Source organism: Narcine bancroftii, chromosome 2 (assembly GCF_036971445.1).
Source record: "Narcine bancroftii isolate sNarBan1 chromosome 2, sNarBan1.hap1, whole genome shotgun sequence".
In the NCBI taxonomy this organism is placed as follows: Eukaryota; Metazoa; Chordata; class Chondrichthyes; order Torpediniformes; family Narcinidae; genus Narcine; species Narcine bancroftii.
The window spans coordinates 170,499,813-170,633,041 of NC_091470.1; the positions used below are offsets into that span (position 1 = coordinate 170,499,813).

Genomic DNA, 133,229 nt, shown 5'->3' on the forward strand with positions numbered 1-133,229 from the left:
CACCAGCTCCTGGGCCACGCATTCATCCTCCACAACTTCCTATTTCTACCCTCACTAGAGTGTGGCACAGGCATCAATCCTGAGATTGCCACCCTTGGGTCCTGCTTTTCAACTTCTTTTCAACTCTATGTAATCCTTTTTCAGGACCTCATTCCCACTTTTAACTATGTCATTCATCCCTATGTGGACCATGACTTGGCTGCTCGCCCTCCCACTCTAGAATGCTGTGGACTCCATCAGAGACATCCCTGATCCTGGCACCTGGAAGGCAACATATCAACCAGGAGCCCTGATCTATCCAGCAAATCTCCTATCTGCTCCCCTAACCAGCAAGTCCCTAACTACAAGAGCCCTTCCCTTCTGACCCCCTGTGCCAGAGACCAGACCTCCATGATGTCCCCTGTACATCATTCCCCCCCCCCCCCCCCACAAAAGCAGTATACTTGTTGTTGAGGGGAACAGCCATAGTGGTACTCTGTCTCCCTGCTTTCCCTTTCCTCGCATACACTAATTGTTAGGGGTGACTGTCTCCCTATAACTCTTATCTATCTCTGCCTCCCTTATGATCTGCAGTTCATCCAGCTGCAACTGCAGTTCCCTAACCCAGTTCTTCAGAGTTCCTACCAATGCCACACGCAGGTGAGTTTAGGAATAGTAAGATTATAAGGATCAACATTTGGCTTCAGGAGTGAGGGTTTCAGATTTATTGACCATTGGGCAGTTTTCCAGGGAAGGTGGGACCTGTATTGACAGAATGGTTTGCATCTGAACTAGAGGGGATGCAAATATTCTTGCAGGTAGGTTTTGCTGAAGAGGCACAGGTGCATTTAAAGTAGATCAGAAGGGGGAGGGGAACCAGAGGGTGGGGGAGGAGAACAAGTGGGTAGGGGAGAAGAAAGAAAATAGTAAGGTTGTTGACACTGTTTGTGATCAGTAGAAAGTTAGAGGTGGAGAAGATCTTAAATGTCTATTTTAATGCTAGGAGCATTGTAAGAAAGGTAGATGCACTTAAAACATGGATTGATTCTTGGACATACGATGTTGTAGCTATTAGTGAGATATGGTTGCAGGAGGGGTGCGATTGGCAATAAAATATTCCTGCTTCAGGTGTGATAGAATAGGAAGAAGGTGTTACATTGCTTGCCAGAGAAAATATTATTGCGGTGCTTTGGCAGGAGGCTCACCTAGGGAGGCTATCTGGCTGTAAATGAGGTGTGGAAAAGGCAAAGTATTATAGACCACCTAATGGGGAGCGAGAACTGGAGGAGCAAATTTATAAGGAGATTGCAGATCTGTGCAGAAAACACAGGGTGGTGATTGAGGGAGATTTTAAATTTTCAAACATAGACTGGGAGACCCATACGGTAATGGGGCTGGGTGGTTTGAAGTTTATAAAATGTGTGTAAGAGATGGTTTTGTTTTGTTTTTTTTTTGCAGCAATACATAGAGGTACCAAGTCTCCTGTTAGCGAATGAGATATGTCTAGTGACAGGTGTGTTTTCAGGAGATTTTCGGGAGGAGCGATCATAATGCCATAAGTTTCAAAATAGTTATGGAGAAGGATAGGTCTGGACCCAGGGTTGAGACTTTTTTGATTGGAGAAAGGCTAACTTTGAGGCAGGATTCAAATGGAGTGGATTGGGGTGATTTGTTTTCTGGGAAGGATGTCAAGGAGAAATGGTGGTCATTTAAATGTGAAATTTTGAGGGTAAAACGTTCCTGTTAGATTGAAAGGAAAGGTTAAAGGATTGAGGGAGCCATGGTTTTTAAGGGAAATTGGAAACGTCTTCAAGAAAAGAGAGATGCAGCATGGAGAAAGAGGTGCTTGAGGAATGTAAAAAGGATCTGAAGAAAGAAGTTATGAAAGCAACAAAAAAAATACAAGGTTGCTTTGGCAACTAAGGTGAAAGTAAATTCAGTTCTTTTAACAGCAAGAGGATAGTGAGGGATCAAATTAGTCTCTTAGAGAATCAGTGGTCAGCTGTGTGTGGAAGCAAAAGACATTGGGGAGATTTTGAACAATTTCTTTTCTTCAATATTTACTAAGGAGAAAGATATTGAAATGTGTACGGTAAGGGGAAACAAGTAGGGAAGTTATGGAAACTGATGATAGAAGAGGAGGAAGTTCTAGAGCTTTTGAGAAATATAAAGATGTATAAGTCTCTGGGTCCTAACAGGATATTTCCCTAGGACTTTGAGGGAAGTCAGTGTAGAAATATCAGGGGCACTGTCAGAAATATTTAAAATGTCATTAGTGACGGGGAGGGTGTTGGAGGATTGGCGGATTGCACACATTTTTCCATTGTATAAAATGGATTCAAGGAGTAAACCGAGCAACTACCGACCTGTAAGTTTGATGTCAGTGGTTGGGAAACTAATGGAAATTGTTCTTAGAGATGGTATTGTAGCTAGCTGCTACAAGATATAGATATAGTGCAGGAGAGGTTATAGCTGTATGCAGGTTAGTTCAGAAAGAATGACATGAACCCCAGTTGAGTGTAGTTAATACTGAGCTTTATCAGGCTCACAGCCATGCTTTTATTCTCAAGATGAGGGGTGTGGTCAAAGCCCCCTAGGCACTGATTGGTGCATTTGCGATCTGCTTTCCTTGTTAGGTTCCTTTAGTTGTGGCCAATTGGATGGCAGCGCTGAGGGCCTTGTGCAGCCTGCTGGATCATTGCGTTTGTCCTTCATTTTGTGAGGTGCCCCGAGGGGGCTGCGAGGGGCCGCCACAGTGTATATAATTATCTGGATAGACATGGTATGATTAGGAACAGTCAACATGGATTTGTGTGTGGAAGGTCATGTTTGACAAATCTGATTGAATTTTTTGAAGACGTTACCAGGAAAATTGACTGGGGTAAGGTGGTGGATGATGTCTATATGGACTTCAATAAGGCCTTTGACAAGGACCCACATGGAAGGTTAGTTAGGAAGGATCATTTGTTAGGTGTGAATATGGAAGTAGTAAAATGGATTCAACAGTGACTGGATGGAAGATGCCAGAGAGTGGTGGTGGATAACTGTTTGTCAGATTGGAGGCTGGTGGCTAGTGGTGTGCCTCAAGGATTTGTACTGGGCCCAATGTTGTTTGTGATATGCATTAATGATCTAGATGATGGAGTGGTAAATTGGATTAGTAAGTATGCAGATCATACAGGTGGCATTGTGGATAGTGAGGACAGTTTTCAAATCTTGCAGAGAGATTTAGGAAAATTAGAAGAGTTTAATGCTGACAAGTGTAAAGTGCTACATTTTGGTAGGACTAATTAAAATAGGACATGGTTGAATGGTAGGCATTAAAGAATGCAGTTGAACAGAGAGATCTAGGAATAATGGTACACAGTTCCCTAAAAGTGGAATCTCGGGTGGATAATAGTACAGTGAAGAAGGCCTTTGGAATGCTGGCCTTTATAAATCAGAGCAAAGAGTATATAAAGCTGGGAGGCAATGTTAAAATTGTACAAGGCATTGTTGAGGCCAAATTTGAAATATTGTGTTCAGTTCTGGTCACCAAATTACAGGAAGAATGTGAACAAAATATAGTACAGAGAAGATTCACCAGGTTTCAGCACCTAAATTGTAGAGAAACAAGTTAGGTCTTTATTCCTTGGAGCATAGAAGGCTGAAGGGGGAATTTGATAGAACATAGAAGGCTGAAGGGGGAATTTGACAGAACATAGAAGGCTGAAGGGGGAATTTGACAGAACATAGAATGCTGAAGGGGGAATTTGATAGAACATAGAAGGCTGAAGGGGGAATTTGATAGAACATAGAAGGCTGAAGGGGGAATTTTATAGTCTTTAAAATTTTGAGGGGGATAGATAGATGTGGATAGACTCTTTCCCTTGATAAGGGAGATTCAAACAAGAGGGCATGAGCTGAGAATTGGGAGGCAAAAGTTTAGGTGCAACACAAGGGGAAGGTTCTTTACTCATTTTCTGGGTGGAATGAGCTTCCAGTGGAGGCAGATATATTTTAAAGAAAAATCTGGATAGGTACATGGATGTAAAAGGTATGGCAGTTTATGGGCAGAATGCAGGTCAGTGGGACTAGGAGAGTAGAAGTGTTTCGGCACAGACAAGAAGGGCCATGATGGCCTGTTTCCATGCTGTAATTGTTATATGGTTACTGGAGACTGTCTCCTGGGAGCAAGGTATTGGAACTGAGATTCAGGAGGTGCGGAAGGCAAGAAAAGCTCACAAAGGTCCTTGGCCTTAGTGCTGAAGGCTTCCTGATCGTATCAGAGGCTTGGATCTGGAGTTCAGGTTCAGGAATCTATTGGGCTGAAGAAGCTGTGTGAGCGCTGGAGGCAAACTCACAGACTCTGAGGGGACTCTTGCTTAACTTCCTCTTATTGTTAAGGGCATTAGGCAGTATTAATGGCAATTCTTTATTTGCATGAAGCAAGTAAAATTTGAGGTATATTATGTACATTACATTTTTTTTGTATGTGACGAAAGTAATCTGGGAATCTTGATTTTGACTATTGTAACCACACCCGACACTGTTGTCTTGTGTTTGTTCACTCAGCATAAAACATTACAGCACAGTAAATATAGATATTTTAAGAATTTAGACATGCAGGTGATTTCAGCCCACGACCCCGTGCCGCCCAATTAAACTACAACCTCCGGTGCGTTTCGAATGGCAGGTGGAAACTGGGGAACCCACACCAACGCGAGGAGAACTACAAACTCCTTACAGACAGCACGGGAGGTACTGTAAAAGCATTGCATTAATGACTACATCATCCATGCCAATGTTGTTATTGCACTATGTGCATTATCACTTAGCTACCACACAAAATGAAGCTTTTTATTGTATCTTGTACATGACAATGAAACAATTCAATACACAATGCTCATTAATAAAAAATGAGTCATGGTATCGAGTGGAAACTGACTTGGAGTCGAGTTACATTGCGAGAATTTCCACTGTATAAATTGCAAGATCTTATCGAAAGATCATTACCAGAATTGTCATTTGAATTTGCACCACAGCCCTTTCTCTGGAAGAATGTAAATCAGACATGCCAAATAACATTTATGATTTGATTGTGGTTTCATTTATAAGAAGTTTAAAGGGGGTTCTTCTTGCTGAAGTACTTGGCCCTTAAAATATAAAAGCTTGATTCAATGGAGATCAGAATTGAATGTTGACATAAGAGATATACATTTATTTTGAATTGAAACATTTTTACATTTCTAACTGCCTTTAGAGATGATAATTTGAGGAAGTTACTAGGAAAGTTGATGAGGGTAAGGCAGTGGATGTTGTATTTAGAGAGTTTGATAAGGAGTCTTTGATAAGGTTCCTCAGGGAAGATTAGTTAGGAAGGTTCAATCATTAGGTATTAACAGTGAAGTAATAAAACAGTGGTTGAATGGGAGATGTCAGAGAGTAGTGGTAGATAACTAACTTGGAAGCTGGTAACTGTATGGCTCAGGGTTCAGTATTGGGTCTACTGTTTGTCATATATATTAATGATCTGGATGAGGAGGTAAATTGGATGATACAATGCAGATGATACTAAAGATAGGTGGAGCTGTGGATAGTGAAGGGTTTAAAAGCTTGCAGGGGATTTAGGTCAGAAGAGTGGGCTGAAAGATGGCAGATGGAGTTTAATGCAGATGAGTGTGAGATGTTACATTTTGGTAGGGCTAATTGAAATAGGACATACATGGTGAATGGTAAGAAATTGAAGGGTGCAGTAGAACAGTGGGATTTAGGAATAATGGTATATAGTTCCCTAAATGTGAAGTCACATGAAGAAAGCTTATGGTATGTTGGCCTTTGTAAATCAAAGCATTGAGTATAGGAGCTGGGATGTAACGTTAAAATTGTACAAGGCATTGGTGAGGCCAAACTTGGAGTATTGTGTACAGTTTTGGCAACCAAAGTATAGGAAAGATATCAACAAACTGGAGCGAGTGCAGAAAATATTTACTAAAATGTTGCTGGGGTTACAGGGTCTAAGTTGTAGGGAAAGATTAAATGTTAGGTCTCTATTCTTTGGTTGAGAGGGGATTTAATTGAGGTATTTAAGAGTTGACACGGAGAGACTTTTTCCTTTAAGAGAGGAGATACACACAGGGCATGAGTTGAGAGTTAGGGGTCAAAAGTTTAGAGGAAACATGAGGGCGGAAACTTGTTTACTGAGTGTGAAACTAGCATCCATTTGAAGTGGCGGAAACAGGTTTAATATTGGCATTTAAGGAAAAGTTGGATATATATATATGTATGGAAAAGGAATTGAGGGTTATGGGTTGAGTGTAGGTCAGTGGGGTTAGTTGGGAGAATGTTCGCCATGGACTAGAAAGGCCAAGTTGGCCTGTTTCTATATTGTAATTGTTATTTTATGAATAATTTGTGTGCAACTTTGCAAATGCACTTGTTACATTTTTGAGCCATTATTTTTAATAAAACATCTTTTCAGAATCAAGCACTGACCAACATTTATTGTGATTTACTGTAAGCTTTTAACAAGATTTAAAGAAAACAGAAAGGGTGACATGGTGTACTGGTTAGGGCCAGCGATCGGGATTGGGGTTCAAATCCCACACTGTCCGTAATGAGTTTGTACACACTCCCCGTATCTGCGTGGGTTTTTTCTCCAGTGATTTCTCACCATTTGAAACGTACCAGGAGTGTAGGTTAATGGGTGTAATTGGGCTGCACGGCCTCGTGGGCTGTTACCTTGCTGTATATCTAAGGTTTTAAAAATGTAAGTAATTTAAATGTTAATTTTATCCTTTGTTGGATCAGTACCGAATGTTTTTAAATACGAAGAAAGCATTAATGATGATTTCACCAGCCTCAAATGGGACCCGGCAAAGCCAAACCTTGCAGAAGTGGAGCCTGTGGATTTTTATTGGATTTGGGACCTAGAAGTCTGAGGCACAGGAGTGAATACATTTTTCTTTGCTTTTGAGCTAAGAAATCTTAGCACTGACAAAGTGTTTCACTGTGAGCATGACTCTTGGCTTTACTGCAGGGACAGATTATCGATTACGCATGAGAGGACACAATGAAACCTATTGTGCCTGTGGCTCCATGCCCACCTTTCTTCCATTTTATTAAAAGTGTCCATTTTAAAATACTAAATGTATTTAGTTTTAAAAATATATCAACTGCTCTGACCACAAGTTCTGAATATAACATCTGGATGCGGAAGGGATGTTTCCAATAGTGCGGAGTCCAGAACCCGGGGCCATGGTTCGAGGATAATAGGCAAACCATTTAGAACCGAGATGAGGAATTTCTTTACCCAGAGGGTGGTGAATCTGTGGAATTCATTGCCACAGAGAGCAGTAGAGGAAGGTTCATTGAATCTATTTAAGAGGGAATTAGATATATTTCTTCAGTATAAGGGAATTGGGGGTTATGGAGAGAAGGCGGGGACGGAGTACTGAACTTTAAGATCAGCCATGATCTCGTTGAATGGCGGAGCAGGCTCGAAGGGTCGAATGACCTACTCCTGCTCCTATCTTCTATGTTTCTATGATTTGTTGAAGGTCTTCACTAACACAAGAGAGCCCCCTATGGGTTCTTTGCTTCCAAACTTCTCAACTGTTAGCATGAACACTTTTCAACATTGAAGCATTATATATGTGCTATTTCACAACAGCATGTTTAAGAATAAATTCATTTGATCACAATTTCTTGCTTGTTTTTACACCACATTTTGCTCAGGGTAGAGTGGGGGAAGGGAGAAAACATTTGATCTAAATTTCAATGAAGTCTGTGATCAGAGTCTTTAGTGCAGAAATTCAGATGTCTGTTAGGCTGGAGGAGGTTTAGAGAGTGATGCTGCTGTCTTAACAGTTCCAGTGACCCAGGCATGTCTGCTCACACAGACTGTCTGTCTGTGTGGAGTTTCCCTGTGACCAAGAGGGTTTCCTCCAGGTGCTCCAGGATCCTCTCCCTCCCAAGATGTACCAGTTGTTGCATTAACTGGCTACCCCAGAGCATGAATGATAGGAAAATGAGCGAGGAATTAAAGAGCACGTGCGAGAGAATAACATAGAACATTACAGTACTGTACACGCCCTCTTACCCACAATATTGTGCTGACCTACATGAACCTACTCGAAAAATCTCCTTCCAACATCTCCCCTAAAATTTCTACCACTCAGGATGGGTTGTGGGGAAATTTGATTGATGTGAGAACAAAGACCCACTGTCCTACATTTTAAACAAGTATAAAATCCAAAATACAATTGCTTTTAATATGTACAGAAAATTAACAGTATACTAAATCAAAAGTAAGTGTTGTTTCCCTTGGACAAGCAAGTAGAATTGCACATTTAACTCCCTCAACTTGTTCCACTGTTCAATGACTAATGCGTGACATGACCTTGTAGGCCCATATTTGGCCATATGACTGTTAATTTGATGGGACAGTTTCAATCAGTCACACTGTCCAGAATAGATCCCAAGGATAATGTTTAACTTTTATTTCATTGGCTTCCATATGACGTAGATTCAGAATTGAGCCATTCAGCCCATCAAACCTGTCTTGCCATTCTGCTCACGGCTGATGTATTTTTGCTCTCAATCCCATTCTCCCCATAACCTTTGACACCCTTACTAATTGGGAACCTGTCAACCTCTGCTTTAAATATACCCAATAGCCGACCAGCCTCTGCAGATTGCATAAAAATAAAGTCATCAATGTACCTGGATTGCAATGGGATTTATTGCATGTACAAATCCAGGCATGATCTGTTTCAAATGGTACATAGCAGGTTTGCCAATGAATAAAGCTGTGGGTTTTGTGGAGGATGTGAACAAGTGCATTGGCAAGGATAGAGCTCAGGAAATATAATGTGGAAAAATCTGAAGTAGAAAAGTAGAGGGTTTTTTAAATAGTGAAAGATTGAGAAGTATCTGAGGACCAGGCTGCCCTTGTACACGAATGGCTGAAAATCGATCAGTATGTACAGTCCGTGACTGAAAAACAAAATGTATATTGTCTGTAACTGAGAGAATTTGAATACAAGATTAAAGACGTCCTGTGTTGACTATTTATTGCCTTGGTAAGCCGGTTTCTGGAATACTGTGTGTAAATCTAATCTTCCTACTCAAAATACAATATTCTTGCAGTAAAGGTTCACCAGCTGGATTTGTGGGATGGAGGACTTGCTTATGTTTGAGAAGATGTTAAACGGACTGGACTAATAACACTTGAATTTGGAAAATGAGACATGATCTCACTGAAAGGCACAAAATTCCTGCAGATTTGATAGGGTAGAAGTTATTTTGAGCTAATGTCTAGACAGCCAAGTTTGGGTTCCAGAATCAGTGGTCAGAGGATTTAAAATAAGGAGTTCGCCATTTGCACAACATAAGAAATTTCTTCCAGAGAGTATTGAATTTTTGGATCCCCTTCCCCAAGAGATTGTCAAGACGTCACTGAGAATGTCCTTTGGATATCCAGGGATATCGGAATTGCAGGAAGTGGTGCTGAAGTGAAAGATCGGCCATTATCTTATTGAAAGAGAAGGGCCGATGGGCTAAATGTTCTAATCCCGCTGGCATTTATTATGTCTTGATCATAAATTTGATTGTTTTCCTCTGTGGCTATCTTGGTTTTGATCGGATCTACCACAATGGAGATGATTGTAAGGGGAACAGAATCAGTTCCCCTTATAAACAGGTTTCTTGAAAGGTATGTGCGTGATGTAATGATGTCTTGAAGCAGCTGTATGACATTCCAGAAGAGAAGGATAAACAGATACAAGTTGTGGATGGTACTTGCAACATGGTTGCAAAGGGGTATGAGATCAGGTTGTGTGAATTTAAGGAGCCTTGTTGTCATAGATTAAAGAGCAGGGTCTTTAAGATTGGTCAGATGAATGGATGGCTAAAGGGATGGTGTAGGAGGGATGTCAAGAGGGAAAATAGACAAACTCTACCTCCCACTGCTTGAAACGAGTGAATTATGGAGTTTCAGGCTTTCACTTGTTCTGTGTAGCTCTATCTTGTACCACAAACTGCATCAGAAAATTTGTAAAGCCTATTGGATCCATTATGACCGTGTACTTTAAACCTTTCATAATCCTTTTACAAAGACAGTTTTCTATGAACTTTATTGTGAATATTTACAAAACAGCACAAACATTAAAAACAAAATAATTTACTTCAATTAACATGGTTAATACATAAATTTGTTCTCATACATTGTTTAAAGATTTTACAAATTTATTAGAGCAATTATGCCCTTTTCCTTCAAAATAACTGCATTAAATTTCTTTTCATTAAAACTTATTATTCATCCTTTGTCATTTAATAAAAACTCCAATTGTGAGTCAGTTAAAATACTAATATTATAAAATGAAGCCAACTTTGCTATGGTTTTCAAAGCAGACCATAAAAAAATGTGACTGCATATTCAACCTTCAGTGAAACTTATATCTTAAAAAAATGTTTGCTGCAATCTGAATGTACACATTCCAAGAACAAATAAAAATAAGTCAAGATTTCTCAGATACATAGTGGACGACGAAGGAAGAGCAGGAACGGTGAAAGCAGATTAAGTTAATAAACTGAAGTAATGATTTGATAAAATGTGACTGATGACTTGAGCCAAGTGGAAGATTTGTCATTATTTTAACTTTATATACATTTAAAATTTTTGCAAGAATAGCAGTTCATGGGCCATTGAAATGTTGGATACAGGTCTCAAAACAACAAACAACATCTCACTTACAGGCAAGTTTTTGTAGAATGACAAGAGGAGTTGAGACCCCATCCCCTCAAACTGCTGTGTAAAATGGGATTAATTTGCCCAGTTAGTGCCCCAGCTATGCAGCAGTTAGAAAAGGTCCAACCCAGTCAACCCCCTTAGAATCCAACTGGGTCCTTGACCTACCTGATAAGCCTTTAGGACAGTAGTTTCTGAGCAGTTGGGGCTGCAGCAACATTGGATGAGGCCTTTGACAGGCTCATCTCAAGTTGCTGTTTGGAGTAGTAAAGACACAAGGGAGAAAAACTATAACAAATACCTTAAAACCAATACTTTATTGTAACCGTTGTGCATCAGGCAATGTCCATGAAAGGATTGCTTTTGTTTTTCTTGCGCTTAGTTTTGGCAGAGGGAGCATGGAGTTCCAGTGATTCCAAACGGAAAGGCCTTGGTGCGGGCATATCATTTGGCAATGTTGGAGACACTGCATTCAGATTGGAGATAGCATGGGAAGATGATCCATTATTAGGAGGTATGTTGTGCACTGTTACAGGAAAGAATAGAACAATATGAAAAATCACAGTAGAATTCAATAGATTTGTAAACATACCAATTAATGTCACATTGTATATGAGGGGACTGTTTACATTGGAAGAGTTTGGCCAGATTCATTACAAATGCAGTATTCTGAGCCAAGTTCTGAATTATTTACTCATTCCATTGAAAATTGCTTAATTTCAATCTGATCTCATATTGAAAATTTTTGTTTTAATGTGATTATTTTGCTTTGTACAATTGTCATAGCATTGTTATAAAATAACTAAAGATATGGCTGGGACAGTTGGTGTAGCGGTTAATGCATTGACTTTACAGCACCGGTGATCGGGACAGGTTTGAATCCAAAGTTGTCCAAGGAGTTTGTACATTCTTTCCAAGTTTGCATGGGTTTCCCCAAGGGTTACGGTTTCCTCCCACTGTTTAAAATGTACCAGAGGTGTAGGTTAATTGAGCGGCAGGGGCTCATGGGCCGCAATGGCCTGTTATCATGCTGTATATCTAAATTTAGAAATATATTTATAATTTAAAGATCTAATCTCGTGGCCATGTTGCTCATTATTATATGTCAGCAGGCAATTCAAAATTGACAAACATCCAAACTTATAAATCAGAAGGAATGAAAAAAACAAAGACCAAGTCTTATACATGAAGCCGTCTCCCTAATGTTGCATCTAGAATTGATGATTTTATCATCTTACAACTGGAAGAATTTAGGTAATTGATATAATTCACGAATCATGAAGGTGGCTTGCAAGCAGCTATACTTTGTGAGGAGTTTGACGAGAGTTGGTATGTTACTCCTGCAAATTTCTCCAGGTGTACTGTGAAGAGCATTCTGACTGGTTGCATCTCTCTCTGGTGTGGAGGGGCCAATGCACAGGGCAGGTCAAGGACATAGAGGTATGAACTTGGCCAGCGCCATCATGGTCATTAGTCTTTACTCCATTAAGGACATCTACAAGAGGCAATGTCTCAAGAAAGCAGCCTCTGTCATCAAGGACCCTCACCACCCAGTCCAGGCCCTCTTCACACTGCTACCATCAGGAAGGAGGTACAGGAGCCTGAAGACAAATACCCAATGGTACAAAAACAGCTTCTTCCCCTCTGCCATCAGAGTTCTGAATGAACCACAGACACGGCCTCATCTTTTCTCTTCTCTTACAGTAATTTATTCTGATAATTCTGGGTCAATTCACTTCGGAGATAAAAGCAACTATAATTCAGGAATTATAGTGTGCTAATAATAAATACAAAGGAAAAGCAGTCTTCAAACTTGTTTCAATTATTAGCTGCAAGTTTTAATCAGTCTTGAAATGAGCACAAGCAGCACTGTGTGAAGACAGCAGCCTGCCGGCTCACAGCAAGAGGCTACTTAAGAGACATGATTTGGAAACTGACCTGGCCATGAATCATTCTTGTATGTATTGGCCAAACATCTAGACAATATAGCTATATTAATTCAGCTACCTCAAGACAGGATCTGACATTTTGCATCATTTATGACAGAGAATGGATAGGTTATTTTGGCACTTAAAACTTGGTCATGTGACAAGGTATAAAACGTGTACAGATGAGCACTTGAATGGACATTGGGAGAGGGAGTTGATGCGGAAGGATACCCCACTCGTCAGCGTGGATGGTGAATGGTCTGTTTCCATACTGTACTATTCGATGAGTGACCAGTTTCTCCCACCAGAAGTCTCCAACTGCCAGCCTGTGCTGAGTAAAGACTTGCTGCATCTACAGTTGCAGTCTCTGTGTGGCTCTTTCAACGTCACAAGAGAAATAACTAAGCAAACTAGCCTTTTTATGTGTGGTCAATCCTGTTATTACTGACTTTCACAGGAGGTAAAACTAGGTTTAATGTGAGGGTAATGACTTGAAAGAATTTTCAGAGGTAAGTTTTCCCACAGAGGGGGTGGGTTTGTGGAACAAACTGCCAGGGAAAGTGAAAGAGGCAGGTACAATTAGAGTATTTAAAAACATTTAGATATTGCTGCTTGGCTGGTACTTTTCTCATGGGGCATAATAGGAGTTTATTAAATCATGAGGGACATGTAAAAGGTAAATAGTCTTTTATCTGTGGTGGGGCAAACTAGGGCATAGATTTAGGGCAAGAGGGGAAGATTTAAAAGGGATCTGAGGGGTACCTTCTTTGCACAAGAAGGGAATGAGCTACCAGAGAAAGTGACAAAGTGGGAACAATTGTAATATGCAAAAGACATTTTGGCAGGTAAAGATTCCATTTTTTTGTCACATAATGTAACAAATGAAATTTTTTGACTACTGTAAGAAAGATGAAGAGTCACCACTTTGTCCAGCGACCCTCACAGGAGAGGCCGTAACAAAGAACTAACTCGTAACCCCTGGTTTACAAGACCAGTGCTCTAACCACTGAGCTATCGTACATGGATAGGAAAACTTCATAGGAATGTAGAGCAAATGCAAGTAAATGAGAATAACTTGGACAAGTTCGACCAAAGGGCCTGTTTACTGGAATAGATCTTGATAAATCTACAACTCTGTGTGGATGGGGATGGTTCAGAAGGATATGGGCCAAAGGCAGGCAAATAGCATTAGCTTAGATAGGCATCTTGGACACATGGACGAGTTGGGTCCAAGGGCTTGTTTCTGTGCTTTATAACTCTAACTTGTGTGCTAACATACAGAACTGCACTTCCTCTCAAGTAATAAAAGGAATTTAGCAGAGTGGCAACAGCAAAATAGATCAAAATCATTGCAAAATAATGTTAACACCAAAACACCCTGACTTACTAAATCCTTTTTAATTTAGCCTCCTTAATTTGTAGCAGTCGAGTGACAGGCATTATGTGAAAATGATACTTTAAGAGAATCAAAAATGAAGGAAGCTACTTAGCAAATTCAGTATCAGACTAAAAGACTGATTTTAAAAGGCATCCTCATCTCTTAATGAGATTTTTAAGATTGGTATAATGCAGTCATGGGGAATGTTGAAACATATTTTGTATTTCATATAATTGAACAAGAAAAAAAAACCTCTGATAAAACAGAAATCACCTTGTTTCCACGATTTTTCTGAGTCGTTCACAGCTAATCAGTATCTCTAAGGACATGGTCTTGGGGAAATTGAAGGGATTGAAGGCCGATAAATCCCAAGGGCCTGATAATCTACATCCTAGGGTACTTAAAGAAGTGGACATTCAGATAGCAGATGCTTTAAGAATTATTTTCCAGAACTCGATAGACTCAGGATCTGATAGAGATTGGAGGGTAGCTAATGTTACCCCACTATTTAAAAAGGGGGGGGGGGGTAGAGAAAAAGTGGGGAATTGTAGGCCGGTGAGCCTTAAATCAGTAGTGGGCAAAATGATGGAACCCATTATTAAGGATGCAATAGCGGAGCATATAACTAGCAGAGAAGGGATCGGACAGAGAGTCAACATGGATTTACAAAAGGTAAAATGTGCTTGACAAATCTATTGGAATTCTTTGAGGTGGTGACAGGTAAAATAGATGGGGGAGAGCCAGTGGATGTGGTGTACCTGGATTTCCAAACGCCTTCGATAAGGTCCCACATAAATGACTGGCATGCAAAATCAAGGCTCATGGGAATGGGGGCAAGGTATTGATGTGGATTGAGAACTGGCTGGCAGATAGAAGACAGAGAGTTGGGATAAATGGCTTGTTTTCTGAGTGGCAGGCGGTGACCAGTGGGGTGCCACAGGGATCTGTACTGGGACCCCAGCTGTTCACAATTTACATTAATGATCTAGATGAGGGGATTGGATGTAATAGCTCCAAATTTGCAGACAACACTAAGCTAGGAGGGGTTGTGTGCTCTGAAGAGGGGGTCAGGAAGCTCCAGTGGGATTTGGATAAATTGGGGGACTGGGCAGATACATGGCAAATGCACTACAATGTGGATAAATGTGAGGTTATCCACTTTGGTAATACAAACTGGAGGGCAGATTACTATTTGAATGGCAATAGATTGGGAGATGGGGAAGTGCAGAGAGACCTAGGGTTTCTTGTGCACCAGTCACTGAAGGTGAGCATGCAGGTACAGCAGGCGGTTAAAAAGGCAAATGGTATGTTGGCCTTCATATCAAGAGGGTTTGAGTATAGGAACAAGGATACCTTACTGCAGCTGTACAGGGCCTTGGTGAGACCACACCTGGAGTATTGTGTGCAGTTTTGGTCGCCTTATCTGAGGAAGGATGTTCTTGCAATGGAGGGAGTGCAAAGGCGATTCACCAGGCTGATACCTGGAATGGCAGGAATAACATGAGGAATGATTGCGCAATTTGGGATTGTACTCGCTGGAGTTTAGAAGATTGAGAGGGGATCTCATAGAGACCTATAAAATTCTGGCAGGACTGGACAGAATGGATGCAGAAGGGATGTTTCCAAAGGGAGAGTCCAGAACCCGGGGCCATGGTTCGAGGATAATAGGCAAACCATTTAGAACCGAGATGAGGAGGAATTTCTTTACCCAGAGGGTGGTGAATCTGTGAAATTCATTGCCACAGAGGGCAGTAGAGGCAGGTTCATTAAATATATTTAAGAGGGAATTAGATCTATTTCTTCAGTATAAGGGTATTAAAGGTTACGGAGAGAAGGCGGGGACGGGGTACTGAACTTTAAGATCAGCCATGATCTCATTGAATGGTGGAACAGGCTCGAAGGGCCAAATGACCTACTTCTATGCTTCTATGTTTAATTTCTGACTTGAACTTTGCCATTTCTGCTTCTATAGAATAATGTCCATACTCCGATGAGTGGTTTCTTAACTGTTTTAGTTAAATGAACTGTGATGATACTTACGGAGACTTCGTACAGAATCCGTTTTCAAGATCTGACTGGCGCGCTTTGACCTGAAGTAGTTGATGGCAATATTTTCACTGTCACTGCGGTTGAGCATTTGTTTGTAACGATCTTCTTCCTATAAATCAATCAAATATATTTTCATGCATTTGTTCCTTATCAAAACAGGAACAGTTGATTCACAGTGGAAATTGCTATTTAAACAAGAGATTGGGGGAGAAAATGATGATATTGTAGAGAAAAAGGTTGAAAAGGAGAAAGAGGAAAAATAACTGCAGAACACCCCAGCAAAGACTGTAAAAGTTTAACCAAGCAAGCAGTATCTGTGGAAAGAAGAAAGTCTCAGCAATAAATCTACCCTGAACCAAACCTAACTTTTGCAGATTCTCCCATAAATTTTGGTGTTAGCCTGTACTCCTCCCCTTGCCGTTTCTTCCCCCAACCCACCTTTTTATTCAGGTGCCTGTGTGCTTTTTGCTCGGACCCTTGAGTGTCCTGCTGAGTTTCTTTAGCACTGTAGTGCCAAACAGACACATTGTTTTTAAGAACACAGCTGCCAGTTCAGAGTTGGAGGACACAAAAAATTTGCTTTGGAAATTGACCAGGCAAATCTCTTTTGTTTAATTTATAAAAGGTTTAATTAAACTTTTAAGGCCGTGGAAGCCAGCTGTTGGACATGGGACATTATGATTCTGCACTATTGTAACTACACAGGTTAAGACAATAAATGTTTGTGTTAATCGATCCTCATTGACACTTTTAATTTAAGACTTGTGTAGAATTTGTTCAGGGACAATTCTCAAGAAATGAACTCTTGAGTAATCTGGGAGGACTGCTTTATACTTAATAAGCAATATCACTAATCCCATGTGTGGTGGCTCCTAAACTCAGGCCATCCTTTTGATGATTCACTTTATTGTCATTGTCTAGTAAAGCTAAATAAAACACTCAGTTTAGAGTTACAAAACCTAACAATACTACACGATTAGTTATTAGAGTTTAGACATAGTAACTCAGGTTGCAACAAGATATTAAAATGCTCGCCATTCAGATGGAGAAGAACACTTCCTCTAATCTCCGAGGCCACTGCAGATTACACGTGCTACCCCATACCAAGTTCGGTTCAACCGCTCCCCATGAGAGTCCACTGGCGTTAGGGAGAATCTACACTGCCCAGTCGCATTTCATGAAGCTTCCCGAACCCTGGTCGTGGCTGCCATGAGGCTCGGGGTAGAGCATCTCGGAGTCCTTCAATTCCAGCACAGATCTGCAGCTCCCGGTCGCACTCAGATGCTCTGCTGCTCCAACTTTGTTCTTCGTCCTTCGATGACAGGAACCCCAGCCATGACCCAAAGAAGTCTGAAAACTCTCAGACTGCCACAACAGTGGCTCGACCCCTCTGCTAGACCACATCCAGAGCTTTATATTCATGAGCGATCGAGTCCTTAGCACATCCATACGAATCGACTCCTGTTTGGCTCTCTCCCCTGCCATGCACAGCTCGCTGCAGTCCGATACCCAACCTCATCGAATTAAAAGGTGAGTACGGCTCCATCATCTGTGTTTCATTTGCAGCAACTGCGGCTGAGAAAAGTCGTAGCAGACCTGGCCCGTGCTACTATCTTGTGGACACCTGGGATCAAGATTTCCTGTTCAATGGGTTATGATAAAGCCAATGGGCACATTCTTGAATCTTTTTCTCTGCCCATTGGTATTCTCAGGCACAGATTGGATTAGTATATCTGTTTGAGGCATTGGGCATCTGAATAATATGGCCACTCAACGTTACAGGGGATACTGGCCAGTAAATTTGAAACTTTTCCATTGATGGTGTTTTTCAATTGCCTTTTGATACCAGATAGCAGTAATTCAAGTCTTAGAAGACAATGATCTTTGGTGCCTGGTACATCTTGAGATTTATGACTGGTCTTGATCTTCAAATAATATTTTCCTTAATCGACTAAAGGCTGTGCTGGTACATTAAGGGCATTGGTAAATTTTATCATTGATGTCTCAATTTACTGCGGCTTGGTTTCAGATTTATTGTCAGAGTACACACATGACATCATATACAACCCTGAGATTCCTTTTTCCCGCTGCGCGGCAGAATTACCCCTAAATGATAGTGCAAAAATAAACTGTACACAGCATGAACTTGTAAACAAATAAAAACCGTGAACAGATAACTAATGAAAACAAAATGATTACAATACAGAGAACAGAAAAAAATCAATCAAAATGCACAAGAGTCCTTAAACAAATCTCCAATTTTTCTTTGTCTTTGAGGAGACTGATCGTGGAGCAGCAGTTCCTGAACCTGGTGGTGCGAGTCCTGTGGCACCTGTACCTCTTTCCTGATGGCAGCAGTGAGAACAGAGCATGTGCTGGGTAGTATGGGTCTTTGATGGTTGCTGCTGCCCTCCAAAGGCAGTTTTACCAGCAAAATTCTGGGCTGTGTCCACTACCTTTTGGAGGGCTTTACACTCAGGGGTATTGGTGTTCCCATACAGTACCATGAACACAGCCGGTCAGCAGACTTTCCACCACATCTCTAGAAATTTACCTGGGTTTCTGATGTCATACCAAACCTCCACAAACTCCTCTGAGGAAGTAGAGGCACTGACATGCTTTCTTTATGATGCCATTGGTGTGTTTTGTCTAGGAAAATCCTTGGAGACAAGAACCTAAATTTGCTCACCCTCTTTACCTCTGATTTCCCCCAATGATCACTGGACTGTATTCCTCTGGCTTTCCAATCAGCTCCTTAGTTTTAGTGACGTTGATGAAGGTTGTTGTTGGTGGACCATTCAGCCAAGTTTCCAATCTCCATCCTGTGTGCTAACTCATCCCCTTCCTTTATACAACCACCACCGTGGAATCATTATCCCAGCCCATCCTCCATTCACAATATTTTTTAAATTGATTATATTTAAACATAGCTAGTGTTCCAGTACCAATCAACCGACCAGTGAAGATGTATTCTGACAGTGAATGGCTGTTAATTAATTGCACCCTGTTTTCATGGGCGACCTAATTTACCCATTATTTCTAAAGACTTGGGTTTATCAAATGTACATAACAGTCATTCTCCTACTGAGTTTTATTCCTATCAGCTGAGATACAAATTTAAGGCGCCATCTGTTCCTCCAGTTGGATATAGCTGGTACGATGACATTACTTCAAGGTAAATTGAGAGAGTTGAGCAATATTTGTTCTTCAATCTTTTGGTCTGGGTGCCTTAGTTCCTGGCTTTTCTCCCGTCACTATGGTGAACTTTTACCATGAACCTAAAGTTTGGAAGCACACATCAAATATTGAAATATCATGAACATCAGCAAAAGCCGTGAATATTTCCTAACTTTTATCATCTTTATTTATATAATTTACCCTTCAATATTGAAATAAGTTTGCTCTAGTAACTTTTTTTTCTGCAGTATATTAGTGACTGATGAGATCGATTTATGATGATAAGTAATTTGGAACAAACATCTTCAGATTTAACAAGAAACAAACTTCTGCAAGAACTCAGCAGGTAAACCAACAGTTTTACTGATTTAACAGGTGCCATTCTCATTCAATATCAGTAATGCAAGTCTCTGAGTGTGGTTCCTCTGCAATTTAAAACAAAAAAAAAATCACCTGTTATTCCCATTTCTGGACATTATGAGAATTTCTTTAAAATATTTCATAAGCTATCTATCTTTTTTCTTTTTTTTTTAATTTTTTATTTTTCACACCATAAATCACATTAGCCATGATATACACTATTTCTTTTTCACACATATACAGTGACTTTTTCTCCCCCCCCCCCCTTTCCTCCCAAACCACCCCCCCACCCCCCCCTCTCATCTATTTTAGGTATACAATCTAGGTTGCATTAAGCCAGTCAGACAATGTTGTCATTCAACAAAATTACACCAGAAATTCTACTGAGTCCATTCTTTTCTTTCCTTCTCCTTCCATCAACTTAGGTAATGTTTGTCCCCGGTAGGTTTTCGATGGGTACTATCTGGCTTAGTAGGCACTGCTGTGGCACAGAATCGGAGATCTTGGGTTTGATCCTGATCTTGGCTGCTGCCTGTGTGGAATTTGTGTGTTTTTGGCCCAAGTGTTCTGGTTTGTTTCCACATCCTAACATCTTATCGATTGATTGGCTATAGTAATTGACATGAATAATCAGTTCATTTCTTTCTAGTGATGCTATAAGCAAATTGTTAGCCAAACATCCAGAGATCAATCTTCTTCAATTAATGTACTGCTGGATTCACTTCAGCCAAAAGTACAGACACACAAGACTGTCACCTTAATATTCCAATCAAGTCTCACCACCTTTAATAGTTGCACCAAATTATCAATCTACAGTTTCTGTTCAAGTCATATTATGGACTGGAATCTACAACCTTCTGACATTGCAACCGAGTGCTGAGAATTTTATTTTACTGAAGGAAATTCAAGTACTCCTTATGACTGCCTATACTCATTTGTATTTTTAGTGATAATTCATTCACAGGCTGTGGAAATTTGTGATAAAGTCAGCATTTATTGACCAATTGTTCATGAGATGAGCCTTGCAGCCAAACCATAACAATTCACACTTGGAGCAATAAAAAACTACTGTAGCAACTCAGTGGGTCAGGCAACATCTGGAGGGAAATGGACAATAGACAATTTGGTTTCAGACCTTTCATTTGACCTGAAAGAGGTGAGGGGGAGGGGTGGGGCAATAACTGGTAAGCAATATAATCCAAGTAAAGAGGTCTTGATTAATATACATACCTGTCTATCCTTGTAGACGCCTCACTTATTTCAGATACATTAAGCAACTGGAAATACTAAAGGTACCATGTCCTCTTTTACAGGATTTGAGTCCAAGAAGATAAATGCCTAGCTCTATTTGTGATAGATGGAGTTTAGTGTAGGTTAACCAGATTGGTTACTGCGATGGTACTTTTATCATGTGTTCAGAAAGATGCAAGGTCATTTTATTGAAACAAACAAAATCTTAAGGGTTTGACAGGCATACTATTTCCCCTGCTGAAGTGTAAGGACAGTCTCAAGGCAGAGGTGAGAAATGTCTTCACCCACAGTAGTGAATCTTCAGAATTCTCTCACTAAGTTAACTATATTTGAAACAGAGTCGTGGGTTCTTTTTAGAGAATAAGGAATGTGGAGTTAGTGCAAGAATGTGGTATCAAGGTATCAGCTATGTTCTAATTTATAGAACAGCAGGCAAAAAGGGGGAATGGTTTATTTCTGCTCCAGGTCTTTGAGTTAATCTGTATAACAGAAAATATATATTCTGTGTGACCAAGGCAAAAGTTACCAGGTAGAAGAGGCCAGAGATATTACTGTATTCAAATGCTCAAGTACATCTTTCCTATGGAATAATGTTCAGACCTATTGGGTTGATTTAATTTTTAAGGCTATGGGTGGGATTCTGATTATGGCAGCTAGAGAAGTGTCAAGTATACCATCAGACTTTGGGAGGTGAGAGAGAGACAGACAAAAAAGTGAGAGATACCTTGATGAAGGGCTCAAGCCCAAAACGGTGGTTATGTTTCTTTTTCTTTGCTATATAAGGTGTACTGTTTGACATGCTAAGTTTCTTCAGCATTGCATTTTTACATCAATCACAGTGTCTGCAGAATTTTGTGTTTTACTTCAGAGAGGTGTTGGGAACCAAAAACTAAGCAGAGCAAAGGGAAGGATAATTATCATCACAGCTGGTCAGTATCAACATGAGAATGTAGCAGAAACAGTTTTACAACCCACTGTGAACAATCTGGAGAAAATGACAAACTAGTGGGGGTGACATTTTATGAAAGTGACAATCTGGAAAATTGTAAACCATGAACTGACAGTTTGATCATTGCAGGATCATATGGCTGAATTGGTTTTGGAATGGTATTAAAGCAAATATCTATGAGGTATACAACGAGATAGATCAAGTGCCTTCACAGCAGTGAATATGAAGACCAATCCCCAACAAGGAAGAAAGGGGACTCATTAAGATCAAACACTGGTCAGCTTCATCAACAGTTGGTAAGAACTGAATACAAGTACTGTAGTGGGTTTTGGAAATTCACAAACTAAAGTGTTAGGCAATTGTCTAAATAAGTGTTGAATCTTTGAGTTGTTTAATCTAATCCCAATTAATAAAAGTAGCATTATTATTGGAGAAAGTTATTGTCTGGGGTTTTATCGTGTGTTGCATTTAATTGGCCATATGATCAATAAGGTTATGTTGTGCTGTATCCTTTTGTGTTTCTCAAGTGTTATGGGGGCTGAATTTCCCCCAGGCAAGAAGAGGTTTTTCCACTACGCTTCTGGTTTGTAGATGGTAGAAAAAGCTTTGGAAATCGGGTGAATGCTTGCTTTTTGATACAAGTATGTCGTTGGCCTAATTAAACCTCAGATTAATAATTTGGATTGATGAAAGCTCATATTTCAGCTTTAAATATTCAAACAAAATGAATCTCAATTTGCAGAAGGTATACTCTGTAGACTCGACAGTGTAGAGCATGGGTAAATTAGAGTGAATGATGCTTACCATTGAGCAATCTCCAATCTCATTAGCAAAGACTTTCACCCCTTGCTTATTTGACACCACACAGGTACCAGCTAAAAAAAAAGTTTAAAGATATAAAATATCAATTTGAAAAGATTTAAACCCATTTCACTTCAACTTCTGATCCACAACCTTTTTTCAAACTTTTACCATTTTCAAGCTGTTGAGTCTCCAGTAAACATTCAATTTTTATGTGAGATGTGAAGTAAATACAACTAAACTTTATCTATTAACCAATGATTCAGAAAGTTTATTATTAGACTGTTTAACAGAAAAAAATGAGTCATTAATTATGTTGGCATATTAACAAAAACATTTTTTGTCCAGAAAATACACTAGCCTAGCACTAACAAAGTCCCAAGGGTGACATTGAACTAAGTGTTTCTGTATTTAGCTGAATGACTCCATCCATTTTAGTGACCTTGGCAATGTAGATTTTTTTCAACCTAAAGATGGAGATCACCTCACTGCTAGATTATTTCATTGAAGATAATCTAGTAGTTAATTCCTCTTTCAGAACGCAAAAGGAGCAAATAAAGTTAAGCATCAGAACTTTAATCTTTGACATGATATTTTAAATCATTTTTCAAACCATTAACAATGTCAATAGTTAGTGCAATTACAAACGTATAAAGTGGAGAAGAACATAATGAAAATAAAGCAAAAGTATTATGAGCTAGAAGAAAAAAAACACGCAAAATATTAGCCTAGCAACTTAAAACAGAAAAAGCTAAAAGAATTGTATTGGCATCAAGGAAAAAGGACAAACAAATTACATATAATCCAATGGAGATTAATGAACTTTAAGGAATTTTATGAACAATTATACCAAACTGAGAATGAGGGGAAAGATGATAAAATAGAAGAGTTTTTAGCTAAAATTGAACTGCCGAAATTGCAAGAGGAGCAAAACAAGCTGATAAAATCATTTGAAATAGAGTACAGGATATATTAAAAAAGCTGTCGAACAATAAAACGCCTGGAGAGGATGGATTCCCAATAGAATTCTATGAAACATTTAACGAGTTATTAATTCCTCCTCTCCTGGAAGTAATGAACCAGATAGAAGAAACACAAAACTTGCCAGATTCATATAAGACAGCAATTACAGTAATACCAAACATGGGGAAGGATCCACTAACACCAGCATCATATAGACCAATATCTCTACTTAATTCAGATTAGAAGATAATATCAAAATTATTAGCAAACAGATTGGCTGATTGTGTACCAAAAATAGTAAAACAAGATCAAACTGGATTTATTAGGAAAAGACGAACTGCGGATAATGTCTGTCAATTTATTAATTTAATTCATGCAGTTCAAGGAAATAAGATGCCAACAGTGGCTGTTGCTTTAGACGCAGAAAAAGCCTTTGACAGGGTAGAATGGAATTATTTATTCAAAGTATTACAGAGGTTCAATCTACCAGAAAAATATATTAATTGGATTAAAGCGTTATATAAGGGATCATTGGTGATGTATCAAACCAATTTAAATTAAGTAGGTCAACTAGGCAGGAATGTCCACTATATCCCTCACTGTTCGCTTTTGCAATAGAACCATTGGCAGAACTGATAAGAACAGAAAATAAAATAAAAGGGATAAAAATAAAGGAGAAGGGGTATAAAATCAGTTTATTTGCAGATGACATCATAGTATACTTAACAGAACCAGAAATATCAATAAAAGAAATACAAGAAATTGAAGGAATATGGAATAATATCGGGGTACAAGATCAACACAAATAAAAGTGAAGCGATGCCAATGAGTAATGCGGATTATACAGAATTTAAAAAAGAATCACCATTTAAATGGGAAACACAAGCAATCCGATACCTAGGTATTAATTAGATAATAATTTAAGACACCTGTACAAATTAAATTATCAGCCATTAATAAAGAAATTAGAGGAAGACTTAGAACATTGGAAAGAATTACTACTAATGTTGATAGGGAGGGTAAATTGCATTAAAATGAATGTCTTCCCAATGAAACAATACTTATTTCAATCATTACCAATTCCCTTAACAGAGAAATTCTTTAATGAACTAAAGAGAATAATAAGGATTTTTTTATGGAAAGGGGAGAAACCGAGGATAGTGTTAGATAAATTAACAGAGAGGTACAACCAAGGTGGTTTGCAGTTACCAAACTTTAAAAATTATTATAGAGCAGCTCAATTAAGATATTTATCGGATTTTTATCAGACAAGGGAAAAACTAGATTGGACTAAGATAAAATAGGGGAGAAGGTACTGGAACATATACTTTATAAGTGGGATGATAAGCTGTTGCGATATAAAAGCTCACCAGTACTGCATCATTTACTCAATATATGGAAGAAGATTCACTTAGAAAGGAAAAAAAACAAATTACCAACTACCAAAATTATTATTGGCGCAAACTCAGCTAATCCCTTTTACAATAGATAACCTTTCCTTTAGAGAATGGGAGAGAAAAGGAATTAAAAGAATAGAAAATTGTTTTTTGGGATATAATTTATTAACATTTGAACAAATGAAATACAAATATGGAATAACTCATGGTACAATGTTTGCATACCATTAACTGAAAGCCTACTTAAAGGATAAATTGGGAAACAGACTGAGATTACCAGAAGGAGGCAGCTGTGAATATGTGATTACAGAAACAATAATAATAAAAAGATTTATAATGAACATGTACATCGCTGCAAAAGAAGGAAAATGATGAAATAAGCTATAAACCCAAACAAAAGTGGGAAAAAGATTTAAACATAAAGATAAAAAATGAAACATGGGAAAAGTTATGCTCTGGAATGATGAAGAATATAATAAACACAAGGTTACGCATGATACAGTATTATTGGTTACACAGGTTATATATCACACCTCAAAAGTTAAATAAATGGGACCCAACATTATCAGATAGATGTTTTCGCTGTAAGAAGGAAATGGGAACAACAGTACATGCAATTTGGGCATGTGAGAAAGTGAAAAGTTTTGGGAAGATCTAAATCAGATATTAAATAAAATCACAAAAAGCAACATACCAAAAAATCCAGAGATCTTTCTTCTAAGTAATATAAGAAGTAAAGAATTAGGCCTCAAACTGGATGAAGCGCGAAAAAGATTTATTATGATAGCCTTAGCAGTAGCAAAAAAATGTATAATGTCAACTGGAAATCAGAAGAGAGCCTGAGAGTACAGCAATGGTACATGGAAATGAATAAATGTATTCCATTGGAAAAAATAACATATAATTTTAAAAATAAAGTCGCGTTATTTGAACAAATTTGGGGACCGTACATGGAACATCACAGAGCAGGCTTACCGCAGACCTCCACCCCTAAAATGATAAGAAGACAAAATGACTTGATCCAGTGTGTAAAAGTAGATGACACAATTTTCTTGTTTATTTTCATTGTGTGATGACATTGTTTAATGGTTTTATCGTATTGTATATGTTGAGCGTTTAATGGGTTTGGAGGGGGGTGGGAAGGGGGGAGGGAAGGTAGGGGGGAAAAAGGGGAGAAAAATTCCACTGTGTATATTTAAGAGGGAAATTTTTGTATTTATTTTAATTGATATGGTTCACAGTGTGAAAAATTTTTAAAAATTAAAAAAAGAAATTATTAAAATGTATTTAACTTGTGAACATGTGTTCTGGTTTCAGCTGAGATGCCAACGGCATCTAATTCAGTCATAGAACAAATCCAACTTATTTAAGATAACCTGCTGAGATTGTGGCTGTTTTAGCAACATACACAGATATGAAAAATATTGAAAAATGCTTTGTAGCTTTACCTCTGGATTGTTTCTGAGGTAACTTTATAAAGAAAAACAATATAACCAAAGACGTCCACGACCACTTACCAGAAGGAAGAGTGATTTTTTGAAGAACTGTTTCTGGTAATTTCCAGCAACCACTTTCTTCATCCCAAACACTTTCCCGCTTTATTTTGTCTATATTGCTGTAGTTACATTCACGCCGAATTAAAGGCTGGATTTTTTCTAGGATTTGTTGCAGTAGAATGTGTTCTCGCTCCTGCCTCCTTATGGTGGACAGATAGTCAATGCGCTCAAATTCAAACTCCGAATGAAGATCAGAAATTTCTATCTCAGCAACCTTTAGCTTAAATAAAATGAAAGGTAAACAAATTAATAAACAACCCCAAGGTTCTGCTTATCTTTCTCCTCAAGATTTTATATACCTCTAAAAGGTCACCCTCAGCCTCCTACACTTCAGGGAAAGGTCTATCCAGCCTCCCCTTTTAACTCAACCCTTTGAGACCTAGTAAAATCTGATGAATCTTTTCTGCACTGATTCCAGCTTAAGGATATCCTTCCGATAGTCCGACGACCAGAATGGCACACAATACTTGAAATGTGGTCTCACCAACATCTTGTACCATTTCAACTCCAGTACTCAATGCCCTTTCTGATGAAGGCAAACATGCCAAATGTCTTCTTCACCAATGAAAGGTTTAGAGAGCAAGGGAATGTTACAAAGAAAAGGCATTACCTTTTTCTGCAAGTTTTCTATGTTTTTGGTTTTTGCTCGAACTTCGTCTTGAATTGATTCATAGACATTGATCAAGATAGTAGGATCATCCTGGTCTGCGTGTTTTAGTGTCTCTGCAAGTTGATTCTTTCGCTCATCAGCATACTTCTTACGTCGTTTCTGTTTCTCCTTTAGCTCTTCATTTTTGGCCTGTTCTCCACCTACAATCTCATTCTCCAACATCTTAAGCCTACAGAAAACAATAGATAATTTTATTAACTCGTCTGACACAAAAGAGTTGATTTGACTTTTGGGGGGCTAACTAGTGGTGCACACTGGTTTGTTGCCTGCCCAGGAGGAAACAATGCCCATGAACAAGATCAATAATCAAGTTCAGCTTTATCATCTGAGTACATTTACAATCAGATGAAACAGTATTTTTTTCACTCTAATGGAAATATCACTGCCTATAATGGTGCCAATTGTTCAAATTTACATAATTTCACATTAATAGTCCATTAACATATTCTCTAATGCCTAATGATTAAGGAAAATAGATATTCCCTGTTTTAGTCAATTTACCAAGTATGTAATCGAGCAATTTATTACCAGAAATTGTACATTTTCTGTTGTATAAAGCAATGTAATATCTTATTGCTGAACATGATTGGGTCACTTTTTAAAACTATTATATATCCTTCAATGCAGAGGTTGCTTGTGGAATACCATACAAAGCAAGTTTTGAAATCTTCAAATTAGACCCAGAGGAGAGCAGTTGTTTCTGAGAAAATGTTTCTTAATTCATACTCGTAACTTTGGGGGTACAGTCATAGGTACTGTTTGCAGACTTATTAAGTAGACTGAAAGCAAATGGAACAATTGATACAAGACTGGAAATCCTGCACAGAAAGTGAAGCTGCAGGATTTTCCATATCCAGTGCAGACAGTGCCTTAAGAAAGCCTTTGACAGAGTAGAATGGAATTATTTATTCAAAGTACTACAAAAATTCAACCTACCAGAGAAATATATTAATTGGATTAAAGCATTATATAAGGGACCATTGGCGAAAGTGACAGTAAATGGATATATATCAAACCAATTTAAATTAAGCAGATCAACAAGGCAGGGATGTCCACTATCTCCATCACTGTTCGCGTTAGCTATAGAACCACTAGCAGAACTGATAAGAACAGAAAATAAAATATGAGGGATAAAAATAAAAGAGAAGGAATATAAAATCAGTCTATTTGCAGATGACATTATAATATACTTAACAGAACCAGAAATATCAATAAAAGAATTACATAAGGAATTGAAGGAATATGGAGAAGTATCCGGGTACAAGATCAACGCAAATAAAAGTGAAGCAATGCCAATGAATAATGCGGATTTCACAAAGTTTAAGGAAGAATCACCATTTAGATGGCAAACACAAGCAATTCGATACCTCGGTATCGAACTAAATACAACTAAATAATAATCTCGGGCATCTATATAAACTAAATTATCAGCCATTAATGAAAAAAATTACAAGACGACTTAGAGCACTGGAAAGACTTACCACTAACACTGATAGGAAGGATAAACTTATTAAAATGAACATCTTCCCAAGAATACAATACCTATTTCAATCATTACCAATTCACCTAACAGAGAAATTCTTCAAGGAGCTAAAGAAAATAATAAGGAAATTCTTATGGAAAGGGGGGAAACCGAGGATAACGCTAGATAAATTAACAGAATGGTACAAACAAGGAGGCTTACAACTACCAAACTTTAAGAATTATTACAGAGCATCACAATTAAGATACCTATCAGGTTTTTATCAAACAAGGGAAAAACCAGATTGGACCAGATTAGAGCTAGATAAAATAGGGGAGAAGATACCTGAGCATATACTCTATAAGTGGGATGAAAAATTGGTGCAACATAGGAATTCACCAGTATTGCACCATCTGCTCAACATTTGGAAGAAGATTCACGTAGAAAGAAATAAAATAAATTATCAACTATCAAAATGAATATTGACACAAAATCCCTTTCACAATAAATAACCTTTCTTTCAGAGAATGGGAGAGAAATGGGATCAAAAGAATAGAAAATTGTTTTTGGGAAATAAATTATTATCTTTTGAACAAATGAAGGACAAATATAATATAACTCACGATACAAGGTTTGCATACCACCAACTGAAAACCTACTTGAAGGACAAATTGGGAAACAGTGCGAGGTTACCAGAAGGAAGCAATTTTGAATATGTGATTACAGACACAATGATAATTTAAAAATTTATAACAAACATGTACATCAAACTGCAAGAAAAGAAGAACAAGGAAACAAACTGTAAACTTAAACAAAAATGGGAACAAGATCTAAACATAAAGATAAAGAATGAAACATGGGAAAAGCTATGCTCCGGAACTATGAGAAATACAACAAACACGAGGTTACGCATGATACAATATAATTGGTTACACAGGCTATACATCACACCCCAAAAGTTAAATGAATGGGACCCAACAGTATCAGACAGATGTTTTTGCTGTAAAAACGAAACGGGAACAACAATACATGCAATTTGGGCATGTGAGAAAGTGAAAAAATTTTGGGAAGATCTAAACCAGAGATTAAATAAAATCACAAAAAGCAATATACCAAAAAGCCCAGAGATCTTCCTTCTAAGTAATATAAGAAATAAAGAATTTGGACTCGATTTGGATGGAGCACAAAAAAGATTTATTATGATAGCCCTAGCTGTAGCAAAAAAATGTATTATGTCAACCTGGAAATTAGAAGACAACTTGAGAATACAACAATGGTACATAGAAATAAATAAATGTATTCCATTAGAAAAAAATAACAATTTAAGAAATAACATCACAATATTCGAACAAATATGGGAACCATACATGAAATACAATAGAGAAATCCTACCACGGACCTCCACCACCTAAAATGACAGAAGGAGAAGACAACGAAATGAACTGACTCAGTATATAAAAGTAAAAGATAAAAATTTCTTGTTTATTTTATTAAGTGACGACATTGTTTAACGGATTTAATGTATCTTATAGATTGAACTTTGAATAAATGGGAATGGGGGAGAGGGATGGAGGGAAGGGAGGGGGGAAAAAGGGGAGAAAATGACACTATATATGCAAGAGAAAAATGTCTGTATGTATTTTGGTCAGTATGGTTTATTGTGTGAAAAATAAAAAAATTTTAAAAGAAAGAAAGCAGCCTATATCCTCAAGGACCCTCTCCACTCAAGCCATGCCCTCTTCACACTGCTACCATCAGAAAGGAGATGGAGGAGCCTGAAGACAAACACCCAATGGTACAAAAGCAGCTTCTCCTTTGCCATTAGATTTGTGAATGGACAATAAACCACAAACATTATTTCTATTTTTTGCACTAATTTTAAAAAATTTGCAATAATATTTGCACCTGTAATGCTGCCGCAAAACAACAAATTTTGTGACGTGCATGACGATAAATTCTGATTTGGATATGATCTAGTTAATCACGGAACACTTGTAGAACTGACCTTGCAAGTACCTCTTGCTGATCCAAGGTGGCAGGTGATGAACCAGCTGGAGAGTATTCTGGTATAATCTCTACCTTTGATGGTTGTGGACCTAATAGAGGACGTTGCTCTTCATTACATGCCATATTTTTCAGGCTGCTGCTGTTTTGTTCAGTTATTTCTCGATTTGGTTCAACCAACTTGAAAAATGTGATAATAAAACCAAATTATTGAAGCAATATTTTATATTTGTCAAGAAACCTTGTCAGTCATACAAAACTGCACATTCTCCTATCATATTTGACATGTTGGTCATTGACAAATCATGTTTAAAGCAAAGAACTGCGAACTTTTCCTTGGTTTATTTTATTATTAATTCCGAAAACAACCTAACTTACGAGGTTCCTTTGTACACTATGCATACTTGAGACTCTATTTGTATCAGAAGCTCTTCTACAAACAACTGATAAGCCACATATTGTTTTAACACATGAAACAGTATTTTTGTTTCAAAAGATTAATAGTGCATGTTTCACTCTTCACAGTACCATTTGTAAGTGGCTGTATTTTTTGTCTACTCCTTATTCCATATTTTCTAAGCTATTTTTAATCATATAAAAGTTGCTGAACGCTTCAGAATACATGGATAGTGTTACAGAGTTCTGTGTTTATTGGCCTATGTGTTGTGTGGTTTTATGTTAAAAAGTGAGTTTGCCTTTAAGAGCCAAGGTGAAGGTGGATTGCTGAGAGAGTGGGAGACAAACTGAGCATGTGCAGAAAATGATCTAAAAATTTCTGGACTTGGATGATAAACCACCACTGGGTGGTGCTGTGGAGTGGAAGGAAGCCCAGAGCATGAGTCATGGTCTGGAGGACAGTTTAGAATGTTGGGATTTCAAAAAGGATGAACATTCCGAAGGCAGCCAGAAGGATCTGGACCAGGCCAATGGTTCCTCTCTCTGCAGCAACACAAGACCACTTCGAATTTTGTGCTCTCTCTCTCTCAAAGATCTTTTCGCTTCATTTTACCAAACAAACTGAATTTTGTTTATTATCTTTGCTTCGGTTGAGATCGAAGTTTTGTGAGTCTTGTGTGTTTTGTGTTTGTTTTGTGTCTAAGTTTTTCTGTGGGCTGGTTGGAAATATAACTTAGACTTAAATTACATATGTTATATTTAGGTTGGGGAATTTATTAGTTTTACACTGTTATAGAGATTTGCATAGTAACCAGTGGGCATTGTTATAAAAGGGGGGATTTTTGTTAATAAAATAATTGTTCATCTTTACTCCTGTGTGATATGCCTTCTTTGTGGTTGCTGGTTTGATCTTGTAACAATAGACTGAATAGGTAAGATGGTAGATGGAGTAGAATAGTTGAAGGTGTGAGGTTCCCCTTTTTAATAGTGAGTATTTGTATGCAGTGGGTCTTGTCTTGCTGATTCAGGGAATGCAAATTAATCTTTTTGGCCTTTACTGAAGGGACAGGAGTAGAAAATGAGGATGTATGCTGAGGAAGTAGAAGATTAATGATGGAATTGACCTCCATAATTTGTTTTGAGAAAAAAATTTTTTTTTCTTTATTTGCCTCCGTGCTATTAGTAGAAATACAAGTAATTTGTTTAAACTAAATTATTTTCCATTGTTTAAAAAAATTGGAAGAGGATTTGAAAAGATGGAAAAATTTACCAATAATGTTAATAGGACAAGTGAATTGTATTAAAATGAATATTTTTCAAGAATACAATATTTGTTTAAATCATTGCCTTTTCTTTTGACACTTAAATAAAATAACGTGAATTTCTTTGGAAAGGTCAGATGTCAAGAATTGGTTTAGAAAAAGTGATGTGGAAATTTGATCAGGGTGGACTGACTACCAAATTTTAAGAATTATTTTAAAGCAGCTCAATTGAGGTTTTTGTCCTCCTGTTTTCAATGGGATGAAAAACCAGCTTGGATTCAAATAGAAATGAATAAAATTGGTAAGACTATTCCAGAGTTAATTTTGTATAAATTTAATGGAACTAAAGATTTTTCCATATTGAAACATATTTTAAACATCTGGAATAGAATTCATATTGAGACACAAATTAAAAATGATCAATTACCAAAAATGTTGTTAAAACATTTTACTTTGAATAATTCTTTATTTGATCATTGGTATAGTAAAAGTATACAGAGAATAAAAGATTGTTTCTTAGGATTTTTTCTTAACTTTTGATCAATTAAAAGATAAATATAATTTTTGCATATTAACAATTAAAAATGTATTTGAAAAAGAGACTGGGAGCAGATTTAAAACTCCCTAAACAAAGTCAATTTGAAGATATAATAAGATACATTTGTTGTTAAGAAATTTATTACTAATACGTATATAAAATTACAAGAGACTGTAAAGAAAAAAGATTTGTATAAATCAAAAATCTGATGGGAGAAAGATTTAAATATACAAATTCAGGAGGAGATTTGTTCAAAATTATGTTATGAAAGTGTTACGAATATAGTAACTGTTTGATATCAAATAGTTCAAGATAATTTTCTTCATCAATTGTATTATACTCCACATCAGTTAAATGGACTTAATCCTAATTATTCAAGTAAGTGTTTTCGATGTGCGAAAGAAAGAGGGACTTTTATGCATTTTCAGTGTGGTCTTGTGAAAAAATGGAAAGGTTTTGGAATAAACTGAGTTTATTATTAGGCCAAATTATGAAGACAAAGATACCAAAGGATCCAAGAATATTTTTATTTGGAGATGTCTATGAAAAGGATATAAAATTGAAATTGGACAAATACCAAGAAAAATGTTATAAGTATTGCAATAGTAACTGCAAAAAAATGTATAGTGATATCATGGAAAGATGAGAGAGAAATGTTATGAAGTAGATGGTATAATGAGATGCAAAATTGTATTCCTTTGGAAAAAATAGCATAGTTTAAGGAATCAAGTTGAATTTTTTTATGGTATTTGGAAACCATATACGGATAATTTTCCATCCACCTCTTCTATCTTATCCACTACTCTTAATTAGTAATTTTTAGTAACAATTAATGAGTGTCGATGCTAATATTACTGTATATTAAATGGTAGGTGTTTCTTTTCTTACTTTTGGGTGGGGGGGGGGGAATGGGGAGAAAAATATACTTTTTTTGCATCATTGACTTTGGATATTTGATTAATGTTTTATTCATTTTTTTTCCTGTAATGATGCAAACAATTAAATAAAATTGAATAAAAAGTGATGGCAAGAGCAAAGTGTGAACGCATAAAGGAACTGCCCAAGATCTAAAACATATCACCTCATCTGTGAAAAATGGTGGTGGGGGTGTTATGGATTGGTATGTATGGCTACCACAAATACTGCTGCACTTATCTTCACTGATGATGTGACTGCAATAGCAAAATGAATTCTGAGTGTATGGAAACATCTGCTCAGGCTTGAACAAATGTCTCCAAACTCATTGGATGGCACTTTATCCGACAAGACAATAATCCCGAGCGTATTGCTAAAGCCACAAAGCAGTTTTTCAAAGGTAACACTAGAGAATTCTTGAATAGCCAATTCAGCCATCTGATCAAAATTCAATTGAGCATGCCTTCCAACATGCTGAAGAGAAAACGTAAGGGGACAAGACCCAGAAACAAGCAGGAGCTGAAGATGGCTACAGTAGAGGCTTGGCAGAGCATCACCAGAGAAGATACACAGCACCTGGTAATGTCTATGAATCACTGAATTTAGTCATTGCATACAAGGGATATGCAACATGACTAATATTCATACCATTACTATGTCCCAAATATTATGGTTCCCTGAAATGGTGGGGTGGGGGGGGGGGGGGGGGAAGTACTGTAATTTCTACATGATCAAACCAAAATGCATACAAATAAGCTTGAATAAAATCTGGAATGTGCACTTTAATCACATGAAATTTGTTTGATTACAGATTTAAGACAGGAGCACAGGAGAAAATAAAGGAAAAAAAAAATGTGAATTTGTCCCAAACATTATAGAGGGCACTGTGTATACCTTATCATGCTCTTTGGAGTTTAGACAAAAAGAGAAGTAATTTATTTGAGACAAAATTCAGAGGGAACACCCAAGTGAATGTTAAGAATCTAAATCAAGGGAGAAATGTCTCAAGACATGGAGTCAGCCAACTAGTTGGGACATGGGATGAAACTGGAGCACTCAGGATCAAATCCAGATCAGTACATGGTGCAGCAAAAGCGCTAATTACTGCATCACCGAATCCATATCGTCACAGTTCTCAAGCTGACTGCCTAGGGTATGAGAGAAAGTTGCACTGATGTTTCTGTCTCTCATAGTTTCTTTGTACATCTCTACTCAGCATTGCTGATTGAGGGATCACCATGTGGGGATTCCCTGACACCGTCTCTCTAAACTGGCGCACTGTTTGACCCTAAATTTGATCTCAACACCTTATACACCAAAAGGACTCAGAAATAAGGATGCACATTTAATGCCAGGTTAATAATAATACTTACTGTCGCAATATCCATCTTCTGTTCTATTTCACTCACGTGCGCTAATTCAGCACTTCGTGTCTGAGTTACCTCTGAGGCACGAGAACTAACTTCAAATGGAGACACATCTATAAAGACAGATACATTTTATCAGTTACGGATGCGGTTCCTCTGGTAGTTCAGAAATGTAATGTTCCCCATTTTTGTTTTTTATAGAATTGCAACTGAGTGTTTTATGTATAATACATTTTGTTTAGCTTGTCATTGATGCTTTGAGTCTAATGTCTAAATTGTGTTTAGTCTAAGGTGTCTTGTGTTTTACCCTAATAATGCACTAGTCTCCAAGAGTGTTATCTCTTTTTTTAACTGCTGCTCATTATAATAGCCATAGTTTTAAGAATGATGATGAGCTTTGAATTTGTATTGATTCCCTTGACCTCAGATAAAAGTTTTGGCTTCGCTTTTGTCATGGTTATCTAGGGAGCTGCATCGTCCACCCAGATAGTTTGGGTCTGTAGGGCACGAGGTTGAGTTGGCAGTGCCACTGTGTTCAGGCAGCCTGTCACCGTTTGTGTGTTTCTCCAACCCATCACTATTCTGCGAAATGACTCTCCTGTGCAGTGTCTAATCTTTTGTGTTTGTTGATTTTGTGCCTTCTGTATTTTTTGATTAATTGATGTAAGCCACTTTGGAGCAACATTCCATTGTGCTTAAAATGTGCTACATAAATAAAATATTCAATTCAATTCATTAGAAAATAGGTGCACCAGTTTCAGCCCAGAAACATTTTTGAATGCCCTAATGCCTTGACAACATGTCATCCCAATGTATGCACAGACATGATATCAACTTCAGTGCATCTGTGTATATTTCCGCCTCACAACAAAATCATCTACCCAGCCAAAGTTTTGTATCCTTTAGGTATCCTGGAGTTACTTAGCACCAACAAAATCAATTTCAATTGGAACATTTTATGGCACTATTATTAATATTTCTAACAATATTGCCCAATGCTTTCATCGTTTAAAATTATTTGCCTATTTAAATAAATAATAACATTTGCTGTTGGTGTTTCCAGCAGACCATGAAAAGCCATCCCCCACATGTGCCAGACTTGGCTGGAAAACACAAAACACTCCTCTTAAGAAAAAGAGAAATACTAGAAAAGCTAAACAGGCAGCATGTATGAAAAGAAAACAGTTTGAATGTTTCAGATTGTCAGAAGTGGGAAACATTTAAAGAGATAGTTTGTGAAGATGGTGGGAAGAATGGACAGGAGAAAGGGTTAGAGCAGGGTTGCTATGGGGATGAGTTGTTGGTGCCTCTGGTCTAATGGGCGAATTGATCCCCACCTCCAATATCACACAACTTGATTGGTAGCCCGACCTTCAGCACTTCCTCCTACCCAATCATAAATATGAATCTCCTACACTCTCCATTTGAAAGCTTGATCTTCACTCTTACCAACAGGTTATGAGCCACCACTGATAACAATCCAATGCTATGTGACACATGATCCTATTTAACTAAGGCCAAACTGGAACTCATTTCTTCTGTATGAATGCCCTATGATGTTTGCAGGCTTCAAACACACAAACATTTTGTTCGAGCGATGTCACCTTCTGCAGCGATAGGTCTATGGCGGATGACATCTGACTGGTTACACAAAACCCTGGAATACTTGGACAGCAAAGATGTACACATCAGGATACTCTTTATTGACTACAGTTCAGCATTTAACATTTGAGCAAACTCCAAGACGTGGTCATCAATACCCCACTGTGCAATTGAATTGTGGATTTCCTCACCTCCAGACCCCAGTTAGTGCAGATTGGCAAGAACATCTCTACAATCTCCATCAGAACCAGTGCACCAGAGTTGTGTATTTAGCCCCGTGTTCTATTATGACAGTGCGTCCAACAACAGCACCATCTACAAATTTGCTGATGTTATCATGGTAGTGGGCTGTATAACAAGGGACGGTGAGTCAGTACACAGGAGGGAGATTGAAAACTTGGTTGAATGATATACTAACAACAACCTCTCACTCAATGTCACCAATACCAAGGGCATGATTGTAGACTTTAGGAAAGGAAAACCAGAGGTGTATGATCCAGTGATCATTGAGGTAACCAAAGTGGAGAGCAAATTTAAATTCTAGGAATCACTCTCGGAGGACTTTCCTCAATCCATCATACCAATATCACTGTGAAGAAAGCACATCAACACTTCTAGTTCGCGGAGGTTCGATATGTCATCAAAAACCTTGGCAAACTTCTACAGATGTGTAGTGGAAAGCGTGCTGACCGGCTGTATCATGGGAGCACCAAGAGCTCTGAACAGATATCCCTGAAAAAAGGTAGAGAACACAGCCCAGTGCATCACAGGCAAAACTCTCTCCACCGCGGAGAACATCTACATGGAACGCTGCTGTTTTTGGAGCAGGAGCAATCATCAAGAATCCACACCACCTCGGGCATGCTTTGTTGTCGCAACTGCCATCAGGAAAGAGGTGGAGGTGCCACAGGACACATACCAGCAGGTTCAGGAACAGTTTCTACTCTGCACTCATCAGACTCCTAAATAACAGACTCAATTAGAAGAAAACATGAAAGTATGCAGACTCTATGATTTGAAATAAAAACTCAATGTCAGGTCAGACAGTGTACTTTATATAGCAAAGATAAAGATACATAACCAAGGCTTGAGCCCTTCATCAAGGTGTGAGCAAAATGTAGGCAGGTGCCCAAACAGGGGGATGATCACAGACCCACAGGCAGGAAGTAATAGGTGGATAAGGGAGGGAGGGCGTAACAGCAAATGGAGAGGGAGATGGCTATGTGAATGGAGAGGAAAGGGGATGGAGAGCTCAAGGAATGAAGGAAGAGGGATGGGGAAAAGAGGCAGAATGGGGGGTGGGTTATCAAAACCAGAGAAATCGATGTTAATGTCATCTGGTTGGAGAGTGCCCAGGTGGAATATTAGGTGTTGCTTCCCCAATTTACAGGTGGACTTGATTTGACAGTATATGAGGCCAAGTATAAGACATTGGTGAGGCCAAATCTGAAGAATTGTGTGCAGTTCTGGTCACCAAACTACAGTAAGATTGAAAGAGTGCAGAGATTTACTAGGTTGATACCAGGTCTTCAGGAGTCACAGGGAAAGATTAAATAGATTAGGACTTTATTCCTTTGAACGAGGAAGAATGAGGGGAGATTTGATAGAGGTTTACAAAATTATGAGGGCATAAACAGAGTAAATGCGAGTAGGCTCTTTCCACAGATGAGGAGAGATAAATACAAGAGTGGCTTTAGGGTGAAAGGGGAAAGGTTTAGGGGGAAGTTCTTCACTCAGAAAGTGGTACGAGTGTGGAACGAGCTGCCATATGACGTGGTAAATGCGGGTTCACTCAATACTATTTATTTATTGTTCTTTTAACAATTATTGGTTTTAATAAAAATTTAGACACCATTTCATCAGATGCAAGGATCGACAATGAGATAGACAACAGACTCGCCAAGGCAAATAGCGCCTTTGGAAGACTACACAAAAGAGTCTGGAAAAACAACCAACTGAAAAACCTCACAAAGATAAGCGTATACAGAGCCGTTGTCATACCCACACTCCTGTTCGGCTCTGAATCATGGGTCCTCTACTGGCACCACCTACGGCTCCTAGAACGCTTCCACCAGCGTTGTCTCCGCTCCATCCTCAACATCCATTGGAGCGCTTACACCCCTAACGTCGAAGTACTCGAGATGGCAGAGGTCGACAGCATCAAGTCCACGCTGCTGAAGATCCAGCTGCGCTGGATGGGTCACGTCTCCAGAATGGAGGACCATCGCCTTCCCAAGATCGTGTTATATGGCGAGCTCTCCACTGGCCACCGTGACAGAGGTGCACCAAAGAAAAGGTACAAGGACTGCCTAAAGAAATCTCTTGGTGCCTGCCACATTGACCACCGCCAGTGGGCTGATAACGCCTCAAACCGTGCATCTTGGCGCCTCACAGTTTGGCGGGCAGCAACCTCCTTTGAAGAAGACTGCAGAGCCCACCTCACTGACAAAAGGCAAAGGAGGAAAAACCCAACACCCAACCCCAACCAACCAATTTTCCCTTGCAACCGCTGCAATCATGTCTGCCTGTCCCGCATCGGACTTGTCAGCCACAAACAAGCCTGCAGCTGACGTGGACTTTTTACCCCCTCCATAAATCTTCGTCCGCGAAGCCAAGCCAAAGAGACAGAAAAATGATATAAACTGCTACGTAAAATAAATAAACCGTTCCGTATAATGAAAAATGCATATATTGTAAATGAAAACTATAATCTTTTTCTTTATTAAACTTCATCAAGGTATGAGCAGAAAGCAGGCAGGCAGCTGAATAAAATGGTGGGGAAGCTAGAGAGAGTCAGGGAAAGTCGAACAGGGTCACAAGCTAGAAGTCATAGTTGGATAAGGGTGAGAGGGCAGAAGAGAAAAAAAGCTGAGGTGATAGGGGAGGGGGAGAGGGAACAGGGTGGGGAGCAGGAGGAAAGGAGAGAGAGAAGGGGAGGGTTGGAGAAGTTGATGTTAATGCCATCTGGTTGGAGAGTGCCCAGCAGGAGAAAAGGAGAGAGAGAGAGAGAGAGAGAGAGAGAGAGAGAGAGAGAGAGAGAGAGAGAGAGAGAGAGAGAGAGGGGGGGGGGAGGGGCCTAATGGAAGTTGATGTTAATGCCATCTGGTTGGAGAGTGCCCAGCAGGAGGAAAGGAGAGAGGGAGAGAGAGGGAGGGAGAGAGAGAGAGGGGGGAGGGGCCTAATGGAAGTTGATGTTAATGCCATCTGGTTGGAGAGTGCCCAGCAGGAGAAAAGGAGAAGGAGAGAGAGAGAGAGAGAAAGAGAGAGAGAGAGAGAGAGAGAGAGGGGGGGGGAGGGGCCTAATGGAAGTTGATGTTAATGCCATCTGGTTGGAGAGTGCCCAGTAGGAGGAAAGGAGAGAGGGAGAGGGAGAGAGAGGGAGGGAGAGAGAGAGGGGGGAGGGGCCTAATGGAAGTTGATGTTAATGCCATCTGGTTGGAGAGTGCCCAGCAGGAGGAAAGGAGAGAGGGAGAGAGAGAGAGGGGGGGAGGGGCCTAATGGAAGTTGATGTTAATGCCATCTGGTTGGAGAGTGCCCAGCAGGAGGAAAGGAGAGAGGGAGAGAGAGGGAGGGAGAGAGAGAGGGGGGGAGGGGCCTAATGGAAGTTGATGTTAATGCCATCTGGTTGGAGAGTGCCCAGCAGGAGGAAAGGAGAGAGGGAGAGGGAGAGAGAGGGAGGGAGAGGGAGGGAGAGAGAGAGAGAGAGAGGGTGGGGGAGGGGACTAATGGAAGTTGATGTTAATGCCATCTGGTTGGAGAGTGCCCAGCAGGAGGAAAGGAGAGAGGGAGAGGGAGAGAGAGGGAGGGAGAGAGAGAGAGGGGGGAGGGGCCTAATGGAAGTTGATGTTAATGCCATCTGGTTGGAGAGTGCCCAGCAGGAGGAAAGGAGAGAGGGAGAGGGAGAGAGAGGGAGGGAGAGAGAGAGAGGGGGGAGGGGCCTAATGGAAGTTGATGTTAATGCCATCTGGTTGGAGAGTGCCCAGCAGGAGGAAAGGAGAGAGGGAGAGAGAGGGAGGGAGAGAGAGAGAGGGGGAGGGGCCTAATGGAAGTTGATGTTAATGCCATCTGGTTCTCCCAGCAGGAGAAAAGGAGAGAGAGAGAGAGAGAGAGAGAGAGAGAGAGGAGGGGCTGGAGAAGTTGGTTAATGACATCTGGTTGGAGAGTGCCCAGCTGGAGAAAAGGAGAGAGGGGAGGGGCCTAATGGAAGCTAGAGAAGTTGATGTTAATGCCATTTGGGTGGAGAGTGCCCACCAGAATATGAGGTGTTGCTTTTCCAGTTTGCGAGTGGCCTTGGTTTGCCATTGCATTGAGGCCATGGACAGACATATTAGAGTGGATATGGGATGTGGAATTGAAATGGTTGGTCATTGGGAGGTATCCGTTATTGCAGCAAACAGAGCGAAGGTGCTGAACAAAACGATCTCCCAGTTTACATACAGTCTCTCTGATACAGAGGAGGTCACAATGGGAGCACCAGATGCAGTAAATGACCCCTGCGGATTCACAAATGACGTGTTGCTTCACTTGGAAGGACTGTTTCGGGCCACAAGTGGTGGTGAAGGTTGAAGTGTGGGTGCAAGGGTAGCATTTCCTGTGATAACAGGGTAAGTGCCAAGGGGGCTATTAGTCGGAGGGGATGAGTGGATGAAGGAGTCACGGAGGGAGCAGTCCATGTGGAAAACAGAGAGGGGAAGATGTGTCTGGTGGTGGGATCACATTGTAGATGGCTAAAATTGCAGAGGATCATTTGTTTGATGAGGAGGCCAGTGGGATGGTAGGTGAGGACAAGTTAGAGGGGGAAGGGCGAATGTGCAGGAAATAGGGGAGATGTGGGTAAGGGCTAAGTTGAAGACAGCCATGTTTTTTGAAGGAGGAGGACATCTTGGATGTTCTGGAATGGAAGACCTCACTTTGAATTTTGTTGGAACAACACAAGAGACCAATGATAGAGAGGGAGGAATTGAGAAAATGAAAAACACTTTATAGAGAAATGAGACTTCATCGCAAAGATTTAAACACTGACCGTGCAACATACCTGTGGCCTTATCAAAAGATTCAATATTTGCCAGTTTCATTTCAAATGAACTTCTTAGTTTTTCAATATCTTCTTGTAGCTTAACATTCGATTTCTGCTCTGCCTCATAATCTGCTTTGATCTTTGATAATTTCTGCTCATATTCCTGACGACAAAATTCAAAATGATAAAGAACGTGATTCTCATCATACCAATTTAATATCAACATTAACAGTAGTAGATCAGGTGCTCTTGGGTACAGCCTTCAGAGAAACACAAGTTTGGCCATCTAGATACTAAAGTATTCATATTGTTCATCAGCTATAGGGTGTTTAATGTTTCCTTTTGTTCTTATTATTTTAATTGGTAGATTTTTGCCTGTCAGCCATTCATTGATAGATAAAACCAGAAAATATGTGAAACACTTGGTAGGTCAGGTGACATCTGTGATAAAGAAACAGAATTAACTTTTTCAATGATATTTCATCAGAAAAATTAAAAATCAAACATGGTTTGAGTTACAGAGGAGGAAGATGGAAAAGACAGAAGGAATGTTTTTGATAGGTTGGAAACCAAGATAGATGAATGATACCAGTGGGGGGTAGTGTCAGCTGAGAGAGAATGGTGAAAGCATATTAATCGCAGTCAGCTTCTGTAGAGGAAGTTGAAATAGTAGGAGATGAATGATGGTGGAGAAAAGAAAAAAATAATTTTGGAACTGAGATACAAAACTTTGCAACAGGAAATCGCAAATAAAAATGGAATTGGCATTGTTCATTGACTTTGCACAATTGACTATTCCTTGGGACAAGCCTGATAATAAACTGAAAGGATGGCTATCTGAAATTGTTCAGTCCTCAGGAGCGAAATGTGCCCATTCAGAAGACAACATATTGCTCCTTGAGTTCACTTTGAATTTTGTTGGAACAACACAAGAGACCAACGATAGAGACATCAGTGGGATGTAGAATAAAGTGACAGGCGTCTGCAAGGCAGGTCACCCTTGCTGATTAAATGGAAGTTACGATTTCAATTTGCATTTGCTTTGTCCAAGACGCCTCATTCTGAGCACTGAACACCAATACCCGAGCGTAAAGCCCTGAAAAAGAGTGAACGCATCACAGGCAAAACCCTCCCTACCATCGAGAACATCTACAGTGAATGCTGCCGTTAGAGAGCAGCAGCAATCATCAAGAATCCACATCGCCCAGCACGTGTTCTGTTCTCACTGCTACCTTAGGAAAGAGGTATAGGCGTCACAAGACTCACACCACCAGGTTCAGGAACAGCTGCTACCCCTCCACCATCAGACTCAACAGTAAACTCAAACAGGGACTCATTTAAGGATTCTTACTGTAAGCTCTTTATTGATTTTTTTCCCCTCTGTATTGCACAGTTGTTTACATATCTTTATTTGTTTACATATGTACATTGAGTACAGCTTTTTGGACTACTAATAAGTGGTAATTCTGCCTTGCCCACAGGAAAAAGAAATCTCAGGATTGTATGTGATGTCACTTATGTTCTGACAATAAATCTGAAAAATAAATACAGTAAACAGAAAGTAATGCAATAAAATTGCTTTTTAATTTTTTTAATTAAACAAATTATATATTTACAGCACAGTGGACACTATTCCCCTAGCTGATCTCTCACCCCGAATGCCTCCTCATTGCCATCCATGAATCTACCGACAACCATGGTGTCATCGACAAATTTGTAGACACGCAGTCATGGCTGTAGAGTAGAACAGATGGCTAAGCACTTATCCTTGACATGTGCTCGTTGCGATTGTCAGTGAGGAGTAGACGTTGTTTCTGATTCATACTGACTTGTGGTTTTCCAATGAGAAAGTCAAGGATCCAGTTGCTGAGGCCCAGAGTTTGAAACTTGTTGATCAATATTGGGGGTATGATGGTGTTGAAAGCTAAGCTGTAGTTGATTAAGAGTAGCCTGATATATGTGTTGCTGTTGTCTAAGTAATCCTGAGCTGAGTGGAGAGCCAGTGAAATTATATCTGCTGTGGAACGATTGTGGCGGTAGACAAATTGCAGTGGGTCCAGGTCTTTACTTAGGTATGAGTTTATTCTGGCCCTGACCAACCTCTCAAAGCGTTTCATTGCAGTAGATGTGAGTGCTTTCTGGGCGATGGTCATTGAGGCAACCCACACTACTCTTCTTGGGCACCGGGATAATTGAGGCACTTTTGAAGCAGGTGGGAATCTCTGACTGCAGCAATGAGATTGAAAATGTCCACAATCACTCTGGCTAGTTAGTTGGCACAGACTTTTACTACCTGCCCAGTACACCTCAGCACCTGACACCCAATGAGGGTTCGCCCTCTTAAGGTATGTTCTGTCATTGGCCTCAGAGAAAGATATCACAGGATCATTAGCTTCTGCAGGGATTCTCATTGGTACCATTGAGTTCTCCTTTTTAAAGCTAGCATTTAAGGTGTTCAGCTCATCAGGTAGCCCTGAATGGTAATGGAGACTCATAATGGTAATGCCCTCAAATATTAAGGGTAGGTGGTTAGAAACTTTAATCGGCATTTGCACTATTCATGTTCAAATGCAAGTTCAAATTTATGGTCAGAGTGGCATGACACGTACTCACTCTTCCAGATGAGACGTAGTCTTACCTTAGCTTTTGATCCACGGTATTAATCAAAAGCTACAAAATATATGTAACCCTCAGGATAAGCAGCTTGGATGTTGGTTTTTTTTTGGTTACTTTTCTTTTTAATAGAGTAGGTTAGGTGGTTTACACACACACACATATACACACACAAAATATTTTTATAAAATATTCCTGGATTTTGTTGCTTTGGTGTGATAGAATGGGAGGGGCAAGAGTGGGTGGTTTTGCATCGTTTGTCAGAGAAAATATTTTATAGTGGTGCTTCTGCAGGATAGATTAGAGGGATGGCTCTTTGAGGCTATTTGGATGGTATTGAGGAATGGGAAAGGGGTACTTACACTTATTGGGGTGTATTATAGACCACCTAATAGGGAATGAGAACTAGAGGAGCAAATTTGTAGGGAGATAGCAGATATTTGTAATAAGCACAGGGTTGTGATAGTGGGAGATTTTAATTTTCCAAATATAGATTGGGAAACACATTCTGTGAAAGGGCTGGATGGTTTGGAGTTTGTAAAATGTGTGCAGGATAGTTTTTTTACAGTAATATATAGAGGTACCGACTAGAGAAGAGGCAGTGTTAGATCTATTGTTGGGGAGTGAGATAGGTCAGGAGATAGAGCTATGTGTTGGGGAGCGCTTTGGGTCCAGTGATCATAGTGGCATTAGCTTCAATGTAATCATGGAAAGGGATAGGTCAGGGCCTAGGGCTGAGGTTTTCGAGTGGGGATAAGCTAGATTTTAGGAGATGCAAATGGATTTACGAGGAGTGGATTAGGACGATTTGTTTTATGGGCAGGATGTCGTAGAGAAATGGAGGTCTTTTAAAGATGAGATTTTGAGGGTGCAAAATCTTTACGTTCCTGTTAAGTTAAAAGGCAGGGTCAAAAGTTTGAAAGAGCCATGGTTTTCAAGAGATATTGGAAATGGTTCATAAAAAGAGGAAGACCTATAATAAATATAAGAAACAAGGAAAAAAGATGTTTGGAGAATTCAGTGAATGTAAAAAGAATCATAAGAAAGTAGAAAAGCTAAAAGGTACGAGGTGGCTATAGCAAGCAGGGTGAAAATAAATCCAAAATGGTTTCTACAAATATGTAAATAGCAAAAGGAGAGTGAGGGATAAAATTGATCCCTTAGAGAATCAGAGCAGACAACTGTGTGTGGAGCCAAAAGAGATGGGGGAGATCTTGAATGATTTCTTTTCTTCAGTTTTCCCTAAGGAGAAGGATATTGAATTGTGTGGGATAAAGAAAGCAAAGAGGGTATTTATAGAGACTATAGCGACTAAGAAAGAGGAAGTACTAGAACGTTTGAAGCTTATTAAAAGGTGGATAAGTCTCCAGGTCATGATGGGATTTTCCACAGGTGCTTGAGAGAAGTTAGTGTGGAAATAGCAGAGGCTTTGGCAGTGGTTTTTCAAATGTCATTAGAGATGGGCATAGTGCCGGATAATTGGCATATTGCATATGTCGTTCTTTTGTTTAAAAAGGGCTTGAGGAGCAAGCCTAGCAATTATAGGCCTGTAAGTTTGACATCTGTGGTAGGTAAATTAATGGAAAGTTATATATATATATATAATATATATTATTATTTTTTAATATATATATATATATATATATCTCTCTCTCTTTGGCTTGGCTTCACGGACGAAGATTTAGGGAGGGGCAATGTCCACGTCAGCTACAGGCTCGATTATGGCTGACAAGTCCGATGCGGGACAGGCAGACACGGTTGCAGCGGTTGCAAGGGAAAATTGGTTGGTTGGGGTTGGGTGTTGGGTTTTTCCTCCTTTGTCTTTTGTCAGTGAGGTGGGCTCTGCGGTCTTCTTCAAAGGAGGTTGCTGCCCGCCGAACTGTGAGGCGCCAAGATACACGGTTTGAGGCGATATCAGCCCACTGGTGGTGGTCAATGTGGCAGGCACCAAGAGATTTCTTTAGGCAGTCCTTGTACCTCTTCTTTGGTGCACCTCTGTCTCAGTGGCCAGTGGAGAGCTCGCCATATAACACGATCTTGGGAAGGCGATGGTCCTCCATTCTGGAGACGTGACCTACCCAACGCAGTTGGATCTTCAGCAGCGTGGATTCGATGCTGTCGGCCTCTGCCATCTCGAGTACTTCGATGTTGGTGATGAAGTCGCTCCAATGAATGTTGAGGATGGAGTGGAAACAATGATGGTGGAAGCGTTCTAGGAGCCGTAGGTGATGCCGGTAGAGGACCCATGATTCGGAGCCGAACAGGAGTGTGGGTATGACAACGGCTTTGTATACGCTAATCTTTGTGAAGTTTTTCAGTTGGTTGTTTTTCCAAACTCTTTTGTGTAGTCTTCCAAAGGCTCTATTTGCCTTGGCGAGTCTGTTGTCTATCTCGTTGTCGATCCTTGCATCCGATGAAATGGTGCAGCCGATAGGTAAACTGGTTGACCGTTTTGAGTTTAGTGTGCCCGATGGAGATGTGGGGGGGGGGGGGGGGGGGCTGGTAGTCATGGTGGGGAGCTGGCTGATGGAGGACCTCAGTTTTCTTCAGGCTGACTTCCAGGCCAAACATTTTGGCAGTTTCCGCAAAACAGGACGTCAAGCGCTGAAGAGCTGGCTCTGAATGGGCAACTAAAGCAGCATCGTCTGCAAAGAGTAGTTCACAGACAAGTTGCTCTTCTGTCTTGGTGTGAGCTTGCGGCGCCTCAGATTGAAGAGACTGCCATCCGTGCGGTACCGGATGTAAACAGCATCTTCATTGTTGAGGTCTTTCATGGCTTGTTTCAGCATCATGCTGAAGAAGATTGAAAAGAGGGTTGGTGCGAGAATGCAGCCTTGCTTCAAGCCATTGTTAATGGAGAAGGGTTCAGAGAGCTCATTGCTGTATCTGACCCGACCTTGTTGGTTTTCGTGCCATTGGATAACCATGTTGAGGAACTTTGGGGGCATCCAAGGCACTCTAGTATTTGCCAAAGCCCTTTCCTGCTCACGGTGTCAAAGGCTTTGGTGAGGTCAACAGAGGTGATATAGAGTCCTTTGTTTTGTTCTCTGCACTTTTCTTGGAGCTGTCTGAGGGCAAAGACCATGTCAGTAGTTCCTCTGTTGGCGCGAAAGCCACACTGTGATTCTGGGAGAACATTTTTGGCAACACTAGGTATTGTTCTATTTAGGAGAATCCTAGCGAAGATTTTGCCTGCAATGGAGAGCAGCGTGATTCCCCTGTAGTTTGAGCAGTCTGATTTCTCGCCTTTGTTTTTGTACAGGGTGATGATGATGGCATCACGAAGGTCGTGAGGCAGCTTTCCTTGGTCCCAGCAGAGCTTGAAAAACTCATGCAGTTTGGCATGCAGAGTTTTGCCGACAGCCTTCCAGACCTCTGGGGGGATTCCATCCATACCTGCTGTTTTGCCACTTTTCAGTTGTTCAATTGCTTTAAATGTCTCTTCCCAGGTGAGGACCTCATCCAGCTCTAGCCTTAAGGGCTGTTGAGGGAGCTGGAGCAGGGCGGATTCTTGGACTGAGCGTTTGGCACTGAAAAGAGATTGGAAGTGTTCTGACCATCGGTTGAGGATGGAGATCTTGTCGCTGAGGAGGGCTTTGCCGTCTGAGCTGCGCAGCGGGCTTTGGACTTGGGGTGAGGGGCCGTACACAGCCTTTAGAGCCTCGTAAAAACCCCTGAAGTTGCTGAGCTGGGTTCATTTGGCGAGGCTAGTCCACCACTCATTTTGGATCTCCCGGAGTTTACGCTGAAGATGGCTGCGTGCGTGACGGAAGGCTCGTTTCTTCTCTGGCCAGGACGGCTTTGCAAGGTGAGCCTGGTGGGCAGCTCGCTTCTTTGCCAGCAGCTCCTGGATTTCTTGGTTGTTTTCATCGAACCAGTCCTTGTTTTTCCTGGAGGAGAAGCCCAGTACCTCTTCAGTGGATTGCAGTATGGCAGTCTTCAGCTGATCCCAGAAGGTATCAGGGGATGAGTCCATGAGGCGGATTGCATCCTCGAGCTTTGCTTTGAGGTTTGCCTGGAAGTTTCCTCTCACTTCGTCTGACTGCAAGTTTCCAACATTGAACCTCTTTCTGGGGGCTTTACTGTTCCTGGACTTTGGCTTGAAGTGAAAGTTGAGCTTGCAGCGAACCAGCCGGTGGTCAATGTTGCATTCCGCACTGGGCATGACCCTGGTGTGGAGCACATCTCATTTGTCTCTTTCTCGCACCAGGACATAGTCCAGGAGGTGCCAGTGTTTGGATCGGGGATGCATCCATGTAGTCTTCAGGCTGTCCCTCTGCTGAAAAAGGGTGTTTGTAATGACAAGCCGCTCTTCTGCGCAGAGCTCCAACAGGAGGCGCCTGTTGTCGTGGCACTTGCCGACACCATGCTTGCCCAGGATTCCTGGCCAGGTTTCTGAGTCTTTGCCGACGCGAGCGTTGAAGTCGCCAAGGATGACAACCTTGTCAGCTGTAGGGGTGCGTTGAATGAGGTTGCGCAGATCAGTGTAGAACTTGTCCTTTTCTGCTGGTTCCGCCTGGAGGGTTGGAGCATAGACACTGATGAAGGTGATGCGACGCTTGTTTTGAAGGGGGAGTCGCATGGACATGATCCGGTCCGAGTGGCCTGTCGGGAGGTTTTCAAGTTTGGAGGCAATGAAGTTCTTGACCATGAAGATAGGCATCGTTCATCCATAGGATTGCCAGACCAGTAGAGTGTGTAGCCCACGCCACGTTCTTGGAGGCTGCCTACATCTGCAAGCCGGACTTCACTGAGAGCGGCTATGTCGATGTCAAGTCTAAGGAGTTCATGTGCGATGAGGGCAGACCGACATTCAGGTCGGTGGCTGTCAGCCTTGTCTATGGTTCTGATGTTCCAGCATGCGAGGTTGAGTTTGTGAGCATCTTTTGTGGGGGAGGATGTGGAGGGGGAGGACGTGGCCCTGTCCTCGGGCCTGCGCAAAGGAGCTTTTAGGTGGAGTGCAGTGTACGCACTACTGGCCCCACCCTTTACACCCATGGTTCGTGTGCTGTGGCCAAGCAAGCTAGAACGTGGCAGCGAGGTCCTTGGGTCGTAGGTTTTATATCGGAGTGGCCTTCTCCTATGCAGGTTTCTTACCCGGCCTGGAGGGGCCTGCCTCCCCTCCTAGGTCGGACCATACCTGGTCTGATTGGTACAGGTCTAGTCTTGACCCTGCCAAACTCTCACCCCTCCCCATCTCCCGTGTTCCTCATGCACAATGTTTTATATATATATATATATATATGGAGAGATATGGTCTGATCAGGAACACTCGACATGGGTTTGTGCATGGAAGGTCATGCTTGACCAATCTTGTTGAATTTTTTGAAGAGGTGACTAGGAAAGTTGATGAGGGTAGAGCAATGGATGTTGTCTATATTGACTTCAGTTAGTCCTTCGATAAGGTTCTGCATGGAAGATTCAGTCGTTAGGTATTAATTTTGAGATAGTCAAATAAATTCAACAGTGGCTGGAAGGGAGATGCCAGAGAGTCATAGTGGATAACTGTTTGTCAAGCTGTGACAAGTGGTGTGCCTCAGGGATCTGTATTGGGTCCTTTGCTGTTTGTCATATACAATAATGATCTGGATGATGGGATGGTAAATTGGATTACTAAAATAGGTGGAATTGTGGATAATGAAGAAGGCTTTCAAAGGTTGCAGGGGGATTTAGATGGCTTAGAAGAGTGGGCTGAAAGATGGCACAGATGGAGTTTAATGCGGATAAGTTTGAAGTGCTTCATTTTGGTGGGAATAATCAAAACAGGACATACGAAGTAAATGGGAGGGCATGAGGAATGCAGTGGAGCAGAAAGATCTTGGAATAGCGGTGCATCATTCCCTAAAGGTAGAATCTCATGTGGATAGGGTGGTGAAGAAGGCTTTTATTGTGCTGGCCTTTATAAATCAATGCATCGAATACAGGAGTTGGGAGGTGATGCTGAGGCTGTTCAAGGCATTGGTGAGGCCAAATTTAGAGTACTGTGTAGAGTTCTGGTCACCGAATTATAGGAAGGATATCAACAAAGTAAAGAGAGTGCAGAGAAGATTTACGAAAATGTTATCTGGGTTTCAGCATCTGGATGACAAAGAAAGATTGACCAGATTAGGTTTTTATTCTTTGGAGCATAGAAGTTTGAGAGGAGATTTGATAGAGGTATTTAAGATTATGAGAGGGACAGATAGAGTTGATGTGGATAGGTTTTTTTCCATTGAGAGTAGGAGAGAGTGAAATAAGAGGTCATGAGTTAAGGGGCAAAAGTTTAGAAGTAACGAGGGGGAACTTCTTTACTCAGAGAGTGGTGGCTGTATGGAATGAGCTTCCAGGAGAAGTAGTGGCGGCAGGGTCAATTTTGTCATTTAAGGAAAAATTGGATAGGTATATGGATGGGAGGGGAATGGAGGGTTATGGGCAAGGTGCAGGTAGGTGGGACTAGAAGGGCAAATATGGCCTGTTTCCCATGCTGTAATTGTTATGTGTATATGGTTAAATATATTTTCTGTCTTCATCCAGTGAACTCAAGAATAGATACATATAAAAAATAGATAAAATAAAGTAGATAATAGATAAAATAGTAAACAAATAAAGAATTGTAAACAAACTGACTGTGTAAATAGAGAAAAACTGTGTACTCAGTAATAAATAACGTGCAAAGTAGTCTCTGATAGAGTCTATTGTTTTGACATTTTATGGTAGAGGGGTAGCACCTGTTCCAGAAAGTGGTGGTACATCTTGTGGTATTTATACCTCTTTCCTGATGGCATCAGTGAGAATGCATGTCCTGAGTGGAGTGGATCCTCAATGATTGCTGCTGCTCTCTAACGGCACCATTCAATGTAGATTTTCTTGATGGTGGGGAGAGATTTGCCTTTGGTATCCTGGGCTATTTCCACTACTTTTTGCAAGGATTTTGCTCAAAGCTATTGGTGCCACCATACCAAGCTCTGATGCAGCCAGTCAGCACACTTTTCACTACACATCTCTATAAATTTGCCAAGGTTTCTGATGCCATATCGATCTTTAGCAAACTCCTGGGGAAGTGGAGGCGCTGATGTGCTTTCATTATAATGACATTAGTGTGTGGGGTCACAGTATGAGCTCAATGCACTATATGTATATTACAAGTTACTTATCACATCAGTCTTTCCCTGGGGTTTTGCTGGATGCAGACATGGGCTGCTTTATTTTCTGAAGAATTACAAATGGATCTGAGCATTGTGGAATTATCAGCATTTATCCTCGCTTCAGACCTTATGAATGAAAGGATATAGAAACAGTTGAAAATGATTAATCTGAGGACTTCCTGAAGTAATATCCTGAGACTGCAATGACTGACAGCCAACAATCACCATTATCCTCCTTTGTGCAAGATAGGACTCCAGCCAATTAGCCTTTTACCACTGAGTTTAATTTACTGCTTCCTTGATGCCAGACAAATGAACACATGATATTAAGAGCAGTTAACTTTCACCTCATTTTTAAAGTCAGCTCTTTAATCCAAGTCCATAATGATGATTACAGCTAAATGATCCCAATGAAATCCAAAATAAATACAAGTTATTTCACCCCCCACCCCCCCCCCCCAACCAACGACGTGATTTACTGCATCGTTGTCCGAAGAGGGCGGGCAAAATCTTTGAGGATCTCTTCCATCCTGCACACTACATCTTTGGGGGCCAGCACCACCAGACTGAGGAACAGCTTCTTCCCATGGGCTGAACAACTAAAGGAACTGCTCACATTAACCTTCCAAGACTCAGATAACTATGAAACAATATTTATTTACTTACTTGTACCATATGAATACTTATACTTGTCTCTATGTGTGTTATATCTGGGTGTGTGTCTGTGTGTTTTTCACTGAGGACTAGAGAACGCTGTTTCATTGGGTTGTACTTATGCAATCAGATGACAATAAACATAAATTGATTTTCCAGTACTTTCCTGATGTTTGAGAATAGAATAGTTCATTGTTAATTAGCTTTAATACATTTCCCCTGCTTTGTGAAGAAAGGGCGTGTTTGTCACGTAGATTCCATTTTTGTAACCGTATTGGAAGAATCAGACAATAAATCTGGAGTTCAAAACTTCATGACTACAGCTGTAACCTCTGCTCTTAGCTGTTTCTTCATATTTGGAGAAGTGAATTGAATTGGCTCACAACTGGCCTCTTCTACATTGGGTATTTCATAAATGAGGTGCATCAACAATTTGGCACTTCTGGCTGAACATGGTTGCAAATTTGAAACTTTGTCTTGGACAATCATATTCTGGGTCTAACTATTGCTCAAGATGGAAATGTTCTTGAAGTGTCTCCATCATCATTCGGGAACCTGATGTGGCCGGAATTCAGAACTTTCATTTGGTCCATTGGTTGTGGATCACTATATTATCTTTGATATTTAGCATGCATGTTGCCCTGACTGGTGCAGCTCTTGGCATGTCCCTTTGAAGCAGAAGCAGACTTGGTCCATGGCCAGATGGTAATGGTTGACTGAGTTGTGAATTATGCTGAAATGTAATTCTGCTGCTATAGATGGACCATATTGCTTTATGGATCCCCAGCTTTGAGCTGCAAGGTTGGTTTAGTACATGCCTCATGCAAAATGATAGCAGATAGATGGTCTCAGTGTAAAGATGGATCTGTGTAACAACCCATCCTATCAGTGCTGTCATAAACAGATGAACCTGTAACAGAATGAGAATGAGATCAAGTAGGTTTATCTTTTTCTGACCCTTTACTGCAGTGCAAGAGTGGCAGCCACATCTATCCGACTAACAGGGGTGCCAACAAGTTACATTTAGCAATGATCATTCATTTTGCCCACATGGGTACATTTTATGCTTCAGTTTCTTTCAGCACTTCCAAATGTTATTCATGAAGGAGATGTGTTGTTTCAACATCTGTGGGACAGAATCATGCCTTGACTGTTTAGGCCTCATTATGTATCTTGACTATAGGGTTATAAAGAACAAGTTCCAGAAAACGGGATTATGTTGGGTTTTTCAGCTAGCACAATATGCTTTTTTTGGCACAAGGTACTCCCTACAACCTCTTAAAAACCTGCAAGTCCTTGACATCAAAAGTCAATTGCTGGAGAAACTCAACAGATCAGACAGCATCAATGGGTAGAAATGGTCAGTCAACATTTTGTGTTGGAATTGTAAATTCTCAAGACAGCGAAACTTTGCTGTTTTCCTTGGATGAATACAAATCTTTTGCCTTGACAAGCATCAAGCAATAGAATCTCTTGTGTCTCTAGATGTACAAACTTCAGAATATATTTCAGCTTTTCATTTGATGTATACAAACCTGTCTCATATTTTCTTTTTCAATTTCTAACTCAGAATGGACTTCAGTATTCTCAGGAGATTGATCGGTTGCCTTGCTTTTGCTCATTTGCACTATATTTAGGTAATCTGCAAAATAAAAATGAAGTTAATTTAACAAATAAAACACGGCACTTCATGCAGTTAAAAAAATAGATAAGCTATCTAGAAATAGATTTCCAGAAATCATCACTCTGTAATCATTTAAGGCAACTAATTCAGTTAATAGAATTGAGAGTCTATTTATATCAAACAGTACTACATTTATAAAGCTTATTTAGAATGATCAGCATTAAGAAAACTGCCCAATGTTATTTTCCACATTTCTGGACAATTTATGTAGCCCTCTGTTTTCCTAGATCAATTAAGTGAGATCAATTAATTCAGCACATATTAACCTTCCTGAACTTGCTAGCAGGGCCATCAAGGGAACTGATCCAGGTTCTCTATGATTTGAACTTTCCAATTCTGCTCCCCCTTTCAATTATCCAAATTTCTCAAAATTTTAACATCTGGTAAAACAAAGTCCTGCACTCCTAAGAGAATGGCAATGGTTCACCTCAATATGAGTGAAGAAATAACTCATCTTTGCAAACCTCAATGGCTTACCCCTTATTCTAAGACCTTTAAAAATTTTGTAGTTTGATGACATCCTTTCTCATTCTTCTCAAATCAAAATAATATCTCACTTGACTTGATCTCTCATTGTATAGTAAACCTATCATCGCTGAGACCAGTGGAATTTTCACTACATTCCCTCTATGGCAAGTGCATCCTTTCTTATGCAAGGATATAAAAAAAATATGCATGTTCTCCAGATGCACCCTCCCTAAGGCCCTATACAATTGTAACAGCATTTCCTTACCACTTTCTCCTTTCATTATTTGCTGCACCTGCATGTTGGCTTTTAGCAACTTGTACAAGCAACACCCATATCCCTTTAACCTCAACATCACCTTATCTCTTCTGTTTGAATGAATTCTCTGTTCTTCTATTATATGTACCAAGGACGACCTCATGTTTTATTCCACATTAATTCCATCACCAAGTACGGTTAGCGAAGTGGTTAGGGCAACGCTATTACAGCTCTAGCAACCTGGGTTCCAGTCTGGTGCTGTAAGGATCTGTAAGGAGTTTGTATGTTCTCCCCATGTCTGGATGAGTTTCCCCAGGTGCTCTGGCTTTCTCCCACCCTCCAAAAATCTGCAAGGGGTATTTGGCTCATGGGTTGGAATGGCCTATCACCGTGCTGTGTGTCTAAATTGGTGACTTTAGTTTGTTTAGCTTTCCTACATATCTCTGAAGCCTCTTTACATCATTTGATAGAAATTCATATTAATTTTTTCAATTATTTTATAATTGTATTTTGTTGTATATTCCACCATTTTCCTTACCACTGATATAATGCCATAAGGTCAAGAGTTTTATCTCTTTCTCATCTTAAATAGTGGGGCCACATTTGTTACCCTTCAAACTGCAGGAACAGTTCTATCATTTTTGAACTTCAGATGGTGATAACCAGAGCATCCACTATCTTGAAAGTCTCCACCTTTTTTAAAACACTAAGAGGTAAATCAGTGAGTCCTTGAGATTTATAACCTTTTAGTTATAACCACCTCCAGTGAGCATGGGAAAGTAGCAGTGGCAATAAAACAAAGTACACAATTTATAGCAAGCATGGGAAGGTAGTAGCACCAATAAAACAACACGCACAATTTATAGTGAGCATGGGAAAGTAGCAGCGGCAATAAAACAAAATGCACAATTTATAGTGAGCATGGGAAAGTAATAGCAGCAATAAAACAACGTGCACAACTTATAGTTAGTGTAGGAAGTAACAGTGGCAATAAACAACACGCACAATTTAAAGCGAATGTGGGAAAGTAGCAACGCCAATAAAACAAGGCACACAATTTATAGCAAATGTGGGAAAGTAGCAGCAGCAATAAAACAACGCGCACAATTTACAGTGAGCATGGGAAAGTAATGGTGGCGATAAAATAACGAGCACAATTTATAGTGAGCATGGGAAAGTAATGGTGGCAATAAAATAACGAGCACAATTTATAGTGAGCATGGGAAAATAATGGTGGCAATAAAATAACAAGCACAATTTATAGTGAGCATGGGAAAGTAATGGTGGCGATAAAATAACGAGCACAATTTATAGTGAGCATGGGAAAGTAATGGTGGCAATAAAATAACGAGCACAATTTATAGTGAGCATGGGAAAATAATGGTGGCAATAAAATAACAAGCACAATTTATAGTGAGCATGGGAAAGTAATAGCGACAATTAAACAATGCACAATTTATAGCGAGTGTGGGAATGCAGCAGTGGCAATAAAACAACTCGCACAATTTATAGCTGGCGTGGGAAAGTAATAGCGGCAATGAAACACTTACAATTTACAAACAAAATGTCAAAATTCAAAATGTTGATATTGGCAGTCTTGGGAATCTCTCTTTGGCCTGAATCCTATGGCATTTTGAAAAACAGAATATTCTGCCTAGGCACTGCACCTTATCAATGTTAATTTCACTGAGGGAGGAGATTAACATATCAAGTGCCTCTGAGACAACATTAGGATGATTCTACCCTATGGCATCAGTTTAATAACCATATATAAATATATAACCATATAACAATTACAGTATGGAAACAGGCCATTCTGCCCTTCTCATCTGCACCGATTTAAGTGAACTCCACCTAATTGCTACCTGCCCATAACCCTCCAAACCCCTCACATCCATGTACTCATCCAATCTCCTCTTAAATGACAAAATGGACCCTGCTGCAATCACCTCTTCCAGAAGGTCATTCCACTCAGCCACCATTCTCAGAGTGAAGAAGCTTTCTCTTATATTACTTCTAAAGTTTTTCCCCCTAACCCTTAACTTATGACCCCTCATTCCAATCTCTCCTACCCTCAAGGGGAAGAGCCTATTGATATCTACTCTATCTATTCCCCTCATAATTTTATATACCTCTATCAAATCCCCCCTCAACCTGCTACCCTCCAATGAATAAAGACCCAGTCTACTCAATCTTTTTCCGTATTCTAGACACTGCAATCCAGACAACATTTTAGTAAATCTTTTCTGCACCCTCTCTACCTTTTTTATATCCTTCCTATAATTTGGGGACCAGATCTACACACAATATTCCAAACTTGGCCTCACCAATGCCTTGAACAGTCTCAACATCACCTCCCAGCTCCTATATTCTATCCTATGATTTATAAAGGCTAGCATACCAAAAGCCTTCTTCACCACCCTATCTAAATGAGAAACCACTTTCAAAGAAAGATGAACCATTATTCCAAGATCCCTCTGTTCCTCTGCATTCCTCAACACCCTCCCCTTCACTGCATACATCCCATTTTGATTATTCTTCCCAAAATGAAGCACCTCACACTTATCTACATTAAACTCCATCTGCCACCTTTCAGCCCACTCTTCTAATCAGTCCAAATCCTTCTGCAGTCTCTGAAAGCCATCTTCACTATCCACAACTCCTCCTATTTTTGTATCATCCACTCCATCATCCAAATAATTAATGCAAAAAGGACCCAACACCGATCCCTGAGGAACACCGCTCGTCACTGGCCTCCATCCTGACAGACAGATGTCCACTATGACTCTCTTGCGTCATTTGACTATCTCAACATTAATCCCTAGTGCTTGAACCTTCCTCACCAACCTTCCATGTGGAACCTTATGAAAAGTCTTACTGAAATCCAGATAGACTACATCTACTGCTCTACCCTCATCGACCTTTCTAGTCACTTCCTCAAAAAATTCAACAAGATTTGTCAAACATGACCTTCCCCTCACAAACCCATGTTGGGTGTCCTTGATCAATCTCTGCCCCTCTAGATACTTATACATATTATCTCTAAGAATACTTTCCATTAGTTTACCTATCACCGACATCAAACTTACTGGCCGATAATTTCTGAAGCCCTGTTTAAACAGAGGAACCACGTTTGCAACACACCAATCCCGCAGCACCATACCTTCCTCCAGTGACTGTTGAAAAATCACTGTCAGAACCTCTGCTATTTCCTCCCTGACTTCCCTCAATGTCCTGAGGAAAATCCCGTTGGGACCTGGAGACTTATCCATCTTTATATACCTCAGAAGTTCCAACACCCCCTCTTTCCTAATCCCTATCTTTTCCATAATTACCCCTTTTGCCTCGCTTATCCTACTCAATTCCATATCCCTTTCCCTAGTGAATACTGATGAGAAGAATTCATTCAATATCACCCCCATCTCATTTGACTCCTCACGCATTTGTCCGATTCTCTAGTGGACCAATTCTATCCTTCACTCTCCTTTTGCTATTCACATATTTGTAAAAATCCTTTGGATTTACTTTCACCCTGTTCGCTATAAGCCACCTCATACCTTCTTTTCGATTTTCTAATTTCCTTCTTAAGCCTCTTTCTACAATCTATGTATCTTTCAAGCATCTCATCCATACCTTGCTTCCTGTACTTAATGTAGGTCTCCCTTTTATCTCGAACCAACTTCCTAATCTCTCTTGAAAACCATGGCTTTCTTGAACATTTGACCCTGCCTTTTATCCTAACAGGAACATAAAGATTCTGCACCCTCAAAATCTCACTTTTAAATGCCCTCTACCTCCTTCCCAAAAAACAAAAAACAAATCTGTCCAAACCATTCCCTGCAAATCCCTTCTCATTTCATCAAATCTGGCTTTACCCCACTCAAAAACCTTCATCGGACCAGACCTATCCCTTTCCATAATTATGTAATCATCCTCATTACTTCAAATCAAACCATAAATCTGTCATTGTGCACTATTTTTACGAGAAAAAGTTTCTTTTAAAGAAAGGCTTTTAAAAACATTGCAGAATTAAAATCATTGCAGAATTAAAATCCTGCTTAACTCTGAAGACGGTCTTCAATTTATTTAATTGATTCCGTCTATCCTTGCAAATAACCACTGCATCTCTTTCCTCCTGATCCGCTCCAAAGCTCGATAATGTGCTGCAGGAGGATATCATCTATATAATAGGCGATTAACACCTCTGGGGGAAGTTGAATGGGTTGTAAATCACAGGATATTAACTGTGGCAGATAGTGGGACTTTGGAATGTGTTTTGTCTCCTGTCCCAAGTAAATGCTACACCTACACAGTATATGCGTGTGCACACTATACAAGAATAATTTTACATAGCTTAAACTATTCCTGCACATTATATGTGTGTGTATGTGTTATACGAGTGAAAATACGGTAATAATTTCTTTAAAAGCTAATTATTGCCTGGTCACCTTCATACCTTTCAATGGTGGTTTCCCAATCACACCCAACTCTCCTCCTATGCTTTATAATTTTCTTTGTTTTAAGACACAAGATCCAAATTTCACATTGGACAACATCACCCTGTACCTCAGTGTCAGATTTTACCCTCAAAAGTTCTTTGACAATAGCAACTCTTTCTCATTGGTCAAAACAAATGTTTCTACAATTGACAAAATTCTAAAAATGAATGTTAGACTATTACCAGTTGGATGAAGTGACCAGAACTTGTGATATGATGATTAATTAAAGCCAAGAACCATTTTGAAATCTTTTAGCATGTAAGAGGAATTCTATGGGCTTTGATGTTAGGAAAGCCAGAAGTTGAATTGAGGGAAAATGTGATGACCAAAAAAAACGGTAGCACAGATGGAGCTGGAGTAACAGTTGGGCCGCCGCTGGTGCAGACACGTGGAGAGCGGAGAGCAAAGTCATAGCGCTTCTCCATGGGCTCCAACCACCCAGTTTCAATGTAGTCGGCTTTAAATAGCCTGTTAAAGGAGCCAGCAGAGATTTATTCTAAAATCCCATGACTGCGGGGTCTGGGCCCAAGAATGCAGGGCTTATGATTGACTCCAGAAGCTACCTACTGGACCAGCGAGAGACTCAGACTGAAGAACACACAGGCAGCAGGCTGTGGGTAACTCGAGGCTGTTGGTGACTGCGGTCAAAGAACCCATACCAGGCTATGAATTGCTAGATGGTGGCTACCTAAAGGGGTACCAAGAATCAGAATCGAGATGCAAGAGGGTACTAAGGGTGCTGGAGGCTTCCTGATCATCTCAGAGGTTTGGATCTGGTACTCGGGTTGCTGATGGCTTGGACTGAAGGCTGTGTAGCTGCAGAGGCTGCAGGAATGCTGGTGGTGAAGCCATGGACATTCAGTAACTCGGGTGGGGTGGGGGGAAAACGACGCTTTTTTTAACTTCTCTTTCTCTGGCTGGGCAATTTCTACTGATAGCAAATCTTATGGAAGACTAAAGGAAATTTTATGTAATTTCACATTTTCTGTTTTATTACATGACAATAAAATAATCTTGAATCACACTTGAAGAGCATAAAGGATTTGGAGTTCACTAGTGATTGTGATTACATATAGGGACAATAAAAATTACTTTCAGACATTTTAACTGAAGCTAGGACAAAATCACCGCAGAAGTACATGTACTTTAATAAATACAATCAGTTAGTGAACCAATAAAATAGTTGGTTCATAGTCAAATTCTTTATGAATAACACACTTGTTAGTATTACAGAAAATAATTAATGGGTCAAGAGTTGGATTTTGAATTCATTCAGCTCCTATCTCTATTGAATAAAGGGTTTTAGTGAAAAAAGAAAAAATACCATGATCAAGCTGTCCTGCTAGAAGTGCCTTCAGTTCTTTGATCTCCTCCTGATATTCTCTCAGTAAAGCATCCTTTGGGTCTTCGTTAATTCTTGGCTTGTTTCTGATGTTCTTTGCCCTATTGGCGTACCGTAAAGTACTGAGACTTTCATCATAATTATTGTCTGCTGGAGATAGACATGCTACCATCAGAGTTTTGGTGTTACCCCCAAGGGAATCCTGCAACATTCGTGTCAGTTTGGAGTCACGGTATGGAATATGCTTTGATCTGCCATCCACCAATGAAGAAATTACATTCCCAAGCGCTGACAGTGACAGATTGATTTTAGTCGCCTCTTTTAGCCGATCTCCAGTTGCGCCAGTTTTTGCCTGTCTTTCACTTCCTGCCAAGTCGACCAAGTTTAATTTGCCTACACGGATGTGGTCTTTCCCATTGTCATCTGCAAGACAAATAAAACCATGCATTTTTCCTGCAATTATTTTTCTCCATCAAGATGCTGATTTGCCTTTTGTGTACAGTAATTTATTAAGTGAGGCAATATAATCGGTTATTAACAGTGTGGGGAATCACTGGCAACAGTGTAGTTAATTATCCATCCCCAGATGGTGTGAGATACAACCCAGGAGTTAGGTAGCCAATTTCACAGGGCAATTAATTATTGACCAAATTAGTCAGTGGAGCTGCATGACAGGATTTCTTTCATAGCAGGCACAACGAAATAGCAATAAAAATACTTCCATTGGCACACAACAACCTTTTACTTTCAGATTCCTGATCTGTCATGGGTAAATTGTCGATGTCGCAGAACAGCCCTGAAGACTCAAGGAATTGATAATCCCTGCAGTTAACTTAAGACATCTTAAACAGGGCATTAGCCTTGTTCACTTACAACAATTCTGTTAATAGAAGAATTGCAAATGGGATTAAATGGGTGTTTGGAATGTCAAATGATGAAATCCCCATTAGTCAAACAAGAATTGACATCTGTGATAGGATTTGAATATTTGCTTCATTACTCGGATACATAAGTAATCAGAACACTGCCATACCTGCAGAATTCTTCAAAGTTGTGAAAAATATATTTTCCACTCAGTCAGCATAAATTATTTGCAGAAAAGGTAGACCCAAGTTCAATGCAGAGCAAACAAAACCCACATCAGCCGAACAAGTCACTAATTGTGATCTTAATTCCAATTTAAGTGCATTTTTTTGTTCTCAACTCAGGTCTACTAAAAAGTTGATTAATAGTATTCTAAACAGCTCCATTACCTTCAGTAAACCAAGGAGATTTCTATCAAAACAGCTGGAGCTGGATTTAAACCAAAATATACTTAATATATTACCCAATTCATCCAATTGAGCCTGCAATTGAGACTTGTACAACATCGTGTCGGTTGAGTTTCAGTTCGTTCTGTTTGTGAGAAGTATCTCAGCTCCTTAAAGTGATGTCAAATTTGCATAACACAATTTTAAAAATAGGTGCATCCTTATCTTTACCCAGATACAAACTGTTTGACTGGCAAAAATTTTAAAAGTTGTCAAACTGGAGATATATAGGATGCTGAAATCAGAAACCAAACTCAATCTGCTGGATAAACTCGGCAGCTGAGTCCTGATGAAGAATTTCAACTTGAAACATCGGCCTTTCTTTTTCTCCCACTGATGCTGAACTCCTCCAGAAAATGGACGTGAACTTAAATGACAGCTTTATTATAACATCATAAATATTTAATTCAAAAAAGTTATTTTGAGTCTAAAGATGATTCAAAACAGTGAAAAGAACAGACTTTGCTAAGCATTTAAAATTGATGGCATGCTTTAAATGTATTTGGTATGTTAGAAGGCACATCATGTAAGCATGCATTGACGATGTCATTCATTAAAGTAGATAAGAAAGATCATCTGCAAAAAATATCTTTGCGAGGGCAATTACTACACAGACGGAAATATTAGAATCAGTATGTTAAGAGGGATCACACAACTGCTAATCTCTTCAAACAGTGGAATTAGCAAAGTGTTTAAAGTGCAAAAAAACAAAATAAGATGATAAAATGCAGTCATTGGTGAACGGCTCATTTGTTGTTAAATTGCTATGACTAAGTTTAACTTAGGGGTTGATCAAATACGAGGATTAGAATGTTGTAGAATACACTTTGATCTGTAAAAAAATGTGGATAGGGTGTGGAAAGATCCTTCTCATTTAATGAATCTAGTCAGTAGGTGCTTTTAAACTGCTGCACCCGGGTAGTTCTCCTGGGACCCAGGTGTGTTTAATGGGTCGCAGGTGCTCCCAGCACCTTTCAACCTGCAGGGGGATCGCCCCATTAAATTGCCAACCCGTTGATTTAAGGAGGAATCACGCCCAAGACACGCAGCGAGTGATGAATCATGCACTCACCAGATGAAATGAAGCAAAAGATGTTAACCTTGCTCTTCATGAGAAGCACATTTAAACCACGTTATAATGTCCTCTTTCCTGACCTGCACTGCTGGTTCCTCCTCTACATTTGAACTTGGTGCCAGATGCTGCCCGGTGATGCATGCACACAAGCACTGACGTCACCAGAATAATCGAGTCAGCCATTTTTTGTTTTCAAGCTGCCAGTGTAGGACAGGGACCTGGTTGATTTAGGAGCACGCTGTCTGGGTCGGATTCTTTCAAGCTGCCTTGTGAGTGGGGCGCTAACCGGTTAACCCCATTTTAAAAGGCAGCTTGAAAGCGTCTACTATTAGCATACAGTGGTACTCCTGTAAGGAGTTTGCACATTCTCCCTGTGTCAGCGTGGGTTTCTTCCGGGTGCTCCAGTTTCCTCCCACCTCTCCAAACCATAATTTTCTCCAACTCAAAAGAAACTACTGAGCTATCAATGAAAGAAGATCATCAAAATGGGTAAGACATTGTGTACGGGATTGGGCAATAACATACTGTGTTGTTTGATCATTGCATTCCACAAATGCCAGCTATTTCACCATATGAAGTACTACACGACTCTTTATTCTACAAGGTACTAAGATGTGAGTAACTGATGGAGATGTCAAACATACTATCTTACTATTTCTTGTCCTTTTAAAAAGATAGTGAATGAGGTCATTCAGCCCATCAAGTCCATGTTGGCTTGCAGAGCATTCACATCAGTCCCATTCCCTTACCTATTTCCCTTAAACCCATTCCTCTTTCCCATTGAGCAAATAAAATCCAGGTGTGTGTACGGGATGCTGGTGGCTGCTAGTCCGTTTGTATGCCATTTTACAATGATAAAGGAGGTGATCAATAAGTGAGGGAACAAATAAAAGGGATGCTTACAAGATATTTTGAAGGACAGAAGTGACTCAAAGGAACTAGATATACGAAAGGACTAAGATAAGGGCATATCATTACCTACTATACTACAATTCAGACCTTTACTGTGCTGCACACACTCTACCAACTCAGTAAGAAGGCTTGCCTCAAAGGATCCCTCCCATTTAAAGGTAAAGGTTTCATTACTGTCATGTAATATTACATTTACAATGTAACATGCATGAAATTCTTTAACAAGAGAGTCGTCACTTTGTCAAGCGCCCCTCACAGAAATGAACAAACTTGCGACCCCTGGTTTACAAGGCCAGTGTTCTAATCATTGACCTATCGGAACCTCAATAATGAGTCATCATTAGCTTACCACGGTGAGCATAGCGGTCAGCGCAACCCTACTACTGCACCAGCGACCAGGGTTTGAATCCAGCGCTGTCTGTAAAGAGTTTGTGCATTCTCCCCATGTCTGCATGGGTTTCCTCCCACCTTTCAAAACATACACAGGTTGTAGGTTAATTGGGATATTTGGGCAGCGGCTTCTTGGGCCAGAAAGGTCTGTTCATGCTACATGTCTACATTTAAAATGTAATTACCTGCTTGCGAGGCAGAAGAAAAGTGATAGTTGATGACTTTCAAAGTGGTTACATGGGTGGCTATAAAAATGACACGAATGGAGTTTGAGGGTTCCAGCTATAACCTTAACAGGAGGAAGCTATTGATTTTTTTTTAAGCATTGAAAGCAAGTGTGCATAGATTCATTACAATTAGTCATTTCTGAGACAACACCCTCCCAATTGCCAATTCACTTCTGCTCGGGATGACCTTCTGGCATCCCTGCTGTAAGGCAGCTTCCCTTTCCTCAAGGATGGGTGGGGAGAAGGGCAAAATGCTACCCAAATCTTTGAGCTGGGACTGGGAAAGACACTTTCCAGACAGAGTACATGACCACAGTCTAAAATTGTTGCCTGCACTTTCACACGGTTTACAGTATTCTGAACAATGCCAAGTCCTAGTTTCAGTCACTCCCACAAAATGCTATCACACAAAGTCCATAAGAACAACAATGGGTTTTGAATGAAGGGTTTAGAACCAGTGGTTATCAACCTTTTTCTTTCCACTATGCCATAGTGCTCTGTGCTTAGTAAGTGATGGCTTAAGGTGGGATGTGAGTGGGAAGGGAAGGTTGAGAATTACTGCTCTAGACCCAATTTTTATTGAAATTATTTTGCTTGAGAAAAATTGTCATTAGCCCATTTCCTTTGGAGTTATGAAACCATCCACACAATGAGTCAATTAGGTACAATTAAAACAGTGGTTTTCAACCTTTTTCTTTCCACCCATATATCACCTTAAGCCATCCCTTACTAATCACAGAGCACCAATGGAAGAGGGAATACTTGAAGTGGTATGTGAGTGGAAAGAAAAAGGTTGAGAATCACTGGTTTAGACCATCTTTGGCATTAAAGTCTCCACTTAAACTGACTACTGCTAGATAATCCAATGTATCAATTTTTCCCCAAGTTTTGTTATTTTCTTTAATTTTCCATTATTATTGCTACCAATGTCTGTATTCCATTATATGTTCCATAACATCTAGACACCCACCAGATACTTCAGTGAAATCATCTGCCTAACTTCCATTTCAATTATGGGTCAGATACTCAACCCCCATTAGAATAGTCTAGACTATTCTGTCATTCTCACCTGCTCCACCATTCAATGGGATCACGGTTGATCTTCCACTTTAGCACAATTTCCCTACACCAATCCCACCTTTAATCCACAATGTCTGAAAATACAGTCTTGATTGCACTCAGCAACTGAGCCTCCACAACATGCTGGATAGATAATCCTGAAGATTTTCCACCCTCTAGATAAAGGAATATCTTATCTCTATCCTGCAAGGCCAACAGCTTATTTTGAGACTGTGACCCCTGGTTCTGGACAAGTTAACCATGTGAAACATTATCCCTGCATCTACCTCATTGACCCTTGATACCCAATCCTCCTTGATTCCAGTCAATTGACCAACAATGTCCTTGATTTCATTGCAGTAACCTCTTCTATAATCTCCACAATGACAGAACATTGCACAAGTGGGTCTCATTGAGACCTACATGAGTGAATTCTCAATGTGACTTCTTACAGGACACAGAGGCAATGAAAAGATGGAGAGCAAGAAGAAAGTGGACGGTTTCATAACTCCAAAGGAAATGGGCCAATGACAATTTTCCTGAAAAATCAGGAGAGGGCAGTGTTTGTATCATCATCTCCGTGGTGCATGTCCCAGTCCTGCCCCCCACCACCCCCACCCCCAACCTGGAACACTTGGCGATCAAGGGCCACTCATTCTATCTGTTGGGGGAGTTCAGCACCATCACCCCAGGCTAATGTCAGGCTGGCACTGGAGGGACTGACCATAGTGATTAACAGCCACGAGACACCACAATTTGATACCTTCCCGATCATTGTAGGAGACTATAATCAGGCCAACCTGAAGAAGTCTCTGACAAACTATCATCAACACGTCATACGTCAGACCAGGGGAGCCAACACACTCGACCACTGCTGCACCACCATGAAGAGCGCATACCAATCCGTACCATGTCCGCACTTCGGCAAGTCTGATCACTTAGCTGTATTTCTACTCCCGGCATACAAGCAGAGACTGAAGACCACAGCACCAGTAGTGAAGATAGAGAAAGTATGGTCAAGGGAGGCAGAGGAGTATCTGCAGGACTGCCTTGAATCGGTGGGTGGGAACATATTGAAGAACTCATCCACAGACTTGAATGAATATGCAGCAACAGGAATCATTGACTTCATCAAGACCTGTGTGGACGAGTGTGTGCCCAGGCACACATACCAGGTGTTCCCCAAACAGAAGCCCTGGATGAATCAGAGGATTCGCAACCTGCTGAAGGTGAGAACAAGGGCATTTAAGGCCAGGGATCTAGATCTCTGCAAGAAGACTAAGTATGACCTGCAGAAGGCCAAAGTGACAATTTCTGAGGAAGCTAGAGACAGATACATTCCAAGTGCAGGACATTACAGCCTACAAAATGAGGGTGAACACCATAGGGGCTGTGATGCTTCATTACCCAATGAGCTGAACACCTTCTATGACTGCTTTGAGAAGAACCAAATAATGCCTACTAGAATCCCTGCAGAGGAGCCTGTATTATCTGTCTCTGAGAACAATGTTAGAACATCATTCAAGAGGGTGAACCCTCGCAAGGCATTAAGCCCTGATGGCATACCTGGCAGGGTACTGAAAATTGCACGAATCAACTAGCCGGAGTGTTCACAGACATTTTCAACCTCTCATTTCTGTGGTCAGAGGTCCCAACCTACTTCAAAAGAACATCAATCATCCTGGTGCTCAAGAAGACTATCGCCCAGTAGCATTAACTTCTACTGCGAAGAAATGCTTTGAGAAGCTGGTTGTGGCCAGAATTAACATGCACCTCAGCAAAGATCTGAACCCACTGCAATTTGTCCATCACCACAATCCCTCCACACAGCTCTGGATCACCTCAAAAACACCAACTCATACATACGGCTACTCTTCATCGACTACAGCCTTCAAAACTATTATTCCCTCAATGTCAGTCAAGAAGCTACATTCACTGGGCCTCTGTACTCCCTCTGCAACAGGATCCTTGACTATCTCAATGAAAACCACAGTCAGTACGAATTGGAAGCAACATCTCCTCCTCACTGATTATCAATGCAGACACACCCAAGGATGCATGCTTAGCCCTCTCTTGTACTCATTATATACGAACAACTGTGTGACCAGGTACAATTCCAATTTCATCTACAAGTTTGCCCATGACACCAGTTGTCAGCAGAATCACAAATGGCAATGAGGAAGCGTCCAGGAGGGAGATAGACCAGCCGTTGAATGGTTAATAACAACCTTGCACTTAATATTTGCAAAACCAAGGAGATAATTGTGGACTTCAGGAGGAAGTCAGGGGAACACGACCTAGTTTTCATTGAGGGCTCAGTAGTGGAGAGGGTCAAGAACTTTAATTTCCTGGGTGTTAACATCTCCGAGGATTTGTCCTGGAGCCTTTATGTTGATGCAATCACAAAGGAGGATCGCCAGAAGCTATATTTTGTGAGTTGTCTGAGGAGATTTGGTATGTCACCAAAGATTCTCAGAAATTTCCACAGGTGTACCATGGAGAGCATTTTGGCTGGTTACATCACTGGGCCTCCAATTCTCAGGACAAGAATAAACTCCAGAGGCTTGTTAACTTGGCCTTCAACATCACAGGTACCAGACTTCACTCCATCAAGGACATCTACATGAGGCGGTGTCTTAAAAAAGCAGCCTCTGACCTCAAAGACCCCCACCTCCCAGGCCATGCTCTCTTTACTCTGCTACCATCGGGAGATACAGGAGCCTAAAGACAAGTACTCAATAGCACAGGGACAGCTTCTTCCCCACTGCCATCAGATTCCAGAATGGTCAATGAACCAAAGACACTGCCTTACTTTTCGTGCACTACCATTTTAATTTTTTTAAATATATTAGTGATGTAAGATGTTTGCACTGTGATGCTGCGCAAAACACAAAATTTCACAACTTGTTCATGTCAATAAATTCTGATACTGATTTCATGTGAAAATATGCGGTTAAGAGATCAGAAAGTGCGAGTTAAAGACCAGAAAGATAAAGAGGAAAGCACATATCAAAGAAAAATATATTTTATTTACTTAAGAGAAATAGGATTTGTTTTAATTTTAGGAGAAAGAATTGTAACATGTGAACTTTATTCAAATATTTCAGGAAAAAATCTATTGAAAACATTAAGTATTTGTTCACCCAAGTTTTTTAAATTACTAACCTATTGAGCACATCTCCAAGTGAATGATGAATATAGAATGAGAACGCGATGAATCTTTGTTCATGAGGGTGTATCCCACAGCTCGATTGCCCCAGCCAATATCCATAATTTTTTCACACTCTGTGACACTGTGCACAGTGTGCATGGAGAGATCTTTCACATAAATACCCTTTTCTGGATGCTCCTTGAGCTATAATCAGAACCACAAGATAAACAAGTTATAAACTGCGGGTTACCTCTACTTCATTCCATAAAACTAAATAAATTGGTGATGGTTTGCAATATTAACATTTTAAATGAAATTAAGTACGTTTTTTTTTTAAATTCTCTGATATTCTCCCTTTTTCTCTTGAATATTCCATTTCTTGCAGTACTAATGATGAAGGAAGAAATGTGCATTTAAATAGCAACTTCAAGACATTCCAAAACACTCTTTAGAAAATTGAATAATTTAAAAGTACATCTGAAAAACATCACCTCCAATTATGCAATTATACCTCTGTTCTAAATTGAATTAGGATAAGCTAATAAAGTCACTTATGCATCATTTAATTCAGCATCAGGTGTAGAAAGGCTATTTGACTATAGGCAACATCACCAACAAGCACAAGCCATTCTTCACCAAATGTGCACATGCACATCCTATTCCAGCAAGATCACTGGTTAATGTTTAGCAAAATTATGCTAAAGTGAACTATTAGTGTGAATCCTTATGATTCTTTAGTACGAAAGTCAGGATTATTTTTCATTGTCTGAGATGACAGGATTGAGGATTGCAAAAATCAGAGTGGCGCAGTTAGTGCAGCGGTTCAAATCCAATACTGACTGTAAGGAGTTTGTAAATTCTCCCCTTGTCTGCGTGGGTTTCCTCTGGGCACTCCAGTTCCCTCCCACCCTTCAAAATGTATCAGGGTTGTAGGTTAATTTTGGTATCAGGAGCTCATGGACCAGAAGGGCCTGTTACCATGCTGTATGTCTAAATTTAAAAATTTTAATTTATAAAGCTGCAAATCAGATCAGTCAACTGTAAATAGTTTTTGGAACCAATAAATGAGAAATGAGAGCATAGATCAGTATGTGGAATTCTCCCATAACAGAGACTTGTTACGGGAGAATTCAACTTCCCAAATATTGACTGACACCTCCTAAATACAAGAGGGATAGATGGGGCAGAATTTCTCAGATGTGTGCAAGATGTATTCCTGACACAGTGGGTGGACCAACTGACTAGAGGAGAGGCCTTACTGGATCCAGTACTGGGTAATGAGTGCATTTGCTGTGATTGTAGTAAACACACTGAAATGCTGGAGGAACTCAGCTGGTCTTTTCAGCATCTATAGGAGACAAAGATATATTGCTGACGTTTCAGTCCTGATCCCTTCTTCAAGGAAGAAAAAAAAAAATCAGGAAAGGCAGAATCAGTAAATCTCAGAATATTCAAACAATGAGGGAGGAATCCTGACCAACAAAAGGTATTAATTGAATATAAGGGACTACGTGAAAATTTATTATGTCTGAGATGACAGGGAGGGGTGGGGTTTAATAAAAGCCAGATAAGTCAATGTTAATGCTATGTGGTTGGAGGGTGCCCAATTGGAATATGAGGTGTTGATGAGGGCAATGAACCCGGTCAAGCGACAGACCCTCTCAGTGGAAGAGCATTTCAGCACAAAGTAATATGGAAGATGTTTTGGGACCACGTGTGGGGTTCTGGATAGGTTTGTTCCACTGAAACGGGGAAAAAATGGGAGGAAAAGGGAACCGTGGTTGGGGAAAAAATGTGAGGCAGCTAATTAAGAGAAAGAACAAAACATATAGTTGATTTAGGAAGTGAAAAAAAAACCAGGAAGAGCTCATGAGAATGATATGGTTGCCAGAAAAGAACTTAAGTAAGGACTGAGGAGAGCTCAAAAGGGGCACGGGAAGGTAAGATCAAGGAAAACCCTAAGCCATTATATGCGTACATGAAGGATGACGAGGGCTGCTTAAGGATTAAGGAGTAAATGTGCTGGAGACTAAGACAGAGGAGTTTGGAGAGGTCCTAAATTAATATTTTGCTTCAATATTCATTAGTTGGGGGTTTGAGTTCAGGAGTCAGGAGATATTGTAGCTCTATAAATCTGTGGTGAGACCACACTTCGAATATTGTGTTCAATTGTAGTCACCTCATTACAGGAAGGATATGGAAGCTATGGAGAGGGTGCGGAGGATGTTGCCTTAATTGGAAAATATATCTTATGAGATAAGATTAGGGCTTTTTCCTTTGGTAAAATAAAAAGGATGAGAGGTGACTTAAGAGGTCTACAAGACTATGAGAGGCATTGATAAGGTAGACAGCCAGCACCATTTTCCCAGGATGGATGTAGCAAACACCAGAGAACATTGGTACAAAGTGAAGGGAGGAATTTAGAGAAGACATCAGGATTAAGTTTCTTTGCACTGAGACTTGTGGGTGCCTGGAATGCGTGGAAGTGGAGGTTGGAACAATAGGGGCATTTAAGAGACTTTAGACAGACACATGGATGAAAGAAAAATAGAGAGTTACGAGGTGGGGGGGGGGTTCATTTTCTTTAAGGTATATATTGGTCAGCACAATATTGTGGGCTGAAGGGCTTCTACTGTTCTGTAATGTTCTATAAAAAAGCTATTTCTAGAATGGAACGCATTTTATAAGAATACAAAATTTAGAAAAACAGCAGATCAGACAGCATCATGGAGAGAGAATAATGTTAATGTCTCAGGTCAATGACTTTCTATCAGATTCAGAAAAAATTAGAAATCAAGCATGTCTTAAATCAGCCATTCTAAATGAGGTCCACAGCAGATTTAAGGGGGATGCTGCACTGTGGCCCGAACCATTAGGGGCATGAAATATAAAAACTTCAAACTGCTAGTAATGTCCCATCTCTGTACGCCAGTCTGGGGCTCCATTTCTAGTGTCAGCTTAAGAGCATGCTGATGCAGTTTGACAGGCCTCACCCTCCCCTCAAGGTCAGAAATAACCAATTCCTGGAGGGCCCCCTCTTCCTTCTGAATGTGGCAAATCACACACGCTATCTGGGGCAACTGACCTATGGGTTTGCCACCCTCCTGGTCCCTTTGCCCCATCCCCACTCCCCATTCCAGAATCTTACCTCCGACTGTAAACCTGTAGCCATGAAAAGCAGGTGATACAGCCCTGGGGACAGGGAGATCATAAAAGCTGAAGTAGCTGAAGTAGGGTGTCTGTTAGCTGAGGGCATCATAGAACCCAATTTCAGCCTCTGGAAGGCACATGGGGAGAAGCGCCAGATGGTCATCGATTATAGCCAGACCAACAATAGGTTCACGTTACTGTACGCCTTTCTTCTCCCCCGCACAGCCAGCATTGTGAATGAGATCGCCCAGTTCCGAGTCTTCTCCACCATAGATCTCAAGTTAGTGTACCATCAGATCACAATCCGCCCGGAATACCCTCCATACACGGCATTTGAGACCAACAGCCCCCCTACCATTTTATGCGGGTCCCATTCAGTCTCATGAACAGAGTGTTAATATTCCAAAGGGAAATGGACCACATGGTGGTTGACATTAAATTAAAAGCCACGTATCCCTATTTGGATAATGTCACCATCTGTGGCCATACCCAAGAGGAGCATGATGAGCACCTGCAAAAGTTTCTGGCCACTGCCAAAACCTTGAATTTAATATACAATCAGAAAAAGCGTGTGTTCATTACTACACAGTTGGTGATACTGGGGTACATGGTGGAGCATGGTGTCATGGCCCTGACCCCGAGTGATTGCCCCCTGCTGCAACTTCCACTGTCCCAGAACCCCAAGGCTTTAAAAAGGTGCCTGGGGTTCTTCTCATACTATGTCCAGTGGATCCCCAATTACACCAACAAAGCCCACCCCTGGTGAAAACCACCATTTTCCTCCATCGGCAGAGGCCTGCAAGGCCTTCGAGGACATTAAGGATTACCAAGGCAGCAATGCATACCATTGATGAATCCATCCCATTCCAAGTGGAGAGCGATGCCTCTGACTTCACCCTGGCCACTACGCTGAACCAAGCAGACAGGCCCATAGCATTCTTTACCTGAACCCTCCAGGGCTCTGAACTCAGGTACTCGGTAATTGAGAAGGAGGCAAAGACTACAGTGGAGGTTGTGCACCACTGAAGGCACTATTTGGCCAGCAGACCCTTCACCTTGCTGACGGACCAAAGTGCTGTCACTTTTATGTTTAACAATAAACAGCGGGGGCAAAATCAAAAATGACATGATCATGAGGTGGAGAATTGAGCTGTCCAACTTCAATTACGAAACCTTGTGTCAGGCGGGGAAACTCAATGAGCCACCCAATGCTCTCTCCAGGGAAACCTGTGCCAGGGCATGTTGATTGCCTCCAAGCCCTCCATAATAGCCTCTACCACCCCATGGTCACCAGGTTCTAGCATTTCGTGAGTGCCCACAACCTCTCCTATTCAGTGAAGGAGACCTGTAACTACTGTGGGGAGTGCAAGCTGTTCTTCTATCAGCCAGAGAGAGCTCATCTGATCAAGGCTACTTGCCCCTTCAAACATCTCAGTATGGACTTCAAGGGCCCCCCTTCCATCCACGAATAGGAACATGTACTTCTTGAATATCTTAGAGGAGTACTCATGCTTCCTATTTGCAATCCCCTGCAAGATATGACCACTCCCACGCCCTCCGCAACCTCGTCACCTTGTTCGGATACCCGAGTTACATTCACAGTGATGAGATGCACCAGTACTTAATGTCCAAGCAGAACCATCAGCTACAATCCCCACAGGAACAGGCAGGTGGAAAGGGAGAAGGGCACGATCTGGAGGGCAATCCTCCTGGCCCTCGTGAAAAGGGATGTTCATTTTCCAGTGGCAAGAAGTCCACCTGGAAGCACTACACGCCACCAGATTCCTACTCTGTACGACCACAAATGCCACCCCGCATGAGAAACTGTTCTCCTTCCCTAGGAAGTTGGCGTTGGGAACCATGTTGGGCTGGTGCTTCTCCACAGGCACTTTAGGACTCACAAAGTGGACCCACTGGTCGAGGAAGTGAACCTCTTTCTTGTAAACCCCCAATACATCCACATACAATACCCAGACAAACGGGAAGACACAGTGTCCTTCCGGAACCTGGCCCGAACAGGGATCCTGGCACCGGAGGTGCACCCAGAACCCCTTGTCAGCGACCAGCCAGTCCCAGGTACCATCCAAATCAATGATCTCTTACTTCCACCACCACAATGACCCCTCAGGCCCCTGTTCCCACCAACCCTGCAACCTCCAGCGGAACAACTGACGCTCCCACCCCTCCTTTGAACTGGTTCACACTGCCACAGTTCAGCCACCAGACATTCAGCCTGCCAGACAGGCCACCACCCCACAGGAGCTGATGTCGACATCACCAGTGCTGCGGTGATAAATCCACCAGACTGGCCGAATCTGAGCTAGTATAGACTGCATGACACTGTCCCACTTCAACCTGCTGGGGTTTATCTAAAGGGAAAGGGTGAATGTGGTGGAACATGGTAATATAGATGGAACCTCATTGGAGTGCTCAGGCTCATCTGCCTCTGACCTGGTAACTCCTCCCCATAGTTTCCCAATAACGGCTGATAGTCCTAGTCTCCTCTCTCAATACTAGCCTTGGATCTGGGCCAGAAGCCTGTAGTTATGTACTGGATAGTAAAGCCTTTAATCATTTGCTTTGTGCCTTCTGTGATTATTGATCGTGCTACAGGGGGCCCAAGGTGTATAGGTGGGGGTAGGAGAGAAGTACAGAAGAAACCAACTAACCTTGACCACTTCACAGGGAAGAGGACCCGTAAACTTTGAGCAGAGTACCGAGGAGGCCATAGCCAAAAAAAGGTTGAGAATACCTGGCTTAGATTTCAGATAAATCAAGAGGATTGAAGAGAACAAAGGAAATGCCTGTGACAAGGTATAAATGGCGAGAGAATGAATGACACAGAAAGTGTTGAGAAAGTGAAAATGTTGAGAGATCCTGAGACAAACTGGAAAGATGTGGCCTTTGGGGGCTGCAACATTTATAGTGGAAGATGAGATGTTAGTTATTAGTGCACACTGGGGGTTTTTTGGATCAATGCAAAAAGCTAAAGACAGAGAAGTCAAAGTGGGAGTAGAAGATTAAAGTGATGAAGGGCACAGAGTAGAGATTTTTTGTTCTACAAATTTAGAGGAGACTATGTTGTAAGCACATATTAGAAGAAATACGTTAAAATCAGAAAAAGCAGAAAATTTTGGAAAAACTCAACAGACCAGGCAGCACCTAAAGGATAACCAGTTTTCTCCCACTGATGCTGCTTGACCCGCTGAGTTCCTCCAGAAGATTGCATTTGGGTTCAGGTTTCATCATCTGTAGTCACCTAACGGAGTCATTTTCAACCTTTTTCTTTCCACTCACATACACCTTAATTATTCCCTACACCATAGGTCCTCTGTAAGGGATTATTTAAGATGGTATGCGAGTGGAAAGAAAAAGATTTGCAAATCACTGTTTTAATCGAACCTCATTGACTCGTCATGTGCACAGTTTCATAACTCCAAAGGAAATGGGCCAATGACAATTTTTCTCAAGTGAAATATTTCAGTAACAATTGGGTCTAGAGCAGTGGTTCTCAACCTTTTTTTCCCCCATTCGCATACCACTTTAAGTAATCCCTTGCTAATCACAGAGGACCTATGGCATAGGGATTATTTAAAGTGGTATGTGAGTGGAAGTAAAATGTTTGAAAACCACTAAACACCTAAGGCCTGAGACCCTCCGACAGAACTATAGAAAAGAGAAACATGTTAGTCTAGGTAGCATATGAGATGAGAGAGGACAATGTGTAGACAAGTTCATGTTATGTGCTGGCAATGTAAGCTGGATATAATAATGTATGGTCTAGCAATCAGCCATTCTAATGTGGGTCTGGGGGTGGGTTGGTGGGGGGAGTGGTGCTACAGCACATTTAAGTAAAAGGCTGGTTTTCTTTTCACCTCATTACATAAATATTCCTAATGGGTTTTTTTTATAAAAGTAATCAGTAGAAGTACAGAAGAAACCAAAACTTGATTGCTTCACAGAGAAGGTGACCCATAAATGTCGAGCAGAATTCTAGGAGGACAAAGTTGAAAGAAGGTTGAGAATGGCTGGTTTAGCCTACTGGGACATGCCCCTGAATGTACAAATGAAGGGGAAGGATGAGAGGACAAATTTGTCAGTTCCGATACAAATAGAAAGAAAGAGTGCACGATATAATGCTGGAGAATTCAATATTGAATCCTGCAGGCTGCAATGCCCTCACACAATGGACAGTGTGGTTCCTTGAGCTTACATTGGGTTTTATAACAGGCAAGGCAGACCAAATGTTTCTCTCAGCTCTTGTCCTAGGGATGCATTTAGAAATTTGAGCTGACAAGCCTGGAACCAGAGATTCCAGTTGGAGGATCAGTCAGTCTGAGAAAATCCTTGTCATTGCTCTTATGCTTTCTCTGGCAGGGATGAAAGAGGCTTTCCTCTTGTACAGAGAACTCAATTTCTGTTCTCGAAGAGAAAATGGCAAATTGCAAAACATTCCTTATGTTTTCAGTAGCAGCAGGCATTGCAGACAAAGATTAGAGGTAGTGAGCATCAGCATTACAGGCAGCGCTTTTCTTGACCAATGCTGCGGCTGTAAATCTGACAAAAGCAATAGAATTACTGAATTATAGAGCAAGGAAACAGTCCACAGTGATTATTAAAGACTCGTTTATACTCGTCCTACATTTATCCCAATATATTCCTCCCAATAACTCCACCCAGATTCCACACTTATCTACATCCTTGGGGTATTTTACAGCAACCAATTAATCCAAGAACCTAAACTACTTCTGGACATGGGAGGAGACTGGGGCATCTGGGGAAAATATACACATTTCCAAGGAAAACATGCAAATTCTACAGAGACATCATTGATGGTGTGTGAGGCAGCAGCCTGACTAGATGTCAGATTTCATTCACAATCTTTTTTGTGCAATGATGTCTCAAGCGTTGAAGCAAGAAAACCGTTCCCTGAATTCCCCTTTTTAATCTGATCTCTTGCTGTGGTCTTCTTTTGTCTCTTTTCTTACTTCAACTCCAGCTAGTACTATTCTAGTTAGCCATCCTTCACTTTGTTGGCCAATCAATTCCTGGAGGAAGCCTGGCTCAACCAATCAGCAACTTCACTTCCTGAGAAAACTGAGGCTGGCAAGCCTACCAGTCACTATCCTGTCAACTTTCTACAGGAGCTCCATCAAGCTGTCCAACTGCAGCACAGTGTTGCTGTAGAACATTAGATCGGAGGTCAATCTACATGACCAGCAGAGAGGATCACTGGAATCTCCCTCCCCACCACCCTCCTCCTACTTCCATCAACATGATCTACCGGGATCATCATCTGAAGAGGGCTCACAAAATAGTTGAGGAACCCTACTGCCCTGCATCCAGTATCTTTCAGCTACTCCCAGCGCAAAAGAGATACAGCAGTATCAGAGCTAAAACTACCAAGTTGAGAAACAGGTGATTCCCACAGGCAGTGATTCTACAGATGAATGTGTATGTTAAATTTTAAATTTAGACATAAAGCATGGTGACAGGCCATTTCAGCCCACAAATCTGTGCATTAACCTACACCCCTGATACGGTATGAACAGTGGGAAGAAACGGAAGCGCCCGGATAAAACCCACGCAGACATGGGGAGAATATAGAAACTCTTGCAGAGAGTGCGAATTCAAACCCAGGTCCCAATCACTGGCTCTGTAAAGGCATTGTGCTAACCGCTTTGCCAACCATGCCACCCACTTGAATATTTGCATACTTGTGCACCAGGGACCAAAGAACACTGTTTTGTCGGGTTGCATTTGTACAATCGTATAATAAACTTGAACTTGAATGGTCTCAGCTTCCTTCAATCTAACATTTTAAATTAACTAAAAAAACTACTTCACTAATTACAATTTATCCAACAAAGGAAGGCTTCAAAACCTTATACAATTGTAGGGGCAGAACAAACCAAAAGTACTTATTTATCTTGTTTAGTATCCTATTCAACGACTTTTGTTCATATCACAGTCAAGTACATGAAATTAAGAGGTGCGTGGAAAAATCTTGAACTCCATTGTGCTTCCAACAGTGGTCCTGCAAAGCTTATTTTACAAGGGCTCAGATAGGATTATTCTATTTAATTTGTCATATCAACTGTGAGAAATAAAAATGACAACACAGACTAGTTGGAACAAACGGCCTTTTTTCCCCCAAGCATGAATATGAACATCTGTCTGAAATTGAAATAGCATTTATCTTGTTCTTTCCTGGATTTTGAAAAAAGCATAGTCTAGCTAACTTTTCCTGCATGTTAATAGAAACAATTATTGAGTTTATTTGTGCTTTTCTATCAATTTATTACATGCCCACAGTTGAGCCTAGCAACTAATTGTATCTGTGGTAATTTGGCAAACACAGACAGTTCCTTAGAAGAAACTCTCATTTACAATGAGCACAGCTCATTTTAGCAAAGCAGGTAGAATGCAAAATACATAATGAAAGTCACACGCAAGACAAAATGAAATCAAAATTAATTATCAATGTGCTCAAATTATGCTATTGCTTTATTTGGTTATTTGTAAGAATAGGATATACTATTGACTTCATTTCAAAAGCAAATTTTAGCTTTTACCCTCTGATAGCTAAACAGGCAATTTTGATGAAATGGACAATACTCCACCTTCTCATATTCAATGGTTACATGATATTATGTCTTAACTAAGTTTAGAAAAAAAAATCAGATATAAAGGTCAAACTGGAAATCTCAGACTTGTGTTTTAGATGCAGCATAGAAACAGGGACTTTTGTGCATTCGATGTGGCTATGCGTCAGGGTGAGAGCTTTTGGGGTAGAATTAGGGGACACTTTGAAAAAAAATCACAGGGGTGGAATATCTGCAGGACCCAGCCTTGTTCTTGCTAGGACACATTGCAGATGTGTGTCCAAGATAGTCTAAACATCAAATTCAATTTGTGACCGTCGCCTTGGAGATACATAATGATTACCTGGAAATCTGACTCTCGGTAAGCATAGCAAGATGGAACATGGAGATGCAGAGCTTGTTCCCCTGGAGAAAATTACTTATAACTTAAGGGGGAGATATGGCACATTTGTTGAGGTATGGCAGCCATATCTGCGGCATGTCAAAATGCAGGTGTGATTAGCCTCCCTAGAGCCTTTCCCAACAGGAACAATTGGATCTCACAAGCTTTGAAACACTGAGAACAAGGAGACAACTTAGAAACCCTGCCAGCTTCCCCTCCTTTTTTTCCCTCTTTCTTTCCTTTCTTATATTTTCATATTACTATTTTCAATCATTGATTTTTATGTTTTTGCTTGATTGAATAGGAGGGAGGGTGAACAACGGGAGAGAGATAAGGAAAGATGGGGGGAGTAAAAAAGGAGAAAGATCAGTAGTAAAACAAAGATCTGTAAAAGGGGAGGATGTAACACTTGGTTAATACAATTCTGTAAAACTATAAATAAATTTTTCCAAAAAAAAGATTAATTTTCATAGGACATGGGGCCCATTCATGGAATATTATCATTATTTCAAGAATTAAGGTGTTTGGATGGTCCTGAGATGTGCTCTCTGGTTTCTGGATGTCATCATTCGATTCATATGTATATTATTTATACAAGTTAACATTGTTTAGAGGGAGGGGTTTGATTTAATGGTGGGGGGGGGTCTCCTTTTTTCATTAGAGTTATATCAATAAATCTGAGTTTAATTGAAAATTGAAAGCATTGATTATATTACAAAATATATAGTTAATATCACAGAAGTATAAATTCCATTTTTTTTAAATAAGGGAATTTTATTTACAACTTACTTTATTTTAAAAGTATTTTTCTGTCTCAGGTTTTACTGTTTCTTTTTCTTTTTTTTTATTTTTCCCCTTACTGGGGGATCCTTTTCTGTTTCTTTTCAATATTATCTGAGATATTATGAAGAAAGTGTCAATTGTTAATTCAATGTTTTGGCTAAGATTAAGTTAACAAACAAATATTTTCAGAAATGCTGCCTTTTTTTTGAATTTGTGTGATCCAAATATGATGAGAAATTTATTCAGGATACTTTTTTTAATTTAGCAGAGGCACATGAAAATATTTTAATAGGAAGGGGCTTCAATTTTTGCTTAGATGCTTTGTTAGATAGATCTACTCGGGTAACAAGAAGAAAGAAAGCTGCTAAGGCTACATTGGGTTTGATGAAAGACTTGAATTTGATTGAAGTATAGGGAAGAATACATTGTCGAGAGGAAGATTATTCATCTTATTCCAATAGGTTTGATTCTTATTCTAGAATTGATCGATTTTTAGTCTCGTCTCAAATACAAATTAGGATTTTTGCAGATTAATTTTGTTAATAACTATGGAAATGCCTGATAAGGAAAAATGTATATATAAGGTGGTGATTAAATTCTTTATTGTTAAAAAGGAAAGATTTTAGTGATTTTGTTCAAAACCATATTAGGATATTTTGTGATGTAAACTTGAACTCAATAAATGATAAATTTATCATATGGGATGCTTAAAAGCATATTTACGAGGGCAAATTATGTTTTACATCTAAAATTAAAAAGGATTATATGAGAAAAGTAGATCAATTAGAAAAATAAATTACAGTTTTGGAAAAGGACCTTCAAAAGTGTTTCTGAAGATAAAACATAGACAATGATTAATAAGAAGTTTCACTAGAATATATTATGAACATAGGACTGAAAAGGCTATCATTAGGACGAGGCAAAGGTATTATGAATTAGGTGAGCTAATGCATAAAGTATTAGCCTGGCAAACGAAAGCGGAAAAAACTTCGAGAACAATTAAAGCAATTAAAAAAGATATTAACGTGAATACTTATAAAGCTTAAGAAATAAATTAATCTTTTAGAAATGTTTATACTTTGGAATCTTTAGGAGATGAAGCTAAATTAAATGATTATTTATCACAGATAACATTGCCTCGGCGAAGAACAGTCTGAACTTTGCATTCCATTTACTGAGGCAAAGTAAGAGAAGCAATGAGCTCTTTACGAAGTAATAATTCTACAGGAGAAGATGGTTTTCCATCTGAATTTTATAAAGAATTTAAGGATTTATTAATTCCATTATTTATGCAAGTAAAATAAAATACCCTTCTAGAATAATTTTTTATGCCAATAATTACTGTGATTCCTAAGATAGATACCCTTTAAAACCTTCATCTTATAGACCTATTTCACTATTAAATCTGGATTATAAAATAGCAGCAAAAGTTTTGGCAAATAGAATGAATAATTTGTTACCTAAATTAATATGGATCAGACAGGATTTGTTTTAAAAAAAGACCATCTTCAGAAAATGTAGCTAGATTACTTAGCATAATTCATTTAGCGCAAAAAATAGGTGATTTGAGTGTCTCAGTGGCTTTAGATGCAGAAAAGGCATTTGATAGATTAGAGTGGACCTTTTTATTTAAGGTATTAGAAAAGTTTGGATTTGGATTTAATTTTTAAAGTTAGATTATATTATATAATAGTCCTAAAGCTGGGGGTGTGGCAAGATGGCGTAGAGGGCAGATGAGCGATCCCACCCTTCCTCAGCAAGTTTTTTAAGCACTCGTCTTTAAAGTTTATATAAGTGATTAAAAGTTGTATTTTTATTTTTGGGAACATTAGTGGGTCATAATGGCGGCTAATGTAAAAAAAAAATGAAAGCTCAACTACAGAAGAAATTACCTTTTAAAAGTGCTGAAGAATTGAGGTCTACCTGTTTAAATGAAGCCACGGACTTGTCGTTTGGAACCTCCAAGGCACAGAGAACTCCTGCCAGGCTGAGTATTACACCGGCGCCGATCTTGCTTCCACAAGATGGCGCCGGCATGATGATGAGCTCGGCCGGAGTCGATCCGCGCGTTCGCGATGTCAGGTACACGGGCGACCCGGCTGAGAGAAGAGCCCCAGAACCCGGACTGCTGTCGGGAGGGCCAGTGATGCGCAGAATGGCGTCAGAAGCCACCTCTGCTAAGTCCCTGACCTTATCAGGCATACGCGGTGCTTCAAGGGTCCGTGAGCTACTAGATCACATGTGGGCTGTGGGGGAGCCCGAGTGGCGGTGTCCTGACGTGGTTGGGATGCCGCCGTCAGGTGTGCAAACCCGCAGCCACACCGGGAGGGGACCGACAACACTGGAAGAAGAGGAAGACTTACCTTTAACGAGCAGTTCACAGGAACAATTGGAGGTGGAGTTTAAAGAAGGTAGGCCTCAAAATGTGGAATTGGAATCTGGAATGGAGTCTGTTTGCACAGTCTTGGAAGGGATTGCCTATCAAATGGACCATATGTATGTTTAAACAAATGACTCAAGGATTTCTGGATGTGACAACTAAAATATCTAATATGTCTGAAGATATATCTACAGTTAAGAGGAATGTCAGTAAATGTATTAAATCAGTGGATACAGTGCAAGAAATTTTTTTTTTAATTGAAATAGCTTTTTCTAAATGTAAAATTCAAGTTGAACGTAATAAGGAAAAAATGGAGAAAGTGGTCAATCTCCAATGACGATTCAAAATAAGAGTATTTTTTAATGCAAATCTGAGTCAGGAGATTATTATGCGATGACGGGAATTTAATTCGGCTGAAGAAGTACTGTGGTGGAAGGGTTATAAATTTGCTTTTCGATACCCTGCTGTGTTAAAAGTCTTTTATGGCAACTTTCAATCTCAATTTTTTGAGAGTGACCATGATGCATTAATTTTTGCTAATTCATTACAGGATTTGCGAGGACATGGAAGAGTTTCGCCACCGTCGCCTAAAAAGAAGGCAAATGGAATTGGGCAGAATGGGAAAAATTGAAAGAAAGAAGTTTTAACACAAAGTCTTATTGACAGTGAAGATCCAGAACAATCATTGGGAATGGAGTCATTGGGTTGAATATATTTACAGTACTGGATTGTATTGATGTGAATGATGTATTTCTGGCTGGGGTGGGTAGATAGCACTGAAATCCTTGATAGTCATCCGCCATTAGTGGGGTTTACCACACCCAGTTTTTTAGGGCGTTACTACCTTTGTGTAGTTTTTTTTGGGGGGCTAATCAATTTTTTTTTAATTTAAAAAAATATTTAGGGGAGGGATAGTGGTCTTAAGTTACTGTAAGGAGAGAGATATTTTGTAGTAAGTGATATATTGTTAGTTTATAAGGATGTCTAATTTGAAATTTGCAACTTTTAATGTTCAGGGTTTAAATAATCCGATTAAGCGAAAGCGAGTTTTGGCTTAAACCAAGAAAATGAAAAACTGATATTGCCTTTTTACAAGAACATTTGAAATTGAAAAGAGATTTGGTTGGACACGTGTTTTTTTCTTCATTTAATTCTAAGGCATGAGGTGCAGCAATTTTAATTCATAAGAATTTGCCTTTCGAATTGCGAACTATGGAAGGAAATGCTGGAAGGATTTTAAGGGTGAATTGTAAAATTTTTACTGAATCTTGGACTTTGCTTAATGTTTATGCACCTAACGTGGACAATGAGTGTTTTATTTTGGATGCTTTTTTGTTGTTAAATCAAGCTAATGAAAATATTTTAGTTGGGGGAGATTTTAATTCTGTCTTGGATCCTTTGGTGAATAGATTCCCAAAAAGTATAAAGAAATCAAAGATGGCGATACAAATTGGGGCCTTGATGAAGGATTTAAATCTGGTAGATATTTGGATCATGGTCAATCCTACAGAGAAGGATTTCCCTTTTTATTCGTCTCGACATGATTCATTTTCTAGAATAGATTTTTTTTAGTATCGGCACATTTACAAGGAAGGGTATTACAGGCGGAATATAAAAGCAGCATTATATCAGATCATTCTGTTATTTTTTTCTTGTGTAAGTTCAGAAGTGGTAAGTTCATCTTATAGATGGAGAATTAACACAGTTGTTGAAAAAAAGTTTGTTAGATTTGTTAAAGAACAGATTACTTTGTTTTTGAGTGAAAATGCCAATTCAGTAAAAGTCATTTTGTGTTATGGGATGCATTAAAAGCTTACTTAAGAGGACAAATTATTAGTTATACTACCTAAGTTAAGAAGTAGTATAGAATTAAGAAAGTTTAGAATTAAAAAAACAAATTGATGAATTGGAGAAGGAATTTCAGAAGGAAGTGACAGAAGATAAAAAAAAAAAGTGGCTTTGACTAAATTGAAATTGTATAATAATACATTGCAAACTTATCAATTTGAATGTTTAATCAATCAATCTAAGCAGCGTTATTATGAGTTGGGTGAGAGGGCACATAAGGTACTTGCATGGCAGTTAAAGATGGAACAGGTTTCACGAACTATTAATTCTGTAAAAAAGAATTCAATAGTTACCTATGAACCTCAGGAAATTAATGATCAGTTTTATTCATTTTATAAAAAATTATATATTTCTGAGGGGAAACAGGATAGTGGTTCTATTGATTCTTATTTATCTAAGTTAGCATTACCAGCATTAGAAGAGGAGGATGTTATGGATCTGGAAGCTCCATTTACAGAATTTGAGATTAAGGCGGCTCTGTTGGAGATGCCCAATGGGAAGTCACCAGGCGACGATGGATTTTCGGTGGAATTTTATAAAACTTTTTATGAAAATTTATCTTCCGTGTTTGAGGAGGTATTACAACAAGTGACTGAACAGCATGAGTTACCATAATCTTGCTCTAGTGCTTTAATCACTGTAATCCCGAAAAAAGATAGAGACCCCTTGAAAGTGTCTTCATATAGACCTATTTCTTCATTAATGTCGATTATAAAATTATAGCAAAAATGTTAGCAAACCGACTTGCCAAGTATTTACCTAAATTGATGCATGTTGATCAAACAAGTTTTATTAAAAATAGAAATGCATCAGATAATATTCTTCAATTGATTAGTTTGGTCAATGCATATCGACAGCAGCCCAATCATCCAATGGTGGTTGCGCTTGACACGGAAAAAGCCTTTGATAGGGTTGAATGGGATTTTTAATTTAAGGTATTAGAGAAGTTTAAATTTGGCCCTTTTTTTTATTGGTTGGGTTAAAGCTTTATATACGAACCCAATTGCTAGGGTGGTGACAAATGGTCAAGTCTCATCACCGTTTAAATTGATGCGTTCAACTCGACAAGGTTGTCCATAGTCACCAGCCCTGTTTGCATTGGCTATTGAACCGTTAGCTCAAACAATAAGACAGAATGAACAGACAAGAGGGATGAGAGTTATGGATGAAGACTGCAAGATAATTTATTTGCAGGTGATGTTTTGATATATTTAACAAACCCAGAACAATCATTGCCAAATTTGCGGGAATATTTATTACAATATGGAACATTATCTGGATATAAAGTTAATTGGGACAAGAATAAAATTTTGCCAGTCAGAGAAGGAGTCTATTCAGAGTACAAAAACATTATAAAATTGAAATGGTCTGATTAAATATTTAGGAATAATTGTAAATACTGAGTATCAGTCTTTATATAAGCTAAATTATGTTCCTTTATTAAAAAAGATTAAAGCAGATTTAATTAAGTGGAAAGATCTTCCGTTAACTTTAATTGGTCGAGTTAATTGTATTAAGATGAGTATTTTTCCCCGTATTCAATATTTATTTCAATCAATACCATGTTCTCTCTCAAAGGAATTTTTTCAGGATTTAAATAAACCCATGAGAGAATTTTTATGGAAAGGTAAATTACCGCAGGTTGCACTATATAAACTTACTTGGAAGTATGCGTTAGGTGGGCTTCAATTACCCCATTTTCAAAATTATTATGAAGCAGCCCAATTGAAATTTATTAGTAGACTGATGGATTTGGACCAACCCCCGAGTTGGGCTAAAGTTGAGATGGCTTGTATTTCTTGAGGTGCATCAATTTATATTTCGATGGAATGTAAATTTGTTGAGGGAATATAATATGCCGATATTAAAACATCTATTAAAGGTATGGACTAAAAAAATAAGATTTTAGGATCAAAAGGTAAATTGTTAATTTTAACTCCACTATATAACATTGCAGCTTATTCCTTTTTCAATGTTTAATAATCATTTAAAGAGTTGGGATTCTAAGGGTTTAAAGGCGTTACAGGATTGTTTTGTAGAAGGAGAGTTTCTTTTAATCAATTGAAAGTGTGTTTTGATATTGCCAAAAATTCTTTGTTTATTTTCAACTTCGAGCTTTGGAGAAAGATATGTATGGTAGAGAGATGATTTTACCTGAATTAACGGAATTCGAGTCTTTGATTTCTTCTATACCAAAAAGGGGTTATATTTCGTTATGTACCAAGTATTATACGATAATATGGAATGGGAGAAGTCTGAGCTTAAATGGGGAAATGATTTAGCTTTTGTTTTTCCTGAAGAATATTGGGCAGATATGTGTCATGATAGTGTTACTAAATTGACAAATCTGTGGTATGGAATGGTTAATTATAACATTTTACATCAGTTGTATTCAACCCCAGAAAAATTTTTAAAATATGGTTTTAGTAATTCGGACTCTTGTTTTAGATGTGGTGTATGAATTGGTACTTTTTTTATATGCTGTTTGGTCTTGTGTTCAATGGCATTTTGGGAAGAAATTAGCTTAATTTTGGAAAGATTATATAACATTAAGTTACCATTAGATCCATCTATTTTTTTAATGGGTTATATGATTCCTTTAAAGGGATTAGGGTTGGATAAATTTCAAATTGCATTTGTATATTTAGCATTGTCTATAGCTCGAAAATGTGTACTAAGTACATGGAAAGATAACATAGTGATTAATATAATGCGATGGCAGAATGAATTGAAAGCTTGTATTGTTATGGAAAAAATTACATATAATCTACATGATAATTATTCCTTTTTGTTAATAAGTGGTTACCATATTTGGAATATATGCATTTAGATGTATTTTGATATATTATATATTCTTAGTTTCTGTTTATATATTTTTGGCTCTCCTTAAGAGAGCTGGCTGATGGGATGGGAGGGTGGGTGGGGATTTAATTTTTTATCTTTTTTTATATATGTATATATATAAGTATATATATATATATACTCATATAAAATTGTCCTTTTGGAATGTATTCTGTATTACTACTAATGATCTTTCAAATAAATAAAGTTTAAAAAAAAAGTCCTAAAGCTAAAGTAGTAACAAATGGGCGTGTCTATGCCATTTAAATTAGCAAGATCAAGAAGGCAAGGCTTTCCCTTATCACTAGCTTTATTTGTTTTAGCTTTAGAACCATTTGCACAGGTGATTCACTCTGATTTATAAATTAAAGATTTTACGGTGGGTCGGGGGAATATAAGATTAGTTGATCTGCAGATGATGTTTTAATATATTTGACTGGTCCTGTGTCATCTTTACGAAGATTATGTTCAATTGGAAGAATATGGAAAAGTTTTGGGATACAAAATAAATTGATATACAAGTGAAATTATATCTTGGAAAGCAGGTATTTATATTCGTGCCAAAAGGACACTCAGTTTAAATGGCCAAAAGAAGATATTAAATATTTAGGAACATGTATGGATAGTAATTTGCACAATTTATATAAACTGAATTACCTACTTAAAAAATTTGAGGACGATTTTTAAAAATGGATAAATTTACCTACAACTTTAGTTGGAAGGGTGAATGATATAAAGATGAACATATTTCCAAGGATACAATATTTTTTTCAGACATTACCGATATTAATAACCCAAACATTTTTTCAATTTAAATCAACAAATAAGGAAATTTCTTTAGAAAGGTAAAATGGCAAGAGTCTCTATAGAAAAGTTAACATGGAAATACAAAATGGGAGGAATACAGCCTCCCAATTTTAGGAATAACTATCGAGTGGCACAGACGAGATTCTTGGCTTCTTTTATTTTTGAACATAGAAAAATATGGGTTAATACAGAATTGAATAAAATAGGGGAAAAAAAGCAGAAGAATCAACATGTAGGGAATCAAAACTGTTTGGTTGCTGATAAAGAAACCCCATTATTGAAACATTTACTTAATGTTTGGAGTAAAATGAATCAGGATATTGGAGGATGGTCTATATCACCTAAAATGCCATTGATTAATCCTCTTTTGGATAATCAGTTCTTAAATATATGGTACTATAAAGGAATTGTTAATGTGGAAGATTGTTATGAAAGAGGTCAATTAATGCGATTTGAGCAATTGAAAAATAAATATGCTATACCTCGTAATAGTCTTTTTTTGTTATTTTCAATTAAGAGAATATTTGAGGGATAAGTTGGGGCCAACAACCTTTAAGTCTAGCAGTTCTGAGGTAGAACTTCTTATAAGAAGTTGGACTGTTAAAAATTTATTTCTTTGATATATTTATTATTACAAGCAGGAACTCCTAAATTAGGATTATATAGATCTAGTCAGAGATAGGAAATAGATTTGAATATTACAATAGACCAACAAATGTGGAAAAACTTATGTAGGGATTGTATGTCTAATATTATCAATGTAAGATATAGATTAGTTCAATTCAATCTTTTTAAATCAATTATATCTTACACCAAAGAAATTGAATAGATTGAAATCAGATTTATCAGATCAATGTTTTAAGTGTAGTGAAGATGTAGGATCTTTTATACATTCAACATGGTCTTGTTCCAATGTGAGAACTTTTTGGGTGACTATAGGTTAACTTTTTGGAACAAGTTATAGGAGTTGTTTTTCCACTAAATCCCAATTTATTTTTAACAGCAAGTATTGAAGGTACAAATCCTAAATTGAAACTAACAATTTATTAATTGAAATTTGTTAAAATAGCATTAGCAAGAAAATGTTTTGCAATTACTTGGAAATTGGATACATCTTTAACAATGCTAAGGTGGCATGCTGAAATTCAAAGTTGTATTCTTTTGGAAAAAAAATTACTTCCAATTTAAGAAATAAATATTCTATGTTTTTACAAATTTTGTACCCATACACTCATATAATTGGATTAAATTTATAGTGATTATTTCTGTCCCTCTAGCTCTGCAGAATTTTCCTCTGTATGTTTATGTTAGAATTGATGAGTTGTACTGCATGAGATCTCTCTCTACAATCCAAAATTCTTTTTTTCAAACTTTTTTCTTTCTTCTTTGTTTTATACTTTTTTTCAATTTGTATGCTTTTCGGGGGGGGGGAGGGTGGGGCTTTTTGGGGTGGAGTGAAAACAATGTATGTAATTTTTTTAATATCTATTATTATAATAATTACAGTTACTGCATGTATGGAATATTAAATAAAATATATTTAAAAATATTAAGTTAACAAATGATTTATGGCCATGTTTTAGATTTAAAATTTATGTATGCTATATATATGATATAGCTGATGCCATTCACCAGATTATTATGTTCACAGGATTTTTTTAATTAAACTCAATAAAAATATTTTAAATAAAAATTATGCTACTGCTTTGTTCTTTATATCATGTTTTTACTAGAAATCTCTTCAATTGTACCTATTTATGATAATATTTCACAATGGCAACTTTTCACCTTTAGGCGAAAATGGCTTTAAATTTTTAAACAAGAACAATGTTTTTTTTAATCGATCTTACAAAAAATGTAATATGCAGAATGCTAGCATGACAATAGTTAGTTCAGGCATTGCATGTACAACAATTTGATATAGATACAGAAGATGAATTCAGGTAGCCCAAAATTGATAAGAAACGTAACTGAACCACCTGCATGGATACTTTGGAGGCATGGTTCAGTCGTATGTAGCAGAGAGATCTAATGGTCAATAAATGACAGAGTAAGGAGAAAATCAGTAAAAGTAATATTTTTGGCTTTTTCACAGGTGAGTGAAAAAGCACCACACAAAAGACTGTTGCACAGATCAGGGTTTATAGGATTGAAAATGATATGTTAGATGGGTTTGAAATGGATTACTGAAAATAAACCAGGTCACCTTCAGATTGAAATTTAAATCTATCGAGTTAAAATGAAACTCTCATAAAAGATAGAGCTCTTAAAGATAGTGGAGTCAGGGATATGGGGAGAAAGCAGGAACAGGGAACTGATTGCAAATCATCAGCCATGATCACAGTAAAAGGTGGTGGTGGCTCAAAGGGCCGAAGAGCCTACTCCTGCACCTATTGTCTATAAAACTGCTAAGGCACATGAATCTGCCTTAATGGCCTGCCAAATCTCTGAAATTTGGACCCAGGCCCAAGGCTGAGAGGAAAAAAAAATGCCTACTGTAACTAGATATGTATGAAAATGGGTGTTGCTTGTACCCATCCCTGCATGTGTGATACCACTGAAGAAAAAGACATCAGAAGTTTCAAGCCAATTATTTCAGAGCGTTGATACAACTGATGATACCAGCCAAAACATGCTGCCAACAGAGGCCGGTATCCTCAATGGTTTTTAGTTCATTTCCTCAGGCACTGGGTCAGAAGGCTGATTTAAAACCTAACAAGGCAACACATCTTACACTAAAATTTCTTAGGTATGCATTATGTTCAGATTACTGAAAATATTTAATGTTCTCTACACGATAGAATTTTATTATGACAACCTAACCTGACACAATGCTAATACAAACATTTTACCTCCAGCTTCTGTTTGGTATCTTTTCCTAGAAGATCACGGATCTCTTCATTGTAAATCTCCAAATATGATGCCCTCACCAGAAACTTAGTATTTTCAGTACACTGTGGGTGAACATGCAGTGGCATTAAAACCTCTTAAACTTGTTACATTTTGCTGCAATGTAATCAAAGTACTGAATGATATTAAATCTAAATGTAATATTCTTAAATAATTGTCTAAATAAATAAGAGCAGACATTAGGAGCATGATAACAATCAAATAGAAAATAACAATTAAAAATCAACTTAAAATACAGTTATTGCAAGGTTTCAATTTTTAATTTATTGAATAAAAATGTGAACAAGAATTCCTAACCAAGCCTCAAATTATCCTCTTGGATTCAACAACATGCCCCGCCAAATGGGTATCTGCTAACCTTGACTCCATTTTGTCCCTCTGCACCTACATCCAGGATACTTCTCACATGCCCTCCTTCATTTCAAAAACTTCCAGTTCCATGAACTCTACCGCCTCATCTTTACCATGAGCACCCAATCACTATGCACCTCCATTCCCCATAATCCAGGTGTCAAAGCCCTTTGTTTTTTTCTTGATAACAGACCCAACGTCCCCCTCTACTCTCCTCCGGCTGGAAGAACTTGTCCTCACCCTCAATAATTTCTCCTTTAAGTCATCTCACTTTCTCCATCTCACTTTCTCCAAGTCAAAGGGGTGGTTATGGTTACCTGCATGGGTCTCAACTTTGCCTGCCTTTTTGTTGGCTACATGGACCAATCCACACCACAAGCATATATAGAAAGCATTTTTTTTTCTCTCAGCCCCACAACTTGATGACTATTTTGGTGCTGCCTCATGCACCAAGATAAGCTCGTCAACTTTATCCACTTTGATCCCAACTTCCACCCCGTCCTCAAATTCGTTTGGTCCTTCTATAGCAACAATATCCCTTTTCTCGATCTCTTTGACTCTATCTTGGGAGACAAACTCTAGACAAACATGTTTTACAAACCCACCAACTCCCACAGCAACCTTAACTACCTCTTCTGCCCTGTCCCCTGTAAGGACTGAATTCCTTTCTCTCAATTCCTCCATCTCTGTCACATCTGCTCCCAAGTTGAGGTTTCCATGCCAGATCATTAACAGTCCTCCTCAAACAACATGGCTTCCCCTCTACCACCACCAACTCAGCCTTCACCTGCATATCCTCCACTACCCACATATCTGTCCTGGCCCCCTCAGCCCCCAAGCACAACAAGGATTCCTCTCGTCCTCACCTTCCATTCTACTAGCTTTCGCATCCAACCATTTACACCACCTGCTATGTGATCCCACCACCAGAAATGTATTCTGCTCTCTTCCCCTTTACACCTTCAGCAGGGACCACATCCACTCCTCTCTCCTCACCTACCCCTGTGACTAGTGCCCACATCTCCTCCATCACAATTTAGAGCCCAAAATAGTCCTTTCAAGAGAAACAACACTTCACTCATGAATCTACAGGGGCTGTCTGCTGCATCTGGTGCTCCCATTGTGGTCTCCTCTACACCAAACTGGGAGATTGCTTCATGGAGCACCTCAGCTCTGTCTGCCACAGTGGTGTGGATCTCCAAGTGACCACCTATTTTAATTCCCCATCCCATTCCCTTGCTAACATACCCGTCCATAGTCGTGCGCTGCCAGATTGGGGGTGCCTGCAAATTGGGGGAACAACACCTCATATTCTGCCTGGGCACTCTCAAACCGAATGTCATTATTAACTTCTCCTGTATCCATTAAAACTCTCCCCGCAATCTTCTTCACCATCTCCTTTCCTCTTCCGTTGTTTCTCTCTTTTCCCTTTTCTTTGTTTCCTTTTGCAGAGCCAAAAAATATTCTCACCTTTCCTCTTATCATATTCAATTAATGCTTTTTGTCTGTTGGCCTGGACTTCTCCCCCTGCCATTCTTTCCCCTTTCTTTCCATAGCCTTTAATTCAGATGCCATGTTTCTTCATTCATACCTTGAGGAAGGGCTCAGGCCCGAAACATCAGTAATATAGCTTTGCCTCCTATGGCCACCGCCATATGAGTTCCTCAAAAATTTCTGTTTTGACTACAATCACAGCATCTGCAGACTTTTGTCTTTCACTCCTTAGACAAAATGATTCACTGTCCAGTGCTATCTTCTACCCTGTTGAAAACTGCCTCACTTGGCCATTCCTTTCAAGATACTCAGATTTGGAACTAAGAATGTGATGAATGGTCAATGTAAACTTTTCCTCTGTCCATTTATAACATACTTGAGTATATTTAACTATAACATTACTTGAACATCAAAAGGACATGTCCCACAATAAATATCTTTATACTAAAGCTTGACAGAATTCAATTTTGCAATTGTACCACAATGGAACACAAGATAACTCTACAAAGCTGGCTATGTTACAAGAAATTGAACTCCATTACATCCTAATTCTGCTTTGCAGTCCTTGATATACAATGTAATAATAACCAGAGAAATCCCAATTCTTGTCCAAGTTCGAACTACAACTTATGTACCTGGATACTCTCAAATATGTGTTCAAAAGCTCTGGGAATAACTCCACGTTGTGATGCTGGAGAAGAAATGCCTTGCATGGTGAACGATTTCCCACTTCCAGTCTGCCCATAGGCAAATATAGTTCCATTATAGCCTTCAGTGACACCCTGAACAAAAAATACTCGCTATTAAAAGCATGTAGAGTGCTTCAATCAGTCTGATTATAGAAACAAAAGAGTTGAAAAATACTTTCTAGTATACACCCACAACAAATTGCTTTGAACACATTTTTAAAAATTCTCTGTTTGTCTCCTCTTTCTTCTCCTAACCTCTCTATTCTGGGTATCTATCTTCACACACAGCCCTATCCCAATTTTGGTGTTTTATTTCTACACATTTCAGATTCTAAATGTTCAAATTTGAATGAGCAGACAATGTTCAATGTAAGTTTATTGTCATGTACACAAGCACAATATGCAGCTGAACCAATATTCTTATTTTCTTCAGCCACACAGTTACGCAAGATACACCAATTACAATAAAGTCACTACTTAAATGACCACAAATGATAATAAATATCAATGGTCAGATGAGGATGTGGAATTGAAAGTCATATGTCGAGTTTTTCCTTGGATACAAATACAATAGCTTAGGGCGACACGGTTGTAGTGGTTAGTGCAACGTCTTTACAGCACCAGCTATCGGGACCAGGTTTTGAATCCCACACCGTCTGTAAGGAGTTTGTACATTCTCCCCAGCTGAAAGGAAGTTTGTGTGGAAGAACAGGCAGATGGGGTCAAAATCGCTGCAATTGGGATGAGTTGCAATTAAACAAGGACAGAGTAAAAGAAAAATCAGTAACAAATACAGAGCTAAAGGTTTGATATTTTAATGCTTCTCAGAAAGGCAATGTTATGGTAGTCATGCAGGAATTTTAACATGCAAGTAGACTGGGAAAACCAGTTTGAGATTGGATCTAACGAGAGAGAATTTGTAGAATGCCTAAAAAGCCTAGTATGATGGCTTTTCAGAGCAGCTTGTTGATGAGTCCACAAGGCGATCGATCAGCTGTACTGCATTACCTGTTGAGAAATGCACCAGAGGTGATTAGAGAGCTTAGACTAAAGGAACCATTAGGGGAAAGTGATCACAATATGATCAAGTTCAATTTGACATTTCACAGAGAGAAACTAAAGTCAGTTGTGTCCATAATTTTAGTGGAGTAAAGGAAATTACAGGGGCAAGAGAGAAGAATTGACCAGAGTAGATTGGAAGGGGGAACTATTATGGAAGACCAGAGCAGCAATGGATGGAGTTTCTGCAAGAAATGAGGAAGATGTAAAATAAATATATACCTATAAAAGGAAATATTCAAATGGAAAATTGTTACATCTGTGGCTTGACAGGAGAAGTCAAAGCCAACATAGAAACAAAAGAGGATATGCAAGGAAGCAAAAATTAGTGAGAAGATTGGAAAGTTTTTTTGCAGAGGTAACTAAAAACCTCATGAGGGAAAAGATGAAGTATGACAGTAAGTTAGCAAAAAATTTCAAAGAGGATACAAAAAGCTTCTTCAAATATATTGTCACAGTGTTTGTATTATATGTAGATATGTTTTTGGGAGATAAGTTGGGGCAGTTTTTTTTAGTGTAGGTCACATACAAACATTTTAAAACAGATCTTATTTAAAATACTGGAGCTCTGCTCATGCTAGACAGGCCAGCTCCAAGAGCCTTTTCAAAAGCTTTGGAGAGTGCCCAAGAGTTGTCACTAATGGATTGTTGTTTACAAAAAGGCAAGAGATGAAAGAACTCATTGGAGCCGCAGACTGTCTGGAGTGGAACTTGCTGTTCTAAGAGGTTTATGTGGTTTTGCAAGCAGAGAGTAAAACAGGCTTTCTCTCTGAAAGAAAGAGAGAGAGAGAGAGGGAATTCAGTTCTGCAGTTTTACAGTCAGCAGCAGCAGCTGGGACTGGAATAGGACAAGCTGGCAAGTTTGTGGAGAACCCCGTTTAGATGGGTTGTGAGTGCTGAGTTCAGCCTGGTCAAAGACCTTGAGGTTCATGTAAGAGGAGAGGACTGGCTGCCTAATGTTTCACTTGAAGTAAGAGAAACAAAAAGGAACTCTGTAGTGACCTAAAAGAAAGAGGTTATCATCTGGAGAACCCTAAGAGGACAAATTTCTTCAGCAAGACACTGAAGTGGCTGATTAAAAAGTATCAGTTGTGGATGTCCAATGAACAACAAATCTCTCTCTGAAAACCGACAAGAACCTTCCTGAGCAGTAACCATTCATCTTTCTAGCATCAAAGCTTGGTGAACTTCATAAATGTTAAATTCTGTGCACAGAATAAGAATTGCTTGCAACCAGTAAACTTGGAGGAATGAGAAGTGAAATTGGACTGTGAATCAAAGAACTTTTCTAAACTTACACACACACACATTACATGCACTTGTGCTTAGAATTAGAAGGGGTTATGTTAGGTTAGTTAAGTTATTAGTGATAAGATAAAGTTTGATCCTGCTTTCATGTTTTAAGATAATTAAAAGCAACTTTTGTTTAAGTAACCATTTGTCTTGGTGAATATCTATTGCTGCTGAGTTTTGGGGTCCTCTGGGCTCATAACATTTTATAGTAAAGATAAATATATATAACCAATATATTGGGCTTAAGCCCTTCAGCAAGGTATGGAAAAATAGACCTGATCTATTTGATCTAGCTTTAGAATGGCCCTTAGAGATATTCATGAGGATCAAGTGATTGTCAGAAAAAGAGTAAATCATAAGGTTTCTTTGTATGCAAATGACCTATTAGTTTATATTTCAGATCCTGAAAGATCTATACCAACTATGTTATCTGTATTCTCTTATTCAAATGGAAAGACTCTAGACCTCCACAATGTTTCAGTGGTCCTCTCATATTATGTCCTGCTTTAAGTTCAGAAATTGAAATTTGAAGATGCATGGCAACCTTTCATGTCTCATTTTCATTTGATGTAAATATTTTTAATGTGATTAGATGTATTCACTCTTCAAGTCGAGATATTATCTTACCTTAGTTTTTGATACACAGTATGAATCAAAAGATACAAAATGTATGTAACTCTCAGGATAATATGCTCAGATGGTTTTTTTTTTGGATAATTTTCTTTTTTTATTTGGTTAGTTCTCTTTTTTTTTAAATAGAGTAGGTTAGGTGGGGTTTTTATACATATTTATATGCTGAACCATGCTAAACAACAAAATGACTTCGAGGTCTGATATTGGTGTCAGGACATTATCAAATTCTGGTCCACTCTGAATGATGTCCTGAAGACAGTGCTTTTTGAATTTCTGAGTATACCTTTCAGGTTGAGAAATGCTGCACAGACTTTCCAGCAACTTATGGACTCTGGGTTGGGGCCCTGATTTTGTATTTATTGACTTTGACAATATTCTGATCACCAGCTGCTCTCATCAAGAGCATGGTTACATCAACTATGCCAACAAATATTTGGTTATGACAGGACTATCAATCTGGCTAAATGCCAGTTTAGCCTGCCCTCCATTGATTCCCTCAGCCATCGGATCGATGGAGGCATTTCCTAACAAGGTGGAGGCCAAACACATTCAAAGAATTGTAAGAGTTCATCGTTTCGGTAAATTTTTTACCATCGGTTCTTGCCATTGGCAGCCCAAATAATGCGACCCCTTTTCCGATTTCTTTCTAGTCTTTCCCAAAGACATGAACTGGGATGAAGAAATGACAGCTGCTTTTGACAAAGCCAAGGAAGCACTAGCCAACGCGACCCTCAACTCAATGTGCCCACAGCTCTCACAGTTGAAGCATCCAGCATGGCCATTGGAGGCATGCTGGAACAAGAGATCGAGGGCATTGGAAGCCATTGGCCTTTTTCAGCAAGCACTTGCGACCTCTCGAGCAAAAGTACAATGCGTTGAACAGGGAGCTTCTGGCCCTTTACCTGCTCATCCACCATTTCTGGTACTTTCTCGAAAGAAGATATTTCATCGAATCCACAAGCCGCTGACTTTGCCTTTGCTAAGGTTTCGGGCCCATGGTCGGCAAGTCAACAGAGGCATCTCTCCTTTATTTCAGAATATACCACATCCATTTGGCACGTTGCAGGGAAAAAGAATCACGTAGCAGATGTGCTATCCCGCACATCAGTCCATTCATTTCATGCATGGTCTCCGGGTATAGACAATGCAGTTCTTGCAGCAGCACAGAAGGAGGACAATGACATAGCAGCCTACTGTACTGTAGTATCTGGTCTTAAGCTGTAGATCGAGATTCAGACCTTTAACGGCTATAATCCTATGCGACATATCCACAGGAAAACCCTGACCAATTGCACCTGTTGGTTGGAGACGCCAAGTATTTGATCTGATACATGGTCTGATGCACCCTTCCATTCGAACCAACACACAACTAGTAGCAGGAAAATTTGTATGCATGGCATACGGAAAAAAGTTGAACACTGGGCCAGAACTTGTGTACAATGTCTGACCTCTAAAACACAGCGGCATGTAAAAGCACCGCTCCAATTTTTTCCCCTAGTACACAAGCATTTTGACCACATACATATAAACATCGTGGAATCACTGCCACCTTCAAGAGGTACCAGGTAACTTCTCACAATGGTTGATAGGTTTATGAGGTGGCCGGAAGCAGTCCCATTCTCAAACACCTCCACCATTTTGTGCGCAAGAGCATTTATCGCAAGCTGAGTGGCTCATTTTGGGTTACCTGTGGACATAACTTCAGACAGGGTGGCACAATTCATATCAATGTTGTGGGTGGCACTAACCCAGTTACTCAGCATGCAGTTGCATCACAACACAGGGTACCATCCAGAATTCAACGACCTTGTGGAGAGATTCCACTGCTATTTGAAGTCGGCGCTCATGGCATGCCTCAAAGGCCCTGATTGGATGGATGAGTTGCCTTGGGTGATGCTGGGCATTCCTACAGCACCAAAAGAGGATCTGGCTGAGCTGGTGTATGGCGTGTCACTCACTGTTCCAGAGTGTTCGTGCCAATGGCAAGAGGACAGTGTCATGATAATGAATATGTATGAGATGTACCGGAAGTCACGTGGTATGAGAGAGAGATAAGAGCACAAGCAGGAGAACAAAGGAAACTGGAAAATAAAGACACTGAGAAGTTTACCTGATAAAACTTGTGTTTGATGTTTTATTAACTTCACATTTCGGGCCACAAATGTGACATTGGCGACGAGGATGAAAGAAGCTTGAAGAAAATTAAAGACTAAAGAGGATTACAGAGAACTTCAAGGTGATAAGAATTTTCTCTTTCACTCAGTACTTTTGGGGCTGGAATATTTCCTCATGGCTGGGGCAGACGGTGACTTTCTAACACATAGTGGAATTGCTCATTTTGACCCAACGGGTGATGCAAGCACTGTAAGTGTGAAGTGGAAGGCATGGCTGGAAGAATTTGAATCCTACGTCGACAGTCGTGGCCTATTTCTAGATACCGGTACAGTTGAACAAAAAGCGCAGAGAAGGGCGTTACTTCTTTTTACTGCTGGACCCGCAGTTCGGGAAACATTTAAGACACTTTTGAATACTGGAAGAAAGGATGAGTACCGGAAAGCGGTAGATGTATTAAATGCACACTATGTAGTGACACCAAATGCTACATTTCAACGCCATTTGTTTCGGAGAACGAGACAAGAAGATGGCCAGACAATTGCTCAGTACGTGACGAGACTACGCCAGCTAGCTGTTGGATGCAATTACATGCCAGCTGATTTGGACTCAGAAGACGTCTACTGGAAAGAGGGAGTGAGTTGGAACTCACCGATGCTTTAACCATTGCTGCTGCATTAGAGGCTGTTGAAGGGCAATTTCATACCATGACCCTGAAAAACAACTCAAGCCAGCAAATTAAGAGGCTCTCACATCGCCATAACCAGCCAAGATGTACGTCATCACAGGACGTGGAGTGTTATAGATGTGGAAACTGAGGTCACTTTGGAAAAGATCCATATTGCCCGGCCAAAGGCAAAGTTTGCAGAAAGTGTGGAGGTAAGGACCACTTTGCAAAGAAGTGCAAAAGCAAGTCCAATGCAGACCAGAAGAGGAAGAGTACAACTTCCAAACGCAAAGCCTGGGGGAGAGGAAAGTATCCTGGAAAGAAAGACACCATTCGCCAGATAGATGGTGACGATGATGATACCCAGGAGGAACAGAGTTGTTACCAATTTACGTTGAATGAAGTACATCATGAGAAGGTCCCAGTGATCATTGGTGGAGTGACAGTGCAGGTCATTGTAGACTCAGGCAGTGACAGTAATGTGATTGATCGACATTTATGGGAGAAGTTGAAAAGGAAAAAGATCATCTGTACCTCAAAGAAGTGTTCCAAGAAACTGTATCCATACACAGCAACAAAGCCATTGCAGACCATTGGATGTTTTACTGCAACTGTTGAAGCTGGAGATAAGTACACCGAAGCAGAGTTTATGGTCATAGAAGAGAGGGGAGAACCATTGCTGAGTAGAAGCACAGCGCAAGACCTGGCAATACTTCATATTGGAGCTTGTATCAATTCAATTCAGTCATACGAGGATATGAAGCAAGAATTCCCCGCAGTCTTCCAAGGAGTAGGAAAGCTGAAAGGTCAACAATTGAAGCTAGCGGTAGATGAAACGGTCAAACCCAAGGCACACCAATGCGCCGAACTCCGTTTGGACTTCGTGGGAAAGTCGAAGTCAAAATTAAAGAATTGATCGAACAAGACATTATTGAACCGGTGGAACATTCGACACAATGGGTCAGTCCCGTAGTGATTGTGCCCAAACCAAAGGGTGACATAAGACTATGTGTTGACATGAGAATGCCCAATGAAGCTATAATTAGAGAATGACACCCTATACCAACAGTGGAGGAAATACTTCAAGAACTAACTACCAGCAAGGTATTCTCAAAAATTGATCTGAAATGGGGCTATCATCAATTAGAGCTGGATCCAGGTTCCCGAGATGTAACGACATTTGTGACTCACTGTGGATTGTATCGTTACAAGAGACAATCATTTGGAATTAATGCAGCTTCGGAGATCTACCAGTATGAAATCCATCGAGTGATTCAAGGCATTCCTGGAGTTGCCAACATTTCTGACGACATCATAGTCCATGCACCAACGAAGGAAGAGCATGACAAACGGTTGAGGCGTGTACTATCTAGACTACAGGAGCAGGCCTTACCGTGAATGGAAACAAGTGCCAGTTCGGTGTGTCAGAAATGGACTTCATGGGTCACAGACTTACACGGGAAGGACTAAACCCTGCAGAGGCCAAGCTGAAAGCTATTGCAGAGGCACGTGCACCTCAGAACGCAACAGAGGTGAGGAGTTTCCTGGGACTGGTCAATTTTTGTGCAAAGTTCATTCCTAATTTCCCTACAGTGGCAGAACCACTAAGGAAACTAACCAGGAAAGGTGTACCATTTCATTTTGGATCTGAGCAGAAGAAAGCGTTCACAGCGCTGAAGCAAAGCCTGACAGATGCAAAAACTCTTGGATATTACGATCCGGCAGCATCAACCAAAGTCATAGCGGATGCCAGCCCGGTTGGTTTAGGAGCCGTGTTGGTCCAGATGCATGATGGAGGACCAAGAATCATTGCCTATGCCAGCAGATCGTTATCAGATGTGGAAAGAAGATACTCTCAGACAGAGAAAGAAGCACTTGGACTTGTATGGGCCTGTGAGAGGTTCCATGCATATTTATACAGCATTGAATTTGAACTCATCACAGATCATAAGCCATTAGAGGTGATCTATGCACCTAGATCCAAACCATGTGCCAGAATAGAAAGATGGGTACTCAGACTACAACCCTACAAATATAAAGTAATCCACATTGCAGGGAAAACAAACATTGCAGATCCACTGTCAAGATTGGTGAAGGATGGTGATCCACAATCCAAGTCAGAATTGGGAACAGAAACAGAGAGCTTTGTACGCTTCGTAGCTATTCAGGCGACACCGAAAGCTGTGACTACGAAGGAAGTCGAGAGAGAATCCGAACGTGATCCAGAACTCAGGGAAGTAAGAGAATGCATACAGAATGGACAATGGGACAAGTGTACTCACAAGGCTTACATTCCCATTAGAGACGAACTTTGTTGCATCGGACAGTGTGTATTAAGAGGTTGCAGATTGGTGATACCGCAAAGATTGAGACCGAAGATCATATCCTTAGTGCATGAAGGACACCTAGGCATTGTTGGTACCAAGCAAAACCTCAGGACCAAGGTATGGTGGCCAGGTTATGATAAAGGCGCAGAGAAATTCGTTAAAACTTGTCACGGATGTCAAATCACAAGTAGGAGTAATCCGCCAGAACCGATCCGGAGTACGCAACTCCCGACAGGACCATGGATCGACGTAGCTGTTGATTTTCTTGGACCTTTACCGACGGGTGAATCAATTATGGTAGTGATAGATTACTACAGCAGATACTATGAGTACGTGGTGTTGAAGTCCACAACCACTGAAAAAACAATACAAGCGTTAGCAGAGATATTCGCAAGATATGGATTACCTGTTACATTATACTCTGAGAATGGTCCACAATTCATTTCAGAGACATTTGCGGAATACATGAGGACCACAGGTATCCACCATCATAAAGTAACTCCGAAATGGCCGCAAGCCAACGGAGAAGTAGAGAGACAAAATCAATCCATTGAAAAACGATTGAGGATTGCACACGCAGAAGGACAAAATTGGCGAGAAGCATTGCTATCTTATGCGGCTGTCTATCGAGCAATGCCTCATGCAACCACTGGAAAAAGTCCTGCAGAAGCATTTTTTGGGAGAAAAATCCAAACAAAAATGCCAGAAATAAAGGAAATCCGAGACGACCAGGAGATGAGGGACCACGATGCTGATGATGTTCCAGAGGCAGTTACCAGCACTCCTGACTAGAGCGCCAGAAACACCCGAAGCCGTGGCGAGCAGTATTTCCGACGCTGAGAGTGAACAACCGAGAAGCGACGACAATATCGCAGGCAGGCTGAAACGAAACCGCCCAAACGATACGAAGACTTTGTGCCATAGTTTTAATAAGAACTTTGGGACAGTATTTAATGTTATATCATAAAGTGCAGGTATGAGTGCTGTAGGAAGTAAATTTTATGTAGTTGAGTTATAGTATTACCATTAGTTACGATGTTTGTATGTTTCCGAGGGATATTGGTAAGTGAAGGTAAAGTTTATTTCTGATTAAAGGAGGGATGTCATGATAATGAATATGCATGAGATGTACCGGAAGTCACGTGGTATAAGAGAGATAAGAGCACAATCAGGAGAACAAAGGAAACTGGAAAATAAAGACACTGACAAGTTTATCTGATAAAACTTGTGTTTGAGGAGGAGTCACGTGATGGAGTAGTGGCCGGACGGTGAACTCCAGCCCTCTCCAGAAAAGTCGGGAAAAACAAAGGAAAACACAAAGGCACAGAAATAAAAGTTAAAGAAAAGTGAGTATAAAGGTGGAAAGAAGATGGCGACAAAAAAAGAAAAATCGAAAGCAACGGTAAGAAGAGAGGAAGAGAAGACAACGGAGGAAGAAGGAGAAGGCCTTACCTGTTCGAAGAGACCCGCGGTGGAGAGAGAAACCCGCTCCTTCAGGTCGGTAGATAGTGGACTACAAAAATGGCTTGCTGAGCCGAGTAAAAGTGCGCAATCGCGCATGCGTGACTCCTCGCGCATGCGCGATGCGCATGAAAAAAAACACACCGACGGGAGGGGGGACCAGCTGGGGAGTCGATCTCCACAGCCGGCAACGACAGCTGCAGAACACCTGCAGCAAGAAGAGAACACAGAAGACAATGGAAACAAGAAAGAAGAGAAGAAAAGTGCAACAAAGAAACAACAGATGGCCAACCTAGAGGAAGAGGAAGAGGAAGAGTACAGTGAAATAGAAGAAGAAGAGAAAGGCAAGATAAAGGTTGTACTTTCTCTTATTAAAGGATACATGGAGTCATTTAAAGAATGGCAAACACAGGAATTTAATGATTTAAGAAAAAGAATAAACAACACAGAAGAGAAAATGAATAAAATAGATATGACCTTAACAGAAATGGGAAAGAAAATGGACAAGATGGAAGAGCGGGCAGTAGCAGCAGAAATGGAGGTAGAAGACTTAAAAAAGAAATTGGAGGAATCTAATAAAAAAGCGATAGAGACACAAGAACTGTTAGCTCAAAAAATAGATATAATGGAAAATTATAACAGAAGAAATAACATAAAGATAGTGGGCCTTAAGGAAGATGAAGAAGGCAAGAATATGAGGGAGTTTATAAAAGAGTGGATCCCTAAGACCCTAGGATGTCCAGAACTACAGCAAGAAATGGAAATAGGAAGGGCACATAGAGCATTGGCCTCTAAACCACAACCACAACAAAAACCAAGATCTATTTTAGTAAAATTCCTAAGATATACTACAAGAGAAAAGGTACTGGAGAAGACAATGGAAAAAGTAAGAGAGGGCAACAAACCACTGGAGTCTAAAGGGCAAAAAATCTTCATTTATCCAGATATAAGTTTTGAACTCCTAAAGAAGAGAAAGGAGTTCAATACAGCAAAGGCGATTTTATGGAAGAAAGGGTATAAATTTATACTAAAGCATCCAGCGGTATTGAAAATATTTATTCCAGGACAACAAAACAGACTATTCTCGGACCCAGAAGAAGCACGAAAATTTGCAGAACAATTACAAAAGTAGACTGAGGGATGAAGACGGGTAATGAGTGTAAAAATGATCACGATTGATATGTATGTGGGTAAAGAGGTATAAGAGTGAATAGAGACAATGTGCATACGTGAATGTATCTGTGCTTAGAGGAAAATATAGATAGTATAGACAAGAATTAATAAGGGAAGGTAATGGAATAGAGAGAATAAGGAGGGAATTAAAAGAGTGACCTTTGTCACATATGAAAAGTGAAATCTTTTCTGGGGGGGGCTGGGTGGGGGGAAATAGCGGTCACTGCAAAATCAGTTGACGCTTGCGAGTGGATTCGCAAACCCAAATGGAGAGGGGAGATGTGGTTGTCCGACAAGGGATAAAGGACAACTCAGGAGGGGAAGGGGAGATTGGGGATAAAGAAGATATAAATAGGAGAATAAGGAAAATGTTGGATGTTGTAGGAATGTTGTCTTATAAAGAGTTGAAAATAAGAAAACAGAAATGGAAAAGGAGGAAAGGTAATGATGGAAAAACAGAAAGAGAAGATAAACAAAGTATAAAATGGCTACGCTGAACTATATGACTTTAAATATTAATGGAATACATAACCAAATTAAAAGGAAGAAACTACTAAATTTACTGAAAAAGGAAAAAATTGATATAGCATTTGTCCAAGAACTCACTTAACTGAATTGGAGCACAAAAAATTAAAGAGAGATTGGGTAGGACATGTAACAGCAGCATCGTATAATTCAAAAGCAAGAGGAGTGGCTATATTAATTAGCAAAAATGTGCCATTTAAAATAGAAGAGGAAATAATAGATCCAGCAGGGAGATATGTTATGATAAAATGTCAGATATATTCGGAGTTTTGGAATCTACTTAATGTATATTCACCTAACGAAGAAGATCAAAAGTTTATGCAAGATATCTTTTTGAAGGTAGCTAATACGCAAGGGAACATACTAATAGGAGGGGATTTCAACCTGAATTTGGATCCAAATATGGATAAAACGGGGAAAAAAATTAACAGAAAGAACAAAGTAACCAAATTTATAATTAAATCAATGCAAGAAATGAAACTTTTGGATATATGGAGGAAACAAAACCCAAAAGAAAAGGAATACTCATACTACTCGGCTAGACATAAAACATACTCAAGAATAGACCTATTTTTGTTATCAGCTAGTATGCAGGATAGAGTAAGAAAAACAGAATATAAAGCGAGAATACTATCGGACCATTCACCCTTAATATTGACAGTAAAGCTAGAGGACATCCCTCCAAGAATGTATAGATGGAGATTAAACCCCATGCTACTTAAAAGACAGGATTTTAGAGAATTTATTGAAAAACAATTAAAAATGTATTTTGAAGTAAATACGGAATCAGTTGAAGATAAGTTTATACTATGGGATGCAATGAAAGCATTCATTAGAGGGCAAATAATAAGTTATGTAACCAAGATGAAGAAGGACTATAATCAGGAAACAGAGCAGTTGGAAAGGAAAATAGTAAACATAGAAAAAAAATTAGCAATGAAGGAAGATACAACTAAAAGAAGAGAATTGGCAGATAAAAAAATAAAATATGAAACATTACAAACATATAAGGTAGAGAAGAATATAATGAAGACAAAACAGAAATATTATGAACTAGGTGAAAAAACGCACAAAATCCTAGCATGGCAGCTTAAGACAGAACAAGCTAAGAAAATGGTATTGGCATCAAGGAAAAAAGACAAACAAATTACATATAATCCAAAAGAAATTAAGGAAAACTTTAGAGAATTCTATGAACAATTATACCGAACTGAAAACGAAGGGAAAGAAGGGAAAATAGATGAACTACCAAAACCACAAATAGAGGAACAAAATAAATTAACAGAACCATTTGGAACAGTAGAAATACAAGAGATAATTAAAAAATTACCAAATAATAAGACACCAGGAGAGGATGGATTTCCAATAGAATTCTACAAAACATTTAAAGACTTATTAATTCCGCCCCTCCTGGATGTAATCAACCAGATTGATGAAACACAAAGCTTACCAGATTCATGTCAAACAGCAATAATTACAGTAATACTAAAACAAGGGAAAGATCCACTCTCACCAGCGTCATATAGACCAATATCTTTGCTAAACACAGATTATAAGATAATAGCTAAACTATTAGCAAACAGATTAGCAGAACAGGTACCGAAAATGGTAAATTTAGACCAAACTGGATTTATCAAAAAAAGACGCACAACAGACAATATTTGTAAATTTATTAACTTAATTCATGCAGTAGAAGGAAATAAAGCACCGGCAGTAGCAGTTGCTTTAGACGCAGAGAAGGCCTTAGACAGAGTAGAATGGAATTATTTGTTCAAAGTATTGCAAAAATTCAGTTTACCGGAGAAGTATATTAATTGGATTAAAGCATTATATAAGGGACCGTTAGCGAAAGTGACAGTAAATGGACATGTATCAAAGCAATTTAACTTAAGCAGGTCAACGCGGCAGGGATGCCCACTATCACCTTTATTGTTTGCGCTAGCTATAGAACCACTAGCAGAATTGATAAGAATAGATAATAATATAAAAGGAATAAAAATAAAAGACAGGGAATATAAAATCAGTCTATTTGCGGATGATGTTATAGTGTACTTAACAGAACCAGAACTATCAATAAAAGAATTATATAAGAAATTGAAGGAATATGGAGAAGTGTCGGGTTACAAGATAAACGTAAATAAAAGTGAAGCAATGCCTATGAATAATGCGGATTTCTCAAAATTTAAGAAGGAATCTCCATTCAGATGGCAAATGCAGGCAATAAGATACCTAGGTGTACAAATAAGCAAAAATCTAGGCCAATTATATAAACTCAATTATAATCCACTAATGAAAAAATTACAGGACGATTTAGAGCATTGGAAAGATCTACCACTAACACTGATAGGAAGGATAAACTGTATTAAAATGAACATTTTTCCAAGGATCTTATACTTATTTCAGGCATTGCCAATACAACTGACAGAAAAATTCTTCAAAGAGTTAAAGAAAATAATAAGGAAATTTTTATGGAGAGGGGGGAAACTGAGGATAGCACTAGATAAATTAACAGAATGGTATAAACAAGGAGGCTTACAATTGCCAAACTTTAAAATTATTATAGAGCCGCACAATTAAGATACCTATCAGATTTTTATCAAACAAGGGAAAAACCAGACTGGACGAGATTAGAATTAGATAAAATAGGGGAAAAGATACCTGAACACATATTATATAAATAGGATGTAAAATTTGTACAACATAGAACTTCTCCAGTATTACATCATCTCCTCAATATTTGGAAGAAGATTCATGTAGAAAGAAATAAAACAAATTATCAATTACCAAAACTAATATTGACGCAAAATAAGCTACTCCCTTTTACAATAGACAACCTTTCCTTTAGAAAATGGGAAAAAAAAGGGATTAAAAGAATAGAAAATTGTTTTTCAGGAAGTAGATTCTTATCCTTTGAACAAATGAGAGATAAGTACAATATAACTGGAGATACAGCGCTGGCATATTACCAACTGAGATCCTACTTGAAGGATAAATTAGGAAGCAATTTGAGTTTACCAGAGGGAAGTAACCTTGAATATGTGATTACAGATACAATGTTAATCAAAAGATTTATAACAAATATGTATATTAAACTGCAAGAAAAGGAGAATGAGGAAACAAATGGGAACAAGATTTAAATATAAAGATAAAAAAGGAAACATGGGAGAAATTATGTTCTGGAACGATGAGAAATACAATAAATACGAGGCTACGTATGATACAATATAATTGGTTACACAGACTATACATTACACCGCAAAAGTTAAATAAATGGGACCCAACAGTATCTGATAGATGTTTTCGATGTAAAAAAGAAATGGGAACAACAATTCATGCAATCTGGACATGTGAGAGAGTAGAAAAATTTTGGGATCATCTCAATCAGATATTAAATAAAATAACAGAAAACAATATACCAAAGAATCCAGAGATCTTTCTCCTAAGTAACATAAAAAACAAAGAATTTGGAATTGATTTGGAGGATGCACAAAAAAGATTTGTTAAGATAGCCCTAGCCGCAGCAAAAAAATGTATTATGTCAACCTGGAAATTGGAAGATAATTTGAAAATACAACAATGGTATATAGAAATGAATAAATGTATTCCATTAGAAAAAATAACATATAGTTTAAGAAATAATATTGAAATATTCGAACAAATATGGGAGCCTTACATTAAATACAATAGCGGAAACCTACCGGGGACAAACATTACCTAAGTTGATGGAAGGAGAAGGAAAGAAAAGAATGGACTCAGTAGAATTTCTGGTGTATTTTTGTTGAATGACAACATTGTCTGACTGGTTTAATGCAACCTAGATTGTATACCTAAAATGGATGAGGGGGGGGTGGGGGGGTGGCTTGGGAGGAGGGAGGGGGGGGGAGAAAAAGTCACTGTATATGTGTGAAAAAGAAAAAGTGTATATCATGGCTAATGTGATTTATGGTTTTAAAAAATAAAAAATTTAAAAAAATAAAAATAAAAAAAAAAACTTGTGTTTGATGTTTTATTAACTTCACATTTCGGGCCACAAATGTGACAGACAGATTCTCTCCTAATATGGCTGCATGAGAAAGTCACCACATTGGCATCCATTCCTACCTCAAGGCATAGTGCAACCACTTCATATATCCCAAAGGACCTCTAAGTCTGTGAGTTTATATTCATACAACAGGGCATGCATCGTGCCCCTCTTCAGTGCCCATACGAGGGTCTTCTCAGAGTGATTCAACACAACGTACACAGCGCACATGGGAGGCAGGAAAGAGACAATCATGACTGACTGCCTAAAGCCAGCACATGTGTACTTACAGCAACCAGTGATGGTGCATTCCCACCATGGAGAGGTCATCCATCTAAGCAGGCGAATGGGGTACATACAATGGGATCATCAACTCCTAACCGGTTCAGGGTAAGGGGGGGGTCCTCTAGCAGGCTGATCAAAGCTAAACAATGAACTGGCTCATGGATGTCTGAGTCGGCAAGAAAAGGAAACCCTGGAGTACCAGGCTTGCTGTCAATCGTCACAGATTGTCATTTCCGGGCTGAGCATTGTGAAAGCCTTTTGGAGTGAGGGTGCTTTAAAAATGCACATCAGAGTTGAGTAAAGAAGTTGATCTTAATCAACTACAACAACTGGTGAGTTTAGTTTGTCACTAAACGACCATAATACAATATTTTTGATGTCTTTTCTATCTTCACCCAGTGCAGTGGAGGTGGGAATGTGTTAATACTGTTTGAAGTTTCATCTTGATACGTGTGTGTGTGTGTGTGTGTGTGTGTGTGTGTGTGTGTGTGTGTGTGTGTGTGTGTGTGATATTGTATTTTCAGTTTCATTCCCTTTTTTCCATTTATTATAAAAACCAATAAAAGTGATTGAAAAAAGAAAGGAAAAATGACAGAAGCTGTTCGAACAAAAAGCTAGGTTTGGGAGGGACAGGAGGAAATGGGTGAAGAAGGGAGGGAGGGCACAGCAGCAATCAGAGAGAGACAGAATTAAAAACAGGAATAGGGACACCAATTATAAGATTGTCAGTGATATCCATTGTACATTTTATAACCTGCAGACGGCTTTGGTTTCAGGCATTGTTGCGTCCTCCAGGCACCATTGAAGAGAGGTTGGCACCCACTTTTTTTTTCTGAGGTAATACCAAACAATGATACCACAAAGGATTGGATCAATCCTATCAGAGGTAGCATGTGCAGACAGTAGGGCAGTTTCACTTGCTGACCACATTTATTTTCAAAATTAGTTGCTGGTTTGATGACTTGCACCTGTCAAAATTCTTCTCAAAAGAAAAACAAAAGACTGGTAAAATAAGAAAAATGCAGTTGATTCCAATGGAAATTGATAGGGAGCAAACTGCATTTTAATTTGATTACTACTTAATTTTCAGCATCTCAAGTCACTGACACACTTGATCACTATATGAACAAAGCTCTTAAAGGGGCAATAGCACAATTAAACATGGTCAGATAACATCTGATTTTTCAAGAAAATCCTTCAAATCCAAAACTCATTGAATGATTTGACAACAATTATAGGAAATCCTGATGCAAATCTGTACTAGGAATCTTCCGACAGCAATGTAATAATGATTAATCGGTTTGAAGTGACGTTGTTTCAGAGATAAACATGTTTCTGGGAATAGTAAGTGAATCCAGTTATTGGATCTTCTGTGTAGAATTGAGAGAGGAGAAAGTCCATTTTATTCAAAAGATGAAGCCCCAAAGGAGATAGCAATTCATCTCCTATCCATAAATAGCACAACATTTTCTTGCTCAAGAATGGGACACGAACCTTCTGACTCAGAAGCAAATGAGCCACGGTTAACGTTAATATTCGGAGGGCTGTTCATGTTGGTGCAAGCCACCTGATGGATTCAATGATCTTTGCAGGACTGCACATCAATTGCTCCTCTACATCATAGAGATTGGGTGCAGAAATGGAGGATCACTTTTTTGAGCACCTTGGCGCTGTCCGCCGCAATGGTGTGGATCTCCATTTCAATCCTGTATCCCAATCCCTTGCAGACATGTCTGTCCGTCATCATATGCACTGCCAAGCGCTGAGACCTCCCTTAAATTGGAGGAACAACACCTCATCTTCCAACTGGGCACCCTCCAACCAGATGGCATTCGTAACAACCCCTCCCCACCCCACCCTCACTTCTTACCCCGTCGTCTTTCCCCAGCTGTATCTTTCACACAGACAGGATCAATTCCTACCTCTCCCCTTATTTATGTGCAAACTTACAGCACAGCCACAGGCCAGTTCGGCCCATCAGTTCAATTCACACCCAATTAATCTACACACCCCCCCCCCCCCAGTGCATTTCAAACGGTGAAAGGAAAGCAGAGCGCCTGGGGGAAACTCACACAGACAGGGGGAGAACGTACTAACTGCTTACAGGATTTGAACCCTGGTCCCAATTGCTGGTGTTGCACTAAGCGCGACTCCCCCCATAATATCCAATTAACACCTTTTGTTGGTCTGGATTCTTCCTCCCCCCATGAAATCTGAGTTCTCCTTCTGCTTGAAGAAAGGCTCAGGGCCGAAACGTCGGCAATAGATCTTTATCTTCTCTGGGTGCTGAAAGACGCACTGAACCAACCCAACGACGGGCGCTGAACCAACCCAACGACGGGCGCTGAACCAACCCAACGACGGGCGCTGAACCAACCCAACGACGGGCGCTGAACCAACCCAACGACGGGCGCTGAACCAACCCAACGACGGGCGCTGAACCAACCCAACGACGGGCGCTGAACCAACCCAACGACGGGCGCTGAACCAACCCAACGACGGGCGCTGAACCAACCCAACGACGGGCGCTGAACCAACCCAACGACGGGCGCTGAACCAACCCAACGACGGGCGCTGAACCAACCCAACGACGGGCGCTGAACCAACCCAACGACGGGCGCTGAACCAACCCAACGACGGGCGCTGAACCAACCCAACGACGGGCGCTGAACCAACCCAACGACGGGCGCTGAACCAACCCAACGACGGGCGCTGAACCAACCCAACGACGGGCGCTGAACCAACCCAACGACGGGCGCTGAACCAACCCAACGATGGGCACATCTCCCACCCTCCCCCACCCACGGTTTTACCTCCACCAGCGGGTAGGCGATCTCGTTGTACAGCTGCTCAGTGGTGCTCTCGATGTAATAGACGCTATCGAAGGTGAACTGTTTCGGCGGCTCCGCGGGGGCGCCGGGCTTCTGGATAAAGCACAGGCCGCGGGCGCCGTCCATGGCGACCACCACCCTGCAGTTCAGGTCCCCCTCGCGGCTGTTGCTCGGGCGGCAGCGCACCACCACCCTCACCGTCTCCAAGGCCGCCGCCCCCCTTCCCCCGGCGGCCGGCTTCTTGAGTGGCGAGCGCCCCTTTCCCGCAGGTCCTCCATCCCCACCGCACTCCGCCATTCCCACGACCGGCCGGCCGTCCGTTGCCTGGCAACCAGCGCCTCGCCGCGGACTTCGAGCTTCCGCCTACGTCACTCAATTTCCGGTGATGGCCCCTGGCCCTCAAGGGGCTCAGAAATTGAGTGGGGCGTGAATCAAAGAGAATGTTCTTTGCACAGGTAGTAATAGATCTTTACTCCTATCCCGACATGTCTTGGGTTTTTGCTAACAAGACTCGCACCTCCTCAAGACAAACTCAATCTTTTGCAATTCATTGAGTTTTTATTTGCTCTGTATGGCACAATTTGCATTTCTTTACTTGTTTATATGTGTATAGTTTTGTTTTGCTCTACCAACACTACAGGCCCTTTGGTCTTGACTTGTGGTGACCCATGTATTCCTCAACATAACTAAATGCTCCTTACCCCACAACCTTCCACCTTTCCTCCATCCTTGTGCTTATTTAAGAGTCTCTCATGGTTCAGCCTCCACCACCATTCCTGGCACCCACAACTCTCTGTATGTAAAAAAAATTACCCCTGATGTGTCCTCCAAACTTCCCTCCCTTTGAACTCGTGTCCTCTGATCTTGCCCTTCCAAACAGTCGCTGGCTGTCCATCCTATTGATACCTCTCAAATCTTTTAAGTCTCCTCTCGTCCTTCTATCCTCCAAAGAAAAAAGTCGCATCTCTGCTGATCTTGCCTCATAAGATTGGTTTTCCAATCCAGGTAGCATCTTGGTAAATCTCTTCCACACCCTCTCCATGGCTTCTACATCCTTTCTATAATGAGGTGACCAGAAATGAACACAATACTCCAAGTGACGTCTCACCAGAAATTTGTAGAGTTGCAACATGTCCTCTCTACTATTGATGAAGCCCGGCTTTCTTAACTTTCCTATCAACCTACGCGGCGACCTTGAGAGATGTATGGATTTGAACCACAAGGTCCCTCTGTTCATCTACACTGTTAAGTAACCAACCATTAACCCTTTACTCAGCTTTCTGGTTCGTCCTTCCAAAATGATTCAGCTAACACTTATCCTGATTGAACTCCATCTTCCACTTCCCCACCCATCTCTGCATCCTCTCTATATCCTCTTGTAACCTTCGACAACCTTCAGTTCCACATACAACTCCTCTAACCTACGTGTCATCCTCAAATGTACTGAGCCATCCTTCTGCCTCTTCATCCAGATCATTTATATAAATCACAAAGAGCAAGGGTCCCAGAACAGATCCTGATGGAACTCCATTATCAGACCTCCAGGCAGAATACTTTCCTTCCACTGCTACTACTTTCTGCTTTCTTCCTGCAAGTCAATTTTTTTATTCACAGTCAAGCTTCCACTAATCCCATGCCTCATGACTTTCTGGATGAGACTCTCATGAGAGACCTTATCAAATGCCTTACAAAAATCCATGTAGACCACTTCTACTGTCTTATCCTCATCAATTTCATTTTGATACTTCCTCAAAAACTCAATTAGGATCGTGTGGCTTGACCTTCCCTTCCTAAAGCCATGCTATCCTTGAGTATACTGTATTTCTCCAAATGCTAAGAGATCCTATTCTTATGAATCCTCTTCAATAGTTTGCACACCACTGATGTAAGACTCGCCTGTCTATAATTCCCAGGATTCTCCTTATTATTTTCTTTAAACAAGGGGACAACATTTGTCATTCTCCAATCCTCCGGCACCTTCCCTGCAACCAAAGAGGACTCAAAGATCATAGCTACTGCCCTATTTATCTCTTTCTCACTTCCCACAGCTGCCTGGGATATATCACGTCTGGCCCTGGGGCCAATATTGATATTTTTAATCTCTTCCTTAATCTCCACATTGTCCAGCACACAAGCCTGTTCTATTCTGACCTAACCCTGTGTGGTGATGTGACCACGAGCCTACTGCAGGGGGGTGATCTCTGTACCTGCAGGAAGACCACCTAATGACTGACTCCACCCGGCCAGCTGTCAATCAGCCAACCTGTATAGACCCCTGGGGGGGATGACTCCACCTGGCTGGCTATCAATATAGGCCTGAGCCGCCCCCTCCCAAGCCAGACATTCTGGAGCCACCACAGAATTTTAGCAGAATAAAGCCTGCAGAACAATTTTTTGAGTTTTGTGTCTGCTTGCTGCTACCACAGTGAGTCACACTCTTATTCACAATTTTTATCTTGTGAATACTGACGCAAAGTATTCATTTAGGACCTCCTCAACCTCCTATGGAAGGTGATCTTATATAAGCACAGACTATTGATTTTATTGTTGATTTTTTTCCCCATCTCATTCCACCCCTCTCTGTACACCTTTCTCTCACTTTCCAGTTCATATAAAAGTCCTTCCCTCCCCTGCCCCCACCCCACCATCTGCCTGATTTTTCAGGACTCCTGTAAAAGGGCTCAGGCCAGAAACATCAGCTGCCATTTTACTCTCGACTTGTCCTGTTGAGTTTCTCCAGTACTTTTGTGTCCAGCATCTGCAAATGTTCTTGTTTATCTCAACCTAACATGTTAATAACTTTTTCTCTCCTCATTTGCTGAGTATCCTCTGCTTTGTTTGTATTTTAGAAAAGTTTGCACAGTCACATTTGTATTTTTCTCTTGCAATAACACATTAATTTTTGCAAAGGGCAGTGAAATTCATCATGCTGGCTTGAGTTGGTTGTTATTACTGTATGAGAGCTCTGAAGTTGCTTGTGTATTTCAAGGCAATAATATCTCTTTAAGACTAAATTGTGTTTATTTTCTTATCACTTGAACCAAAATGCCACGATTTCATTGGCGATGCTGTTGTTAACTGAGCTCGGCAGGGGAGGAAGCTGACTGAAAACAAACAATCTGAGGAAACACCGTGTGGGTTGTGATCAGGACATTTGAGACCTTGAAGTGATATTGTATGACTGTTAATGCACTTGCACGAAGCACGTTGCCATGTAATTGTTCATCCACTCTCTATCAATGGAGACAGACCTGGATTTTCCTGCCAAACCGGCAGGGAGTTTTGTGCAAAATGATGTTAGTGTCCAGGATACACAAACATGTGGTGGGGAAGGAATACTTCAAGTCTCTGGATAATACTTGCTGAATTAAACGGCTGCAGAAAATTCGGACTGGGTCAGACTAGCACAAGTTTCATTGGTTGGCCGTAAAAATTTGCCGGCTTCTTCCATCCTGCTGTCATATTTGTTTTGTGGATCTTGTTTGTAAATTGGCTGCTGCGTTTCCAATGTAACTTTCACTTCAAAAGTAATTCATTGCCTATAACGCTCCAAGGAGCAACCAGACGTAGTAAAAGGAAGCAAAAAATTACACAAAAATGAAAGTAATTTCTGTGCTGAAGGAAATTAATTTCAGAGATGAAACAAAGCTATAATTTTATGGCTTTCATTGTTGGGAAATGGGCATTTCTGTCCAATCCAACATTTAAATCTCATTCTTAATTACCGTTAAAGAAGAGTTTAAAAACTGCTGTGAGGCTGAGTATCTTGGAGGAGAGGAAGAGTCAAGAATCAGCTCTTTTTATTGAACTGCTGTTTTTTTGGTGGGGAAATCTGGCATTCAATGGAGAACAGGACATACCCTTCAATATCCTTCCTTTGTTTACTTTCCAGATGATCTGATAAATGAAATACATCTGTGCTACTTCAGTCTCAGAGGAAATGCCCCTCATTTTTTTTCAAATGAAACAGTTAAGCTTGTTGTTTTTCTGTTTTTTTTAAAAAAAAGGTTCTCAGACAAAGAATGAGGTGTTGTTCCTCCAATCTGCAGGTGGTCAGGTTGGGAAGTGTGAAAGGCCATGGACAGACATGTGAGCTTGAGAGTGTGACACAGAATTGAAATGGTTGGTTATGGGGAGGTCGCTTTTGTTGCAGACAGAGAGGAGGTGCTGAGCAAAGCGATCTCCTAATCTGCAACCAATCTCTCTGATTTAGAGAAGGCCACAGAGGGTGCACCGAATGCAGTAAATGAGTTATTTGGATGTGCAGGTGAAGTGTTGCTTCACCTCAAAGCTCTATTTTGGACCTTGGACCGTGGTGAGAGAGGAGGTGTGGGGTCCTACAACCATAGTGGAAGGTGCCGGAAGCGCGGTGGGTGGGTGGACCTCAAACTCACCTGGTCCATTTCTGAATGACATCTCATTTTCTGGTTCTCAATCTCCATCTCAGGAGACATACTCTCCACTGACATCTATTACAAACCCTCTAACTCCCACAATTACCTGGACTCCATCCCCTTCTCTCAATTTCTCTGTCTCCGCCGCATCTGCTTCCAAGATGAAGTCTTCCAGTCCAAAGCCTCTGGAATGTTTGCCTTCTTCCACAAACGTGGCTTCCCCTTCAGGACTATTAACTCAGCCCTCACCCACATCTCCCCAATTCCCCATTTATCTGCCCTAGCACCCCCCCCGCCACTAAAATCAATAAACACAGAAACCCCCTCGTCCTCACCTACCACCCCATCAGCCTCCACACCCAACATATTATCCACTGGAATTTCCGGAACTTACTACAGGACCCCACCACCCTGCACATCTTTCCTTCTCCTCACCTCTCAGCCTTCCATAGGATCTGCTCCCTCCGTTCCCATGTGCACTCTTCCCTCCCACTCATTGCCCCCCCCCCAACAGCACCTTCCACTGTGGTTGGAGGAGGTGTAATGCCTGCACCCACACCTCCTCCCTCACCATGGTCCGAGGCCCCAAACTGAGCTTTCAGCTGAAGCAACATTTCACCTGTACCTCCAAAGAACTCATTACTGTATCCAGTGCACCCTCTGTGGCCTTCCCTACATCAGAGAGACCAGTCACAGATTAGGATATCGCTTCGTCCAGCACCTCCTCTCCGTCCGCAACAAAAGCGTCCTCCCCGTGGCCAAGCATTTCAATTTTGAGTCACACTCCCAAGCTCACATGGCCTTTCACCACACCCCACCCGCAGAGTGGAGGAACAGCACCTAATTTTTTGCCTGGGAACTCACCAACCCCAGGCAGCTTGCTTCCCCCCCCCTCCCCCCTTCCCACTTTTGTTCAGACATTTCTCATGTTCCCCCAGACCTTGATAAAGGCCTCCTGCCTGAAACGTTGGTGATATATCTTCACCTTTGCTATATAAAAGCACTGTTTGACCTGCTGAGTTTCTCCAGCATCTTTGTGTTTTTTTCACTTCACCACAGTGTCAACAGAATCCTGTGTTTTACCCCCAACATAGGAGTTTAATCATCAAGTGAGAGAGTATAGAACTGTGATCAATTATTGGTTTGGATTAGATAGAAATCAAAGGGTAAAAAATAAATAAATCTTTCTGAGGTTGGCAAGATATTGCAAGGATTGATGCCAGCTCTTCATAATCTACATCTATGTTGATGGGACCACATGCCAGAGTTCCTAAACCCAGGTGGGATTGTGAGTAGAGAGAAGATAGCTAACTTTTTATTCAGGTGCCTGCCTGCTTTTTGTTCATAAGTTAACTCAGGGCTCAAGCCTAAAATGTTGATTATATATCTTTGTCTTCTTTGGACGCTGCAAAACCTGCTGAGTTTCTCCAGCACTTTTGGGTATCTGCTGTGGACGTGCTGCAGAGGTAGATGTATTGGAGTGGGTCAAGGGTGACTGTTAGGCTGGAGATAATATGATCCATGACCAACCTCTCAAAGCACTTCACAACCATGGATATCAGAGAAACTGGCTGGTAGTCACTGGGTGTCACAGTTAAATGGCAGAGCAGCCCCAGAATGATAGTGGTCTTCTCGAACAGGAGGGTACTCGTGCTGTAGGAGAGGTTGATGATGAATGCTTCCCCAGCTGATCTACACAGACCTGGAGGACGTCCAGGGACTTTTCATGGGCTCATTCTCTGGAAGCTGATCTGATAACTGAGGGTACGGGTGTGCTTGAAGTCGAAAATGTTTGTGGTCACTGGCTCGCTGGCCTTCTGCTTGAAGTAAATGTACAATGCATTGTCCAGAAGGAATGTGCTGTTTGCTACTTTGGCCAATTTCATTTGATTGCTTGTGATAGCTCAAACCTACCTTATCCTGACACATCCAATGCTCTCCTAAGATTTACACCTTCCAGGAAGTAAGTGACATTTTTTTCTTCCAAACTGTGATATGTTGCATTTATCTCTACACAGCTTCATTTGCTAGTTATTTACCATTCTGCAGTTGTTTTGTTTAATATGGGAACCCCTCTGCCCAGGGCCACAAAAAAACTGTTGAGAGTGGTAAACGAGCTGAGGCCATCATGAGAACCAATCTCCCCTCCATCAACTGTTTTTTCAGGTCCCACCATCTCGAGAGAGCTGGAAGCAAATTAAAGGACTCCTCTCTCTCCAGTGATACTCTTCTTCCCTATCCTTCTTTCCATCGGTAGAAGATATGTGTTTTATACTGTAAACCTGCACCTTCAAGGACAACTTTTTTCAGACACTTATCAGACTGTTTAATGGAAAAAGCTTGATGCTCTTGCACTGCCATTTATAACTACTTTTCTCTATTCCCTACACGATGTTATTGTATTTTTCTCTACAGCCTGCAATATATATATTAAAAAATGGCAATGCTGTCAGAGGTGCTGTAATGGCATCGCCGCTGCTGGTGTAGAACTGGGAGACAGGGTCCAACTGCCTGGTCCTGATGCCAACAGCCTCATGCAGGCTTTAACAGCAGCTTTTTAGAGGAGTTGGGTTTTTATTAACCGTCCTGCATTGATGGAGGTCTGTGCCCAAGATGGCAGTGTCTGAGTTGGACAGAGTATCACGAGCGGTTGCTGACTCCAGGGAAGCAGTGGGCAACAGAAACGGGGAGGACACTTCGGGCTAAGAAGGAAAAGTCTGAGAGATGACCCTAGAAAAAAGTGTCCACAGCAACGAACCAGCCCGAGGCTCTGCCTGAAGGCTGCAAGCTGTTGGCGACTTGCGGTCGAAGGACCCTTATCAGACTGCAAGCTCTGGAGACTGGCTCATGGGAACCAGGTATCGGATCTGGGATTCAGGAGGTGCTGAGGTTAAGAAGGGCTCATGAAGGGCCTTGGTGCTGAAGGCTTCCTGATTGTATCAGAGGCTTGGATCTGAAGCTTGGGTTCAGGAATCTGAGGGAATGCAGAGGCTGTGTGAGCACTGGAGGCAAACTCATGGACCCCCAGAGCCTCTGATGGGACTCTTCTGCTTAACTTCCTCTTATTGTTAGGGACATCAGGCAATACTAATGGCAACTCTTTATTTTCCTTAAGGCAGGTAAAATTTGAAGTATATTATGTACATTACATTTTTGTTTTATTATGTGACAAAATAAATCTGTGAATCTTGATCTTGACTATGTAACAACACCCAACACTGCTGTCTTATATTTGTTCATGCAGCACAGTAGATTTGGATTTTTAAAAATTTAGACATACAGTGCCATCCAATTAATCTGCAATCCCCGGTACATTTTGAATGGTGGGAGGAAACTGGAGCCCCCGGGGAAAACCCATACAGACACGGGGAGAACATACAAATTCCTTACAGACAGTGCAGGATTCAAACCCTGTCTTGATTGGTGGCGCTGTAACAGCGTTGTACTAACCACTCTGCCATCCATGCCAATGCTATGTGCAGTATCAGTGAGATAGCACATAAAATGAAGCTTTTTATTGTATTTTGCACATGACAATAAAACAATTCAATACACATTGCTCATTAATAAAAGCTGAGGCATGGTACCGACTGGAAACTGACTTGGAGTCAGGTTACGTCATAAGAATTTCCACTGTATAAATTGCAAGATCTTATCAAAAGATCATTTGAATTTACAACACAGCCCTTTCTCTGTGAAGAATGTACATCAGACATGCCAAATAACATTATGATTTGATTGTGGTTTCATCTATAAGAAGTTTAAAGAGGGTCCTTCTTGCTGAAGTAATTGGCCCTTAAAATGTAAACACATGATAAGCATTCAGTGGAGATCAGGATAGAATGTTGACATAAGACACATAAATTAATTTTGAATTGAAACGTTATTTTTAGATTTCTAACTGCCTTTAGAGATGATAATTGGGAAATGGCATTTTATATGAATAATTTGGATGCAACTTTGCAAATGCTCTTGTTACATTTTTGAGCCATTATTTTTAATAAAACATCTTTTCAGAATCAAGCACTGACCAACATTTATTGTGATTTACTATAAGCCTTTAACAAGATTTAAAGAAAACAGAAAGGGTGACATGGTTAGGGCCAGTGATCGGGAATGGGGTTCAAATCCCACACTGTCCGTAATGAGTTTGTACACTCTCCCCATGTCTACGTGGGTTTTTTCTCCAGTGATTTCTCACCATTTGAAACGTACCAGGAGTGTAGGTTAATGGGTGTAATTGGGCTGCACGGCCTCGTGGCCTGTTACCTTGCTGTATATCTAAAGTTATAAAAATGTAAGTAATTTAAATGTTAATTTTATCCTTTGTTGGATCAGTACCAAATGTTTTTAAATACGAAGAAAGCATTAATGATGATTTCACCAGCCTCAAATGGGACCCGGCAAAGCCAAACCTTGCAGAAGTGGAGCCTGTGAATTTTTATTGGATTTGGGACCTAGAAGTCTGAGGCACAGGAGTGAATACATTTTTCTTTGCTTTTGAGCTAAGAAATCTTAGCACTGACAAAGTGTTTCACTGTGAGCATGACTCTTGGCTTTACTGCAGGGACAGATTATCGATTACGCATGAGAGGACACAATGAAACCTATTGTGCCTGTGGCTCCTTGCCCACCTTTCTTCCATTTTATTGAAAAAGTGTCCATTTTAAAATACTAAATGTATTTAGTTTTAAAAATATATCAACTGCTCTGACCACAAGTTCTGAATATAACATCTGATTTGTTGAGGATCTTTACTAACACAAGAGAGCCCCCTATGGGTTCTTTGCTTCCAAACCTCTCAACTGATAGCATGAACACTTTTCAACATTGAAGCATTATATATGTGCTATTTCACAACAGCATGTTTAAGAATAAATTCATTTGATCACAATTTCTTGCTTGTTTTTACACCGCATTTTGCTCAGGGTAGAGTGGGGGAAGGGAGAAAACATTTGATCTAAATTTCAATGAAGTCTGTGATCAGAGTCTTTAGTGCAGAAATTCAGATGTCTGTTAGGCTGGAGGAGGTTTAGAGAGTGATGCTGTAGGTATTGCAGCTGTCCAACAGTTGCAGCGACCCAGGCATGTCTGCTCACACAGACTGTCTGTGTGGAGTTTCCCTGTGACCAAGTGGGTTTCCTCCAGGTGCTCCAGGATCCTCTCCCTCCCAAGATGTACCGGTTGTTGCATTAACTGGCTACCCCAGAGCATGAACGATAGGAAAATGAGGGAGGAATTAAAGAGCACGTGCGAGAGAATAACATAGAACATTACAGTACTGTACATGCCCTCTTACCCACATGAACCTACTCGAAAAACCTCCTTCCAACATCTCCCCTAAACTTTCTACCACTCAGGATGGGTTGTGGGGAAATTAGATTGATGTGAGAACAAAGACCCACTGTCCTACATTTTAAACACGTATAAAATGCAAAATACAATTGCTTTTAATGTCAGAAAATTAACAGTATACTAAATCAAAAGTAAAAGTACAGTGTTGTTTCCCTTGGACAAGCAAGTAGAATTCCACATTTAACTCCCGCAACTTGTTCCACTGTTCAATGACTAATGCGTGACATGACCTTGTAGGCCCATATTTGGCTATATCACAAGAAAAAAGAACAGAAGTAGGCTGAAGCTCTGCAAATCCATCCTGAGCGAAGCTGTTCTGACATCTAGTTCCAAGTTCCAGCATTTTCTCCATATCCCTTCATACCTTAACTAATTAGATACCTATCGATTTCATTCTTAAACTCCACCAATGATCAGGCCTCCACAGCTGTATGTGACAACAAATTCGACAAATCTACGACACTCTGACTAAAGAAATTTCTCATCATCTCTGTTTTAGATGGATATCTTCTAATTCTAAGACTGTGCCCTCAAGTCCTGGATTCACCCACCAAGGAAACATCGTATTCACATCTACTCTGTCCAATCTTTTCACCATTTGATATTCCCTCTCATTCTTCTATACTCCAAAGAATAAGAGTCCAAGAACCGCTAAGCGTTCCTCATATGTTAGCCCTTGCATTCCTAGAATAATCCTGGTAAATCTTCTCTGTACTCTCTCCAACATTATTACATCCTTTCTAAGACAAGGGGCCCAAAACTGCACACAGTTCTCCAAATGAGGTCTCACTGTGCCCCATGGAGCTGCATCAATACCTCTTTACTCTTATACACTATTCCCCTTGAAATGAACACCAATATAGCATTCGCTTTCTTTACTGCCAATCCAACTAACCTTTAGGTTATCCTGCATGAGGACCCCCAAGTCTCTTTGCACTTCTGAATTTACTCCCCATAAAAATAATAATTTTCCCATTTATTTCCTCTTTCAAAGTGTACAACCATACATTTCTCAACATCGTATTTCATCTAGCTTTTCGTTGCACCCTCTCCTAAACTGTCCAAGTCTCTCTGCAACCTTTCAGTTTCTTCAACACTTCCTACTCCACCACCTATCTTGGTTTCATCTGCAAACTTGGCCACAAAGCCATTCACTCCATAATATAAATCATCAATATACGTTATAAAAAGAAGCAGCCCCAACACCAACCCCTGCGGACACCACTAGTAACCAGCAAACAACCAGGATCCCTTTATTCCGACCCTTTGCTTTCTGCCTATCAGCCAATGCTCCACACAATCTAATATCTCTTTATGGCCTCTCATCTTGTTAAGCAGCCACTTATGTGGCATCTTATCGAAGGCTTTTTGAAAATCAAAATACACAACTTCCACAGCCTCTCCCTTGTCTATTCCTCAAAAAGTTCTAAGAGGTTGGTCAGGCAGGATCTTCCCTTATTGAAACCATGTTGGCTTAGACCTATCATGCCATGCACCTCGAGTTATTTCATAACCTTCAGAGTCATCTCAAATAACTTTCCAACTACCGACGTCAGACTAATGGGCGTGTAATTTCCTTTTTTCTCCACCCTCATTTCTTAAACAATGGAACTACATTTGAGACCTTCCAATCCTCTGAAGCAATGCCAGAGTCTATTGATTTCTGGAAAATCAATTCCAATGCCTTCACATTTTCCAAAGTCTCCAAATCTCCAATTGATTCTTAATATGAGGGACAGTTTCATTAGGTCACACTGTCCAGAATAGATTCTAAGGATGATGTTTAATTTCTATTTTCTTGACTCTCCAGGAGCAGAATTAGGCCATTTGGCCATCAAACCTGCTCTGCCATTCTGCTCACGGCTGATGTATTTTTGCTCTCAATCCCATTCTCTCCATAACCTTTGACGCCCTTACTAATTGGGAACCTGTCAACCTCTGCTTTAAATATACCCAATAGCCGACCAGCCTCTGCAGATTGCATAAAAATAAAGTCATCAATGTACCTGGATTGCAATGGGATTTATTGCATGTACAAATCCAGGCATGATCTGTTTCAAATGGTACATAGCAGGTTTGCCAATGAATAAAGCTGTGGGTTTTGTGGAGGATGTGAACAAGTGCATTGGCAAGGATAGAGCTCAGGGAATATAATGTGGAAAAATCTGAAGTAGAAAAGTAGAGGGTTTTTTAAATAGTGAAAGATTGAGAAGTATCTGAGGACCAGGCTGCCCTTGTACATGAATGGCTGAAAATCGATCAGTATGTACAGTCCGTGACTGAAAAACAAAATGTATATTGTCTGTAACTGAGAGAATTTGAATACAAGATTAAAGACGTCCTGTGTTGACTATTTATTGCCATGGTAAGCCAGTTTCTGGAATACTGTGTGTAAATCTAATCTTCCTACTCAAAATACAATATTCTTGCAGTAAAGGTTCACCAGCTGGATTTGTGGGATGGAGGACTTGCTTATGTTTGAGAAGATGTTAAACGGACTGGACTAATAACACTTGAATTTGGAAAATGAGACATGATCTCACTGAAAGGCACAAAATTCCTGCAGATTTGATAGGGTAGAAGTTATTTTGAGCTATGTCTAGACAGCCTGGTTAAGGTTCCAGAATCAGTGGTCAGAGGATTTAAAATAAGGAGTTCAACATTTGCACAACATAAGAAATTTCTTGCACAGAGTATTGGATCTTTTGATCCCTTTCCCAAGACATTGTCAAGACTTAATCACTGAGAATGTTCATTTGGATATCCAGGGATATAGGAAGTGCAGGAAAGTGGTGCTGAGGTGAAAGATCGGCCATTATCTTATTGAAAGAGCAGGGCTGAGGGGCTAAATGCTCTAATCCTGCTGCCATCTATTATGTCTTGATCATAAATTTGATTGTTTTCCTCTGTGGCTCAAGTTATCAGTGACACTTTTACCAAATCATTTACTTCAAGCTGAAGTATTGATTGGCCAAAATGTGACTGATGATGAGCCATGTGGAAGATTTGTCATTATGTTTTGATTTTATCTACATTAAAATTATTGCAAGAATAGCAGTTCAGGGCACTGTAATGTGTTGCTATGGAACATTGAAATGTTGGATACAGGTCTCAAAACAACAAGCAACATCTCAATTACAGGTAAGCTTTTGTAGAATGACAAGGACAGTAGCTTCTGGGCAGCTAATGCTGCAGCCACATTGGACGAGGCCTTTCACGTTGCTAAAGGAACAGAGGAGATAAAATATAACAAATACCTTAAAACCAATACTTTATTGTAACCGTTGTGCATCAGGCAATGTCCATGAAAGGATTGCTTTTGTTTTTCTTGCACTAAGTTTTGGCAGAGGGAGCATGGAGTTCCAATGATTCCAAACGGAAAGATCTTGGTGCGGGCATATCATATGGCAGCGTTGGAGACACTGCATTCTGATTGGAGGCAGCATGGGAACAATGGGAACCATTGTTAGGAGCTACGTTGTAAAGGAAAGAATAGAACAATATGAATGTAAGTGCGCCTCGAAAGAACCAAAGACTTGTTGATCCAAACCAAGGCTTTTATTAACTAAAAGACTGGAGCATATCACAAGTAGGTCAACCAGTCCAGAATGACCTGGTCTGGCTAGGAGCAACCCTTTAAGACCTACCAGTAGGTGTGGCTGCACTCTCAGCCAATCACAGTCATCCTACACTACCATCTGTACATATATACATATACACATTGGTGATAGAATCTGTACCATCACAATGAAAAATTGCTTGATATCGCAGTAGAATTCAATAGTTTTGTGGACATACTCATTTATGTCACATTGTGTATGAGGGGACCATTTACATCGGAAGAGTTTGGCTAGATTGATTGCAAGTGTAGTATTCTGAGCCAATTTCTGAATGATTTACTAATTCGACCGTCAGTCACTTAATTTCAATCTGATCTTATGTTGAAAATTTTTGTTTTAATATAATTGTTTTGCTTTGAAAAATTGTCATAACATTGCTATTGTAGCGGCCTGCTAACTGGGACACAACCTGGTACACAAAATGGCCGGCAACCACACAGACCCTGCGAGGGCCAATGACCTTCATCCCAGGTGACCACCCACATGGCAGGACACTGTAACATCATTCCTGATGTCAGCAGCGAGGAGTGAATATATAAGCAGTTCTACCAGTGCAATAAATCAGTCTTCATCTTCGACTCCTCATGTGTGTATGTGTTTATCTTCTTTCCACACTTCATGGTAACGTGCACGCTACACTGTTAACCCCAACGGATGATGGAACAAGCAACTCTTCATACGGTTTTGTTTGAAGCTGCTAACTTTCTGGGCATTGTAGCCACACAGGCCGAGGCCTAGTTGCACCTTCGACAGATCAATGCCGATGACACACGTTACTACTACGTGGTGAGCTCACTCGACCAGGAGATAGCAGCAAGGGTTGTCAATTTCCTAAGGCAGCCTCTGGAGTAAGGCAAATATGATGCCCTCAAGGGCAGGAATTCAGACTAAATATAAACCCTACTAAGTGTCAGTTTGGGTTAGAAAAGATCGACTTCATGGGGCATCGGATCAACCAGCTCAGCCCTCTCGGCTGTTCGGCATTTCCTGGAACAATGAGGCCTCGGAGGCAGATGACTCACATGTGGTGGGCTTTATAGTACCATCAGGTGGAGGTTCCACCCCAGGTATCGAGGAGACAATTACAGGACCAATGACCAGTTGTGCCCTGATCTATGGGCAAGTCTTGACCTTGATTAGCAGGTGATGCGACTTCCGACTAGATTCTAGGCGAAGAGGTCACATGAACCTCTGCAAACCACATTGCCACCAGGTTCCAGGCAGAGAGGTCACATGATCCTCCACAATCCATATGCATGTTCACTGTCATCCTTTGGTAATTATAATTTTTTCCTATCCTCTGGCTTCTCCAATTTTCAGATTTATCATTCAAGTTAATACCATTCTTTAGGCACAGACAGGTCACTTTTATCATGGGGTATTTTATTGTGATAGAAAATAACTGAGAATTATTAAGTATGTATTTAAATAGTTGCTGCTACTTATAACATTAAATCTAATTTCATGATCTACTTTTTCTAGTTCTCCCCTTTAGCTGGTTATTTAATTTAAGGCTTCAGTTATGGACTTCACGACGTCATTCTCAAACTGAATGTGAAATTCGTGGTATGATTATGCATCTCCAGAGGATACTCATCTATGAACATACTATTGAATATAGTTTAATCAGACATGAACAGTAATTAGCCTGTTCCCCGATTAGGTCCATTCACAATGTTATTGTTGCAGGTAATCGAAATATGAACCTACTATGTAGTCAGTAGGATTATTTTGCACTGGTTCTAAACAAATGTCGTGATGGTTTAATAATATTGTAAGCTTCAATCACATCACCTCTCTTTTTCAGTGCCAGATAATAGAGGCTAATTCTATAATCAAGTTTGCTGATGACACTACGGTGGTTGGCCTGATCAGAAGGGATGATGAGACGGCCTATAGGGGTGAGGTCCAGCACCTGGCTGCATGGTGTGCCATCAACAACTTGGCACTTAACACTCAGAAGACCAAGGAGATCATTGTGAACTTCAGGTGAGCTGGAAGCCACACTCAATGGAATTGTGGTGGAATGTCTTCAAATTCCTTGGTGTCCATATTTCCAATGATCTCACCTGGTCCGTGAACTCATCCATCCTGATCAAAAAGCTTCAACAGCGCCTTTAAGTACACTTCTGTCCCTGGATATGGATGGATTTTTACATCTGTACCATTGATAAGCATACTTACCCATGGGATCTCAGTGTGGTATGGTAATTGTCTCGTATCGGACCGGAAAGCACTTCAGCGGGCGGTGAAAATTGCCCAGCAGATTATCACCATCCAACTGCCTACCATTGAGAACATCTAATAGGAACACTGTGTGGACAAGGCAAAGAACATCATCAAGGATGCATCTCACCCTAACTATAGACGTTTTAACTCAGGCGCTACAGGAGCCTTCGCTCTTGAACCAGCAGGCTCAATAAGAGCTTTTCTCCCCAAGTCTGTGTATGCTTTCTCCACTCTGCCTAAGGCAAGTGCATCCCATCTAATCTCTTCTTGTAACTAAAGCCCTCCATTCCATGCAAATGAGTCTCATCACATTTTTTCACTCAGAGGCCGAAAGCTGTACACAATACTCTGTCTAGTCTCACCAAGGTCCTGTGCAATTGCAGCAAGAGTTCCTTGCCTCTGTATCTATTCCTCATCTTGTCTTGTTACACATGCATGCTAGATTTCATTTACTTGTTTTCAAGAACACTGCAGTTCCTTTTAAGTATTAACACCTCCTCCAATGCCAATTTGGTGTGCAATACCTAAAGCATAGCATGTTACAACCCAGTACAGGCCCTTCCCCCATAATGTAAACCTACCTCACAAGAATCTAATTCTTCCCTACCTCATGCCCATAACCCTCTATTTTTCTTGCATTCATGTGCGTGTCTCTTAAAAATCCCTTTTGTACCAGTCTCCCCTACCACTCCTGGCAATGCATTCCAGGCACCTACCACTCTCTGTGTAAAAGAACTTAACTTTGGCATCTCTCCTCATTCATAAAATACCCATCAATACTGTAGTGCAGAATACACACCAACTAATTTGAGTTCAACAAACTCCTATAATAATGATTTTTTTAATGTTTTGGTTTGAAATATCACCCCTTTTTACTGTAAAGAGTCCTGTCCCGAAACATTGACTGATCATTTCTACCCCATGACCTGCTGAGTTCCTTTGACAGCTTATTATTTGATCATGGTTAAGGTGCCTTAACAACAATGACTGGTTTAAGAGCTTCAGATGGATTATAGCATTCTTCAATTCTGCACTGTTAGGTAAACCTAAATTTTATGCTCTTTTACAGTTTCAACATTACCTTCGTTCATAATCCTTAATGGTCTTTTTATTTCCCACATGAACTATTCTGTGACCCCTCTGAGTGAAACCATTTTTAATAGTGTGGTCCCCTTCTTAGCAGAAACTGCTCCAATTGTTTAAGACACCAGATTGCTGGCATTAATTATGTAATGTTTTAAATCTCCTTCACTTTTTCCATCACTTTAATCTTGCCTCCCATTTAATAATTGAATCACTCCTGTCTTCCATTCTGTCATTCTCTTCCATGTTGTTTTAATTTTAAATTTAGGGTTAACATGCCCTTGCAGTCCACAAGCTTTGTTCTGCCCAAATTTGCCTAATAGCCTACAAATCCTGTACGTTTTGGAGAGTGAGAGGAAACTGGAGCACCCAGAAGAAGCACACGCAGGTCAACGAAGAGAATACAAACTCCTTACAGACAGAACTGGATTCCAAACCAGCTTGCTGGCGCTGTCAGAGCATTTCCCCATGCTAACCGTGCCTTACTCTCCCTTTTTCTGTTTATTTTGTAACATCTGTTGTCCTGAAGAAAGTTCTTTCACCCAGAATTGACACTTGCTTTCTCTGTAATTGCTGGATAATTTTTTAAAGAATATTCGTAGAACTTTTCAGTACAGTATGAGTTGAGCCCTTCAACCCACAATGTTATACATTCCAAAAATAAAAACTAAACCCTCCCTACTTCATAATCCTCAATTTTTCTTTCATCCATGTGCCTGACTACGAGTCTCTTAAATGTGGTGTGGTTTATTATTCCAGCCTCCATCACCACCCCTGGCAATACATTCCAGGCACCCACACTCTTGTGTAAAAATTAAACAACTAGCCCTGATGTCTCCCTTAAATTTTCCTCTTTTCATTTTGTACAGATGCCCTCTTGTGTTTGTTACTCCAGCCCTGGGAAAAGGGTGCTGGCGGTCTGCCTTATCTATGCCTCTCATAATCTTGAAAACCTCTATGAAGTCACCACTCATCGTTCTTTGCTCCAAAGAGAAAAGCCCTTACTCTGCTAACCTTGTTGCCTCATAAGACAACATCCTGGTAAATTTTATCTGCACCCTCTCCATAGCCCCCACATCCTTCCTTTAATGAGGTGACCAGAACTGAACACAATATTCTAAGGGTGGTCACACCAGAGAGCAGGGATCCCACAATAGATCCCTATGGAACTCAACTATCCAGGCAAAATAATTTTCATCCTCGACTACTCTGTTTTCTTCAGGCATGCCAATTTTGAATCCTCACAGCCGAGGTTCGATGGATCCCGTGCCTCAGGACTTTCTGAACGAATATACCATGGGGCATCTTGTCAAATCCCTTACTAAAATCTATATGCACCACATCTATCGCCCAACCTTTATTAATTTATTTTGTTCCAGTTTTTTTTTTGTTTTCATCTAATGTATTTCCTATGAAAGCTACAGCCTCAAATTTTCTGCTTGTGAAACTGAGAGTTGTAATTATTGTTGTGTTGCCCCTAATATTGACTAAGAAAGTAGCTGTGAGTATTTTCATGAGATGAATAAATTGCCAATATTTAACTACCTGCATACAGCAAAAAGTTCCAAGAATCCCTGGAAATTAATGGACCAAACATTAAAATAAAAAGAATATTTGTCTATTTTCCAAATGAGGTGTATACCACAACCTAACATGTTCTAGCTAAATTGTGAGTCCATGGGTTAGAGTAGGTTTTCCAAAGTTCCGTTAGTTTCCTGGTTTCACACACCCTCCATTACTGCTACTATACCTATTGTTTATAATTTAGCCCATTGGGTCCAGAGGACAAAAAAAAAGCCCCTTTGCCTTAATTGATCTGTATAAGCCTCACCCTGTCCCTATTCATCTTACTCTATCACTGTGCACTTCCTTTACTACTTCAAGATTCTTTTTATTCAAAATTCCTCATTTTATTTGGCTTTCCCTTCAATGAAACCTGTAACCAATTAATAAATGGTTTTAATATATGCAAAATACATAGGTAAATGTAGTAATAATAATAAAGTAAATTAATATCGAGTAACAAACATCCAGTAACGATAAACGAGGTACATCTGAACCCATGTTATTAAATGGAAATAAAGTAAAAGAAAAAACCCCATATGTTCCTAAATTAAGAATCAAACCCCACTCTACGAAGGTTGCTGGCCAAGTTAAGGACTGCACCACCAATACTAATAACTATAGGGTCATAAAACAGCGATGAATAATCTACACATTTTGAAAGGAATTGAGAAAAGTACCCCTCAGAGAAAGAAAGTTAAGATCCATTGTAATTGAAGAACACCTAATTTTTTTTTTCTAGAGACAGACTCGCCATCCTATCCGACAACCATTGAGTATGAGTGGGAGGGACAGGACCTTTCCATCTTGGCAAAATGGCCCTTCTAGCGATGAGGGAAGCAAAAGCCACGACATGGAATTGTGAAAAAGTCAGTATTAAATCCATTAGGCCAACCACTCCAAAAATAGCAATGAAAGGGTCAGGAGTCAAATTAATATTAAGAACTAATGATAAAATGTGAAATACCCCCTTGCCGAAATTTAAAGAGAGGACATAGCCAAAATATATGATACACATACCTGTGGTGCATTGTACAGATTGGCCCACCCCTAATACCGTAACTCCTCCCCCTTCAGGATTCCTAATAAAGATGGTACTGTCCAGTCTTCTTTTTCCAGTACTGCCTTGGAGTTAGGCTTGCAGCATGCCTGTCAGTTTAGAGTGATTAAAGCCTATTAATCTCAACTTCTGGTCTGTTGGGACCACAGTACCTTCCTCATTTACACATTTTTCACATTTAGGGGTAACATTAGGATAAAATTTAGCTAAATGAACCTTAGAAAAGTGCTTAGTGGAGTACCTTAAATCGAATTAATGAATGCTTGGCGCAAAGAGAAGATGGGTGAACACATTTCAAAAGGTAAAAAGCTCCCGAAAATAAAACTATTATGACTACATACCAGCTCTAACTAAGTTAAAAAAACAGGGATAGTTACTAAAGGAGAGGAAAGCATTTTTTCAACTAGAGAATGTATGATCAAGGTTGCAGGGCTCGTCAAGGGAGGCAATATGGGTGGAATTAAAAAATGGAAAAGGAGAAGCTACAATTATAGGCGTGTGTTATAGATAAGAGGCAGAACCAAAAGTTTGAGAGAGCCGTGGTTTTCAAGGGAGGTTAAAAAGTTGGTTTGAATTAAAAAGGAGGCCTACATTAAATTTAAGAGATGCATGGAAAATACATAGATTGTAAAAAAGTTAGAAAAAAATTAGGAAAGTGAAAAGAAGGTACGAGGTGGCTATAGTGAACAGGGTGAAAGTAAATCCAAAGGGTTTTTACAAATACATAAATAGCAAAAGGAGAGTGAAGGATAGAATTGGTCCCTTAGAGAATCAGAGCAGACGACTGTGTGCGGAGCCGAATGAGATGGGGGAGATCTTGAATGAGTTCTTCTCCTCGGTATTCAACCAGGAAAAGGATATGAAATTGTGTAGGATAAGAAGCAAAAGGGGTGATTATGGAAAATGTAGGGATTAGGAAAGAGAGGATGTTGGAACTTTTGAGGTGGATAAGTGGCTGGGTCTCGATGAGATTTTCCCCAGGGCCTTGAGGGAAGTCGGGGAGGAAATAGCAGAGGCTCTGACAGTGATTTTTCAAAAGTCACTAGAGAGGAGAATGGTGCCGCAGGATTGGCGTATTGCAAACGTAGTTCCTCTGTTTATAAAGGGCTCCAGGTGTAGGCCCTGCAATTATAGGTTAGCAAGTTTAATGTCAGTGGTTGGTAAGCTAATCTTGTGCATAATTATCTAGAGAGGCAGACTGATCAGGAACACCCAACGTGGGTTTGTGCAGGGAAGGTCATGTTTGACAAATCTTGTTGAATTTTTTGAGGAGGTGACTAGGAAGGTCGATGATAGTAGAGCAGTAGATGTATTCTATATGCATTTCAGTAAGGGCTTCGATAAGGTTCCAAATGGAAGGTTGGTAAGGAAGGTTCAGACACTAGGTATTAATGTTGAGATAGATAGGTTCAATGGTGGCTGGAAGGTCATGGTGGATAACTGTCTGTCAGGATGGAACCCAGTGATGAGTGGTGTGCCTCAGAGATCGGTGTTGGGTCCCTTGTTGTTTGTCATTTACATTAATGATTTGGATGATGGAGTGGTAAATTGGGTGAGTAAATATGAGGATGATACAAAATTAGGGGGAGTGAAGATGGTTTTCAGAGACTGCAGAAGGATTTGGACAGCTTAGAAGAGTGGGCTGAAAGGTGGCAGATGGAGTTTAATGTAGATAAGTTAGAAGTGCTTCATTTTGGGAAGAATAATCAAAACAGGACATATGCAGTGAAAGGGGAGGGCACTGAGGAATGCAGAGGAATAGAGAGATCTTGGAATAATGGTTCATAATTTTTTGGAAGTGGATTCTCATGTAGATAGTGTGGTGAAGAAGGCTTTTGGTGTGCAAGCCTTTATAAATCATAGCATAAAATATAAGAGTTGAGAAGTGATGTTGAGACTATTCAAGGCATTGTTGAGACCAAATATGGAATATTGTGTGCAGTTCTGGTCCCCAAATTATAGGAAGGATATCAATAAGGTAGAGAGGGTCCAGAGAAGATATACTAAAATGTTGCCTGGATTGCAGTATCTAGAATACAGAGAAAGATTGAGTAGACTGGGTCTTTATTCGTTGGAGGGTAGAAGGTTTGTTTCTTTTTAATTTTTTATTTTTCACACTATGAACCATACTGACCAAAATACATACAGACATTTTTCTCTTGAACATATATACAGTGTCATTTTCTCCCCTTTTCCTCCCCTCCCTTCCCTCCCTCCCTCACCCCCCTTCCCATTTATTCAAAGTTCAATCTATATGATACATTAAACGCGTTAAACAATGTTGTCACTTAATAAAAATAAACAAGAAATTTGTGTCTTTTACATACTGAGTCAGTTCATTTCATTGTCTTATCCTTCTGTCATTTTAGGTGGTGGAGGTCCGTGGTAGGATATTGTGTTTCATGTATGGTTCCCAATTTTGTTTGAATATTCTGATGTTATTTCTTAAATTATGTTATTTTTTCTAATGGAATACATTTATTCATTTCTATGTACCATTGTTGTATTCTCAAGTTGTCTTCTAATTTCCAGGTTGACATAATACATTTTTTTGCTACAGCTAGGGCTATCATAATAAATCTTTTTTTTGCTCCATCCAAATCAAGTCCAAATGCTTTATTTCTTATATTACTTAGAAGGAAGATCTCTGGGATTTTGGTATATTGCTTTTTGTGATTTTATTTAATATCTAGTTTAGATCTTCCCAAAATTTTTTCACTTTCTCACATGTCCAAATTGCATGTATTGTTGTTTCCATTTCTTTCTTACAGTGTAAACATCTGT

General features: G+C 40.0%; 1 protein-coding gene and 1 long non-coding RNA gene across 6 annotated transcripts; one reads left to right on the top strand and one right to left on the bottom strand.

Moving 5' to 3' along the window:
* Positions 1-10,189: 10,189 nt before the first annotated feature.
* Positions 10,190-111,475, bottom strand: kif17 (kinesin family member 17). Of its 4 annotated transcripts, none has more exons than XM_069919062.1 (14): positions 111,124-111,475; positions 92,701-92,847; positions 90,163-90,264; positions 68,529-68,718; positions 60,373-60,813; positions 53,677-53,783; positions 41,769-41,913; positions 35,138-35,244; positions 30,655-30,833; positions 27,128-27,356; positions 26,479-26,737; positions 22,605-22,675; positions 16,055-16,172; positions 10,190-11,234 (listed from the first exon to the last, which is right to left on the bottom strand). In XM_069919062.1, the coding sequence occupies exons 1-14, from the start codon at positions 111,436-111,438 to the stop codon at positions 11,044-11,046; spliced, it is 2,601 nt and encodes an 866-aa protein (XP_069775163.1). In that variant the 5' UTR covers positions 111,439-111,475; the 3' UTR covers positions 10,190-11,043. The 4 variants fall into 4 exon arrangements, 3 of the variants coding, with proteins under 3 accessions (XP_069775163.1, XP_069775165.1, XP_069775164.1); XR_011351844.1 differs by lacking the exons at positions 10,190-11,234; positions 16,055-16,172 and adding exons at positions 19,176-19,341; positions 19,442-19,665; XM_069919063.1 differs by lacking the exons at positions 10,190-11,234; positions 16,055-16,172 and adding an exon at positions 19,178-19,341.
* LOC138754597 (uncharacterized) lies at positions 11,095-27,768 on the top strand. 2 transcript variants are annotated; one of them, XR_011351845.1, is made up of 4 exons: positions 11,095-11,222; positions 19,489-19,586; positions 21,930-22,096; positions 27,302-27,768. It is a non-coding gene; the product is annotated as an uncharacterized lncRNA (long non-coding RNA). The 2 variants fall into 2 exon arrangements; XR_011351846.1 differs by lacking the exon at positions 27,302-27,768 and adding an exon at positions 26,279-26,673.
* Positions 111,476-133,229: the final 21,754 nt, after the last annotated feature.

Bases quoted from the DNA above. Each gene is read 5' to 3' on its own strand.
- kif17 (XM_069919062.1), bottom strand. From the start codon at position 111,438: ATGGCGGAGTGCGGTGGGGATGGAGGACCTGCGGGAAAGGGGCGCTCG. The intron at 53,784-60,372 runs GTATTTTTTCTT...TTTATTTTGCAG, and splicing joins AGCAGGACAGCTTGATCATG to ATTACCTAAATATAGTGCAA. The intron at 35,245-41,768 runs GTATGTTGCACG...CTGTCTTTATAG, and splicing joins ATCTTTTGATAAGGCCACAG to ATGTGTCTCCATTTGAAGTT.